Here is a 110,997-nt window from a genome sequence, read left to right as displayed (position 1 = left end):
AATATATTTGAAATATTATTACAATAAAATAATTTGAAGAAAAGATAGCTAGTACATTTTCTTTTAAATCTAAACGTTATAATTGAGGATTTGAAAAAAAAATTGCATACATAAATAATAAATATGCAATGCGTAAAAAGACAAATCATAAAATCTACGATTATTACTATCATAATAACAAACAGTATGCATTAATGTGTACTATAAGTGTATTGGCTGTATTTAATTTATTGATTATATCAATATTAAGACACAATTATAAATATCAAGAAGAGTTCATAAATTAAAAATTAAAATCAAATAAAAATACTACTTACAGTTAATCTTAATACAAATTTAACTAATATTTTTTTTAGTCGAAGTATCATCGATTCATACTTTAGAACCAATAAGTAACATTTTAATCAATACATTTTTAACCCATTAATAGCTAGCAATTATTTGATCAATAATATTTAATTTTCAACAACAGTATGTTGTTGTGTCAACGGTGCACAAACTTAAAAAGTGTAAATGAATCGCAATAAAAATCTGTAACATAAAAATAATGTTTTATAAACGAATTCATATTTTTATTTTAAGTTATAACTAAATAAATTAAAATGTGTTAGAAAATAACAATGTGTTACCTAATCAAATGACCACATTTTTTTTATAATTTTCAACCGGCTTATGATTTTTAGGCAAATATAGTTTGCTTTTTATACGAATAATATTCATGTTCAGGATTTAATTTTAAATAATATATACGGGCTATCAGCCAACAAATAGAATATAAAATCATCACATTATGAACATAATTTATGAATGGCCCATTATTTATCAATATTATTTATCATTCAACAATTTATACGGTTAGCGAAAATATATAGTGGAAAATGTTAGCCTAGTATCGTCTGAGAAACAACATATAGACGTTAGCTACCGTTCAAAAGTATACAAAAATTACATACTCTCACACTCGTTGTTAAAAAAATACGAATTCGAAATTTCGTATGCTCAAAAGTCAACTTGTAAAAAACATCTCAACGTTTCTACTATTAAGTATAAATATAACTGAAGATGGCATTTAAATCAAATAAACAAAATAATTCAGATTTAAATGTTAATAATTATCACCTTCAGTCACCACCTGACATGGTAAGAAGTTGTGTGTAATCAGATCAAATGAGCATGTTTACTTCCTGTGACGTAAATAAAATAATTGATGTATTAGATCAATAACAAAAAAAAAATAATAGTTTGAGAAACACCAACAATAATATCAAATATTTTAAGACTTAATATTTTTGATAATATGTAACTATGTGAGGGTGATTAATGACCATGAGTACCTTATACATTTTCATACTATGTTTAAATACAAAAAATAATTTTTTTTTAGCAAATCAGATAATTCAAACTTGTCTTGTAAAAGTTCAATTCAAACTTTATTTGAAGGGTTTTACTATTGTCATCTACTTACTTGAAATGACCGTATGTCCGTTATTTTTTTTTAACAAACATCACTACGATGATATGTATTATGCTTTTCTGAAAAAAAATACGATTTTATTTGTTAATAATGATTAATGAGTAAATAATATCAGTATATACATATAGGTAAATTTAATATTATAATTAAAAAAAAATTTTAAACATATTCCCAAAAGTTACGCTTTACCCTACACTCACATTAATGTTAATTAAATTTTAAAATTTATATCCATTTATAGTTATATTTCGATAGTTTATTTAAATTTACAACTATTTCAAGCCAAATTCCTATAAATAAATATTTTCGAAATTGTAATAGGTTGGTTTATTATTTTACACAAGAAAAGCACTTTGAAATCGTAACCTTATCGTCCACCCCGCGTGAATGGGGGGGGAGGTCATGATATGGGGATTTTAAAGCAAAAAGGGCATTAATTAGTTTAAGAATGTATTTAAAGCAACTATGACAATACAAAAACCTTACGAAAAATCGGTCAGAAACAATTCTTATCATGTATCTAGCTAAAAAACCTATTTATGTTAATAAAAATAAAAATAATCCAATACTATAAATTATAATAATACAAAAATTTCTGTTATTTTTCTTGGAAAAATAATCTTAAACACAAATATATTTTAGTAAATTAGATAGACTTAATATTATATGGCCTAAAATTGGTATTTGATGTAAAGAATTAATATTTTGTTGAATTATTAATTGATATACATATATATATAGTTTACATATTTAGTAATCATGTAAAGTAAAATATGTATATTACAATACAGTGCATTGTGCATTATGATAAGAGTTCAATAAAAATGTTATTTATAATTTGGGAAATTAGAAAAAACGCAGTCACTTTTATAGTTATAAGTGATCCAAATACTAATTAAAAAAAGTATAATAACTGTTGTTTATTTAAACTGAGTGAAAAACTTGTTTTAGACGTTTCCATAATAACTTTAAGCTTATCGAGTTAAATTTATGATTTGTTAACTGTTAACTTCTAACTTATCGATTTTGTTTTCTCTTAACTTAAGTACTTAACTATACTTAACTTGAGTTAATTATTTTAATTAACTTTTTCACTTTTGGGTTTAGCCCCTCTGATTCAAAATTAGCACGGCCAAAACTCCAAGCCATGTTTCTTAATTTTAACATTCAATTATAATATTGTGTTTTCCAATTGTTTAAAGCATTTATACTTTGAAATATTTTATTTTAAATTTGTAAAATAGTTTTATAAAATAAAAATAATAATAATTATCATAGTTCAATGACATTATGCTTGAAGAATACCATACGAAAAGAGGATTTTTTTACCTCGTATAAATTACTTAGAGTACTAAAGTACCTATGTGGTGAAAAATATACCAAAAAAGTAAATATTTAAATAAAAATGTATTATAATTTATACTAGATACTTATAGACTAAACAAAATGTTTAATCTAATTTAAAGATTTTTTAAAAGATCTCAGAATGCGAATAAATTAATTAGTTGGGTACTTAATGCTTATAAGTCGGAACAATTGTAGCACCCCCTGAAATTTAGATCTAGTTGCACTTATCACAGCTTTATATCAATACCGGATGATATTGCTGTCACTGTAGTATAATGTACTCAAATATAGTACACTTAACTATTATACAAGTATAATATAATTATTAAATTATTTTACTTCTGGTACCAAATTTGATGCAAAGTTCATTAAAATACTCATTTTTGTAATCGAATCTGTTTTACGTAAAAAGTGAAATTTGAACAAATAATTCTTCAAAATCCTTATAATTTATGGTAAAATACTGAAACGAAAAATGGTGGTGTACGTGACTATGTTAATTCATCTCCTGCACACGAAGATAAGTACATTGGATATTTGGACCAGTTAGACAACTAAATAGTTCTGGTTTAAGATTGGAAAACTCGTCTTCATATTGTGTATAGGTGTAGGTACCTTATAACTGCATTACTGCACCACGTCACCTCTGCAGCTGATGCCTAGTATTAACATGCATGTTGTGTATGACAAGTTAAAATCCTTTCTTCTGAGAGTGTAATAATACATTGAACCCATCGGTGGTCTTCAGACTCGTATTATCTGAAATAAAACAAAAATACACATTCTGACCCAATTTCTAATAATAATATAGGTAGGTAGGTAAAAAAACCACTTTGTTTATAGGTAGTACTATACTAGTATAATAGTACCTACGTAACAATTAATATACCTAGTATTATAATTAACAAACACAGGTTAAATTATTAATAAAGTCAAACGAATAACGTCTTAACCGTTTTTGAACAGTTAATCCTATACTTATTTTATTGTTGCAATAATAAAATATAGTTTATTAGATAATAATCTGTTTTTCTTATTATAATATTATTGTATATAAATGATTTTGGCAGGTACTTAAGACTAATCTTTTTGCACTTAAAAATCTTTTATTTAATACGAAAGTCACTCATACCAATTTGATAATGTACCTAAGTTATATTACCATCTAAGTTGTGATGTAGGCCACCATTTATGTATTAAATATTTTTCATATATATTCGACATAATATATTAGAATAAAAAACTTATTTTATAAGTACTACCTAACTACTTAAGTAGGTTAGATTAACGAAAAGTTTCTCATAATAAGTTTTTCTTCACCTTCTTCAAAATAATGTGGGTCCCTAATTTCCAATGACCTAAAGTAGATACCTAATCGCACATTTGTACCTGTATGTTTATAACAATAAAAATAAAATTAATGAAAAACTTTTTCATGACTATATGATTAATTGCCGTACCATAATAATTATTTTTTAGTTAACATACTTTCCTTAATAAATAAAGATATTATAATTTCCGGAAAATAAATTATTTAGAAATTTTTTTAAGTGAACAAAATTAATATGATATCAAACTAATACTTACAGGAGTGAAATAAATGAATCATTGCAATCTATTAAGATATTAAGTTCAGAATTTACTTATTGAGTACCAATAAACAAACAACCAAATTTTAATAGATAATAATTCATGGTGTGAATATTATAATAATGTATTGAGTATTCAAGCTATTAAAAACAAAGATAGATAAATTAAATTTTAAAAACTACATAAGAACACATTACAGTAAAGTTAAATTACAATTTGTTACACAGTTCTGTAAAACGTAGATGTTTGTTTTGATCTTGTAAATTAACTTTCTTACTTACTACCAATTAATTTAATCTTAACTGGTTCAACTGTTTACAGTTTGCTAAGGCAATTTAGAGCGACTTACTTAAATTTAGAAATGGCATAATGTGGCACCCGTATGCCATTTCATCTTATGCTGCGGCTTTAATGTCTAATGATTTAAATGACATTCATATTATTCAGCAAATATATACTTGTAGAAAGCACAGTAGGTAGAGAAAAATGAAAAAAAAATTAACAATAATAATAATATATCATACGACATGTTTGTGCGCAAGGTACCTACTTTTGAAATATTATTATTAAGCCGACAAATAAACAAATTATTACTTTTAAACAATACTAATTTTGGCCTAATGATAATATTGTTTCAAAACATTTTCCATCATAACGTCCTTGTAAGCCGTTAGGTGATAACGGTTAAAAATAAAAATGAACTACGTTTTATAATATTCTTAATCAAACTAAAATTCCTTATCATTGATATTTTATAATGTTGAGAGCCTACCTATAACATAATATATTATATAAAATGGTAATGCGGTACGAGTCAATTTTATTGGTAGAAAAATTAAGGATTAAAATGTAGGTACTCGCTGCACGTAATATTTTTTTTATAGATATAAATTTGGATGGACGTAATAACATTTAATAAGCTAATCAAACAATCATCTATACGCATTAAGCATTATATGTGACATTAAGGCTGTGTATATATCAACTAGAATAAATTGTGAATGCATAATGGTTTTACCGCAATAAATCGAAATAATAAATAAAATTCTTTGAAGTTTAAACAACGCACACCTTCATAAAAATAAATAATTTCAAAAATACATTATAATAAACTTAATCATCAAATAACATAATTCTATCACTGACCGATATTTAATTTAGTATACCAATGTACAATACACGTACGTATTACATCGATAGTTTTTACTACCTACTTTTTACAATAGGTTTTTGTCTACGCCCGGTTTTCAATTAACCATTACGATGAGTGCGGAGTGACGACCGATGTGCTCTGCAGCAGGAAGAAGAAATTAAAATCTCTCGTAGGTACCTGTGTAATACAATGTAAATACGATATGGTCATTACTCATTATAATCGATTTGCTTTCGTGAACTCTAGATTTATTATCGGGTCGATGCTAATAATAAGGACACCATAAACATTAAGCGCTGTTTATAATATATTGAAGAAACGTTGATTAACGAATTAATAAATATACGCACACATTGTGTTTATGTATACAACAAATTATTAGACAATCATTGACTTTCCAGTACCTACCTATTTAATATAATTGTCTTGTGAATTTTATGTATGAGTTATGATGTAATTATATTATAATATAATAATACCTATACAATAAGTCATTTGTATCAAACGAATTGAGGTTACAGTTTGTTGGTATAATACAAGACGCAGAGGTCTATTAAAAATTAAACAACGTTTATATTCATTTTAAAATATAATTAATATGTATATAAAACGTATACGAAGTTTAATGAATACCTAATAAATAGTATGATTAAAAACTAAATGACAATAACTAATTTTAACTGGGTCAAGTTGTTATAGGTATTAAATTAAAAATTATAGGTATAGTTGACATTCGAATACCTAAATTATAAGAATTTTTTTCTAAATCGGGAAACTCACTTCTCAGCTGTATAGAAGGCTTTAAGTGTAGACACTTCGCTATTTGGTAGGTAGGTCATTGTAATAGATGTGTTAAATTCGAATTCAATAATAAACCATTGTACGTATACGAAAAACGATTCCAAGCGGAGACAGAACATCAGTCTATATATTGCTATAAGAATATTTTATTATATTATTATTTGATAATTTATTTCACTATTAGTAAAACGGTCAGTTAAATTATTAATTTTTTGTGAGAACATAACATTTATTTCATATATTATAAATATGTATAATATATTTATATCATACATTTATGTAATATATTTGTACTATTATTATTGTTTTTGAGTCAATACCGTTCACCAACCTAACAGTGCGAACAGGTTCGTGGTATTAATAGGAAATAGCTTAAAACTAATCTAAATACTTTGGAAATGTCATTGAGTGTTTAAAAAAAATTGTGACCATGTATTTTTTGACATATTTTAATTAGAATATTAACAGCCTTATGATAAACCTTGTGTAATAATTTGATTTACTTTCTTTAAGTAAGTATCTATTAGGTTAGGTTAGGTTCTAAGTAGGTACTGGAAATTTAAACTTCCTGTCCCTCGCCCCCCACCCCTAAAAAAAAAAACAATCTACCAGAACTAAAACTAACATGAGGTTTGAATAAATCAATAATATTGTAATTATGATAAGGTAATATGTCAATTTATAGTTATTAATTGTTATTATATAGTTAGTAGTTAGGTACTATAGGTTCTTACTATTATATAGCCATTCCGGTATAGTTCAATAAAAGTAACAATTATTTTTGTCGGTAACTAATTTTAAAAAGGACAGTTAGTTTTTACTATCAAAATAGAAATAATTTAAACAAAAAATGATTTGAATTTGAATATTACTATGTAATATGTATTACTAATATTACTTTATTAAAGTGAAGCAAGTACCAATATACTTTAGTAATATAACCTAACCTAACAATATAATAATTATTAAATCATATACATAAGAAAAAATTTAAGTTCAATAAAAACATTGCAACAGTGATCTAGTACAGTAGCTTTAAATACTCCATAAAACGATAAATATTATAAGTTATAACTATATAAAACATGCAGAAATAGTAAAAAATAATGATAACATTTTTTTCACTTACTTCAGGTATGTCGTTATTTTATTCAAATAGGAAAGGACAAAATATATACATATAGACCATAATAAAATTGAATACGTAAATAAATACCTACCTGTAACGAAAAAAAATTTGTCCGTTATTATATTATAATATAGGTAATACACGTATTAATTATAGTATACGGAGTGTATTCCTAATTTGTATAAAAATATATAATATATTATATGTATATCTATTGCATATAATATATATATATATATATACATAATTGCTTCTGTTTATATATTTATTTAGTTACATCAATTAGACAAATAACTAATAAGTGGTAAATTATAGATAGAAATACAATTTCCATATGACTCAAATATGAAATATTAGTACTTAATTATATGAGTACGTGTATGATGTACCACATGAAGATCGCAATAAGAAAAAAAATAACTATTAATTGACAACACTCAACAACAGACTTATTCCTAATATCGATGTCGTTAAATATTTTACTAGCATCATTTTTTCTTAGAACAATATCAATATTCTAACTATATATATTTTCTAATAAAATTAAACAAACATTAAATTATGTCAAACATAAGACATCCACTAGACAGTATTCAATATTTAAACAATGATGCACCTCTATTACCTACATAATAAATAGACATAGAAATTCGTTTGCACACATTGGAATTAACAATATAAGTATTATAGACCAATATTAGGTGTATACGTTTACACTGTTTACAGATTATATTATAATGACGATTGACAATTCGCATGTGCACGCAATTAATTAAAACCCATTTTCTGGTAGAATATTTTTTCTTATTTCAAATGTTAATAATCTTCACACAAAACAATGCATTGAAAATGTTGTCTCTGTTATCCACTTCAAGAGAATTTTCATAGAAAATTGGGAAGTACTTTAAATTACAAATAAACAACATTTATTTAATAGTCTTAGAAATTATATTTTTTGGAGGAGTAGGACTTGTAGGAGTGTGTCCTAAACCAGTGTAAACTATAGATGTATAATGTATATACGAATATACGAGTAGGTAATAAAGGGAATCGTATGAGTAGTACACAAAAAAAACTTAGTGCTATACAGTCATTAAATACTCTCGATATTTTAAAACCAAAATATGACCTTAAGTCAGATACCCAAATATTGGTTTTAATTTTTAAAAATGTAAAATATGACTTGGGTAAAGTTTCAGATTCATTCCCCCGTAAAAAAAAAACGATTCTAGACCAAATTTTCCTCCACTGTCAATTTACCTCTATTATCGAAATAAGAAATTATCACCCAACTATTAATTTTTTGGTCAAGAATGTAAATAGTTTTATATATTTTTAAGTATAGGTAAATGTGAAATATGAAATAAATTTAAATTATTGTGATAAAAATATAAAATATGATAACAATAGATAAATGTTTATAATAATAATTCAAAATTTAAATATAATATACATATTTTCATATTATTGATATTAAAATTGTTGCTTTAGAAATATGAGAATACTACAAATCAAGCGATATGTGTCACAACTTCATACTTAATATATAGATAATACAAAAAAGTTATAACGTAAACATTAAAAGATTTAAAAAACGAATTATATCATTTTAATATTAGGAGGATTATTGATATGTTTGTAATCCGAAAAAATGTGGAAAGGAAAATGAATAGTGACTACCATTAGTTTCTTTGGGGGGGGGGGGGGGGGATTAACGGCAGAGAAATATGGAATTTCATTTTTGGACGAAAGTCATGGTCGCTTCCGGTTCCATTATATTGTCGGCAAGATACTAGTTCCTTCGGAGATCATCATCGCGGTATAGTATACGTATACATATAAATATATTATAATCGTTTTTATCGTACCACGGTGCAGTAGTATAGTACTTAGGATATAAATTACCAGCCCATATGGGGAGGATGTGCATTACACACGAATAATCGAATAAATCACGGCCCGGGACGTCGCGTCTTCGTCGTCGTCGTCCAGAAAGAAAGTAAGACACGACTCTATACCTACCTACCTACTAATATTGATAATATTTAAACGGCATAATATATACGCGTGGTGAATCGCCCGTGACGACTGTATACCTGCGACTACCATCTCGCGGCCGAAGCCACCGGTGCCGGCCGGTGGTGCTGTCAGTTCACATCGACGCTCAGCGCGAGACGCACCACACGAGCGTCCCAGACAGGCGCCACGATTATAACCACAGTATCGTTGCCTACCTGAAATACGATAAAATAATAATAGGAAGCCGAGGAACCATATCATATTAGTGATATATTGATAAATGCTATGAAGACGTCGAACGTCGGCGCAGCGGATTTGGACGGCGGCGGCAGCTAGAGAGACACCGTCTCGTCATTTTATTATATAGGCCTCAGTCGCGATCGACTTGTTTTTGTGACATGCAGACCGGAAAAAAATCCTGACCGTCCGGTATATTATTATAATTATCATCATAATAATATATTTTTATAATAACCGTTTTGTGCGATTTAAAGTAATTGTCCAAGACAATAACGTTTTTGATAGTGAACGATTCGATCGCGTGTTCGATATTATAATAATATTATTAAGTGTGACGAAATGAAGTTGACGCCGCTGCAGTGGCTCGCGGTAGCGGCCGTCATCGTCGTCGTTGCGGTGGCCGCCTCGCCGACTGCAGACACTCCGCCTGCCACGGCCGAAGCCGCCGCCGATAAGGCCGAAGATGACGACGACGACGACGACGGTGGCGGAGGCGTATTCCCGTTCAAAGCTCTCCAACTGTACAACACCGTGGCCGGTTACCTGGAATACATCTTTGACATCGTCATAGCACCGATCACGGGTAAGTAATGGCTGCAGGTTACCGGGGGTGAGCTACCGTGGTTCTAGTTAAGGCTATAACTGTGCGTTCATAATATGCACTTCGAAATAACTATAATGTAGGTAAACACTAAATGCCTACACGGCATTTTCGTCCCATTTTAAAATATCATTAGAAATTGCTTAATTTATAAAAATTAATTATATACTATTATGATTTAATTGTATTTAAATCGTAATACAACATTGGTATATAATGTGGAAGGTATATATTCTATAACTTTCGTGTTTTACTCAGAAAATTTATTATTGATACAAAATGTATGTTATAGATTAAAAAAAAATGTATTGAATTTTAATATTTGTAAAAAAAATCAAGTATTAACCTATATTATTTCAAAAGTATTTCTCTCGATTATTAGTGTTATTATTTTGATTTATTTATTATAATTGCAAGTTTATTTGCTTATAATTGTGAAACATAGTTAGTGAGAAAATAATGGTAAAAAATTAACGCAATGGTAATATTATATTAGATTGAAAACGAATGTTACTTTAAAAACAAAAAAAAAATGTTGTGCCTATAAATAATAAATACCATATTGCCTACATTTAAATCAGCCCTGTTAAGAGTGGCAGCGACTAGAAGTTGCTCAAAGAACGGTTTCCAAATTTTAAAGTAAATAAATATACTGGTCAACTGCGATCGACGATCGTGATGTTCAGTCATGTTTTTAGTACTTCATGAAATTGTTTGTAGCATTGGATAGCAGATGAGCAATAAAATATCCAAATTGAATATAACTGATTTCGAAAACAATGAAAAACAAACCCAAGGAAATTAAGTGATGAAAAGAATTTGTTATAGGCACTAATAGTGAACATAAGATGCTTAATAACGATTAACGGTTTATCATTGGTAATCGGTTACAAATTTAACATCACGGCACACCATTATTTTGAGTCGAGCAAAAGACGAGCGTTCAACACCTGATCTCTTTATCGTGTCCAGCTATTATTTTTTTATTTTTCAATCTCCTTCTTTTTCACTACCCCGCTCCTTCCCACACACATGTACACACGCACAAGTCCTCATGTTCATTATTCCTACTGTAACAGAATATATTTTTTTTTTTATTCAATATTTTACAAGCATCATTTGTTTTTACTTTTTATTGTCTTTTGATGAGTAAAACCATACTGAACGTTCGATTAATTCAAACGTTGTTGTTAAACTACTAAGGACAACAATATATTATTAGGATCCTACTTTTTAAAATTATATTATAAATTTAGTAATGAAACTTACAAATCAAACCAAACACGGAATAATATTTGTGTGTGACCGATGATCATTGACAAAAACTCTATGCATTTGCCTTTTTCTTAAAACCAACACAATCACTAATTAGGTATATTATATACCAATTTATTTTCAGTTTGTTAAATTTTGAAAACACACTCATCAATCATTAGTAGGTACCTATATAATATCAGAAAATACGTCGATTTGTTCAATCATTAGTTAGAAGTTGTAACCTGAATGTTCTACACTTTAACAAAGTGTAATTAAAATAGAGTTAACGATTTACATATTGCCATTACCACTCTTATAATGTATTATTATTAATTGGTATTTTGTATTTCTTATTTCTTTATAATAATTATGAAGATTTTAATTTTAATAATTATGATATACATTCGAGTCATTATAAAAAAATATTCACAGAAGATTATTCTATTACGATCATTTAACATAGGTAGTAACCCTTCACAGTTATATTGTTTAAATTAATTTGTATAAAATTGTAATATAAACGTATCTACTATCTTTAATATATTAGAAACGCCAATTACCCGTTGCAGTTGAGGCATAAAAAAAAAAATTTTTAAGTAATACCTTTTAAAATTTATAAAGTATGAAAGTATCATAAGTAAAAACCATGTACCTCCCTTAAAAAATAATTGCAAGCATAATAACAGCATAACACGTATTATTGTCAACTTTTAAACGCTACCATTTCAATACTTTGTAATACAAAAATAACACATTATATATATTATATTATTATTAAATTACAACTGATGATAGTTATTGCCTTATTGACATTAAATATTTTAGATATTTATTTAATCTATGAAAAGATAAATAAATTGGCTATAATATATATATAATTATGCATTAGTTAAAATATTTTTATCAATTTATAAAGTATAAAAATTGTTTTGATGAGGTTGAATTCACATTTTTTTGTGTCAACCACTGCCAACATCTTCTGCGGATGCTAAAATAAAAAATAATCATTTTAATATTCAAAAATATGAGCAAAATCTATCAAGAGTTTCTATTAAAATCAGTTGTCACACAAAAAATGTATAAAACAAGCCAAATAAAAAATATTTAAACACGCTATATTAATTTTTATTTTATTTTATTTATAATAAACCGTGACTGTCGTAGGATCCATATTGTTTGCCATAAAATACATACTAAATATTGTAATAACTTATACTTTATAGATAACAAAAATATTATAAAAGGTATTTAATAATACATTATCAATTGATGGTCTTCATTCTTGTCTCATGGTGCTATAGTTTACACTTTACAGAAAATATTATTATTGAAATAAATAAAAGTAGAATATAAATATAGTGCGTTCTATTATGATGTAATTATATGTATATGAGTTGTATACTTGTTTAATTTTATGAAATTAGCACTTCGAATTCGTTTCGAAGTTTTAGCGATAGATTGTTATTTTTTATGAATAACAATTGAACTCAATACTAAATTATTTTTATTGACCCATTAATTCGATATGCACATTGTTGATGGTCTTCAATAGCTTAATGGTGAATTAAGAATTTAGATATCTACCAAATAGATTTAAATTCTTGATAGTAAAAATAGTGCCATGTTTTTATGGACACAAAAGTTATCATTTATATGATTCAAAAAAGGTTGTTCAAAGCGAAAATTAAGTCAATTTTTTTAATACGTAAAAATAGACAATGTTACCTATGTTTATGTAACACAATTCACGCTTATAAACATAATACGTATAAGTACCTAACAATTTAAATTTAAAATAATATTAGTGTTAGTCTTCTTAATACCAAGGTAGTAGGTACTATAATAGTGATATTGGAGCTTAAACTTTATACCTTTTAAATTAGGTGGCATTTTTGAGAAAATATAAGGATCTCGGAATAAAATTGGCTTGCAGATGATATTTAATAATAGTAGGTACTAGGTTCGTTTAGTCAATAAACATGAACTTTAATGATTGATAAATGAAATTCCATATGCGTCAAAAAGTATGCCCATCTTAAAATTATTTATATAATATCAATACATTGGTTCAGAAGTTTACTTTTTAGAGTTGTCTACTGTATCTACATCGGTAAAATGTATGCACTAAAATTGTATTATTTCATGCAGTTTATTTGCATGTGCATTTTTATTACTTCTACAATTATATTTGATTATCTCTTCGAATATTTACATGTTATAAGAGTATAATATGAAACAGAGTGTATGTTTAAACAATATATTAATACCTATGATGATTTATTATTACGTGCATATTACACTTTATACTAGAATATTATTAACTGTCACAATTAATAGTAACAATTGAATACGAATGGTTGAATTATATTTTTTTGAATTATTAATAAGTAAAGGGTGTATTACCTATACACCACTACACTATACAAATATTATTCTTCAAATATTTGCAATTATGCATAAATAAAAATTTACGTATCCAGCCAATACCCACGTTTTAAGTTTCTAAACATATGTTATATACAACATTTGTGTCCGTCTTTCCGTCAGTTAGGGACCATACATAGTTACGATTGTTAATATTAAGTTATTTATTTATGGTCAATACTATACATAATTAGGTACTATACCTATTTAAGACTATTTTTGTTAAGATTTTGCAACTGTTCTTTTCAAAGTAAATTTGTACTGGCCAAGACCTATTAAAAAATATCAACATTTGAGCATTCAATATAGATTTATACAACTTTATAGCTATAACTATGTTAAAAAAAACTGACACCAAAATATAAGGGCTACCAAATTCTTCTTAATTTTTGCATGGAATTATAGTTTATTATAAAAGTATTATAAAATAGGTTAATAAATTAGAAATTTAGCACTACGTACTAACTACCGATGTTATCTTCAGTGTTATTTCTTTGTTATTTCATAGGCGGTGTATCAAACAAGAAACAATCACCCAGTCGAGTCTCGTACAAGAAATTTCAAATTATCAGAGTGTTGCCGTCTGATGAGGATGAAGTACTTGATATAGAAGCAATGTCCGAAGAACCAGGAGTGCAAGTTTGGATGCCTATACGATTGAATAAAACAGCAGATCTCGTATTACCACCTAGTGTAGCCAGAGACGTCAAACGATTTCTAACACAAAGAGAAATCAACTTCATTGTACTCAGTTCCGATCTAGAAGTATGTGTACAACTTAATTATAAATGTAAAATGTAAAAAGACAATTGACATGGTTTGATAAATTGTTTAATAATTATTAGAGAAGCATTAGTAAACAAAATCCTAAATCGCCGTCTATTACTCAAAAATCAGAGTTAAAAGCAACAAAAGGTCATGTAATGACTTGGAACAGATATCATCGTTATCAAGGTAAAATGGACATCAAACAATTAATAACTGGATAGAAATATAAAGAGAATGGCTAAGAATATCAATCTACATATAGAAAAAATGTTATTATTCTGTATTTATTGGTAATATAATTATACCTACAGCATTTTTAAATTTTTTTTCTATATGTAGTAACGTGACTAAGCTAACAAATTTTATTTATTTTTACGTTGATGATATATTTATACTATACAAACAAAAATAATTTTTTTAAGTATTTATTCTTAATAATTGGTACCTATAAATAATAAATAAAGCTGATTGTAAATTCAACATATTTTACATCAAAGAGCTACTGAATGATAATATATAAATATATTAATATTAATGATGATACTGATGAATATTTGAATATTTCTGAACATTTTCAGATATTCTTGACTACTTAATGTATTTATCAGAAAACTATCCTCATTTGGTGGAATTGCTGCCTATAGGAAAAACTGTGGAAGGCCGACCACTAAAAGTAGTAAAAATATCAAGTGGACAAACTAGAGAAAACGTTGTCAAGCCAGCAATCTGGATTGATGCAGGTAAAATGCATTAAATAAGAAGTACATTATATTTTTATTTTTAAGTTTTAAGCCATTTATGGTGGCATCTCTAAGAGATTCCACCCTTCTGCCATTCATAAAGTAAAATTTTTCACTTCACACCCATGGTTTTGAATTGTTTTCGAATTTCATAAGTTATATTGCTGAATCATTTTTTTAAAAAAACCTGATTTTTTCAGATAGCTACGGTTTTAGATATTGGATTTAGTAATACGTTGTCCGTATACAATATAATACATCGATTAAAATCAACATTTTTATAATTCCCACTCATCAGCTTAAAATAAAATAAAAGCCAAAAAGACTTAAGCAAATTTGCAACAATTAAAATCTATTTAAATAGTAGGAATTAAATAACAACGTACCTAAACAAGTACTTAATTATAAATCATTTAAACCAAATTTGTTAGTTTAATTAAAGAAAATATAATGAGACTAATTATTAAAATTAAATATTTTGAATCAAAATTTAAACGTAAATGGTTTTTCATTAAACAAACATTTAGTGTATCGTGTAGGTATCTACTAGTTGCATATTTTTTCATGTTAAGTGAAAATCCAAAACTTTAGCTATTACTTATTAGTTTCGTTTTTGATAATTTATATTTGGATTATACAACGTCAATTGATATTTTCGGTGATAGGAATTCATGCCAGGGAATGGATATCACCAGCTGTAGCATTATTCATTTTAAGGCAATTAGTAGAAAATAAATCTTACAGAACATTGATTTCGGAGCTCGATTGGTATATTCTACCAATGATAAACGCAGATGGTTACGAGTATAGCCATACTGTCGATCGTCTATGGAGAAAATCTAGGACTGCAGCCATAAAATCAGGAAGGTAAAAATAATAATAAGTTGACATTTTTTAAATATTAAATTAAAATACATTTTTTTTAGAACTCTGTGGGATATGTCATATGGTTGTGAAGGTGTTGATTTAAATAGAAACTGGGATTGGCACTGGGCTGGAGTTGGCGCTAGTCAAGACCCATGTTCTGACACTTTTGCTGGATCACACGCTTTTTCGGAACCAGAAACTAGAGCAGTATCTGATTTTATATTAGACCACAGGGATAGAATACAAGTAATTATTGAAAAAATGTATTGTGTTTCACAAGTTTAATTTTTAAATTTAAAGCTATAAAAATATAAAATAAGCATTTTTTAATCGAATCATTGCTGATAAGTGACTGCTTGATAATCAATTTCATTATTGTCTTATAAAAAATGGTTTAAAATTTTTACGTTGCAATAATTTCATTGATTTATGAATTGCCGTGTTGTACACTTATAGAATAGTTTTGTAATGATAGTGCATCACACAACTTTAAACAAATACTTATACTTTATACTTTTATAGATATAATAATAATATGAAGTAATAACATGTTAGTTTATTTTTGTAAGATACTGTAACAGTGCCTAATAGATGTTTACAATATATTATTATGCATTTAAAAACAAAAATAAACGATTAGATATCTTTATACGATGTCTAAGGAGTTGGAATAATATTTTATATACTTGATTTTCAAAATAATAAAATAGCGATAAATCATAACAATATTGATACTTACGTAATTTATTTCGAGACAAAATTATAAACATATGTGAAATCGCAGCACTCTTCTAGTTACTTGTTCCTTAATAATAAATGATTTCAGGTATACTTAACTCTACATTCTTACTCACAAATGTGGCTAGTACCTTGGAGTCACACAAAAAAGCTTGCAGATGATTATGATGACATGATGTACTTGGCGAGACAAGCAACTGAAGCAATTCAAAAAGTACACGGTTCAATTTATCAACTCGGCACTACTCCATCACTGCTTTACACTACATCAGGTACATAATATATATAATCGAATGTGTAGTCTTCACTGGCTGACTAAGCCTAAACTATGATAGCTAGAGACTTGACATTTTCATGGTACTTCCGTATCATCGTGGTAGGCCGTAGGGGTATATTTTGTATTTGTTAATTATGCTATGGGCGAAGTTGGGTTATTCAGCTGGATGTTTGTCTGTCTGTAATTAATAGACTCAAAAACTGCTGGACCGTTTTCAATAATAGTTATACCAATATATTTGTTAATTTTTTCAACCCTTATAGATACTCTTTTGGATTTTTAAATGTTGAATAAGGTTAAATAACATAAATATTATCAAACCAATTTCAAACTAAATAGTTAACTGTAAAAAAAGAGGAGATTCCATACGCAAAATTTAAAAACAGGAGCTTGTATTGCACTTTTGCCACATGACAAAAAAGAGAATAACAATTTTCAAGAATTTGAATAAATATACGTTATTTAAGGAAAAATTGGGGTGAGCATGCTTGGTGGATCACTTTGAATAATTTATACAGGATTATCTAATACTATCTTGTTATTTTGTAATCCCGTCTATTCGTAAAAAAAAGGAAAAATATATATTTCCTAGTAAAAGAAAAAAATTAACTAATAAAAAAATATGATATTAATAAAGAAATTTTAAATTTCTAAATAGCAATATAATATTACATGCAGCTATAATGTTTAATCACATAAATTGTATAACGGGTAAATAATAAATGGATTTAACAACCAATATATATAGGTGCATTATTTGTTTTAGGATCTTCGGACGACTGGGCCAAAGGGAAAGCCGGCATAAAATACAGCTACACGATAGAACTTCCAGACAAAGGAATGTACGGGTTTCTGTTGCCAGCTGAGAAGATTGTTACAACAGGAAAAGAAATATTTACAGGCATTAAATCTATAGCAAAATCAATATTGAAAATTAACAGCATGAAAGAGAAGACTAAATTAAAAGGATGACATATTAAACCTTTTGTCTTGACATGAAATTTAACGAGAAAACGACTTTCGATTGAATTCAAATACAGTTAAGAACAATTGAAATAAACTGGCCAGATGAATATGTTCAAAACTACTTTACTTTATCTTAACTGTGAAGGTAGCTTTGTTCTTGTATAAAATACATTAATTAACAAAATCCTAACCATTATTCATATTTTGTATTATAATTTACAAGCAAATAGTCCAGGTTAGGTTAGATAATTAAATAATTAATTATATTTTATACTTACCTAAGACTTAGCAATAATCGATTCCAATGTGAAAACAGATTAAAGATGTGAAGTCATGCATAATATTTAATTAAGAAGTATAGAACCCACAAATTACAGCTATTCTTTACATTTTTGCTAAACAATCTCAAAACTTGAATCTACAAGTACCTAGCTGGGACTGATCATATTACACAATGTGCGAAAAAAGTTATATTAGGTATGCATTATATATTTAATACATAAATACATAATATATATAAATATACACCCATACCTAATATAATGGTTGTATTTTTAAAAGAATATATTATAATATAATGTATTCAAACTTGAATTAAGGCACCTAATAAATTATTCTATTACATATGTATATAAAAGTGTATAACGAGCTAAAGTACTCCACTTTGAATAATTGTTGTTTACAGTTATTTTCGGGAAATCACACTGATAAATTCAATATTGTTTATAGTTTAACATATGTGAGTAAGCTTATTGTATACTTAAAATAATTACCTTTTCGCATCCAAATTGCTGCACTTGGTCATTTCCAGCGTTGATAGTCCAATTTCTGCACTCGGTCATTTTCAATTGCTCTGAATAACAGTGTTGGTCTTTTATTTTAAGATATTGAACATTTATATTTATTATATTTAGTACAACTTTAGTTACCTACTTTATTAAAATAATATACAAATATACAATACCTATTGAATATTTATAACAAAAATAAATGACAATTGTACATATAAGACACAAAAGTACATATCTATTAATTATTATTATCGTTCTATCATTATCTCATATACAGTATTATGTGCAACGAACCAATTATTTGGGCCAATAATTAGCAAATAATAATTAAACTTGTTTTCGTCTATCGCTCAAATTTACAGGTAGGTATTTGTGTACACAGAACGTTAATAACTGTAGGTAAAGTTTCATTAAAGTCACGATATGGTTAGGTATAGGATATTGGTTGTCAATTGGAACATTTTTAATACAAAAATATTAATATTCTAAGATGAAAAACAATGTAATCGAAAATGCTAAATGTCGGTAACAACTGACTTAAAAGCATGCAACCGAAAATGGCCAAAACCGAACACCTTAAACCCATCGAACACAACGAAATATTCAAAACTAGGCAGAGAACTGCTGATTTAAAACATAAAGATTAAAAATATTTTCAAAATTATCTTAGGATTCACAGGTGTACAAATTGAACTTTCAGAATAATAATGTTTAATTCCTAATTTCTGATATTGTTAGCAGTGTATCTGGGAGACAATGTATCGATACAATCATATTGATGTATCGAATAATCAACATTTACTATAATAAGTCAATGTGATACGACTATATTATTATATAAGAAGTATATAATTTAGGTTAGGTTAGTAATATTTATTTTAACCTATGTATACAAATATACAATAACGAAAATTTGGATGAAATTATTTTTAGGTAATTTTTGCCGTACTACAAAATATTGGATGATTAATATTTAATTGTTAACGTCCGTTATCTAGGAAAAGTGTAGACTGACATAGTAGTCACGAGGATTAAGTATATAAGCTCAACTCTAAACTCTAGTGATTCTTATAAAAATTTTATAAAGAACTAAATTTTTTCGCAATTCAATCACAAACTAAAGTCATTAATTTTTTTAAATCTAAAAGTACCTACGTTCCTATTTCGTGAGTGATTCTCTGATAATAATTATGATTGACTCTTACTAAATGTATGTTGCACTGAACTCAAAATTCTGAAATTATGCACCTGGTAGGTACTATGAATTAACCTAGGTATAGGAATACATATTTTAAGATTTTTAATTGGTAGGTACATTATGTGATATGTAATGTGGAAGAAAAGGATAAAAGATATCGTTTTATTATAGTGTACATTTATAGGTTTTGGAACAAATATATTGCATGATATATTGATATGGTACATAAAATATTATGAATTCTGATTGACGTAAAGATATACTCTAGTCATCTGACAAAGATTTCTTGAATACTTGAAGGGTTCTAAAAAAATATGTACATGTTAAATATTTTTTCATTAAGATTTATTATAAAGTACAAACACCATATTGTTTATACTAATGTGCACTGTACGTAATGGTGTTATAAATAATAACTACCTAATTGATATTAATTATTTAGTAATTACCATATGAACAATGGACATCATATTGAGATAAAATACAATTTATTGTGGTATTGCCCTCCTTCTAAATCAATGACTATATTTTATCACATTATTATAATCATTATATGTAACAGCGTAACATTAGATACATCATAAAATATTGATTCAATCAATCATATCATTCGTTGCAGACCTCTGGATAAAATCAAAACTAATTTCATCAAGTATAAGTAAGTAATAAAATGTATTTCCTTAAAAAAAAATATTATTGCCTACTTCATTCGTATTTCTCGGTCTATTTGAGACATATACCTACTTAATAAACAAATGTTTAGTTTTAAATTTAAATTTTATAACTTGCTGATAGTGCCCGGTCTTACCAGTGCAAATTAAATGTCCGTGGATTTATTTTATCTTAGACTCCATTAAATTTGAACTGCACAGATTTTTAACTCAGTTATTAGGATTGTTTTGATCAATGGCAACAATATATAAATAAAACAATGATAGTATTTCGTGAGCAAACTTTATTCAACATTTAAATGTTGAATAGTTAAAAATAAGTAGGTAATAAAAAATAGCCTATGGCCTATGGCACTATGGATCTCGCTGAATCTATTGACGAAAATGTTCTGAAACTCTGTCAAAAATTGTGGATTTGCATAAGGTTCATCATTCTTAGATCTTTGAAAACCTTTTAATAACTATTAACCTGAATGTACGTTTTGTATTCTTTTTTTAAATTTGTTGGTTAACTGTTAAAATATTTAAGCTACTAATCTTTTTTTATATTAATACTTTTGAAAAACAATTATAGGGAGATTATTACATGATGGTTCAAGTGTATTTTGATTAAGGTGTCTGATTTCAAAATAAAAAATTTAAATTGTTTTTTTTTTATGTTTCTGAAGAACTGATAGTCCATTTATAGAACTAATTTATGTACCTAATTATACTAGTTAGTAGGTTTGTGTTATGAATTTCCGTTGACTATAAATTGAGCAGCTAAGTATTCAAACAGTAATGCTATAATTTTTAAAGTTTGTTCAGGAACAGATATAAGGTTATAGATTATTAGGGTCATAGAGGAGTCATGAGTGACCGAGTAGCCATACCTAACCTAACCTATGTAATATAAATAGGCACTATAAGTGAACCGGAATATCGTATGCGACATACGCTCATCTTAGATAAATTATCAATATAAATAAAATATGACGATAAACATTTAAAACACTCTGTAAATTATATGGGAAGATAATAGGTACTATGTTATAAGTTTGTGTTTAACTTACAAAACTATTAAAATGATGGATTGCTATACAATTATTTTATTTCATTATACCTATATGTACTAGGTACATACCTACATGTATGTATAAATAACAAGTTATAACTAGTGTTTCAAATATGTATGCTTCTGTTGAGTACCTATTATGTTAAATAGTTGACAATGTTGGATCATATCTTTTTCTGTGGTAATGAGGTGGTTGTTTGTCATAGGGAGAAATTTAATTTGATAGTAATTTTATTAATTAAATTAACATTTCAATGGTTTTGCACTATTTATAGTTTTCATAATCTCATATCATTATTATTTGTGAGTGAAGCGAACTTTCATAGAGGGGATTTACGTAGGTATGACATGTCAGCCCCTAGATATTCTATCTGAATTTCACTTATTGAGTTATTCATCTAAAGTTTTCATAAAATATGTACCAAACAAATTATTACAATATTATTCGTAGATTACATATTATTACTATTAGCACTTGCATAGTTGCATGAATAATAAATAATGTGCCATAGCTCAATATCTGTGATAATAATAATATGTTATTATGTCGTTAAAAAAAAGTCATAATATAATTACTAATAAGTAACAAGTGATATCATATAATATTATAATACTATATACAGTCAATAGTTTACGAACACACATTTTATTTTATGAAGCCATACAAATATAAAACCTACACAACTTGATATAGTTATAAACTATAATAGAGGTATAAAGCAACAACTAATTTTATAATAATCAATAATTAATATTGCATTTTATTGAATAAATATAGCTAACTAACCTTCGCGTGATCATCCACATTATATTCATTAAAATATAACTACCTAGTTATTAATCTCAACAATGCAGTCATGCCAGCAAATCACAATAACAATGATCGTAGGTGTAGTTAAAACCATTCTATAACATTTTCAGAGCAGCCAGAAAATAATATTGATGGTTGTAGTATTTTCTTATTATATTATATTATACAAAGAAATATATATATTTTTATTTGTCATCTATAAATTCAAAAACAACTAGACTAGACCGCTTTCAATAAAAGTTTTAACTTCAACTTTGCTAGCTTAAAACAATCTCATCCTAATCCAACAATCCCTAATTAAATGACCCATTATCACAATATGTTGTATTGTATACATAGCCATCTAGATAAAGTAACGGATAAGAAGTATTTAAAATATTAGTATACATTTTTCAAATCAAATAGGTATACCCATTGGTACATATTTTATAGTACCCACCTATATCGTAAGACACCTAGGGAGAAATAGCCAAGACAATACAATATAATATAGATAATATACACATTTCATAATATTGCCGTTTTGTTGTGTGATTTTCAGCTCATATACAATAGGCGCACTGCAGTATCGTGCATAAACGTTGATCGCTCATAATAATACTATAATATTGAAATAGGTATTATATCCGTATATAATAATATCTACCGATATTTATCGCCTATTTTAATATCGAATCGTATCAAAATGTCAGCGAGGAACAACATGTTGCCGTCCCTGTTCATCGTGCTGCTGATCATGTCTCCCGTCACCCCCGCCCATTTCTTCATTGCCTACGTATGTTACGCCGGTTGCGGATCTTTGGCTATCGTTTGCTACGTGTCCAACGGCATTGCTAACGGCATACAGTTCGCCAAGACCGCTTCCGCTCTGCCGCCGACTAAAATATCATGCGGACAGGCGTTCAACGCGTGCAAGGACGACTGCCTAGTGAACTTTACGCTGACGCCCTGAACTATTTACACCGCTGCCAGGAAACGATGTTATATATACCTGTTGCTGCTGCTGCTGCTGCTGCTATACTTTATGTATAAGAGATTAAATTATTATACACGAACACAATGAATATTAAATATACGTCGTTGTGAATATTATTATTATTTATGCGCTGGCTATAAGAATTTATATTTTCATGGTCATACTACATACCTACTCCAAGTCGCGCGAAAAAACCATGCAAGTTTTAAGATATTATTTATCACATTATTTTATTTATTAGTTTTGACAGTTTCTTTGTTACTGTCAAAACTAATAAATAAAATAATGTGATAAATAATATCTTAAAACTTGCATGGTTTTTTCGCGCGACTTGGAGTAGGTATGTAGTATGACCATGAAAATATATATATATTTGTATTAATTTATACGAATAAAAAAAGGGAAAACCTATTCACCGTATTGCAGTATAATTGACTACACAAGTGTATTATATGTAATAAAAGCTGCAGCTAGTGCGCTTATGTAAACCATTGAGTGTAAGTCATCGCATTGTTCAATCAGATGTGTCTAAGTTGAACTCAATGACAAACCGCTACACGCTAAAAACGATTCTAAGCTCTCCGGATTGGTGTGCCGTTGGTTTCAAAATATTATATTTTTTAGGGTTTAAATACAATATAATGAACTTTATTTTATGCATTTATATTGCCTATACAACGCGCCGCACTACATGTCTACATAGCACATGTCGGATATTAATAGAATGATACTACAGAGACCAAAAAGCAGAAGATTACAACCAAATCCCAGTTTGAAATTTGTGAATGACAACTTGGAAAGATCATCATAACGCACAAAGTGTATATAAAATATAATCATAATATACTTTAAAAGTTTCAAGTATATACCACGAATAATATTTTTAAATTAAAAAAAAAATAAACAAAATCGTTATCCTCCGTTTAAATATTTAATTTCATCCACATTTGAACTTAAAATATTTACCTTAAAACCCGCGTTTATATAATTTTAGATTTTTAGATTATAATATATATATGAGAAACCTTGTTTTAAATGTTCAATCTCTAACTATACAAATTGAACATTTTATAAATGTTTAAATACCGTATCCAAAAATACCTATGAGGCTAATCAATAAGCGCGTAAAATCATTATCATGATATTTGATATAAAATCAGATGACCGTGACACATCAATACACACAATTACATTTAATGATGATTATGACTTATAAGAAGAGATAAAATTGTATACCTGAAGTATCGCATTTTCCTTACATTTTATAAGGTTATCGGTAGTTTTTTCTTACACTAAATGAAACTACAACGGAAATTAATTCACAAAAATATAAGCAAGACTAGATTTTACGGAAGGGATAGTGGCTTAAAGTGGCTACTGGTTAGTCACTAACCAAGTACAACCCACGGGCCAGATCCGGCCAGCGATAATTTATTAACAGGCCCGCCAAAATATTAAAATTAAATCAAAATTGAAAAAAAAATTACTAAAAATGTAACGTTTATAAAATTTAATATAAATTAATATTTCCTATTTCATATTTCCTAAATAATAGTCTTTTTTTATGGCCATCGGTAAAAAAATATTGGTCACCGTTGGATAAGTGGATTATAAATATTAAATATTTTAATTTTTAAACCATGTTTGTTTGTGTTTACAAATAATAGCTCTGCCATCATTAACTCAGTATATTTTTTAATATTCCAAATATTATATGTGGAATAGCCAATAGGTAGTTCAAACAAACGTATTTTTTTTGTCAGAACTATTAATACCCCCCTATAATTATATACCGGTGGTATGAAAAACCTAGGAATTTTACACCCCCTGTTTAATTTTCCTAGGATATTTATACCCCCCAATATTTCATACCGGAGGGTACGAATATCCTAGTCATTTTATACCTCCGATATAATTTTCTTATCATACTTATTCCTCCCAAAATTTCTTACCGGGGGGGGGTACAAATATACTAGGAATTTTATACCCCCGGTATAGTTTTATTAAATTATATATTTAGTGACGATTTCAAATATCATCTACAGTTATTCAATTTTAAATTACAACAAATAAAGAAAATTGTTCAATTAGTAATCATAGAACTTACTGGACTTCAAAAGGTCATAAAAAATGTATTTATTACATTTATTTATATTTAGGTATGTTTTTTTTTTTATAAAAGTAGAAAAGCGTAAGAGGAATCTTGTATTCAATTTTGAAATATTAGGTATAAAAAGACAAGTTCTTATGCATTTTTAACTACAAATCAATCCACTAGGTTTTTAATACCCCCATGGAGCAATCGTACCAAATGTATACAATTTTTGGGTGAAATTTATAAGATTTCTAGGTTATAAGTACCCCAGGTATGCAACTTAAAGAGGTATAATTATTCTACGGATATTACCGTCCGGGGTATGGAATTCCTAGGATACTCGTACCCCGCAGTGTGAGATTTTAAGAGGTATGTTTCCTATAGGATTATCATACCGGGGTATAAAATGACTAGGATGATATTCGTACCCCCCGGTAAGAAATTTTGGGAGGTATAAATATTTTAGGAAAATTATACCGAGGATATAAATTTCCTAGGATATTCGTACCCCTGGTATGACATTTTGGGAGGTATAGGTATCCTAGAATTATCACACGGGCGAGGGGATATAAAATTCCTAGGATATTCGTACCCCACGGTAAGAAATTTTGAGAGGTATAAATATCCTAGGAATATTATATCGGGGGTATAAATTTCCTAGGATATTTGTACTGGGGATACGACTAACCTAGGAAAATTATACCTCCGGGGGTATGAATATCTGGGGGTACTGTTTTCCTGTCACATTGGAACTAGTGGCACCGAGTGACACGTTAATGACAGAGTCCAAACACCACGCTACACCAGGCCACTTTTATCTAATCTAATAAAGTATTAATGTTTAGTTTTCAATTATGGATATTGGATTCTACGTATTGGTATTATTCATATATTTTATTTAAACATGAAAAATAAACTCAACTGTCATATTTAACTCAAGTTGTGACTCGCTCCAATTGTTACCTTAATGGTACAAAAAGCAGAACTTTTCTGTCAAATCGATATTTCGAATAACCAAAAATGTTAACAAAAGTAGAATGATTGAGCATTTGTTTTTAATAAAACATCTTGCAGGTGCTTATTTGTATGTACAATTCAGAAAATGACGAGTGTTTTTAATGAAACGCTAAATATTTTCATAACTGTTTCTAAAATAGTTGGATTAATGAATTTTTGTTGTACCATGGAATCTGGATTATTGTACCGGAACACGAGATCGGCGTATCATTTTTTTCTAGAATGTACACGAATGTTTGTATTCGTAATTTGTTCTTATCATATAATTTTCAATATGGAACATTACACTCTTATTCATTTCAATATTATTAAATATTGGTCCATCATCGCAACAGCAAGAATATCGGAGAAATGGACAATAAAGTATGAATAATTAAAATATATATTTAATATGTATAGCAAATTCAAAATATGATAAATAATAATAGGTACTTATAGGAAGGTACGTAATATATTTTACATGCATATATTGTAATATGATATATTTCCACAGTATAAGTACTTGATAAAATTAGAAAAAGCAGGATAATTAATTACGACAGCCCATACAGAATGTGAGATGACACAATATACATTATGCATATTATTACATATACGATATAAATAAGCATAAACCTACAATTTACACACACAAACAACACATGCAGCACATAAAATATTATTCCTCTTATCCACGTACCTATATCCACATGCTTTGGATGTCCGATCAGACGCTCTGCTAAACGACACTCACGTTGCACGGTACAATATAAAACCATCAGTGTTCGGAACGTTCACTAAAAAAATGAACTAGCTTATTCATTTAATTTTTTTTTAGGGGAATTATAATAAGAAAATATTATTTTATAACACAATCAATACATTTTAAACAAATATTTATTAAATGGCAAATAAATTGAGCGTCTTAAAAACCGTTCAATTTCATTAAAATTTAAACGTCGTTCACGTTCAAGTTCAAATTTATGAAAACGAGTGACGTTTGCGTGTCGTTCAATAAATATGGACGGGAACGACGTTCTTTCCAAACACTGAAAATCATAAATGCATCGTGAACCCTAACGTTCCGTTTAACAGATGCACAACGGAAAGGATAACACAAAAATCGTCCTACATAAGAATCAGACAAAATTGACACAGCAGCCAGTCTCTATGGAAAAACCTCAACCTCAAGACACATAATATTGTCCACGCCAGTTTGCACTTGGACTTGGACAATATTTTTACCATTCAAACGAATGCGTTGAAGCTTGTATGACGTACACCCATTGAGCCATTCAAGCATCCTGTACGATCGTACAACTGATTATCTTGCATTATTGACCAAATTACCCATGGTCAACTGAATAATATTACTAAAGACTTAGAGTTAAATCCAAATGTTTCATATTTATAATATTAGAATGGTATATTATTTACCCAAGTACGTGGGTACCAAAAAATATAGATAAATAAAGATGAATACTATTATCACTTTTCAGCCGTAAACATCCAAATGTATTGTACTTATATGTATTAAATATAATCGATTAAACGTGTTATATTTAATTTCAGGTTTATTAATGGAATCATCGAATTCGACAAAAAGCTGTTATTATTTAATTCATCGTTCCCTGTTCAATTATATTCAATAAGTAAAATATTTTGGAATATTATTTTTATTATTTTTGTTTTATTATTTGTTTCATGTCAATTGTTTGCTTTACCCAATAGATCTATTCAAGACTTATCTCATTATGTAACGGTCCTGTTCCATCCACCAGATATTATTATCTTTGTAGTATTGATTACATCGCTTCATCATCTCAGTAACTTGGGGTATCGATATTGTGAATTGAATAGGTTATGGAAATGTTTACCTTTTGGATTGTTCGCTTTACTGGGTGGATGGACACATTCAGAGATAACAATGTTAGTAGAACGTATACGATTGTTACATGCTGAACTTTCTGAGTTGCTTAGATTGTTTAGTTTGGGTTACGGGCCGATCTTATTGGTATATTTCACTTTTACATTCGCCAATGCTTTGATAGAAACTTTTTTATTTATAATTATGATTGATTCACTGGATTTGGTTTTTTCGTCTTTATTCTACCTGCAACACATTTTTAACATGATTTCAATCATCTATGCCACCTCGTGGGTCATTGAAAAGGTTTGTTATATTTTTTAAGCAACTAAATGATTAGGTCATAATATATACTGTTTTATAATGCGCTACGTTAATTTAAATGTTTAATATACGAAATAGAATCAGTAGGTGCTAGACTTATATTTTTGCACTATTTTATAAAGTGTAGGTATTAATATCTGTTAAAAATCAATGTTAGTTAGACTTGGCTTATAATTTATATATTCATTTTTATGACTATAATTAATATGTGGATGTGTACTAGTGTCTAGTTATTAGTATACCCAAATGACTAAATGCCTAAGTAATACAAAAAATAATAAATAGTATATTATAAAAATGTTTAAATATTATTTCAATATTATATGTAATTTCAATTCAAATTAAATTTAAAAAATATTATTCTTTACATATGTTTATTCGACGTTAACAATGTATGTGTTTTCAGAAAAAAAAAATAATTTCATATTTGCGGTTGATCCGAATATCTGAAATGACTGTCCATACCAAGTTACAAGTGAATAATTTTAAATACTTCTACATTATAATTATTTATGATATGTATTTCAATTTTGTGCTTAATCGATTATCTAACTTTTGTGATTATTTGTTTTATGATTACCTACCTGCGTTAAACATTTTTGGATCAATCATCATTCATCGTTCATAATAACAGATTAAAATATTCATGCATCAGATATCAATAATCAATGTATGAACCAAACGAAATAACAGCTTTTGGATTCTTCAATTTCGATTTAAAACTAACGATGTCAGTAAGTATCTTCGTATATATATATATATTTTAAAAAACAGTTACCGGAATAATAATTTTAAACTAGAATACCTTTACTAGATAGATGGTTGCACGTAAAATCCTGGTAAATCGAAATTTTAAATAAAAAAAAATTTTCTTAGATGCACTGTGCCGCTGTGCATTTTGAAGTCATAATGGCTAGTATATACCATAATATTTCTCGGTATTTTCGTAAGATAATATCACATTATTATACCATAATATAGATACCTATGGATAATACACAAAAACATTAACTCGTAAGTCGTAACCATTATATCAAAATTAATTAAAAACAGCTTTTCGTTTCTCCTGTAAAATTTGGTAAAATCAATCCCCCCCTCAAAATATCAAACTGACTATACCCGGTAGTGCTCTAGCCCTAGCAATAAAATATTTTAGCCCCCCCCCCCTAAAAAATTCCTAGCTACGGCACTGAAACCGCCAACCGGTACCTATATTTTTATACCTCCCTATATGTAACGAATAAGTACTGGAACTGGAAGATGTAGGTAATCGATAAATTCTAGATTTTACCATACCATTACTAGACTAAGATACGAGTCACCAAAAGCGGCTCGGGGAACTAATTTTATCCGACCTTCAGACAAGAAAAAAAAATAAAAGTAAAAACCGTTAATATTATGCGTTCTCACTAGTGATGTAATTTTTCATTTTTGTTAATTAGTTTTTTACGTCTGAATTTTGATGGCCCGCTAACAATTTCTAGATTCATAATACCTATGGCCCTCTAAAAATATTAATTTCTAACACACATTCTATGACTGTAGTCTGTAAATTGTATAACGACAAATCAAACAGGACTTTTTTTCCGTATAATAATTTCCTGGTGGTACTTTTTTCTGTGTACTTATTTTCCTCGGACTTTTTTTTCGGGACTCTTATGGAAAAATGTAAATATAATATAATAGGTACTGTAGTCTGCAGAATGTAGAATATATACAAATTAGTTTACATTATTAACAATGAATATGTGGGTACTGTTTAATATTATTATTTATTATTGTTAATACATAAAAATATGTAAACAATTCAGCGAGGTTAGGTGTTACAGATAATATGCTACATGCAGGATGCAAATATATAATAGGCAAAATTTATTGTTAAATCTTAAATAAAAAAGACAGAAGAAGTCAGAGCTGCTGATTGGCTCTGAAGCTCTGTAAATCCTACATGTATAGGTAGAGGTTATTATTAATAATTGTATAAGCCTGTTACTTGTTAGACCAACTTAATATTATATTTCTTGAACTAAATGTTCAAGCATTAGGTAATAAAAATAAAAATTAGATACATTTCTAATTACAGTGTATACTGCTAGTTTTCGTGATTTTGACAATTTTGTTTATATTTTAACATCAAACGCTTATTATACAAATAAGTTGTGGTTTGTGCGTTGTGCCTATGTATTTTTGATATAAAAGATTTAAATTTATTTTCAAAAATGAAAAAAGTAATGTATTTTCAAAAATTTGCGAAATTTCAAACTTAAATATTTAATTAACTAAATAAAATCATTCAAATGTACTTTGATCGATCCTCGTATTTGTTGCGGAAAATTAATAATGTTTTGTCAAAATGCAAGTCGAATGTAGACGTAATTTTTACGACGTATTGTTGGAATTAGAGTTGTCTTTTTATTTTTTAAGTAGGTACTAAAATATAATTTAGTTAATTTAGTCATGGCTCCGCCTACGAAGGTAAGGTTTGAGTGAAAACTAAACTTTTTTTCGTAATCACAAAATTATTATTGGTATCTGACATGTGAGGGTGAGTGCGTGCAAGATGACGAAATCCCTCCGTGCTGGTGCTACTACAATGCGAGTTACTACTAATAAAGATAATTTATGACTAATACGAGAAGGTTAATTACTGAATGCATAAGAAATTGCCCATAAATGTTCCTTAGAATTCAGTTGTAGTAAGTAGGGGTTTTGAAAATGTATAAGTTCATATTATTATAAAAATTAAATTTAACTATGTAGGTAATAATTAGGGCTAGGAAGTTGGAGCTAAAAAAGGCGAAATAAGCATTAAAATTGTTAAATATGCAAAAAAATTATTCTACATTCCAAAAATAAAATACATCAGATGTTGCTAATAAATTAATAACATGCATAAAAACTATTTATAACAAGAAAACAATTATATCTATATAAAACTGTCAAACTTCAATCATGTACTACAATCATCGACAGTAACGATAACCGAAGAAACAATAAATATATATTTACGATAACTTATCGACGATAAGATAGTATTACAAATAAGAATTGCGGCATGCTAGCGTGATTGACTAAATGCGTTTCATATCGCTGTTATTAACTTTGTAATTGACTATGCGGGTGACAATAAAAACCTCTATTGATAATTTTGAGTTTTATATGAAATATAAATTTAAATATACAGTTTAAGAAAGAAAAAAATCAATTTTTAATATGAGTATTATATCAATGAAAAAAGCACTTTTTTAGTAAAAATTGGCAAAATATGCAATTTTCAATTTCAATTTTTTAACTCGCCATAGTTCAGATTTTTTGCTAGATATGCCATAAATTAAAAGCATACAGACTACAGAGCAATATGCAATTCCTACAACTTCCGAGCTATAGTAATAATTGTTTGTATCAGTAGCTCAACTACCTAAAGAAATTATTTTCTATAAATTATATACTGGACTCTTTTAAAATTTGTATGATATTATATACTACGTATAATACTGACACAATTATAATTTATAATATCCAAAGTCGGGAAAGTTGGGAGAGTTTAGGTACATATACCTGCCCTTCAGCCTTCAAGCTGTACGTAAGCCGAGAATGTTTACTTATTAACTATTAAGTAGGTACCTATTATTAATAAAATTATCCTTATTTGTACTTAATAAGATTCAAACAATTTTTTTCCTTTGTTCCGTGTTGAAAAAAAATCGATTTTATCTTTAATTGTACTAGCACTAAGTTTAGGCGATAAGTCAGGAAAACTTTATAAGTAATAACAACAAAATTATAAAAAAAATAGTTGTATCTTACTTGATTAAATTATATCAATATACTATTACAGGTTTTAGTATTATTGATGACTGGAATCTCTACTATGATGCAGATGAAAGACCACCCATGGATGTTGTACTTGAAGAACACATTGATAGAAAAATTAGATAATATCAAAGCTGATAAGTGATAATTAATAGATACATTAGGGATTCCAAATAGCAGTATCTTAAATACCTATGTATCTTGTATCACGATAATTTTCTGAAAAGTATCGAATATCTACTGTTTATTACTATTGTGAAATTGTTTTAATCTGTTTACCATGTAGGTACCTTTAAAAAAAATAACAACTTTAACAACTAAACAACAAACAGGCGGGTACTTGAAAGTCGATACAATAAAAAGCTTAACAATGCAATGGATTAGACTCGTTTTTATTTATTTATTTACATTTTCACTAAATGTATTACTTAGGAACGGTTTATTAGTTTATTCCTAATTGTACTTAACTAATAACTAATAATTATTATAGAATGCTTAAATTCAGATAATGAACTGATTTACATTTTAAAATTATTTTGGGCACGGTTTTTACCTAAAATGTATATGCAATATTGCTTATTATTAAACAATACATAACAAGGAAATTCTTATATTTTTACAGCTACGGTTCAAAGAACATTTAAATACTTTACTTATAGTGTAATTGTATAATGTGATAGTGGTATAAGATCATGTACTACTAAGGATAAGAACAAAAAATATTGAATTAACTTGAAGTTATTAAAAATATAGTTACAAACACGTCAGAATAATAATAATTATTCTATATGACTCAACTGGCAATCACACATTTGACTACAAATTACTAATTAGCTACAATATGTTTAATTGAATTTTTTTTAACTGTCATAAAATAATATTCTTTTATTGGGCAAGTTAAAGAATGCATCTAAGATAGTGAGCATAGAAAAGTTAAAAAAATAAATGCAAATAACAACTTATTATTATAAAAAGTGATATTCAATATAATATAATAATATACATAATCATGATTATATTTTGTCCATTACATAATAGTAAGTTTTCTTTATAAATATAATATTGAAATATTTAAAGCCTTAACAATTTTAAATCAACTTTTTGAACAACAAAAATAATATACTAATCATAAGATACTAAGTGAGCATATTATTGTCAATTGAGCTAAATAAAACAATAATTTATAACATAAGACAAATGTGTGTGGCGTAGTTAACAATAATATCTACTTATATATCAGCTAGATAATAAAATAAGTTTTTATAGTTTGCTATTTAAAACATGCCAATAATAATCATTTCACATTTCCATTCAAACATATTAAATATATATAAAAGTTACTTTATTCTCTATGTTTATACACAAATTGAATGCATTTTTTACACAAAATTATAGCTATCTATATATAAACTTTAACACTAAATTTATAAAAAACAGCTTTAAAATTTTATAACACAACTAAATATCTTACATTCTAAATAGTGGTAGTTAAAAATTAGTCATCAAATTGTTTTTTCTATTCAATATTGAGAGAATGTTTTCAAAGAATCAATATTAAGACTTTTCTATTTAAAAGATTTATGTGGTAACTATTTGTAAAAGAAATTTTATCTGAGCAGTTTTGTTGTGTCAAGTTTTCCAACTTAAAATATAAATCACAATCATTTTGGAAAAATGTCCGCAAAAAAAAAATAAACGAACAAATACATAATAAATAATAATAATTAAAATTGCATCTAAACTATATGATTAGCTAGCTTTAGCTATTACAATTTGATCGATTATAATACAAACATAAATTAAACATGAAAAAAGTATTTTATATTTCATATAACCCTGTTAAAACCAATCAGCTGTATATGTAAAATCTTTAAATAACTGTTGTTCATCATCATTTAACAGTCTTGGATCTTTGGGTGGAGTTAGTTGTGGTTTTTCAGAAGTAAATTCTTCATCAAAGTTACTTACATCTTCAACGGAATTCTAGAAAAATAAATTTAGTTAGTCACGCAAATAAATATGAGTTAAACAGTAAAATATACTTACAACTGTAGGTACAAATGGTGGCTTAACTTTTCTTTGTAACAGATCATCCCAGACAACTTGTCTGAAAAAGGCCTGTTTTTTCACATCTTCTGCATCTCTTTCACTTGATCCTAATCTTCGTTCCGGATTTTTGCGTAAAAGCTAGATCAAAAAATAAATTAATATGATAATTGTATTAATACTCATGAGCCGTATGCAAGTAAAATAACATACTCTTCGCATTATTGCAATTGCTTCCAATGACAAGAACCTGGGATACCTAACTTCATCATTCACAATAGAATCAAATACTTCTTCTTCATCATCACCTGGGAATGGTGACTATGCGCAATAGAAATAAGTAATTATTTGTAAGGATAATAATATTGATATTTAACTAAAATATTTACCTCTCCAACAAGCATTTCAAATATAAGAACTCCAAGACCCCACCAGTCAACACTACGTGTATATGATGTTTCAGTGAGAACTTCTGGAGCTAAGAACTCAGGTGTTCCGCAAAACGTCCCAGTCCGATCCCCATATCCCATACCTTCTTTGCACAATCCAAAATCGGCTATTTTCACATACCCATCAGTATCCAATAATAAATTATCTAACTTCAAGTCGCTAAAATATGAAAGTAGACCACATTATTATAAAAAAATAATGAATATTTTATCACACTAACCGATAAATGATACTGTTTTCATGTAAATACTGTAATCCTAAAACAACACAAGCAGCATAAAACACTGCCCTTGGTTCCGTAAATACATCAGCGTGTATATGCATCATTAAATCACCACCAGCAGCATACTCCATTACAAAGCAAACATGAGCCTGTGAAAAATATATTGGAAATATAATTGAAACAAGTTTTTAGAAATAAACACTACATAAAATAAAATCATTTTTGGCAGCCTTACATCAGTTTGGAAGCAAGCAAATAAATTTACAAGGAATGGGTGTCGAATATCATTTGCAACTTCAAATATTCTTTTTTCGGACAAAAGTGACTCAACTTCATCACGGGCAATTATATCACCTTTTTTCAGTGCTTTTATGGCAAAATATTCACTAGACTTTTTATGTTGACACAAAATAACCTGTAGATTAGGAAATAGGATTAATAATTAAATATGAATAGTAATATCAAGTGTTATGACTTATATTTGCAGAAGCAAAATTTACCTTTCCAAAGTGGCCTCTGCCCAATACACTAAGCAGTCTAAAGTCATCCATTGACATTTGAGAAAATTTGAAAGCACTAGATAGTGTGATTTTATTAGATTCTGCTGGTTGAACATTATTAGATGTTGTAAGATGATATGCTTTTGGTTCATTTTCTCGGTAATCAAGTACGCGAGAAACAGGATGACTAAATAGTGGAGACTACAATCAAAAAATATATATTTTAATTAGTAAATTGATCAATACATCTAATCGAAAAATATATGTTAATAATGGTGAAAAAGTGTTAAGGTATACTCTACCAGTGGTCTCAAATATTTGGCCTACAAACCCTATCAGTCTGGCCCACAATAAACATTTATTTCTTAAAAAAAAATTGTAAGTTTTTTAAATAAAATAAATAGTTCTTAAACAAAATAACAATTTACAAATCTTTGTAAAGGGGAGTACAGTGGAACCTCAGTATCTCGAAGTATCAAGAACCAAAAAACATTCAATTACCAGGCTAATTCAAAATATGTGAATGAATGATCAGGACTGAAAAAAAAACGATATCAGAAACTTGGAGATACCGTGGTTTCACTGTATTAAATACAGTTATATTAAAATTTAGAATCAATTTAGTATCAAGATGAGTAAAAAAATAAATGTTAAAAAAGGTGTTTTGCATCTGAACCCTTTGATCTATAAGGTATATGGCCTGTTGATAATTTAAGTTTAAGACCACTGCTTTATACTAACATCTAACATTAAATAAATACATTACATTACTCAAATTAATTGTTCAGCATAATCAAAATTTAAAGCATCTTTAATTTTGTATTAAAATAGCTAATACATAGGCGCAACTAGAGCTCTAAAACATGCTATAATTGTAAATGCATCATAGAGCTTACGAGTTACAAGCCTATAAACAAAACTTGGAAAAACTTTTTAAAATTTATTCAAATTTTTACCCATTTTGTAATTTCACATTAATGGTAAAAACAATGCATACCTATATAATACTCTATTTTTATAATATTAAAATGTTAATGTACAACTCACTGGATCTACCAGTAATATTGCAGTCCCCCCCAGCACACACCTATAAGACTGTACACTACTACCTACAGAGCTTTTAGATGAGAACCATAAGCAAAAAATAACTTGTGAGCAATCCGTAATGTATAATATCTTAAGGCTAGTCGTCTATTAACTATAGAAATATGGTGTAATTTATAACAAATTAGTTTTATGATCAAAATAGTATAATTTTTTTTTTCAATAAATATTTCAAAAATTAAAAAAATAAAATTGATGGTATTTCACTAAAATATTAATAGTTAGACCTAAAAAAACATAGAGTTCTAAAGATAATTTTCCCTAGTTGCGCCAATGTGCTAATATGAATGTTAATATTTTATTTAGCATTTCAGAACTCAAGCTACATGTTAGTTATGACAGTGTAACAAATATTTATTACTTTTGTTTCATTATTTAAAAACAACAGCATATAGGTAGGTATAATAATAATATTAAATCTAAATTAAAATAAAACCTAGACAATTAATATTTGGGACTTAGAATTTACACAAAGGTGAAATGATTGATAGTAAATATAATGAACTAAAAATAACTAGACTATTTTTACATGTTCAAAAACTTAGAATGCATATGTAACATTCACTTAATGAAAAGCATCAATATTGTGAATAGTATACTTTTTACACAATATAGATGATAAATTATTGTTCACATCACAAAATCAGCTAAGATACGACATTATACAATATGGAAAATCATATTGTTAAACCAGGTTAGGACAAAAATATCTGTCTATTTTGTGTATGTTTTTTTTCTGTAATGTGTTCAAAAGACTATTAGTTTCTTGAAATGGATAAATGATTATCATACTATCAATATTGTGTAAAAAGTTTATTGTTAACTATATACATGCTTTTCATGAAGTACTTATACATCCACTCAAGGGAAAAAGAAGAGAGAAGAACAAATTCATTAAGTACAAATTATGTATTACTGTAACAATACTAAAATATTTATGATAGCTAAAATAATATACATTTTAAGTAAGATACTACAGTGTTCATGGTTTAAAAAAGATAATATCAATAGTTTAAATATTAATAATACCCACTATATGTCCACAAAAATATAAAACATTGTAAAAATCAGAAAAAAATCCAAAAACCTTGTATTTAAATAAAAAAATAAAGATTATGATGTATACTAACATATTTGGTTCATGTTTTATGAAAGAGTTAATAGAGTAAAATATTCTACCATAAAAGAGAAAAGAGCAAGCTTAGTAAACCATTCAATCCTTCCCTAACCTATAGTAATATCCTTAAATATTTTATACTGCTAAATATTAAAATGTTATCTAAAATAGGTTATCTATCTTTAAAAATATATATATATATATCTAATATTGAGTAATTAATTAACTGCCTAAATAAGTTTTACAAAAAAAAAAAAAAAAAACATTTTAATAGCTCTTTTATTAACTACATTAAATCTTTAAAGCAGAGTAACTAAAAAAAAATATAAAAAAACGTAAACTCTCAACAAGGAACTTTAGACATTTAAATAATAAAATAAATAATTCATGAATTACTAAGTATTTAAGTTTACTGTGAACAAAATTATACTTAAATGTCAATGTTAATTTTCCAAACAATAGTTTAAAGTATTTTTGGAAAAATAATAATTGCTTGTTATTTAACTAATATTTTTATTTTTGTTTTTTTATTTAAATGTATTAATTTGTATCTCCAACTGATAAAACATATTATACAGTTTATTTAATCATAAATATTAATCTAAAAATCAAACTTCTTATACTAAATTTAAATTAAAGCAATTAATAAGCTATAATTTAAAAGATTATTCATCTTTAAAAATTACATGTTTATACTTTTAACAGTCAAGTTATCTCTAAACTGATATTTAGCTGATGAAAGCAAATTTTTAAAATACATGTTATAATTAAATTAGAAATATTAGTAATTTTATTGATTTGATATATTATTATCTAATTCTAATGAAAAGAGTCTACTCCAAATCATTCATGCACAAGATCAGTTAGAAATGGATGATATACCTGTTAGGCGCACGCGTGTTAGATAAGCCTAGCACAGTGGTGTAGGAAGAGTATGTACCTCGTCCTGGGGAAACTCTACAAGAGGAGACGGCTGCGGTGTTCCCAAAGTTGAACTTCCAACACTTTCTATGCTCACAGACATTGTCATTACATGCCTCCTATGAACTGGTGGTAATGTCTGTTGCTCGTCGTCATGTAAAAAGTCAAATTCCTTCAACGCATTCTGCAGCTATACATATCATACAAGTTACCCCCCTGGTGCATTGATGTTCAAAAAGCTTCATAGCTAACATTTTTAAAATTGCATTTTAAGCAATAGTGTAATACTCACCTCTTGATCTAATTGTCGTGGTGGCCTTGGAGGTGGCACAGTTGGTACAGCTGGTGTTCTCTTATTTGCAGCTAGAACTGTTGAAGGTAGGAATGTGGGAGATCCTGTAGATATATTTCGCTGTTCAGTAATAGTGGGCGGCAGTGGTGGTAAAACTGCAACCCCTAAACCTAATGGCCGTGCACCAGCCAATCCACAAGTGTTAATTGGTTCAGGTGTTTCACCAGGTGTACATTTTTCTTCGAGTCTTGTATCACCTCCATCTAAAGGTTATATAAGGTTAAGTAATCACATTCAAATTAGTAACATATAGACTACAAATTATCAATTAATTATAAACCTGTGGAGCTGTCAGAGTGTGAATGTGATCTTGAGTGTTGCTGTACAGGAACTAATGGTGAATTTTGAATTGAAGGTGATGATCTTTTAAGAAGTCGACTCCAAGCAGCTATATTGATGTTCATTTGATTGGCTCTAGGGAAGTTTTTGGCTTGCTGCTTAAATATTTTACGCTGTCTTCGTAAACGAGGTTGACGTGATATCATAGGATTTAAAAATTTAATCTAAAAATATGAATAAATCATTGAATACAATTCTAGAAATAAGAATATCAATTAATATAACTTAAAACTACATTAATAAGATGCTGAAATATTAGAGCTAATTAACTTATTATTAAACTTAAATGTAAGAATATCATCTGTGTTCTCTTGTTGGATTTTTATGATTTTTCAATTTTTTAATTTTTTAAAAGCCAAAGCACAGATTTATTAGTTAGATTAACATTATAATTTATAATGATAGCCGATATACATCATAATGAATCCAATAAATAAAAATGATTTGTCCATCGGGCTTTACAAGCAAAGGTTATTGTTATATTTTGAATAAGAAGGTAAGATAAAATATACAGAACTTCAGTTGCATACAAAATAGATAAGAATTGTGTATTGTATTGTCATAACTTATAAGTTTCAGGTTCCATAAATTAGTCATAACTTACTAGTAATCAAATACGATTTAATCAGTTTTGACTTTGGATAAGGCTTTTAGATGTATGATAAGTCATATAAATAAATATGTAATAAACTTAAGTCTAAAAGTATAGTTGTTGTCAGAAAATTTGGCAGGCCACTAGGCCAGCGGTTTATTAGTAATAATTGTTTCCAAAATAATAAATCCACATAGCAATCATTTCAATAAGGCATTGATATTATAGAAGTGAACTCAGGCTCATGTGGTTCTGATATTACTTTTACTCAGCCTGAGTAAAAACTAACCCAAATGTATAATAAACTTGCCTGTAAAAAATATTATAAATATAATTTTAAAATTGTATAGAATAACGGAAAATTTGAAAGACCGGAACCAGGCCTCTTAAAAATATAATATTAGTACATGATTAGGATAATTAATTAAACTACAAAATGGAGCTAGTTGATGGAGTAGGTAGTAGGTACCTACTTTTTTTACGCTCAAAAAGATGAGAGACAACCATGTTAAATGCAAATAGTTTTTTAATAAGGTATAGTATGTAGGACAAACAACTAAGGTTATAATTAATTGAATAGTATTTGACTACAATAAGGTATTTTAACTACTGACAACTATATTATTTATTTTTCATTTGGTATTTTTTTTTAAATTACTCACTCCCAAAAATCATTTGTGTTAAAAATATGAAGGTAAACATTCATAACAAGTATTTTTCCATTATGTTATCTTAAATATAAAATAACATTTAAACTGTACTTTTACCTTTACACTGTTCAATATTTTAGAAGTTAATATTTACAAAAAAAAAAAAAAATGAATAGGTAACAAATTGTTTTTCTATAGATCATTGCAAATTATTTTAAAAAATATTAACTGACATAAATGTTCTATTATTAAAACTTTAGTTTTGATTGAAGAAATTATTAATAATAAACTTGTCTGGCATTTATCTTTTAATCCATTTTTTAGTAATAAATTCAGGGAATAGTTTGGAAAATGTATAACTTTTTTTCATTCATATTTATTATAAAACCTTCCTAGAATAATAACGTTAAAGTAAAAGTATAAGGGTACACAGTAAAATAATTTTGAATTGAAATTGTTAACTCAAAATATTGCATTTAATTAAAATCATTAGATTACTAACATCCTTGCTGTTAAATTTATTATTTATAAGATAATATTAAATGTTATCATAACTAATCATATGCAAATTACCTCTGCAAAAAGAAGTCCTTGTGGTTCCAATTGTAAAGCCATACCATGTCGAATATCATCAATAAATTCTTCCAATCGAAGAAATTTAATGGCACACAATGATCGCCAATCTCTCCAATATATTCCAATCTCAAGCTCTCGAGATTTATCCAAGTCAATAGAAAATCTATTGCCAATTTAAATCCATATTATTAAATCTAAGAAATTATAGCTTAGATCCATAAGATAAAAGTCTGTCTAGTCTTTGGATAGTTTTTTTTATTCAATAAATAATAACTATTAGTAAAAAAGACTTTTAATACAACTTTTTCAATGTTTTAAAATTTAGACTATCTAATTTTAATCAATATTATATTATTATATTAAATATGTAATTGAACTACCAATTTAATAAATATTTTAAAGCAGAGGTTCCCAAACTTCTTATTGTGCGACCCATTTTGAATTTTTTTTAAAATATAGCGACCCACAATATCAATGAATGACCTTTTTTTTTTTTTACCATACAACAGAAAATTAAAACTATTTTATTACATTTTATGTAATTACGAAAAAAATGTATAATAAGTATAATATATAGTATTTGACACGGCCGCTGGTAAACTCGTAATTGTCATACTCACAGATAAGGATTGACGATAAAACTGAATTTGAACTTTGAACATCAACGAAAAGTAATATATGATTATATTTTTGTATTATTTAAAAAAATAGTGCGACCCACCAAAAGTATAATCGCGACCCACAGTTTGGGAACCTCTGTTTTAAAGTATATATTTTAAAACATTTTTTTTTTTTAATCTTGAGGTATTTATTAATTTAGGAAAAAATATACTCCATATATAATTATTAAAGATCACCTTTGATCCCATGCTTGTTGAGAACATGGTCGCCAGCTAGTTTGCCCAACTGTTTGATTATCTAATTTAATAACAGCCATGATTTCATCTGCAAATAAAAAAATTAATAAATTGCTTAATTTAATATATATCTTTATTTTATAACTTACTACTAATTTCGTCTTTAATATTGTATGATTTACTAGAACTACGGCCAGTCACCCCTTTTACAAAAGACCTCAAATCTCCAGGATTATCTTTTTCTCGTCTTGATCTACCTGGAACTTCTTCAAGCAAATCCTGACACCCCATTAACCTATGAGCATTTTAAATAAGTAATATGTTACTATTTAAAAACTAAATTAAGATACCAACCTAACTTCAAGTTTACCAGTAACCGCAGCACATCTAGATACAGAAGCCTTTTCCGGTATCACATTTCTTTCTGCTTTTAGGAATGGCTGTAAACTAACATACGCATGATTTGGAGTTGGACTAGCAGCTTGAGCGTTTTGTAATTCTCGTACTAATTGGATAGCTGTTGATGAATTAGCTGGAAGCTCTTGACGGCGGTGTTCAAGTGATTGTCGTAAAAGATCCAATTTACAACTAGATTCTGAAAGATTGGCTTGTGCCTATTGAAAAATGAAAATAAAACTTTTTATAAAATAAATCATTAAAATAATAATTTAACTATGATTCATTAATTCTTTAAAAGGTGGCTTTTACAAATAAATTATACTTATTAATAAAAAAGTATTAATATCGATATTTTGAATGTTATATTGAGTTGAAATGATATTTTATCATTACATTTTAAACAACAATTCTAAGTGAAGCAGGATTTAAGTTGCTTTATTTTCTCCATACTACTTCTCAATTATTTATTTTATGAATATGGAGAATGACTGAATAGTAGAACACGAACATTTTTTATTTTGAACTATTTATTTTCTCTCTTAATTAAATTTAGTAACTATAAGCCAAACACATACAATTTAATCATAATATAAACCAAGTATTTTATGAATCAACACTACCTATTCATTATAAAATAGAACAAACTTTTTATCTCAGATGTTAATATGATATAAAAGGTTTATAGTTTTTATGCAGTACATTTTTTCTATTTTTGTGTATAAATGATATTTAATATTAGATAAGTAGTTAAAAAACTTCAAATGTTTGTAAATAATAAACAACTTATCTAGAATAAATCTTTAATAAATAAAAAAGTTGGAAAAAAATCAATACTTTACTAAATTACACAGTTAATAGGTATAAGTAAATACAACATTTTGGGTGTATAAAAATAAATATAGATTACGGAATATTTCAATACTAAAAAAATAGTATTTACTTAGTTAAATTAACCTAACATTGATTGTAAACCTTGATGTCAATAGTTGCCACTTGTCAATAGTATATTACAATTAGGCCATACACACCACACCTCCTGTCATACATTTTTAATAAGGAACTGCAATTCAATATTTATTTTTTACTGTGCTTAGAGCCCAATAGAACAAAACAATTTTTAATAATAACATCACAAGCACAATGTTTAACAACAAAACACAATACTGTGAATCTGTGTGCTCTGCAGATCTGTCCTATTGAATCTCATAAAAATACCACCAACAATCATAAAGACAGTAGAAGTTAAATCACATATTTCACACAAATTAATGTTTTTAAATAACACGACCATGAGCAACCAAATATAATGTAAGATATTAAATACAAATACATAAAATTGTAAAGTGGAGAATATGCTAATTATATTTACAATGGAAGCTATACATAAATAATTTAAAAAAACCTATATGTATTATACTAATAGTCAGTCATTTTACACTTATATTATACCTAGTATACTTGTAGAACATGGCATATAACATATAATAAAATACTTGGAATAAATATTTTTTTTTTTATAACTCATTTTGTGGTTATTTATTTTTTTACATACTTTATCATAAAAATATTACAGAAAATAATAAATAATAACTATACATAACCTATAAACAGTAGTTTAATGTTTTATTAAAATAATTTACAAAAACCATTAACATATTAATCCATAGGTACAAATAAATAAATTTTTTTCAATCCAAAATAAACTGGGAATAACCTATAAGCTATTTATGTATTGTTGAATGTAATTTAATATTATATACAAAGTAACATCAAATTATTGTGCAATAATAATAACATTGTTGTTTTACCAAAATTTGTAAGATCAAACGATGTGTTACAATAATGGGGGTCAATAGGTCACTTATATTTAAGTCTGACTTTTAGCGTACTATAGGCACTACATTATAATACTTAAGTGTATGTCATATGTTAGTAAAATATTACTTATTGTTAAAAGCAGTGTAGTAATTTTTGTCTAGATTGATCTACTAATATAACCCTAAACTCAACATTTATGTATAATATAATGCAAAATGATATTAAACCTTGATACTGAACTAATTAATTAAATCATAATATTTATGTAGTAAAAAAAATAGTATGTTTAGTCAAGTTGTTACATTATACTATCTGGAAATAGAAACTGCATCTTTTTAGCACACTTCAGTTGGCTTAAAGCCATTACTTTTCTGGATATACTACTAAGACCATTTATTTAATTTTGATTACGCGTATGTCATATGATATATTTAATTTTAATAATTTTAATACATAAAAGGGACATAAATATAGATTTTAGTTAATTTTTACCAAGGTGCACAACAAACTGAAACATTCTTAGAAATATTTTATATTAATTTAGATTTTTAGAAGAACTTACTCGTGTTATTATTTTTTGACTGTTATTATTTTATTAACAACATACATTTCACATCAATACATGGAAAAATTACTATCAGGTATACAATTATTAAGGCTGTTAAATTATTTAAAATTATGTTTTGGCTTTGGAATGCAGTATGTGGGTGAATTTGTCATATTTATGACCTTTGGGAAGCAATACTAGTTCCCTCTCTTCAACAACAGTAGCATGCTTTGAACAGTATTTTTGATGCTATGCCAAAACTACACTACAGCTCTCAGCTGAGAATTAGGATACTTTTGACTCATCGAAGTGGCCAGTATTTTCTACAACATAGCTTTTGAATGTACACTTTTATTCTTGTGTAACAAATTTAATAGTGACTTATGAAATGGAGAAAAAAATCAATGATAATAATTCTAATTTAATGCATGATTGGTCTATTCACGCGCATTTAAAAATAATACAACAACCCAATAACAATTTGCCAATGTCTCAGCAACCATGTTACGGATTTCAACGAGGAAATATTGTATTTACTGCCCAGCCACCTCAAAGGACAGATTCTGGTCTTGGCAGTTCATCCCGTGGATCTGCATGTGATTGTACTTTTAATATAGCACCTCAATGTGAAGTATGTTGTGGTATAAGAAGCCCCATGTCAGCTAGAAGAGCACAAAGTTTTACAGCACATTTTTGTACCAATGTTCCACCAAAAAAACATTTAGAAACTGTGGATGTGTCTAGTCAGACATCCCCTTCTACATCAACTATCTTAACAAAGGTATTTTAGTCGTTTACTAATAATAATGTGCATCACTGATCAACTTTTTTTTGTTATAGGAAAATACCAACATTTTTATGAAAAATCGTAAATTCGAATTAGACAAACATAAAAAGCGACATGCCAGGACTGTGCATATTGATGTTTATTGCACAGAATCTTCAGATTCAGATAATACTTTAACATCAAAAGGTACAGATACATTACTTAATTTATCAGATGTAAAAATTAAATGCAAAAAGATATCAAAAAAATCTCATAAGGCTCGAAGTCAATCAATAATGTCAAATAAAAGTATGTTACAAAGAAGTCCTTGTTTGTCAGCAATAAGTTCTACGAATACAATAAGTTCTACGAATACAATATCCGATTCTTCTTTTTACGAGTCATCTAGTTGTGGTTTATCTTCATTTATGGATTCAACTACATTAGAAAACAGCAGTTTAAATAGTTTTGAATCCGAAAATATACAACAAAAATACAAATCAAAAAACTATGATGACACAACAAGTAGTAGTTCAGATGACGAATGTTCCGAGACTGCTTGGAGTTTCAATAGCATCAGTTCTCAAAAAAATCAAATTCTAGCAAGACGCCCATGGTCTAAAGTAAAAAATACAAACGATGATATGGGCAGCTTTAGTGACTGTTCACAAACACCCATGTATAGACAGCCATCAAATTCTACATTTGTTATGACTCAAGTTGCTAAAATGGCATCAAAGTTTGGACCTATGAGATCACCTGTAAAACAAGATCATCATGTAGGACCTTCAAAGAATCCAGATTGTTCATGTTTTAACTGTCGCAGGTTTTATAATACCAGACATAGATCATATTCCATCGGTAGTGAAGCTAGTCAATCAGAGATATCGACATTGTTTAGAAAATGTCTCTAATTTATTATTTTAAAGGCATATTATGTAAAATTCAAACATAAATAAATTGTACTATTTTATAAAATCTTTTGCATTATGTCATTTATTTAAATTTAAGATTACAAAAAAAAATAATGTAAAAATGTTGGATTTAATCCAAATGAACGAATAAAAGTAATTACATATTTAACTGAAAAGTAACCAAGGTTGTAATTTAGATTCTTTTTTACAGCCAAAAATGTTAATCCCGGAAATATATTTAGATACATTTAAATTATTATAAAAAAATATTTATACTAAATCATTAAAGACATACTACATAACCATTGATATTAACGAAATAATTATATAAGTTATTATGTATTTAATATGGAGATTTATTTATTTACTTATTTATATAGATCTTTTGCATTTAGATATTATAAAGATATAAAACACTTTTAACAGTTTTTAATATTTTTAAAAATATTAATAAGTAACAACACACTATAAGATAAAATGTATCTTAAATGTATACAGTAAAATTATTTATAAATTGATCAAATTATGTTAAGTTGATGTATTAATAAAAAATATCACAAATATTTTGATTGACAATTTTACAAGTGGCCAAGTTTATAAAATAAATTGTTGTTCATTGACAATTCAAACAAAAATAAACCACTAACCTCATCTATTTATTTATTATACTAACACAAATATTTATCTTTTAAGTTATGTTATTACTTTCTATTAAATACTTAGATCAAATTCTATTTTTTAATACGAAATTGTGTTGCTAATTCGACAGTTAAAAATTAAACAGAAATAAATGTTTATCTGATTTTTATTTTTATATTTATTGGCATTTATTTGTTGTGCAAACTCCTTAATAACATAGAGAACAATATTATAAATTACCCCTATGCCCAACATGCAATACAAACTACTCTATCAAACATATCATCCACTGCCCAAACTTCAACGAAGCTAGAAAAGATTTCAACATCCCAGACAACCTGTACGAAGCAATTGTTCCATTTTCAAACTTTCATAGCGTAATTTTATACTTCAAAAAAATTGAATTGTGCAACAAAATATAATTATTTAATGTAGAAATGAACACCTGTAAGCTAATAACCTATGTAGTTGATGCTTAACCAATAATAATAAAAAAAAAATATTATAAATGCTATTAGATTGTAAAATTAAATACAATTCTTTAACTAACATAATTCGTCAGTCATGTTAAGACAATTCAATACTAGTATTTATTCTAAGATACATAATTTTTACCTACAATAATACTACTTATCTCAGTGATTCTAATATATTGTTAAATTATCAGGAAAAAATTTGTTCAAATCTCAGAAATCAGGCATAATTTTTTAAGGGTGACTGCAAGCTACTATACAAGTTAATATAGAATTATAATGGTATTTGTAAGTTATATATTATATTTAATTTAGAAATCTGATGCTAGAACAAAGTTAAGAGGACATATATACCACAATATAACCCATAGAATATATTATGTCTGTCTTATGAACATACGACACATCAAATTAATTTTCAGTAGTTCCTACTTAGTGTGGTTAGCTTTAATACTTTCATAAATTAACCTTTATTTTCAAACAGAAGGGTAAGAACATTATCTGTCTTTTTTTCATGGGTTTTTAAACATGTTATAATTTTTAAGCAAGTTATTGAGAATTTTTAAATTGTAATACTTGACATACACATAACATGCTCATGTAATAATAATTGAAAAATTTTAATAACCAAAAAAAAATACAGATAATGTTCTAACTTAACTTTGATAATAGGTCAATTCACTGTATTATTTAAAAAAACTACCCAAAATTGGAACTGTTTAACACAAAATAAGATATGTTGCATGTTTTTAATACATGCGGGTGTGGTATCCTCTTGTAAATTAATCTAGCTTTAATATTTAAATATTATAAAACACAAATTACATAATGTAGGTATATCAGTTGCAACAGTACAAACTCACTGTAAATTATTTTATTTATTTTATAACTCATTGAATGTATAATCGGTCTTACTGCATATGAAGATTCATACATAATTTTAAAAATGCTTACTTCTTGAAGAGCTTTTTTTTCTGCAATTTTGGAACTCTGTAATGTTCTAATAACATTTTTGGCTCCTTCTACAACCGCTGCTTCAATTCTTAATCTATGCCGTAGCTCTGCTACACGTTCTTCTAATGGGGTTTCTAAATGTGACTCAGACTTCTCTAAAATCAAAAAACCATAACAATTTTTTAATACAGTCATTAAGTTGGTGTACACACACTTTTTAAGTGATTTATAATGAAACAGTTTTAAAGGCATCAATATTTTTTTTCTAAATAAAGACAATCAATTATGAGTAACATTTTTAAACTGTTATATTATGTACATTTTTTGTAGCTTTAAATGTAACTTAAATTCTGAATTTTTTTAAATTATAAATTGTCAATGGAGAATTGGTTTGAGGATCATCTAAGTTTTTTTTTTTAGTTTACATGTAGTTTAATTTCTCTGATCTTCATTTTTGAGGATGTTCTCTGGTAGTAAATTTTTCTATACACAGTTAGAGAAAGAAAGTGGTTACTTCACATGTAGGACTGAGGAGCGGAGAATTTGGTGGTTGCAGCAGGGTATGTCCAATTTTGGTTTGTGCACAACTACATTCTCTTAGTAATCAGAATAAGGTTGGTACTCCAAGAGGTCAAAAGTAAAAATGTACAGTACTTTTCAAAATAATCAATGTATAATAAATAATTTATAAAAAATTAGTCAAGTTTTTTTAGTAATATTTAAAAAAAAAGTTTAGTGTAGTCAAATTGATCCTTATTAAGTATTTGAAGTTTACGAGTTAATAAAAATCATCAAAATCACTAAAAATTTCAAAATAAATTTGTAGTTAATTTAAATACTTTTCAACTATTATTCAAATTTTCAATTTGAATACCTAAGGTTTGAAAATTAAAAGAAAGTTTCATGTAATATATTTCATATTGTTCTTATACAATTCTCAAAACCTCAAAAATACGAATGCACTTTTCTTTTTAAAGCATTTCAGTTTATATTTCACAAAATTGGATATTTATTGAAAAATAATGATTTTAATAATATTTTGATGTAACTTCAATATTTATTATTTGTAGGGACATGAAACTTTTAGCGATGTGAATACTATTAATACGTTATACCAGTAGTTCCTAATTTTTTTTTTCCACACCCTTAAGCTAAATATTTTGCTAAATTTTAGTCATCATAACTTAAAAACTTTTCATAGAACTGTTCTTAAATAGTATAAATACAAATCACAATAATGTAATGTAAAGTAATAATGTATATATTTTTTTATATTGTATAAAAAAATAATTGTTTTACTTATTTAATGAACAAAAATTTACTGAGATCTTTGTCTTTGTTTTGAGCTACATACATCGTTTTTTTAAATCAGGCATGATACAATGTATAATTTTAAACATGGAGCTACTTGGAGATAGTCAAATTTAAAATTGTGTGGCAGACACTTTTCATTTTTAATAACTAATGCATATTTCCAAAAATGTTTTAAATAAACCAAACTCGACATTTTCATTCCATTAACCATTTTTTTTTTTGCACCACTAGAGATTCATCTTTGCAAGCTGCCTAATATACAGAATATTCCAAAATATTTAGACTAATATTAAAATTGTTTACACCACAAACCTATTTATATATACAAGTCTTTTAAGTCTTTTTAAATAACAATAGTTAATACAGCTGTATTATTATATGAAAATTAATATATTTGATTTGTTTTTGGTAAAAGTTAGTTTAATCTACTTTATTTTTAATGAAACACTTAAGTATAGCAATATAAATAATAAATATACAATGATTTATGAGTGAATTCAAATTTAATGCATTCATTACAAACCTACCAGATAATGAAGTACACAAGACACCTACTATACAGCAGAGCAAGTTACATGAATTTTTTAAAACGTCTCCTCTCAAACTTATCCGAGTCTATTTTTTTTAAAAAGTTCAATCTATTATTAAATAACTAAAAATTATTTTGTATTATCAAATATATTAATTTTTTTATAAATGTTTTTATGAATTCATTTGAAATTTTTATGGTTTTGAAAATTTAATTTATGTTGATACACAATCAGAAAAACACTCGTTAAATTACTAAAATACCTCATATAGTACACAATTTCCTTAAAAATATGTACCAGTTTTTAGATAATTATAATTTTTCTAACCATGTTTGTTTTCACTATTAGATTTCATTTCTTCTTTTTGCTGTTTAGTTTGCTTTCCTTTCAAAATAGCCATTCTTAGGTATTCAATTTTCAATTTAGAGTCAGATAACATTTGTTGGGCGTCAGCTAATAACTTTTTATCTCGTGAATGGCCATTACTTAAACTTTGAATCATATTTTCAGCTCCTTGCTTGACCTGAAGAAAATACAAAATACAGTGGTTAATTGCACAAATGATAGAATTAAATATTTGCCTTAAAAAATGTACCTTTAATTCTATATTAAGTTGTTTTTCTAGTTGCACTAGTCTGAGGTCACTCACAAAATTAGATTCTTGAACTTGGTTAGGCGATTGACCAACAAACTGCATAGGCAAAGAACCTAAAAATATAATTATTATTATAAATTCTAAAAACACAATTTCTATACATCTTTTATAGTTTTAATAATAACAAAAACAACAGTCAAGTGTCAACTCATAACTCATACACTCATTACACACGGTTTTAATGTATGTTTGTCATGTGTATAACATAACAAAATATGGTATACATGTAATAAACTAATAATGAGTATTTATGAAGGAATTTTTCAATGGAAATAATAACCTAAACGACATATTTTCCTTATATTTCGTATTACACACCTAAACATTTTGTTTTATTTTAACTAAAGCCAATTATTAACAATTTAGGTACCTAGGCATTTAAATAATGGAGAATATAATAGATACATTTATTTGAGTAACTAATCATTAATAAGTATCATAAATAACTGGAGAATTAAAAGTTTCTTTCAGAAGGATACATTGCATCTCTATTCTAATTACAGTAGAAATTTGATTGCCCGGTAAATGCATTAGTGTGGGTGACACATTAATTATTAATAGTAATTTGTCAAAGTTTCAGAACACAATAAACTTATGAAACAAATTTATCTCCAACAATTTTGTAATCAGTGATCCTCTCCACCCTTCCCACAAATGCAATATGCTTACACTGCATTATATGCCATGTATATTGTTTCAAATTTGAATAAAATTAATGTTTAGCAACTCTGAAAATAATTACTGTTTACTTTACTAACAACTAATTAAATATAATTAACTTGCGTATAAACTTAATACAATTTATTTAATGCCTCTAATTCTTTTGTTTTTAATTTTCTAATTTTGACGATAAATTAATTTCCAAAAAGTGCAAAAATAATATTTATGTACATTATAAAACATACAAATCATAAACATTAACGAAAATTGGTAAGAGAAATCTAAGACCTTTCAACAATGTAATATAATATTATTAACAATGAGCTAGATTTTATTTTCTCATGAACTACTTAAATAATTTTATTCTTAAAAGTTCAACAAAATAACAATAGGTAATTGGTTTCCAGCCAGTTTAAAAATATTAAATGAGAATAATATGTCATGATGGACATTAAAGAATATCTTATATATAACTTAACAATGAAAAAAACAGACAAATACTGGGTATATCTATTTAAAATTAAAAGCCATATTATAACGCACTAGAAAAACACCATGACATAATATCTAGTCCCAAAAGTATAGGCAGCTTTAATATAGATTTTTTATGATCGATAATAAAATATAATATAAAAATATTTTTCTCATAGTAAGACCTACTACTTACCAGCCATGATTACACAAAGCAATTGTTTACAATGATTTAAACTACTTCTGTCATTGAAAATTGTATGTATATAATTCTTAAAAGTACAAATTTGTAGATTCAAATACATTTAAGGACTTGCTAATCACAACACAACTATTTTTATAATTGATTAATTTTTTTTTTCAAGATATTATTTATGTTTCGTTACACTTTAGGCATACAGAAAGTTTGATAATAGGTAAATTACCGGTGATTCACTCTTTTTTTTTATAAGAAATATATAATCTGTACCCTGAGGTACAATAAGAATATGGGTTAATTTATACAGTGACATGAAATGAGTTGTTGAAAGAAGCCACCCAGTAGTGACACTTCTTATTGACTTTTTTTTTAACAACTTTTTAACCATTGGTTTTTTATTTTTAATTGTTCAAGAGATCTCTGCACTACTTTTTTTTTTAGTCGTCGGTGAGGATTACCAGGAAATTAATTTGGATTAATGGATTTGCGTGGGCTATGAGACAATCATGAAAACATTTAGAGAAGTATTTTACTTCTTCTTGGACGGTTTTTTGACGGAGATCTGTGCTAAGGGTGTGATTTGATATGTACGGGGGCGAGTTAAAAATATTTCTTAAAGTAATACTTTGAGTTTGGATATTTATAAGATTTGAGATTTTAGCATTTCCCCATAATTGTAGACCATAAGTCCACATAGGTTTGAGTAGGGATTTGTATATTAGTAGTTTGGTGTTTAAGTTTGTGTGTTTATTATTAACGAGGAGTGTTTTAAGCATGCATAGCCGGGAATTCAGCTGCAGCCGTTTGGTTTTAATATGATGTGCCCAAGTGAGACGGCGATCGAGTGTTAGTCCGAGATATTTAACTGTAGAAGTTGAGAGAATTTGGATATCATAGAGAGTTACAGCCGGACATTGAGGGTGAAAATTGTATGAATTCATTTGGTTTGGTTGACTTTAAACCGCCATTTCTTGTACCAATCTTTCATTTGAGAGAGATGATTTTGAAGATAAGTGGAAGCTAAAGCAGGGTCTGGCCTAATTGATATTATTGCTTTGTCATCTGCATAATCCGCCACTAAGGTTTAGGCATAGTAGGTTGGTCTGAAGTATAAATATTGAATATAACTGGGGAGAGAATTCTTCCTTGCGGAACGCCGGCTCTAATACCTGCTATAATAGAATATGCAGATCCATGACGAATTTGAAAGTGACCGTCTTCAAGATAAGATTTAATGAGAATGTAATAAGTTGAAAGTACACATTTCTTAAGTTTAAATAGCAGCCCTTCGTGCCATATTCTATCGAAAGCTTGCGAGATGTCAAAGAATGCACATATGCAAAATAACTTTTTTTCCAAAACAAAAAGTAATGCGCAATTCACTCTAATGTCAAAACTTACAGCATACTATTGAAACTAGTGAACAAAAATTTGAATGCCATACGGAGACAACACAAGCGGGTGTGACATCCTCTTGACAGCATATCTAAATGAATATGTTCTATCATACGTTGGTGAAGATTTACTATCACTACTTTTAGAGAAATCATTAAGATGATGATAGACGTATTTTGGAAAACTTGGGTAGGCACCTACCTGAGGGAGATGGTCAGGTTTGCTTAGCACCCCCATTACTAAATTAGCTATAATTAATGACATTTATGATTTATTATAATTCTTATTTTATCTCAATTAATATTTTATTGAATGAGTAATTTTACTCATAATGTAATTAATGAAAAGTCTCATTGAAAAAATAGGGGAGAAGGTTTAACATCCCCAGTTATTTCATTAAAATTATGGCCTTGTGTCTTATATAGTTTTGTTTTTAATATTATTTTAACAAAAAATGTCTATGTCATAAAAAAAATATGTTAAAATATAATGTTGCCTAAAATTTTTGTTGTATTTCATTCTTATACAATTACATAATTAGCTCAAAAATCACACTCAAAACAGTAATAACTACTGATAGGCGTCATCATGTTTGAAAGTGTTTTAATGAATTAAATAATAAATCTTAAAGAATAATTAGTTCCATAAGTTAGACTATAATTTTACAAGAAATATTGATGATTAGGTAATTGTAAATAATTAAAATTTTTAGTTACTTGAAATAGGTCGATCTGTTGATCCATTTATTCCAGATGCCTTATGAACTCCAGCAGAAAAGGAATTATTAGAAGCACCAGAACACGACTGTTGTCCTGTTGCTCCATGGCTGAGTATGATATGGGATTCAAGTTCTTGCAGTTCTGCCTGCAGTTCTGCAAGCTTAGTGTTAGATTTTTTCACGATATCAGTAACATCTGACAATGATTTTCGATCCGTGACAACTTCACGCAATTTTTCAGCCCCTTCTTTGATTTTAAGCTCTCGTCGAATCTCACGCCTAATGGTTTCCTTCAGCTCGTCTAATCTGGCAGGAGTTAATGCATCGATGACTGACGGCTCGTGTCCTGTACCATCAGTGTTTGTTGTTACCAAACCATACTTAAAACCCAATTCATATAAAACAGGATTGTATATATATTCACCCTAAAACAATAAAAATTATTTATTATAATTTCATATTTAAAAATATTTAATAATATTTCTCTAATAGTTACAATGGCTGATAAAGGGATAGACAAATCACTTTTTATAAAAATACATGTGTTAGGAATCAATTACATATTTCAAAATAGTGTTATACACTTGGGTATAAAGTGAAATCTTTTTTAAATAAAGAAAGTATAGGTAGGTGCCTAACAGAAAACCAAACAACTAAAAATTTTTAATATTTTTAAATTAATAGATAATACATTTTTTTAATTATTGACCATATTTAACTTAATTATAATTTTCAATTTTGTGCAAAATAATCAAATTTTTAATTTTCAGAATATATAATAATAAATATATGATTTTAAATAAATATACCTACCTAATAAGTAATAGAATTCTTAAAGTGTAAAAACAAGGTAAGAAAATTTCAATAGATACTGTGATTTACAAAATGTCAAACTATCAAACTATATGTTTATGTAAGAGAAAATATACATTTCTATGCATACAAAATATACCTTATAGTTAAATTTTAAAATATTTATTGATCATATAGTTACATTATAACTCGGATTATAACAAGACAATTGTAGATAATCAACCTTCAAATCAAAAGGTAGGTACTAGTTGTTTACAAGACACCAAATTAAGTTTTTGTTATTAAAACTCACAGGAACTTGTAGTAAAAATTATTATACCAGAACATTTTTCTTAGTTGTTAAACAAAAAAAAACATTCTTGAATCATATTTATTTAACATTAGTTTTAATTTAATTTCAAACAAATATCAAAAAACTCAGGGAAAAACTCTATGTAAGTTATATATAAACCATATAAATTAATAATTTGAAAGTGGGTATAGTAAAATAGTTTGATGTGAATTTTTAACTATTTGCTTCAATTAATTTAAAGTGATTTTACAAGAGTGCATTACTATTTCTGTAGGATATTTTTAGGAAAAAAAAAACATTAGTAGGTGGTGATATATGGCTGATAAATGATATTAAGTAAATGTTTACTTAATCAGAAATATCATCTACACAATTTAGGTATCAAATTTGTAGGTAGCCTAATTGATTAAAGCAAAACATTTTAAAAAAAAAGATACCATATTATTTCAAAAATAATTAGTTACACTATTTTAATTATGTAAAATTAGTCTAAATGAAGGTCGTTTTTATTTTCTTTAACATTCGAGAAATGGATGAAAATTTTTTTTTTTTATGTGATGATTTATCATATTGAAAATAAAAATATATGTTATAGATTATTAAGGTCATGTAGGTACCTACATATGTTTCCAATGACATTGAACATTTTATTTTTAGATAACAATTTAAAATATTTAACTATCAACTCTCTGAAGATCGTTTTTGTTTTTCATATTAAATTAGTATTCTTGATCAAAAACTATCTAATTTATCAATGTTACATCAATTAACATTAAAAATCAAAACATGTCATAACCTATAATAATGACTACAAATTACAAAAAAAATGTAATAAGGTAATTTAAGAAAAAAAACAATTAATATTTAGTATTCACCTTTAACTCTATATCTGTATTTATTTTTTATAAGTAGACAAATAATAGGCAAATAATACAAAATAATTGGTTTTGTTTATTTGTACATATATTTTTTGATGTGAAGAAGTTAACTCTAGTTTCTATTCCTTTCAACTAACAAAATCAATAAAAAATCAATTGACATTAAAAACACACAATTTATTTGAAGTTTTCTATTTTAATTTTATTATTTATTAAGTGATTATCTTAAGCTAAACTCTCTGTAATAAGATATCATTAAGAAAATAATAAGGTAGAGTAGAAACTGAATACTCAATTAGTACCCGCTGACAACTTATGTAGGGCCAAGCTAGGTAGGTAAGTTAACACATTAAGTTTTGTTTATATATTATAACAAACTATAATAAACCATTAAACAAGCTTTTGACATATTATTTTTGTTTACTAAATTATCAGTTTATAAAAACTTATTTATACTATTTACCTACCCTCTACTAAACTACTTTTTATGATAGGAAAGCCACAGTACTCGGAACAAAAATCCCCAAAGCAACTGTTTAGTTTTTAAATTATAAAATACTGAAGTTACCTAGGTACATATCTTAGGTATAGTATGTAAATAAAAAAAAATTGTAAAAATAATAATAAATAATAATTAGGGTCTGGATCTAAAAACTATGAAAATATGCTCTAAAAAACACATTTTAACCGTAATGTTCTTCAAAAATTGTTTTAACCACTCTTGAGCAAATAAGTATACAAACTTAATAAACGCAATTACGGTGTAATACTGACTGACCAATAAATTGTTACTGCAATACACGATTTAAGATAGTGTACTATATCTATATACTATCTTAAATCGTGCTGCAATACAAACCCTCCAGCTGTTAATCACACTGTAGGTACGTAGATAAAAACATTATCAAGGCATTAAAATCATAATAATAGAACAAATAATAAAAGAATAAACCGTCAGAACAAATTTTTTTGAGCTAATATTTTGAATTACCAATCAAGTTTAAACTGAGGTATAAACAGTATAAACTAAACATTTATATAATTTATAAACGTTTATAAATATGCTCAATTTACGCCAAAATTGCTAAAAATGCAAAACTAAGGTTAATTTTACCATCATTTGATTTAGAAAACACATTTTGAACTTGAAAATCATTGCTTGGGACTTCCAAAAAATTAAGCATTTTACATTTGAATTGAAACCCTATACCTATAATAATAATATTGTCAGTCAGTACCTAATAGACAAAGTTAGCACTCGCTTACAGAAATTGTAGGAAAAATAATTAGTAATTTTAATAAATGAAAATTAACTACTACACCAATATTGATCATTATAATATATCTTATAGTCAAATCAGTCAGTTATAAAAAAAATATGTTTTATATTTATGTGCATGTAATACAAACAACGTAATCTATAAAGGTACATATACCTATACATGTATACTAAAAAAATAATTAATTTGTATACTGGTATTTGTTTTTCAAATAATATACATGTATTAACTTACATGCTAAATGTCATGTCATACAGTTAAGTAATTGGAAATTACAATTAGCAATTATAGTCATTATGTTGGTCAACTTTGGAAACACATTTCTATAATTAATATTGTGTAATTGTTAGGTACTTTACATATTATCTTCTGATAAATATCTTTTCTTATTTAGTCATTTTTAGTTAATATGGCAAGTACCTAATAGCTGATAAATCCATCATTTCAGAAATACTAAGACCATTTTTTTTTTATATTTATACCTAGTAGGAAAGTACCTAGTACCTACTTCAAAATGGTATTAAATTTTAGAAAATAAATAATTACAGTTAAGAAAACATAAAAAGTAGTCACCTAGTTATTTTTAACCAAAATTTAATGATAAATAAAATAATAGTACATATTTTAACTATTTTAAATATAAATATATGCAAATTACCTTATTATCACAAAATACTTCTTAAAAAACTTTACATAAATAACTACATAATCATTGAGCTAGTCGTTGAGGTTAGAGTAAGTTATAGAAATCTATTTTACAAGTCTAAAATCAGTAACATCAAATTCTAATTTTAACTGTTGAATTACCTAACTAATACTTTTTGTTAATATTTTTTTATGTATTGATAATATGTATATTAAAGTTTTAGACTTCAGTTATTATTGCACAACATATGTTGATATTAACTACCTACTCAGCTACTCACTACTAATGAATGAAAAAATATTGGATACTTATTATTTCGTTATATTTTTTACTAACTTATAATACCTAGGAGTGCCTACCTACAAACTTTATTATTATGCCAGTTTAACAAACATCAGAACACTTCTAATTAGAATAGTAATTTGGGAAATGTATCAATATAAAAATAATTTTTATATTGTCATACATAGTTTGAACAAGTAGATAGAATATATATTTATTATTTAGGCAGATATCTACTTAGGTACCTACCTAACTACTATGGTTTTATTTAAAAACCTATTTAAAAATAGATAACTTGAGCTTATGCCTAGCTATTATGTGAATTCAAATTGAATTCTGCTAACATGCAATTTATCAATTAACTTATTTCAAGTTATTTTTACAGCAGTAATTTGAACAGATTGGATAATGTAAATTTAACAGGTAAAGTAATTACTGGTTTTTTTACCAGTAAATTATTTTTACCCAAAAAGTATTAAATAGGTATCTATTGTCTCATTTATCACAAACAACACTATTTTTCATCAGCTTCCTCTATCTTTTGAAATTGTGGAGAAAACCAAACTTTTCTCATTTATTACAAGTATAGGTAAGTAATCATTGTGTTCAAGAGTTGTAAATATGCAATATAGGTACCCTACAATATACAATAAACTACCTTCTCAAGTGTCAGTATCAATTATTTAGTTTATTGGTTTGCGAGTAAACCACCAAACCCAAGTACATGTCCACACCCACTGAGCTTGCAAGTTACCAAGTCAAGGGTGCCTTAACTGCCCTTATCATTATACCAACTCGACATCTTTTGTACACTTAGATCATATACACTGGATAGAGCTATAGTTTAAAATCTTGAAGCATAGCTGTTCGTGCCCGAAGTCATCACTGAGCATGAGCATAGTATATGATCTAAGCATTCAGTACCTAATCGTCCTAATCACTATAACACATTGTTGTTCCTTCCCCGTCCCGCGCGATCTATTTAATTTCTCACGCATGCGCAATAAGTACTTCGGGCATGAACAGGTCTGCTTCAAACACAGACTACGCGTGATATACGCTATAGCTCTATCCAGTGTATATGATCTAAGTTTGTACACTTGATTTGACATAAGCCTCAGCTTACCTATCCTCAGATTACAAACAAACGACTTTAGTTCTTAATTAATACATTATAACCAGTCACCTATTACAGTTGGCAATACCTCAACTGTTGAGCAATTCAACAAATTTATTAACAGAACTTTTAAATTAAACAAATTAGTTTTTGACAGACATAAAGTAAATAAATCATGTAGGTACTGAATGATAATTTTGATAAGAATAAAATAGGTATTAATTATTAAAAACTTACACATTTAAATGTTTAGACACTTCAAACAAGAGGCCATGTGGAGGACAAGTGGATGTTCATTAAACCTATGTGGGCTCAACTGACTTATTCACAAGTACTTAGGTATGTAATATATAATATGCTCTTAAAAATACATGTAGTACCTACCTATACAAGAATTATATAATTTTCAAAGAAAAAAGATTTACAAGCATATATAAGTATCTATTGTTAATTTTATAATATAGCTACCTATATAAAAATATCATTAAAAAGTAAAACAAACATGAAACATGTTTAGACTAATGACCAACTTAAATTAACTTTAAGTTCTTAAAAAAATTGTAATGATCAGTTTATTGTTCTACCATGTTACCAGGTATTGGTATATAATTTAGAACAAGGTATAGTACTCAGTATGCTACAGATTAACTAGGTACCCCCCTAGGTACCTATAGGCAAATCCGGTAAAATTATTCACAAATACCTCGACGAATACTCAGGTACCCAACTAACTCTTGGGTACTAAACTACTAACCCATAAGTACCTACGTTTAAATTTGTTTAAATTTACATATTATGAGCAACTAGATGAACTACATAGGTACCTAAAGATACCTACTATTATAGTAAATTTGTTTTAAAAATATAAATAGGTACGTAGGTAACTAATGTTTAATTTCAAACATTGAAACCCATTAGGTACCTATATTAAGTACCTATAAATTTAAACATAATACAATCCTAACAGCAATTTTATCTAAATTGACTACCAAGTATCTAATACTGAACAAAGTATACCGGTACCTATAACTACTACTATTATAGTGCAACAAAAAACATATTGAAACTAACCGATTCAAAGGCAATCATAAAAAGAATATAATTGAAATAACGACACAATATTTTCAGTTTCAACAGTCTTAAGCTAAACCGATACACTACGGGCATGGAAGCAGGAGCAATTTAATGTAAAGACTAAACATAGGACTATACCTACACAGGGTGAGCCTAGACATAGACGACATCATCAACAACAACAACAACAACAACAACAGTAAACATGAATAGACAATAAACAATAATAATAGGTTATTATAATGTTATTATTATGTATTTAAAAACTAGGCGAGTGATCGGAGTGCGCGGCAAACGTTCGAGCGCTAGTGCATCGTCGTGTCGCCACCAACAGGTGCGGGCGGAAAACGCGAACCCAAAAATACCCACTTCTCGCCGCCCAACCTTGGAACGAAACGTAGCGTGTTGCGTGCCTACTGCCTAACTGCCCAAATAAACGTTTGTTAAGTGTATGCCACACGGAACAACACCACTTAAGAGGTATCGATCGATAAGCCCGTGTAGGTGCCCACCAGGCAACGGCATACCCATACACACATATTATGTTTCAATTACATTCGGTAGGACAGACAGGACGACAAATCCTAAACCGACGTCGACATTCGTCCGCGTTTGGGGAGCAGAATTCACGATTTGAATGCGCATCGTCGGGGAAGTGCGGGGTGTTGGACCACAGGTTAATGAACTTACCTGATAGTACTCGGCCATTTCAACCGCCGACCTGACGAACGCCGGCAACACGGACAGCTGCTGCTCCTACGACGACGCGTTCGGGCGACAACGGGCGACCATCACACCAGCCACCAACCAGTTGGGGGCGAACGTAAAAGCTCGACGCGCACGCACAATCACACAGACGGCAACACGGGACCGCGCGACGGCGACGGATCTACGCGGACGAGCAAACAAAAACGACTACCGGCGGTGGAGGAACGCGGAAAATCATTTCGTTTTGCGGACACGGCTCCTCTAGTTGCGCGCAATCCGACGACACACGAACACCATTTTTTTTCCTTCCCGTGGCACCGGTGGAGGGGAAAACAATAATAACATACACACGCACGCACGCACGCACGCACGCACGTACACACGAAACTAGAGGACCGTTGGAATTTGATTAATGACTCGACTGCCGCCGCCGTAATACTCAGCAATCACTAGTCGGCACTCGAGGAGGCTCGACTCGACTAGTCGTCAGCGTCAGCCGTGGTCCGCACTCGCTCGCTACGCTGTCGGAGCGAGAACAGAGCTGATGCGCAATCGCGGTGGGTCCAGTGTCGCCACATCGCTCGAGCACAATAATCCTCGGCACGGCCAGAAAGAACACGAATAGTAAAAATTACTAGTAATATTATCCTTACGAGTTACGCTTACGACCGCGAACTGGCGCTGAGGCAATCATACTTGATACTTATAAACTACTATACACCATACACTATACAGTATACATCCTTATTCCATATTTGATATTAAATATATTATATTAAGTATATAATCCATATTACATGATAGTATAGTAGTGTAGTCACAGAGACAGAATACCTAGATAAAAGGTAGTATATTTTGTATTTCTGTGGCAGTATAAAACTTACTCTGGAACGCTTGCATAGGTAATGATTTAGACAATTTAATCACCATAAAGTATAACTGTATAAGTACCTACTCCCTACCCAGTGACTAGTGACTATATTATATTAAATAGGTAACTAATCTTACTAATCAGTAATTACGTCAGATTTTTCGTTCTATGATCAAATTTTTGTATTTCACATAAAATTAAATAAATAAAACAATTTATGTCTATATTACATTATGACTATATCCATATAATACCCATAAAAATTCTTAAGCTTTCACTTATATTTTAAGAAAATTGAATTCAAAACTATTTTTACTAAAATAATATATTTATATAATTTAATGTTTATCTCATCTTTCCATTTTTTCAATAATTATAAATAATAGTTTTTCATATTATACACGCACACTATAGTAAATAAAATATTAGTAACACATTTATTGTTAATTAATGTTAAGTGTTTTGGGGAGAGGGGGTGTGGAGCATAGCCTTTCTTAATTTACCTATTATAAAAATTCTAAGCCCACTAACTTTAAGGTCTATATGGTTACGTCTATGATTCTCTAACGTTTATTTTAAATAATAACATTGTATAATGTGAATACACGAAACAGTCAATAAAATCGTCGTCGGAGAGTTATAAATTCATTATCTACTCTACCATAGTACCGTGGTAGTGCCGTATTGACCATGACTAACTAAATTTGATGATGTTATAAACAACATGTTTATGCCATGGTAAATTTATTTACTTTGTCGTAGCAATGGTAGTGTATTACCGTTTTTGTTGTTACTTGTTGCTCTTTAATTATTTAATCGTAATTCGTAATTAATTAATTATTATTGATCGTCTGCACTCTACTTATTATCTATAAATACATTACTATTTATTATTTTAACACCATTGTGGCATAAATACTGATTATTTAAAAAAAAAATAGTATTGTAGTTCAATAAAATATTATATTATATAATAACAGTTTTATTATGAATAATTAAGAGGACGTCGCACTCGCATGTGTTGTCTCTGTCTTACACACTTAAAGTCGGTAAGAAATAGCAAATTTTTGTTAGTTTGAATAGTGTGCTGCTAGTTTTGATATTAGAGTAAATTTATATTATTTCTATTAATAAATCTATGCATATTTTATTAGACCAAGCTTTTAGGTAGGAAGATTCAAGATTATCTGTGTTCTCTCGTTGGTTTTTTATGATATTTTAATGTACATAATGGTAATTAAAATATTTTATGAGTATGTAAAGGATAACAAGTAATATTTAATATTAACTAATATCTATATCAATTCTATATCTTTTTTAATATTAACTTTTTTTTATTTTCATAATTCACTTAAAAATTAAAATATTGTAAAAATCAACGAGAGAACACAGATAGAGTTCTTGCCTGAAATTTTGATAATAGGTCAAATTACTCTAAAATCAAAACTAACAGCACTAACACTATTGAAATTTGAAACTAGAGAACGAAAATTTGATATTTTGTTGTACGTCTATAAGATGGAGTGAACACATGTGGATGCGACGTCCTCTTAATCCGATTGATGCATAACTTGGGGAGCAAGACGTGTTTAAATGTTTCAGTGACAAGTGACAACTTGCAATGGTGACGGCCCTTGAAATCATTTGAATTTAGGACATTTTTGTCTCCGATCTACTGGATTTCCCCCCCCCCCCCCCAGAACAGGACTCCCCCGGACAAAAACTTGGAATAAAAATGTTGAGTAATAATATAAGATGCAATTCAATAAATATACATTTGAATAAATTAAAATATAAATATAATTCAATAATACGTCATACTAACACTATTGCCCATACAAAATGAAACAAATAAATGTATTGCTTACAAGATTTTTTTATTAAATAACTGTCGAACTAATATATAAACATAATTCAATAATAACTTTTACATAACTTTAATGGTTTATCAACCATTATAGTCATTACCCATTATTACCCATGTTGGCCACATTTGGTAATAAATCCATAACTCGAATGATGATAGTTGATAGATTCCGATATGATGTTCATTTATTGTATAGTTCAGTCAAAACAAAAGAACCTATTTCCCAACCTATTATTATGTGTAAAAAATTATACATTAATTCAGGGGGGAAATGTCTCAGTCCAGCCAACCAAGGGTGAAACATCCAGTACCTCTAAAATCTACATACCGAATCATTTAGAATTTAGATCAACGTATCTATGTACAATTACCTATGTACATTATACATAATATTAGTTTTTACTTTGTTGGCATTATGCAGGAGCTCGGCAAGACCGTCCTTAGGTTTTGCGGACCCTGTGACTAAAAATTAAAATAATTTCTATTTTAATTTACATGACCATTGTGTTAATTCCCATTTTTTACGGCTCATATTAATTGATTCGAAATTCACGAACTTAAGAAAAATTTTCCGTCTTCGAATTTTTCAGGAATAAGATGGAAAAAAATATGTAATCGTTGAATTACATCAAGCAAGTCATAGAAGCTTGTATGGACGATAGATATTTATATTTACTTATTATGGATATACCATATACCTATTTCTATAATTGCATAGATACTTCATTTCAGACATTCCTAGGAAATTCCTTAGGTATTTCATTATGAAACATACAATTTTAAATTCTATGAAATAATATAATTTTTTAAGCCACTTAACCTATTATTTTTTTTTTTAACATGAAGCGCTCTTTAAGATCGCCCTGGTATTTAGCTTGTCTATAAAGTCTTACCGACCCCCTTAAAAATAGTTATCACATCGTTTTACATTTTTATAAGAAATCAATGTGAGTAATGACACGGTTTCATGTCGGTACCAAAATAATAACGTACAATAATTAAATAAAATTAATAAATTATCATTCCCTTGTAGTCGTGTGTGACTATAAATAAAAGTGATTCCAATGTTACTCCTGAGATTTGAGGGTATAATATTATGTTCTTACAGTATACGTAATAAACTAATAACTAATAAGTCTAGAGTGATATAAGTTAAAACTTATAAATTAATTATTCCTTTATAGTTTCTCCTAATTGATTTCTGCGAAAATAAAGATTACACAATTATTGAGAAAATATAATAAATAAACCAATGATAATATGTGATATGGTGGACACATTATTTTAATTGAGCATTTGAACAATACAACTGATACCTACTTATGATGGCTAATCATCTATAATAGCGAGTGGCGACATAAAATATGTCATAAGTCATCACTACGTATAATATACTAGCTGTATCTGAGTCTGTGACATCACAGATTAAATTAATAATTATTAGCCTTCTGCTTTCATGGTCACGAGTTCTGGTTAGTGATACAACTACAACTAAGGTATAAGTATAACTGAAAAATGTATATCCCGGCTCGAGCTTATATACCGTGTAATTCTATAGTTTTAATTAATATTTTGTGTATAAAGGGTATATTTGCTTACGTTTCGCCTTAGAAAGCATAGTTTTCATAATAAAAACTAAATTAGTTTTTAATTAGGGATGTTGTTTTCCATCACAAAAATCACATATAATAATATTGAGTATAGACAGTTTGAACTATATGTCTATATTATTAATATTATGTACTTAAGTATTTATATGCTATATGTGTATTATTGTATATAAATATGTATAGACGACAATAGACGCATCCTTGCCAATAGACTTGTGATTTTATTTGTTCTATAAATAAACCTATATGTTATTTACTTATTATAGTTCAATTAGAGACAATAGTAGGTATCTACCAATGTACCAACTATCAAAAATTATAGCATTACATTATTACATATTAGGTAGGTACCTAATATTGATTATAATTGATAAATACTAACACAAATTACATAATAGTAGATACCTAGATAGTAGATACCTACTAATTTTTAAATACTTTTTTTTTCTTACTTTATACATAAAATATTTTTAATTCAACCATTTCATCTAAATTAAAAATAATCGTGTAGACTTTTCGCTGTGTATAATATAGATGTCGAGCGTGTAGTTTGTATATAAGTGTACACTGTACATGGATCTGAATTCTGAACTAGGTTAATTTTTTTTTAGTTATTTTAGAAGTGAATATTTGTTACAATAAGAGCGAGCGAAGGTAGACTGCTATAGCCTAAAAGTACCTACCTACTGTAGAGTATAGACCAGCGTGCAGCACTGCAGCGGTTCCCAAACTGTGAGGCTCGAGCTTTTGGCAGGGGAGGCACGAGCCTCGTGGTAAACATTGACACTTTTTGATCAACGATAATTCTGTTGAAGTCTATTAAGTTGTGCCAATTGGGCACTATTCATCTGGACGTTATTGGAATGCCGTACGGCCCGTACCTATTTCACTACATTTAGTGTATATTATAGCAGTGCAATAGTGCGATTGTGGAGGAATCAGCGCCCTGCAAATCTGAACCTACTATCTAATTCTGGATTGTGTGTTTCCGGTTTTTCGGTTTTGTAATGATTTACATTACCTCTAATAACTAACAGATTTACTGTAATTAGCCAGTTTATTAATGAATTATTAAGTCTAAATGTAAATATCCTTAAAATTTGGACTATCTGATTAGCAAGGTTAGGATTCATGGCTGAGGATTTATTTAGGGTTGTTAGTATTTTATTATCAAATTTCCTCGGTAATGACTAGCTTTCCTAATTTTCTACTACAAAATATGAATTCTAGCTGTTGTCTACTGTGAGTACCCACAAATCCCTGCCCCCTGCACAATATATGAGCTAATAGTAAAAAGGTTGAATGTTTTAGCGTATTTATAAAAGTATAAGTTACTTAACATTTAACAAGTATATTATTATGTTCTATTGATGTATAGAATGTATTTATAACTTGTAAGAATCCGTATTATAAATTATTGTAGTTATTTCTGATTTGTATACTGCCGTTTACTACTACCAATTTATTGTCATTGCCACTATACCTATTACGTTATATAATAATGCAGGATACCAAGGATATAGGTAGAGGTACCTATAACAATGGGTTAAGTGACAAGTTGTAGTGTTCTATTATAGCTTTGTCAGTAATGAATTTATGTGAGGTTTAAGGTTATGTACTTCTAAGCATCTTTTAATCTTCTATATGTATAGTTTGTATGGTAGGTTGCCTGGTTGCATTATATATTTCATCAATATATAGCTGTCGACTATGGTATATTACAGAGCTCGTAACACCTATATAAAGCACAAACAAATGTTATTATTAAATATATATCAATAAACATTTCAGATCTTAAATCTCGATCTCTTCAGAATTTATAAACAGTTTAATGTTTAAGAATGATTTATGATGGCTTTATTATTATTTATTAATAGTTAATACCTATATTACCAATAAGCAATAGCCATATAGCGACATATAGGTAGTACGCTTACCTACCACGCGTGTTAGTAAGTATACCTACTACCTAGCTATATTGTTTTATTATACTTATTAGCTATTGTAATTGGTAAATACATTATATACATATTAACACACTTATAAGCATTCGGTGCAAACTGTGCATTTATAGCCTTCGTGTGTTTTTATCTTAATTTAGTAAAAATATATAGTAATTAGTCCTATTAGGCGTAACTGAAGAGGGCTTCACCCCATCAGATTTTTTTGAAGCCATGTACTGTCCCCATACCTTATTTAGCTATTAAAAAATGTCAATTCCATAGGCGGAAATATATAAAAAAAGTTTTTTTTTTTTTGGAGGGGGGTACTATCTTTCAAATGAACTTAAATCATGGGGGGGGGCTTTGTCCCTTCACAATAACTGTTGGACTTCTCGAGAGATTTTGATGGCCTTTCGGGGGGACTTAGCCCCCCAGCCACCCTCGATTTCCGTCGGCCAAGTCTCTACTCGAAACTACAAACTACAAACTACCCGGAAACTATTTTCATTATTATGTAAATAATACGAACATATATTATGAAAAAGTATGGTAAAACATTTAAAAAAATTTACTTTTATAGTTTTATACATCAAATACGTATTTATTTTAATCGTACGAAGTAAATACCATGCATGTATTTTAGATATGGCCCGTCGGACGGTGTGCAGCAGATCTTATGACGTCACTTAAAACGCGACTTATATTTAAACACGGAAGAAATTGTCCGACAACAATTTTTAAATTACTAAAACTATACAATTTCAATCGAGATTTCGATGCTCTATATTTCACACAATAGAAAAATTAGTTTTTGTTTTATGAAAAAAGATAAATAACGTAGTTTCGTAGGTACCCACTTTTATATACCAAATAGTTAATAGTAAATATTTTATAATCGTACTTGCCTACTACAAAATATGTAGTTCATATTTTCATAGCATTTTTCATTTTACTTAGTTAAGTATTTATCTTACCTAAGTTCAGTATCTCAGTCCTGCGGGTTGCACGATGTTAGCATGGTGCGTAATAATAATAAATTATAGTTATATCTTATATCTTATAATATAGCTCTATACAGTCTACTTCAGTATCTATAAATTATAATAATAATGAAGTTTAAAACAGTAAATAGGGGTAGAGACGTAGAGTAGGCGATTGCACAAATATCTTTAGTATAGGTATTAGATATCGATATCTGTTGGTATGTGCAAAGAAATGTACAATTATGTAGGCAACAGGCGTTCAACTATACAAAAATAAACATAGACTGCAAAAAATTAAACAAAATAAAAATTTAAAAAAAAAACTTTTTCTTTAAAAATATTAATACAAGTGTACAAAGCAGCGCTATCTATGAGAAAAATTCCTATGCGTCCAGCCGGTTATAATATTTGTTATTTTTCTTACGTCCTCTCATCATAGATAATAAGATTATTTATTATCTATATGCCTTTTGGTCAAAAAACAATTCAAACATAGATTGATGTCGAAAAAGTGGCTACCAAGTTTTTAATGATGGAAACATTGGAAACACTTATCACTTATCAGCAGAATGATAAATAGACTATAGAGAACAGACAAGAGGCAGAAAATAGAAATAAGTAAATAAATAACCGATGAAATCACGGAAGTTTCATAATTTTATATTATAAATATTACATATTAAATTAAAAATTATTACCGATAGGCAACGATTTATGATAATCTCCTTTAGAATACCAATGTATTGAACTATGAAAGTATAAAATTGAATTGTTTAATTTTGTAGCTGATTGGTTTTATTCATTAAGCTAATGTAATTCCAATAAACAAAAAAATTGTTTTTTCAGGAACATTAATTTTAGTTCATGCTCATTGAGTGTGTCATATACTCATATATAAGGATAAGACAATGAACTTTCCACATATTTTGTTATTTTTAACTGTTTGCGGACTGGCATTGGGTAAGACATCATAATTTGATGTTATCATTATAATAGTTCAAAAATGTTAAAAATATATTACAGCTGAATTTGAGGAAAATGTACATATTGACGACAGTAAATTTGGACCATTGGAACAACCAGATTCTCCAAAAAATTTTACAGTTGCACCGCAAGTAACGGACTTTACAGATATACTAGCAATAAGTAATGCCATTAAAAGCTTTCAGGTATGATTTTTACTTTCAAAATTTAGAATACAAACAATTATTTGATTATACAAATAAATTATTTAGAAAAAAATGGAAGAAGAACATAATTACTTGCCAACTATGCAAGCATATTTAACTACAAGCACTGCTAGTAATAGTGGGAAAGAATTTAAATTAAGTACATTTTTATCGTCAGTTTTGTACGCTGAAATCGTCACCGACAATACAAATACCAGTCAACCATCAATTAATGAACCATTAGCTAATGTTACAGCTGCTAACAGTTCAAGAATTGTTAATTGTACCACCCTTGTACATTTAAATCAAACAGAAATTTCAGTTGAGGTAATATTTTATAATTTTAATACTAATAAAATATGCTCAAATATCATAAAATATTGTCACCAGTACAGCTATAAGTACTTATGTCTTTTTATAAGGCATGTAGCCAAAACAAATTTTCTGTTTTNCAAATAAATTATTATTTACCACTTTAAATTTTTTCTTTGAAGAAAATAATATTTAAACATAAATACTTATATAAATTCAATTTTTTAGTTAAATCCAGGATATTCAAAATGAGAATACAAATATTCAATTGAAATCCGAGTTTGTTGAAAAAATTATTAAATTTTTTTTGAAAAGAAAAGAAAACCTGCATGCCTTCATTCTTTTATAATTTGAGTTTTTTTGTTTTGTGCAAATTGTATTTTTTCAAGGAGCATATTGTGTTCATGTCTATTATTGTAATTTTTCATACTTAGTCTAGTTTCCCCTATCTTTAATTATTAAAATTGCAACTGAAAGAGTATTATTAATTTAATGTTATAAATGCAATTGCCCTAATGGTTACAAATTAATTACTTAGTCAACACCAATAGTTTAAATGTAAGAAATTTGTGAAAATATTTTTTTGCATATTCATTAACATATTTATATATGACAGAATTAATTATTTAGTTTTTCTTTAGGTTGTTAATTCATCACGACTAGGATATGTCTTAAAATATGATCCTGAAGTAACTAATCGCCGTGAATCTGGTGTTTGTTCATTAGTGTTATTTTATGCTAGATCATGTCAATTCAGCACTTTAGCTGCACCTCACTTCAATGTACTTCCAAGAATATTTCCTCAAATTAAAATGGTAGCTTTTAATGCTATATCTGAACAAAGGTATGTGGTAAAAATATATGTATTTTTATATAAAATCTATAATAGCTATTTAAATTTAAATTTAAAACTTCAATTTTTTACTTTTATTTTAGATTTAATACAATGTATGGTATAACTGGAGTCCCATCATTAGTTCTGTTTCATAATGGAAAACCTATTGCCAAATATAATGGTTCTGATTATTCACTTTATGAATTTACTAAGTTTGTTATTAGACATACGGGTAAGCATTCATATTTTTGTTTATAATTATTAATAATTTGGTTTTTATTATTATAATAATTAGTATAATATTTTACAAAAATATATTTTTATAATATATGCCTAATATTCAAAAATTAGGGAAGAGGGTCTAATAAATAGAGTCAATTGTTTTCAAAGATATGGGAATATAATATATAAAGTTTCCAGTATCCTTAAGAAAACTTGATTCGATAATTTAAATTTATTTAAATCCTCTATTATTCAATTTAATAGTCTTTGACCTTTGTAAGGGTCATACATTATTACCGTATCACATTTACAAAATTCCTCACTCTGTACACTACATTTATATGAAAAAATGTGTGATCTCCTTCACATCTTATATCTTGTTTATCCTGCTTCGTTGGCTAAACACCTTATCTTGATAAATTTCCTAAAAACCCTTTATATTCCTTTCAACTTCCTTTCTATTCTGAATATGAATTCTAAATCAGCTATATAATTGTAATCTCAACTCTTTTATTTTGGAAGTTGGCTTTATTATATAATATATTTGTTGTATTCTATATTATACATTATAATCGCTTAAGTATCTTAGTTATAGTTATAGTTAGTTAACACTAACTAATGTTTATCTTAGTTGCATTTAGTACTTAAACATAAATGTTGAAGCATAACTAGGCTATTTATTTTTGTATTCTATGACTTATTGGGCTAAAACAGTGGCTATTAACCTTTTTTGGTGCACGGCACACTATTATATATCACAAGTTTTCACCGCACGCTCACGTACTCGACAACCACAACAACTTCGGCAATGTTGCCGAACGCAATAGTTATTGCCACACACCTATATATGTATGATATTTCTTGCAGCACACCTAGTCGATTTCGCTTCACAGTATTGTGCCGTGGCACACCGGTGGAGAACCACTGGTCTAAAATCATAAAAAATATAGAGCGCTTCAACAGTTTCAATATACAGTGAATGAAACCTGAGTTAACTGAATTGTTAACCTGTCTTTACTATGTTTCCCGCCCTGGCACTTTTCCTCTCTAAAGGTGAAAGTTTTATCTGGTAAACATTTCAAAAATAGAGCAGTTTTGTCTGTGCTGAACACGTTTTGTGGCTCTTAATTTTACAACAAAGTTTGAGGTTTATGATGCCCCTCTGAACACAGGTTATAGTCAACACTACAACTTTCACCACAAATTGTTTTGAAAACAGTACCTTTTCTTTTCTTGTAATTCGTTAACCATCTATCTCTAGCTGAGAAAAACAGGATGCCCTACTCTTTGGCAAACAATTTTACTTTTGCTTTTAGTAAGAGGCCACTCAAGGCACATTTTTCCCTCTGCATACCCCAAACCCATTGTACCAGAAGCACTTATCACAAGATCTCAACTTAAAAACTAACCAAACAAAACTAAAATAAAATTATACTCGGCTATCTAGTTAAAATACGATAAGAGACAATTAAGAAATAACATAAATAAATTTCTACATGATTGTAGTAAATTATTAATTGTTAATTTGACACTATTGTCACTTGTTAATGGCCAGTTTTCCCAAAATTTTGTTTCAAACTACCCAGTATACTTAAATGAATGATTTTTATTAGAATTACCTGGAGATTTTCAAGAGAACAAGCATTAACTTCAAAATACCAAATGTTTTTAATTATCCAGAGTCGACTGTACTATTTTTAAAATGATTATCAATTATTATTATTATTATTATTATTATTATTATTCAAACCAAAAATATTTTATCTACAATTTGGTTCAAATTGGTTTCTGGAATGTCAAGTGTTAGCCTTATTGCTGTTGCAAGTTATAGAGCACTAATTTTTATAATCTGAAAACTTAATAAAAACATTTTTACTATATTCCTTAAGTAAGAAAAAATCTATGTTTAATTCAGATCAGCAAACTATTAATTATGACAAGATTTTTTGATTGGAAAATAAATATTCAAACTTGGAATGCAACATTTCCTTGATTGATAGACATTATGGAGTATGGCTTATAATTTTATTTTATTTATTTAACAATAATGTTATAGTCAACTATAAAACAGTTTTTCTTAAATTAAATGTATCTTACATACAGAGTGTCCCGTGAGGATTTACTCATTGTGATATCTCCTGAAATAATGTAGATATCATAATTCTAGTTTTTTATTAAGACTCACAGAGATAAGCACTACAAATAATTCATGTTTTAATTTTTGTTTGTTTTAGTAAAAAAGTTAAAAAATATATTTTTTTTATTAATTATTTAAAAAAAAAATTGAAGATAGCCATTTTGTAGAGTTCATTTTTCTGAAAATATTGGCGTTTCAACATTTTAATTTTATTAATCTCCTGATTTTTAATCAATTTTTTAGCTAATAGGTAAAACAGCAAAAACCGGTTTTTGTACAGATGGCGAGTCCCCCTCTACTGATGGATATATTCTCACGGGACACCCTGTATAGTGATCGAATAGTGCTGGTAGTCACTGCTATGTGAGAGTAGACAAATTTAATAAATGGTTCTTGTAGTTTATTAATTGTGTATATTTTTTAAGTTTCTCTAATATACTTTATTTTAAAAAAGCTAGTACAGTAGAACTCCGATTATCCGGACTAATTAATGTCAAAGATGGTCCGGATAAGCAAATATCTGGATGATTGACATATAATATATCAAAAGTTATATAATTGTACGAATATATTGTACGCATGTATTTATCATTAATATATAATATGTAATATAATTTAAAATTCGTAACCATAAACAAATGATTTTATTATATATTTAACTGAAAAAAATAATCCTTAATTATTGGAGTTCGATTTTTCTTGCGTCTTAGACCATTTAAATTCCAAATTCAATGCACCAAAAGCTTCAGAATTTGTAATGTACCTACGTCGGAATGACGGATGTTATTAAGAATAATATATAATGTATATTCTTTATCTAATCTAAAATCGACTACGAGACAGGTGTAAGAAGAACGGCACTCGCCGTTTTTTTTTCTCATCCGGTTAATTGGACGTCCGGATGGTTGACGTTCGGATAATCGGAGTTTTACTGTAGTTCATGTGCACTATGCAGTGACCTCATTGTTAAACTATACCACAATTCAACTGTTTTTTAATTAGTACAAAATAAAAATATGAGTAATTTATCGAAAGTATATAATATAATATGTTATTATTATAACTTTTATAACTTTCAACTTTTAAGTCAACTTAGTTATTATTTTCACAAAAATGTGGAGCTTAACTTAGTTAGGTACTCAAGTCAATTTATATTTTTAAATAATTTTTACATTATTTATTTAACTTTTGTTAGGGTAACTTAACTTAAGCTTTTAAAAAAAATAAAGATGGAAGTCCCATGACTACATGTATGAGTCGAGTATTGTTTTATTGTTGCAAAATATATTATATGTTTATATTATACAATAATATTAATATTTACGCCAACCATATTTAAACAATCAAATTTATAATTTTTATGAAATTATCAAGTTATTATTTTAATTAAAATTTGTATTATGATGTATATATTATTTACATATTATTGTTTGTATGATTGATAGTTTTATTTTGCTATATTTTAAATATTTTTCTATCGTTAAATTATTAAAAACTATGTTTTACTGTTTTTATATAGATCTCACTCCAAATGAAAAGGTGGAAATTTCTGTGACAGATTTTGTAAAGCCTGTCCCTGGATTTGGGAATCGTGATTATGATTACTCACTATGGTTAGCATGGTTTGTAATTATATTCTGGACACTAGTTTATGTTAGGACTATGCATTTCTGGAGAAAATTTGTTGAAGACATAAAGAATATATGGCGTGAAGCTGAAGCACAGCATGAACATGCAGATTAAATTAATGTAAATATTTTCTATAAAATGTTATTGTTTTATTATTTTTAAATTTCTCTTTCTGTATTTATGTTTTATAGCAATAATAATATTTATGTAAATAATTTTAAGTTATTTGAAATTAAATGATACTTTTCTTCATATCAGTTCTCAAGTATTATTCATCTAGTTTGGGAACCATTTGTTCAGGGTATTTATAGTATCTTCAAAAATAGATAATAGTTATATAATGCCGTGCAGGGGATATATTTGTAACACATTTCTTATGTAACACTAAATCAGTATTAAGTATTAACATCAAACATGGCGAAGTGTAATGAAATAATTTCTAAACATTTAGAAACTAATAGTCACTGTGCATTTTGTGGCATTAGTGCAAGTAGTAAATGTGCAGCATGCACATTGGTTGTGTATTGTTCAAAGGAACATCAAAAAGCTCATTGGAAACAACATAAAAATGAATGTGTATCTTATGAGGTAATTTAAAACTATTAGTATTTAGACCCAAAGTATATTTGTTATTTATTTTTTTAGTTACAAATAGATTCAATTGTAGGTAGACATCTGATAGCTAAACGTACTATTAATCCATCCGACATTATAATTCAAGAAGAACCATTAGTTATAGGTCCTAAGTTTCCAACATCAGAACCAATATGCATTAAATGTTTACAACGTTTGAAAAGATCAGAGTCTATAGTGGAATCTTTGTGTGAAAAGTGTTTATGGCCTATTTGTGGTGCAGGATGTGTAGTAACATCAATCAATCAAAATACCCATGAAGGTGAATGTAAAGTATTAATGAAAGGATCTGAAAAAATTGCCCAAAATAATGATTATATGTATGATGCTTTAACTCCTTTAAAATGTCTACTATTGCAATTCACGGATAAAAACAAATGGAATCGCCTAATGGAATTAAAGAGTCACATAGAATACAGAGGCCCAGGATCAGAAGTATACGAGTAAGTAATGTACAAAATACCAGGTATTAAAAATTTTAATTTTCATAACATAATAGTACAGCAATTAATATTATTTTAGGGAGATTAATTCAGTGTATAATTATTTAAGAAATAATTATTTGAGTGGAGAATTTGAAACTCCATCAGACCTTATACACAAAATATGTGGTATTTTAGATGTAAATGCTTTAGACGTTCAAGTAGCCGGATTAGAGTTAACTGCTATATATCCCACAGTAAGCAAGCTAGAGCACAACTGTTTACCAAATACTGGCATATCATTTGATGCATGTGGACGTATTTATGTTTATGCGTTTCGTAAAATTGTTAAGTAAGAACATTTAAATTTAAATTATAACAACTAAAATAGTGAAATATTTATAAATATGAATTAACGATAGGGGTGAACATATAACTTCCATGTACACTAATGCATTATGGGGAACCCGAGAAAGGAGAGCTCATCTTTTTTCTACAAAATATTTTAAATGCAAATGTAAAAGATGTTCCGATGCTACAGAACTGGGCACTCATTTTAGTACTATTGTGTGTAATGTAAGTTCTATATCTTAACTCTACTTACTTATCATTATACTTTATAAATATATATGATCTATACATATTATATTACTAAGAGTTAATGCAATGTTTAAAAAATTTGGATATTTTATAGGTAAAAGATTTTTGTAAAGGAAATTTAACTCCTATACATCCTTTAGATGATTCCAGTGAATGGGAATGTGACAGGTGTCCGACAACTGTTTCATCAGATAAAATTGATACAATTTTAACAGAGTTAAATTACATTGTTGATAAAGCTCTCCGAGTATATAATATTGAGTTAATTGTTACCTAGTGAGAACAACAATTATATTCTTATTTATTTTAGAATCCAAGTATAAATTCACTAGAAGATGCTATTTCAAAGCTGAAAACCCGTGTTCATTCAAATCATTATTTATGTTTTAATTTAAAACATACATTAATACAGCTGTATGGCCATTCAATGGGTTACAAACATTCAATGTTAACTGACGATTTATTGAAAAGAAAATCTGGTATGAACACTAGAAAAAATATAATTAAATAATATTTTAAAAGGTAAAAATTGTATTAATATTATTTTGTAGAACTATGCAGAGAAATGTTTTTCGTACTAAACATCATTGATCCATTATATACACGGTTGAACATTTATACTTCAGTGATATTATTTGAACTTCATTTGGCCTTGTTGGAATCAGCTACAAGAATATCAGAAAATAAAGCTGAAAGTAAAGGAATGTATGACGAAGCTAAAGTATTATTATCTAAAGCATTAGATATACTTAAAAATGAACCAGAAGGATCTCCAGGTTTTAAGTTACTACAAGCTTACAAGCCTAGTATCATTACTCTTAAGTAGTATACAGTTCAAAATAAATTATACTAATCATCTTTCATATATAGAGAACTATACAAAAATTGTATCAACAGGAGCCTGTCATAAGCGATCAACAGTAATTTTATTTTTATGTGATAATGAGGAATTAGTACTAATATTAGTGAATCAAATTATTAAACTGCAAAGTAACTATAACTGTAGTCGAAGTTAGAAATCCTATAACTTACCTAACCACTGCTGGTTATAATTGTAGTTGAGACTTGAATATTATTAGTTTTTAATTATTATATACTTGATATTATTACCCACATGTGGTATACATATCATATGATAATTTTTTGCTAGATACGGAATTGATTTTTAACCAATTGTGGCGTTAATAAAAATATTTTAACAGTAGTAATTGTATGTTTTCAATTTTGTTTAATATTATTCCCCCAATTATGTACCTAAACTACGTACCAATATATACAATAAGTATAGCCATATGCTCGTATAGGTAATATAATATATACCTGCTAAACTTCTAACCTAAACTACAAACCAAAAGTTATAAGAATTTTAAATAAGTGAAGTATACCATCACTTACTAGGTATATGCATTATGCAGTATGGTTATTATTTTTAGGTTATGCATACCTGATAAGGGCTGTGCTAAGGAATTTTCAATGAGGGCTCCCTGGTTGTTGAATAATTTTTTATAGACAATTTTCTACTAATGAGGTTTCAGAATTAATATAAGTAGGTACTATGAATACACAATAAATGCCATACCCCGTGAACACCCATGTACCTAAACCTAATATTTACTTCTCTAGATTATAAAAAAAGAAGCCGAGCTTAAAATATATTGTTGTGAATCTTTTTATAACATTAAACCATCAATGCATCTAAGACTTTTCTGTGTCTGCAGGCAAGTCTGTAGTTAAGTTTTGCAACTAGTCAACTAGTTGATACCTATAGCTTCTCAAAAATATATAATTGTATACCTTTAAAAACCACGAATCAAATAACTACAACCCAAGGTACAATTGCTAATAAATGTACCTAATATATGTACTATAAATTGTAAAAGTTAACATTTCAACAGTATTGTTTTTACCTTTATTTGAAGCTAGTGTTAAGTATAAACTTATACATTTTAATAAAACTAAGCATATTGTGGTGTATGATTTCACTGTTGTGACTTGTAAGTTTATGTTAGTATATATAATATGTTAGTAAAAGTTCAATATATCTAACTGTGCCTCAGCTGATTTTAACAGCCACTCGTTTCAAGTATTGAATGCAGTATCCACAGATTAAAGCATTTCTGGTACCTACTTATTAAAATTTGTAAAATTTGTTTGTAATCTGTTTCATTTTGGAAATCTATAATATTAATGGATATAAAACAACTGGAATAGTATTGGATTAAATTTTCCACTTAAATACATGCTTTGAATCCCCGCTAAATCTATAACAATTTATCCCCATCTTAAATTCCCAACACCTCTCTAGTGACTAGCCCCGAAAAATATATGCATCACTCCACCTTTCCAAACCACTTGAATGTTCCTGACCAATAAGATTCCTCTGTTCCAAATGGAAAATTCTTAAAATTTGTAGCAAATAATCTGATATATCAATACTGAATACACTATACACGACTAATGTAGTCGTGAAGTCATTAATAAATTCCTCCGATATAACCACCCAGTCTACTACTTCACTCCAAAACTTATTTGGATCCTCTTTACTTTCTCATCTAGTCATTCTCAAGATTTGTATGACCTCTCATCATTAATACATTTAATATTCATTCGAAACATTGGTACTCTAGGTACTATTTACTACTCTCATTTTTACCTATATTTTATAGTTTTTTCGCTTTGATAAGGTCTTTAAATCTACGATTCAATTCTCAGCCGATCCTTTCCTCTAATTATTATTTTGTTATTTTGTCCCCTCTCAATTTATTTCATCAAGCTGGATTCAAAATTTAAAATTGTACAGTTTCTACTCCCTAATTTAATATTTATATTAATTTGTAGTTGGCCCAAACAATAGTAACATGACATATTATTTTGACGTTTTGTTAGTGGGGGACTGGGGGAGTCCAGTGGACAAACCATTTCCCATCTGCTTAAATTTGTTAGATACTGTAGGAACCTATGTATAACTACTTTAGTCTTTAGTTATTGTGCCGTGTTATTATATGTAATGTCAATCAATAACATTTACCTAACTATTTAATGGTCCGGTCTTTTAGACATGATTTAGTGACCTATAATTAAATCACTCAATTTTAGTGAATCATTAAATTAATCAATTTTTTATGCAACCCGGCATAGATCTATCTTATATTTATTTGAAATTGGATATTTGAATCTTAAAACAAATTACCAACCAGTAGTGTAGGTAGTTAGACTTATAGTTGTAGAGGTATATATCTACTCGAGTAGGTAGGTACCTATTAACTACTGCCAACTGTCTGTGTCTATACCTACCTATTTATTAGACAAAAATAAAGTTGAGAATTATACTACAGCGAAACCTCCAAATACCAGACACTGTCTATGAAATTTTTACCGTTATTCAGGTGTTTCAGTTTGTGGTTGGCTCCTAACTCCTAAGAAAACGTCATCTATTTGGAGGTATCTGCCATTTATAGGTGTTCGCTAGAGGAGGTTTCACAGGTGCGGCTCCAGCCTCCAGCGACATGGTTGTGAGGGGATGAGCTAGTAATAATATTGCCAAACTATATACTATAATATGTTATTTTTGGAATTTCGTTTTATCAATACACAATTTTTAGAAATACGGGCCCTTGACGAGGAGGGGGGCTAACCCTGACTCCTAAGGTTATGCTGTATTATATACTTATACAAATAATTTGGTAAGTAGGTACCATATGGGTAATCAGGCAGTGTACAAGTAAAATGTTGCGTTGCTACACGATTTTATTTTTTTATATTAATGTTATAAGAAGCTTATGAGTTATAACTTTATAAGCATCGGAAACTATGGCCATTAACATTTTATAGGGGGGGGGGGGTTACTGTTGATTGAGGAACACGTGTATGAGGTGCGAGTTTTTGTCACTACAAACCCGGGTGGTCCCCCATCCGGAAATTAGCAACGCCGGCTGATGCTTGACCTCAGAACATGTTAGTGACTGAGGCCAACTGCCGAGCCACACCAGGCCCTTGTTATACCATTACACTATTACAGTAATACTATATAACATCTTTATCTAACAATTAACAATATTACATTTATAAGTTATTATACACCATGAGTCATAAATATAGGAATATATATTTTGTAGGAAGGTAACATAAATTAATATGTAGTTACCTACCTAAATTATAAACCAATATTATTAAGTAGGTATTATTTAATCTTATATTACATAATACTTATAAATAATATATGACATATTTACATATTTACATTAAAATATTATTTTATACGAATTCATGGTTTTTAGTTTTTTACCACCGTAGTACTCTCCACGATTGGCACTAATCGCGATTAAGCTATCTTTATCCGTGCTATTGTCATTAGATTTTGTAGAATAGTACTATAGTATAATTAAGAATTTAGAATATCTATTAGGCATTAGCACAGAACAATACTATTACCTATATACTATTGCTGGTAAAATTTTTTTTTGTTAAAAGTAGTTTTTTTATCATGGAAAGATCGCATAAGTCCATGGAACATGAAACTAATCGATACTACTATCGACTCTTAGCCATAGCGCTTGCGCCTTGTTGCATTGGTAATTTTTTTTTATTTTCATACCGTCCATCGTCTGTGTCCTGTGTGCCGTTTGTGTGTATATGTGTACGTGCGTAAGAGTGTGTTTTGTTTACAATATACATTTTTTTTTATTATTATTAAATGCATACAAGATCAGTGATCACCCACTCAGTCGAGTTCATAGTGTTCATATCTACCTTGTATTTTTGAAGTTTCGAAATTAATTTCTCGTTTCGCAGTTTGCAGTACGTTTGAAATCCCCCGAGCCCTGTAAAATGCGGCTGATGCCCATTTCATACATGACGTCGTTGTTCCCCGTGCGTTGAAATAAAAAACGGTTGGAATTGATCAGATGTATCCAGTAGTTGATTACGCCTACGACGCTTAACATGCAGGTATATCGATAATTATTGCGAAACAAAATACTGTAATGGAAACTATTTTCTCAAATATCTATAAATTGCCATGAAATATATCAATACTATTGAAGGATGTCCCTTAAACATTGACTATCAGGCGGTCAAGTGCCTGGTTTTGTACTGTTCCAGAACATTTTCATTACCAAACAAATTAATTGTAATCGGTCATCTATAGTGATGGGTGCTATTGGGTTTTTACAAAAATTTTCATAACAATTTTACATCTCGATGGGACCGATAGAAACGGTATTTTTCAATATTTTTTTTATAATGCTTGAATTTTTTATTACCTATACTAGATTGCATTTATGTATTAAGTATATCTAGTTTAAAAATTTCAATAATGTAATATATTTGTATATTATTCATTTATATTATGTATTTGTATTTAGATATTAATTATTAATTTTACCTATTATACTGTTTTTAATGTAGGTGTCTTAATGTTTTATTTATTTATTGGAAATATAATTGATTAGTAGGATGATATATAGGTACTGAGGCAACACCTAAACATAATTTTTATCAGAATAATCTATTACAATAATGTAAGGATAACTTATATTATTTACACTTAAATAAAATTAAAGATTTATTTAAAGTACATTATACATTTATGCTTATAATGTGACTATACTCAGTTCAGCTAGAGAATATGCAGTGCATCGACCGTACTTGGTTCCCCGTGCAATACCCTGCCATAAGGGAACCATTTTTGAATTGGCATGTTCTCTCGCTGAACAGAGTATACTTAGTGTCTTAGCACTCTAGTCTCCAATTAAATTCAATAAATACAAATATTTTAAAGCATAATAAATTTCCTGTGTTTAATAGTATACACTTATTAATACAAAATATTGTGCAAGTTTTCAGTAAAGTCTAGTCTTAAACTATTATCATCAATATAAGACATTTACAATGTCAGATCAGGTTCGACATTTATATGTTCCTATTATTTTATATTAGGTACCTTTATCATACATACCTAAATATGTATATTTTTAATTTTAATATACTTTTGTTTTAGAGCACTGCGAAAGGTCCTAGATCTTACATGAAGTCATATGGCCGTGCGAAGTACTCTAATAATCCGAATAGTGTTGTACAAACAGCCATAAATTTTGATAAGCTACTGTGTGAAAACACTAATAGGCCTACGGCGGCCAAATCTTCAGGTACTGTTGGCAAATGGGGTGTAACTTCATTTACTTCAATTAGAAGTACTAATTTTGTCACAGGTAATACAAATACAGGTAATACTATAAATTTACTTTGGTTTTAAATAATAATAATAAACATTTTTAATTTAATAATTCATATTTTTTAAGGAAAACCTGAAGAAACGTCAGGATCTCGATTTAGTGTAGGAAAAAAAAGGCAACACCAAGAAGCTAGTCCTGCTCCTAAAATTGCTATACCAGAACCTACTGTAAATGTAGTAAGACCTAAGAAATTTTTTAAAAGTCGCAATGCTGATTCTAGTAGATCTGACAGAAAATATGGTGGATCAGAAGTGACCAAGAAAACTAAAACAGTTATTCAGAAAACCCCAGAATCTTCTCCTGAAAAAGAAGACCGAATTCCAGAATCAAAAGAATTGTCTTTTACATCATTAACACCGACTAAAGACCCGAGTAAACCACCTATTGTTCTTCGAATATTTAAAGGTAAATCGCAATTAGTGAATGAGCCTAATTCTATTCAAAAACCTCTTCAAGCAATTGAAGTACCAGAAAGTAATGACCAAATTACTCCTACCATAACAACAAGAAGTCTTCGGAGACGAAACCCACAAACTACATATACTGAGCCAGAAACTGAAGAATCTCCTCCAATTATTGATATTCCTAAGAAGAGACGTCAAGATAGAGCTAAATTCACAGTTCCCGCTTTAAAAATAAATATATCTAAACATACTGTTATTAATCAGGATGATGATGAATTGAAATATGAAATAAATGAGAAAGAAACAACCATCATGAATATTGATAAAACTAAAATAGAGCAATTGGAGAATGACCGCAATAAGTTGTTAGCTGTATTAGAGGGTAGTGATGATTCTTTATCTAGCCCTAAAATGGATATTCCTGTAGAAAACGAAGAAGAAAAACCAGATGCAACTGATGCTTTACTAAAACAACTTGAAGTACACTTCAAGCCTGATCAAGAACCTCCTAACAAGACAATTGAGAAAAAGAAAGAAGACGTTAAGGTTCAGTCAGAAATTCCTTCTTCGAAACATCGAGGAGTTTTTGTAGAGACTGAACCAATTAAGATTGATGATGAAGACGTAACTGAAAAAATGGTCGTAGACCCACCAGAAACAATAATACCAGCAAAGAAAAGTATTTTTAAATCTAGGAATGAGAGAAATAAGAAAGGTATGTTTCTTTATAAACATTCATGGGTTGATAAAGAGAAAAAAATTGATGAAGAAAAGAAAGAAGAATCTATTCCAAATACAAGCCCTGGTAGTTTTGAACAAAAACCTTTACTGAGAGTTACAAAATCAACTGATGTATTTGATGATGATTTTGATTCAGTAACAAGTCTTAAATGTGACAAGAAAGAAAAAGGAGTAAGTTTTATTATTTTACATCATGATGTTTTTGATGTAAGACGTTCATTATTTAATATTTATCATTTCAATAACCTAAGAAAACGTTGTACTTGTATGTGTAACTTAGCCACGTACGACATAACAAATTTTTGTTCTCCAGTTTCAATAGTTTGTTGTTAATATTGATATTAGAGTGAATTGACCTATTATTAAACTTTTAGGTTACAATTTTATCTGTATTCTATCATTGGTTTTGTATGATATTTTAATTTTTTAAAGAATTATAGAGCATTTTTAGATATTTACACTTGACATACTCATAACTTTCTTAAAAATTAAAATATTGTAAAAAACCAACTAGAGAACACGTATTATGTTCTTACCTTTTTTTTTTTGTTAAATCGCAGCGCTACAGGGGGGCACTTCATCCTAGGATAGTCCTTCCCCCTGCATCCGCATCTTTTATTTATATAAACCATTTACAAACATACCATTTACAAACATACTGAAACTTAAAACTAAGGTGTTGCCTTTACAATGATAGAGGGCTCTACCCCTCTTACTTCCACCTTCGGTGCACATATTATACGACTTAACTACCTTACTCCTGCAGCTCTCGCTATTTTTTGAACCTGCCTCTCCTCTTCCTCCTTCGTCGAGAGCACCATTCCCGCGTACGCCTTAACCGCATTCCAGTGGTCCGTCTTCTCTAGCATTTTCGACACCACCGTATCTGGTTCCAGCGCTGCACCAATTCTCACCTCCAACTCTCTTCTGTGTCTCCACCATCTGTCTCACCTAAACAGCGTGTGTTCAGCGTTATCCACCGGTGATCCGCAGTCTACGCACGCTGGGTCTTCCCGTTTTTTGTATTTGTGGAGATAATATCCAAAGCATCCATGACCCGTCAGCATTTGGGTCAGATGAAAATCAGTCTCGCCAAAGTTCCTCTCGGTCCACTGTCTAACATCGCCAATGAGTCGCTTCGTCCACAGGCCCGTCTTGGTTGCTTCCCACTGCGACTGCCATTTCCTATATGTTAGGTCTGTCAACGCCCGTTTCTCTAACATAGCCCCTTCCTTCAATGTTTTGGCTTTCAATTGCTGCTCTAGCTCTTTGAGGTGTACTGGTATCATGCCAGCAACAACTAAGATGGCATTCGCTGATACCGTACGGTATGCCATGGCTACTCTTAATGCGATTCTCCTTTGAGGTCTCACTAACGTTTGGACGTTTGTTTCGAAGACGAGTGCATCTGCCCAGACCGGGGCTGCGTAGAGCAGTTGATTTTGCACTGCCAGCGCGACGACTTTCCTCCTCCGTTGTCTGGCTCCTCCCATGTTGGGAAGAATTTTCATCAGGGACTCGGCTGTGGCTCCTGCTCTAATTGCCGCCGTCTCTATATGGTGTTTGAAGCCCAACTTCCTGGATAGTTGCACACCGAGGTATTTGAGGTTTCCACTCGGTTCCACGGGTACCCCGTTCACCGAAAAGACTGGCACATTATGTTCTTACCTAAAATTTGATAGTAGGTTATTAGAGATATCAAAACTAATAGCACACTTTTGAAAATGGTGAACAGAAATTTGTTATGTCATGTGTGTGTAAGCAGATATGTGGGTATGACGTATGTTCCTAATATTTTTGAAAATATTTTTTACAATTATATTTTTGTTATAAGTTTTTACATTTTTGAATGAAAATTTAATTTAAATTTAAATGAATATTTTTAATTTTGTTTACTAAAGCATAATATTTTTCACGGTACCTTCCTATTTTGGTTTATAAAAATCAAATTTTAACGAGTAGTTTATTAGCTTTAACTTAGTAGTTACACTCCGATCATTAGAAGTTAATTAACTTATGAATATAATCCAGAACTATCCGAATGAAATAAAAAATGTATGTCATCATTTAAAAAAGTAACATTTATTTTGAAAATGTTATTTTAATGACTTAAATTTATGAAAAAAAAAATATTTAAAAATGTTAATAGCTTATTAAAGAATGCGTATCTTACTTTAAAAAATCATCCTGCATATGTAATAGTTTTAATCAGTATATTCTGCAACAAACTGAATGGTCAACTATAATTATAGTCCTGAAATTATTCAAAAAAAGCGTTACTAAAAGTTTATAAAATGAGAGTTGTTTAAATTATCTACAAGCTATTTATTGTGTTATTTGTTTTAAAGTGCACAAAAAAGCATAATTTAGATATTGACTGAACTTCAACTATATTATAAAGTCATTGATTGTATCATACAATCTTAATTATTAAATTGAAATATTTTTATTTTAAAATCTTAAATTATATTTTTAACTTTTTTTTAGTACTATACTGTGGTCCGAAATGTTAAAAAAGCTCACCAAATTCAAGAGTCTGGAGAATTTCAAGAGTTTAATGATGATGTTGAGTATATTTTAGATGCTTTACAACCAAACAACCCAATTGGAACTAGGTACACTAATATTTGTTATTAGCATTTATTTTATATACTAGTATTAACTAAGTGTTTTATTATTCTAGATGTCTGTCTGCAATAACATTGGCTACTAAATGTATGACTCCAGCTTTTAGGATGCATGTTAAAGCACATGGGACAGTTGCTAAAATATTTCGTGCATTACAAGATGCTACTAAAGATCAAGTATTTATACTTAATATTATTTTTATTAAGTTACATATTTTTAAATAATGATGTCCTATTATTTTATAGAGCTTAGGAATGTGTACAGCTACCGTTATGTTTGTTCTAAGTCAAGATCGTTTGAATATGGATTTAGATCGTGATTGTCTTGAACTCATGTTAAATTTATTGGAAAACGATACGAGTCATGATCAAGCCCTTGATGATTGTGGTCTTACTGATCATCAATTACAAAAGACACGTGAACGAGTTATACAGTTATGTTCGGAGATTAAATCTCAAGGAGCCGCTAAATACTTAAACACAGATAACATCACTGTCGGACAATTGGCTATGGAGACTCTGTTAAGTCTTACTAGTGTTCGAGCTGGTGAGTGGTTTAAAGAAGAAATGAGACAGCTTGGAGGTCTTGATCACATCGTACGTACAGTTGTACAATGTTGCAATCATGTTGACTCAATGACAAATGTGTGGTCCCCAACATTACTCGATCGTATTAAAAAAGTAGATCGTTGTTTGAGGATTCTTGAAAATGTAAGACATGGGTTTGTTATTTTATAAGTGAGTTTTATTCCATAAACTAGTTATTACCTATTGTATTTCATTTTTTAGGTAACAATGCAAAATGAAGAAAATAATGTCTATTTATTAGATTTTGAAAATGGAATTTTGATTGATACATTAGTTAGATTGTTTAAAGTATGTGATTATGAGATACCGTTATATCCAAGTTATAATGGAAACGACAAAGACTCAATAAGTGCAGTATTACGAGAGTGCCTAACAGCCAATTTAAAAGTGCTTATAAATTTGTCACATGACTCCAATCAAATAAGTAAGTTTTCATATAAGTAATATAATTTATATGTTTGTGAGTAAAATATATTTTTGTATATTAATGTCTTGTTTATTACTAACTAGCTCATGGCTCAAAAATTGGACAAAAAGATGGAGTTATTGATACAGCTTTGCATATTTTCCTTAAAGTTCCAGAATATGTTCCTCATGATGAAAAGTTTGATATAATGTTTTCGGTAATAATTAAACTTAATAAATATTAAATTATAATTGTATTTCTCTATATAATTCTTATGAATAATTTTTTTCTGTAGACCTTAACATTGCTGATTAATCTAGTTGAAATCAATGTGGAAAATAGGAAACTTATAGCAGAAGCTAAAGCTCCTGATTCTAGTAATATTCTTCATGACTGTATGTTAAATTTTTGAACAAATAATTTTAAAACATCTTAACATGTTAAAATTGTGTTTGTAGCAAACAAATCATTTGCAATTGAAGCACTAGTGAAAATGTTCTTCCAACAAGAAGAATTGGCAAAGACTGAGGAAAAAAAGACTGATGAAATATTGGATGGTGAGAACAAACAGACGGAAAAACCAGCTAAAGACGCTCCATTAAAAGCACATACACAATATATTGAGGAGACTATTGCGTTACGTAAGTATAATATAAATTATAGAGCTTGGGACATACAGCTCCAGCGAGAGGTTTAAGCGAGGCTTTTCATGAGGCCTTAGACATTTTTTTTTTCTTTTGACTCCCTAAAGTACTGCTTTGACATTTTTTTCTATTTTACACAATTTATGTAAAAACGTTTGTTTTTTATATTTCCAATTAAACTAAGTATTAAACGTAAACTCAAAATTTGGCTTTTGGAAATTTATCAAAATATCGAAAATTTGCAAATTATTTTTAAGTAAAAAAATTTTCTTTTGATAAAATATAGGTACATTAAATGATTTAATAGATGATTCACCACAGGTTTTTTTTGACAAAAAGAAAAATTTACCGGAATGTAATATTAAATTTTTCTTGAATTTAAAATACTTACGATATTGAATGCTCAACAGTAAATTGACAAACTCCCATTAATCGATTTTTGATATTTTGCTGTAATTCAAAATTGAAGAAGTTCTTCATCATCATTAAATAACATTTTTGGCATTGGGCCCCTAGAATTGTGGTCCCTGGGCAGCTGTTCCTTCTACCTTGCCATTCCTCCGACGCTGGTAATATATATCTTATAACTATTGAACTATTTGGTAGAAATTTGTATCTTATTATAATATGTACATTATTATATACATATCATTATGAATTGAAATACAAACTCTGAAAAATATTGAAGTTAAGAAAATGTCTTTTGTCAGTCAAATAAGAAAAAACATAAATAATGAAAATTATAAAAAATGTTAAAAAATATAATTATTTTTTCAAAAATGTATTCAGTTAATTTTACTAACTCGTGCACAATAAACAAATTATTACAAGAATTGTAAGTTCAAGCATCTACTCCTACCAAAACTCCTTGAGACCGAGTAATGAAATTGACTTGTACTAGTGATACCAATAATTTATATTACGCTCATTGACAGTATAAGGGAGTATGTTAAGATACATATTTAATATACTTAACATACATTTTACTGTAACAAAATTATTTTTTAAATCATTTGATAATTCAATTACATTTGATTGCAAGTAATTTGTATGTAATTTAAGTTACTTTTTTGTGGTAAAATTACTAGATTACTAACTAGATACTTTATTTTTCTTAAATAAATTTTATGAACACATTCATAATATTTGTATATTTATATTCAACTATATGATTTTCCAATAGTATCTTGCATTTTTATAATAGCTTTTTGGCAAAAAAGTGTTATTTTCAATAAGTTTCAACTTTGAAAATGTATTACATACAAATAAATTTTAAAAATAGAGAATATTGTGTTACACAATTATTGTTTTATTTGGTTCTTAAATAAACATTTTGTCTTATTTCATATTATTAATGTATTGACAAAATAATTATTAAACTCCAATTGTAAATATTGAAAATAAAAACTAACTTTAATTGTAATGAAGTAACTTTTAAATGTAAAATAACCTTGACTATGAAATGAGTAACTTAAGAACTATTTAATCATAATTTTAAAATATAATATAATAACAAAAAAAAATTAACTTCTCCAACATTAGTCATTGATACTTGTATATTTATAGATTATTAATTAACAACTATAAGTAATCAATTAACAGAGTATACAAAATTATAATATTTGTTACTTTTTATAATTTATAGTCGTTGAAAAGGCAGGTCAAAATATGCAACACACAATGGTTGCATCATTTATTGCAATTTTACTTGGTTATATTACGATGGATAACAAGGTAATTCATTAAATTTTTAACAATTTCAGTAAAATAACTGTGAAAATGTATTTACAGGAATACCTAGACTTTGTTGGTAAGCATTTACCAGATGGTCGTTTTACAGCAATGTTGGCAGTTTTGGATAAATATTTAAATTTTATGAAGCTTACTGCTGCTGTAAGTTTAATTGCACAATTTCATACCTAATTCATGTTTATATTATGTACACAAAATTAAATACAGCTTATTGATTCATTATATTATTATAATTTAGCCTGGCACCAGAGGAATTAAATCTGTTGAAATGATTATAAAACATTTGACAAAATGTGAAAAACTACAAGCCGATGCTTCTGGTCTACCTGGCACTTCAGCATAACCAAGTAGATTGGCTATGCTTTATAGGACCAAGAATAGCATAATGTAATGTTTTAATAATTTAAATTATGAATTATCCTTTTATTTGCATATAAATGTATTGATTTTGTAATTTATTTGACTGTAAAGTATTATATCTTTGTTGTAACAATAACGGAGTAATACAATCTTTTCCTATTCTTTACGACTTCTTTTTTGTCGTGACATTTTTATGTTTTTAATTTTTAATTGTCTCAATGAAATCAAATTTAATCCGTCTGTTATACCTAAGTAAATTTTGTAAGTTGTGTTCTTAATTAATTTGTATGTTTGGTTCTTGAGTTTAGTGTTATAATACCATAGGAAGTAATAAAACCTTTTTAAATTTACTATTAAAAATTTAAAAGAATACATGTTGTATTTTCATAATCCTATTGTTTATATTATTGTAATTATTATTTAATAATTTTATGTTTAATATTATTATAATTGGTATTTACTAAATAAATAGCCTTTTCTAATTTGTCATAAATTAATATAATTAAACACATTTATAGCTTAAAACAGTGATTCTTAACATCTAGTGTTTAGACACTAGTTAAATACTCCAAGTTTATTCATTTTGAACAATCAAAATATAATTGTAATAGATTCATTAGAAAAATGTATGAAGTACATTAATTGTCTGAGCTCCACTATCCAGTTTTAGTTCTGTTTCCTGTTCTACTGAAAATAAATTTTTAAAATCTATATTTTAAAATATTATACAAACCTTAAAACAGAGAAATGTTAAGAATCATTGCTTCAATATTTAACTTTTAACAATTAATTTTACTAACATAATTAATTGGTTATGTTAGGAAGAAAAACATGCCCAAATTTAGGTTGAAATTTGTCTGTAAAATAACTCCCATCATCTCATACCTTTATATACTTATGAAAGTTAAGAAAAAAAATGTAACCATAGGTTGGTCATATGATTGTTGTTACTTAACTACTCAAGTCATCAAAGTTTATTATTTAGTCTTCTAACGATGGAGAAAAGAACACGACATATATATTGTTATAAATATGAAATAATTTACTCAAACTATTTGTGGGAATGCAAAAAGAAATTTTATTTTTTTTAACAATTCTATTTTATTTTATAGTATCTGAATGTTAATCTTATTTAAATATGTTATATCTGAATATTCTAGTATTGTCTTAGGGCTTTCTGTTATAATATATCAAAACTTTACCACAATAACTAAGTTACCTAAATTATGACTTGTCCTATCATACATTTTAATCTTTCATATTTAACAATAATAATTTTTATGAAATAAGTTGATAACAATAATTTCTTTTTCATTTTGATAGTAAAGTAAGAGAAAGTACAAGATTTTTAGTGATTTTTTTTAAAAAATTTGATGAGAAAACATTCAATCTGCACATATTATTAGGTTGTGCGGTATTATATATAAAAGCCCACTACAGCATCTTAGTGATAATTATTTAGGAGGTACATTTATGAAAGTTGGAATAACATGTTCATACAATTCTATCAACAAATCTGCATAGAACTATCGATAGGCATTAATTGGGTGGGGGTGACCTTCTAAAAATGTAAGGTTAAATTATTGTTAATGTTATATTGGTGTTATGTAAATTAATTAGAAAAATGTTTCTGAAAAAGCATTTTTATGGGAAAAATAAGGACGATAAAATGACTATAGTGCATAGAGCACTAAAGTTAAATATGCCCAAAAAAAAAAAAATTACACTTTATATTTTCTTTATTTTAATTAATTTTAATATTTTAGCTACTAAATCATATTTTCTCTGCACCTATATGTGTAAAATACAGTCAATACTGATCTCATTCTTCATTCAAATTTAATATGATTGTTGACCTTGATTCATTAAAAATATTTACTGAGGTGCTTGATTTTTGATTAACTATTAAATATTCACTAAAAACTGAGTAGGTATTTGATCATATTAATATGTCATCATTTCGTCAAGCTTTTTCCATCATGTCATTTAATTTTACATGCTACAATAAAGATTTAGCTTAGATAATATTGTTAACTTTGCTATACTTTCTACAGATTAAGTATAATAAGATATATCAACATGAAATAAAGCTCCCCCTCCCCACCCCACAAAAATTCCCCTTAGAACTAACAATGCTTGTGAAGGTTGGATCGATGGGTTTTCTCATCTCATCGGCAATTACTAACAAAAATATATCAAGAAAGTTGTAACTGATAGAATAACAATGTTCGCTGGAGTTGGAGAAAAAACAAAATCTGGTTAAAAAATGAAAGAATTCTTTATGGGTAGTTGGGTGAATAATATTTTTCTATTTTTTAATTTAATTTATTCAAATATGAAACCTTAAAAATTATTATATAATATAGACAATAATATTATAGAGATTTGACCTTTTTTTTTTTTATTGATCTTATATAAAATCTGTGGCCATTAGTTTACAAATTTACAGTAATTTAAAATTAGTTACAATTACAATATTATATCTACATTGTGGAATTAAGGGCTTACATAAGGTTGTATAGCTGAATTTCTTTTATAAACATTAGGATGTTGGAGATTGATTGGGTGTCAGGTCTTAGCGCTTCTCCGATTTGTTGAGATATGTCGTGATTTGACCTTTATTATCAAACTTAAAGGTAAAACAATTCTCTATTTATTTCTCATCAATTTTAAGCAGGTATTTAAGAGTACATAAAAATTGAAATATTGTAAGAAAGCTTACCTAGGTTCCAGCCCCTATTTTTTAGTGAGTTCCGATATAAAGTGTGTAGTCCGAAGCTGGAAATGTGCACTATGGATTTAAGATTGTGTACTAATACATTTTAGACTACTGTTTACTAACTAGGTACTTAATACCTATACTTTACCAAGTACCTACTTACACTTCATATATAACAATGGAACATTTTTATAGTAATATCGATACTTACTATAATTGGTATTGACCATAAGATACATGTACACCTGTAAACCTATACAATAATAATATAAACCATAATACTTCAACGCCTAATATATTATTATGCATGTGGCTTGGCGTGGCGTGTTGGCTGCTACCAGTCGCGGAATGCGACTGGGAGTAAGTAACGGCCACAACTACTAGCTCCCGGATGGATGACCATCCGGGTTCGTAGTAGTTAAAAACCTTGCCACACATACACGTGTTTGCTACCTACCGTGACAACCCTAACGGCTAACAATCATAAAAACAACCTACCATAACCTATTACAGTTAATAACCCCTATAACAGTTTATGGCCTTAGTCGCCGGGCTTAAGTTCAATGAAAAAAAAAAATTATTATGCATATCGACATTGAAGTCAATAGAATACCATACACGCCTGCAGGCAGCATTGAATTTAGAATACTTATTGGTCTTGTTGTAAAAATAATTGATCCATGTTTATGTAAAACACATTTTAATTTTTTTTCGTCAGAGAACACAATGTCTATATTATATAATTAAATATGTTTGCTTTGCACTCTTCGTGCAACGTTCAATTCTGAGGTTCAAACATTGATACATTCATGATTATCTTATATTATAATCTATACAACTAGAATTCCTGTTACTTAATACCTATATTATAATGTATTAAGTAGGTATATATATAGGTAATATAATATAATATGCAATATATATGTGCGTGTATACAACAGTAAGTAAATAATATACATTTAATATAATAAAATATTAGATAATATCATAGTTAATTATATCTTGTCGTAATGTCGTCGTAGCCGAGCTACGTACTCGAACACATCACGTACGTGGCGGTGCACGCGTGGTTGGTCCGCCGCTGTAAGATGTCTTTGGTTGCCGACCGGATGGTGACGTCCGTGCCGGCGTTCAGTTGGACGACCATGAAGTTCTCGAAGTCCACACCGGTGCCGGCCGCCTTTTTTATGCCCACCGCATGCCTGAATCCCAGTGCTCTGCACAGCGAATGGTAATCGATGTCTGTGTAGTCCTCGGTTATGCACTGCTCGTGCCAGTGCCCGTACGACCTTACCGCCAATATTCCTTCGTTTCTACAGCACAAACGTGAAACACGGTAAGAAACATACTAATATAGCCATTAATCATATTTACTATAGGTATCACTGTTGTAGTGCTGTACCTAGGTAGAGGTACACGATAACAACATAATATTATGATACACCTCCCCCCACCCATAGAGTATATACATAGACGTATAGCATTAGCCCCAACTGCAAGTGCAGGGTCCGTGATGCAATATTATTACAGCGGGCTGACATTTTCGGAACGTGTTTCTAAACGGCTTTGTGCAGGTGAAGATTTTCAACCTACAGACGCTTGCCACCGTTTTTTTCATTTATATTTAAAGAATTTCTCTAAAATACGATTTGTTTTTCAAGTGGACCATGAGATATCCTATTATGGAAGTTTCAACTAACGGAAACGACAGTGAATGCAAGTAGGTATTACATAAAGTCTCATAATCATGTAAAAAATAATATTATGTTTGAATTAAAATTAAGTACTGTGTGCACAAGCAACTAGGTATTGATGATTAATGATGATTGATGGACCTACTATTATAGTACATTAACACCAATGTACCTATTACTTAAGATTTGTTAATTTTTAATATAGTTTATAAAGTCACAACTACACTAGCACACTACAGTCATACTATATCTACCACACACTACACAGAGTTAAATAAAATGATAAATTCAATATTTTGATCAATACATTATACAAATAAATACTGTAGAGTATTTTAACAGTTGTTAAAGGTAGAATTTAATATAACTAGGTATCCGGAAAACAGCAAGATCCTAACTTTTTCGTTAGGTAGGTCTGCGAGACGTAGTGTAACGTAGGTATATATAATGATTTAATGACAATATAATAAATCATAATATATTGATACTGTGTGTGTATGTGTATTGTGTAAGCAAGTGATGTATCTCGCTGAATTAAATCAAATCCCGACCTTTGCGAATTACGCAATAGTATTATCTATGCCTCATGTCTAATTATTTGTAAGAATAGTGTATAGAAGAAATCTATCCAGCTCATAGGCGCAACTAGACCAAAATATTTGGGGGCACACAAGTTTTAAAGAATTCTAGACCCTTCACATATGTGGTTTTTCTTTTATGTAGACCTGCTAGATCGTCTGGACACTGGACTCAGCTTTCTATTCCGTAAATTGTTGTTAAATATTTTATATTCATATTATTTATCATTCATAATTTAACTTGTCAAATTGTAATTTTTCATCCAAGATTTCTCACATAAATGAATCATTAATTTTTAATAAAAGTGAGTGGAAAATGTATTATAATTGTACAATAATTTGCGAGTACATGTTTTTGTATCATGTACCTACATAATTATTATGTTACGTGAAAACACCTGTATTAAATAGGACGATATAATAACAGTAAATAATTATAGTATATAGTATGTAGCAACTAGTGCTCAGTCATACTTTTTTCCAGCTGGAGTGATTAAGCCAATGCATTCGGCTTCGTCGTCGGATTCGGGACAATCTTCTTCGCCGTCGCACACGAATTCCGATGATATACATTTGTTCGATCTACGGACAGACGAGAGACGCGTATATAAAACCTTTTTCTAGTTAAATTATTCATGTATGCAATATCCATATTAGTGTGTTACATTCATTGCAGTTACACTTATTTTATGTTTGTATGTTTTATGTTACTCACGATTGACAGTGATAAACGTTCGTTCTGTTGCAGTAACCGGGACAGTTCGCGAACTCTTCGTCCGTCTTGTCCAAACAATCCCAACGTCCGTCACATAATCTTTCCGGGGCCGTGAGCTTTAGATAGTCCACGCACGTGTTTTTCTCACACGTCTTTGGTTCATCGGTTCCGTCTCCGCAGTTGTTGAGTCCATCGCAAAATGCAGTTTTCTCCACACATTTGCCGTTGGTGCAACGAAAACTGCCCACGTCGCATACTATATAGAATGGTTGTATATTTAAATTTTTGTAAATTATATATTGGCATATTGCATTCATTGTTGCAACTTGCAGACACTTGCAGTACAGTACCTCTGCCTATCGGTATATTTAGTATTTAAGTGCCATAATAGTATACTTACATTTATTATTATCACTTATATCAGTATGTATCGAAAGCGAATAACATATTTTTGACTTAACTAATTCTTAAAAAATTTAATGAATAGTTCAATACCTGATGAATCCAAAAACAGCACACATTTTTGTGTTTTTGTACTTTAGAATTAAAATCAAAATTGTGTGAATTAACGTTATCGACGCATTCCGATCGTTATTCATATAATATTTTTTTATAATTTGGCATTTTATACGAGTACACTCGTGTACCTAATATTTCTCATTGTTTTTCAACAAGTCTAGTTTTTTTTAATTATACAGACATACTGCTGTAATCGTCTAACCCTAAAATAAATTCTTATTATTTTGTCACAATTATATTTAAAGGAAAAAGTTTATATGCTGCCTCTTCCAAAGTATTTGCTATTTTGCATTTTAATAATAAATGCCTTATTTTCACAACACTTTTCTAATAGAAGGATCTGCGTTAAAGTGCTTTTTTACAAAAAATCATTGGCTGGTCATTCTCTTAAATGTTGTCAGTACTGTTATAAAATTAACAATGTAAATACTTCTTTGTAGGATTATTAAGCGATAAGTTACATTACCAACTAATTAGTAATTACCAAATTAATACCTAAATTAAGAAATACTCGAGTAATAGTTAAGATAATTGTTGTTATAGTGCATTTGCCCATCATCCCCTCGCCCCCACACTGGATCCTTCATACTGAATTATATAATTTATGTAAGTATAATTTATTACTGCACAAAGTGTCGTTGGTTTTGCATTTCTCGGTTCGCTGTTGGCACATTTTAATCGTTTCGTCTTGTTCGTCACGACAATCCGGTATTCCGTCACAAACTCTTTCCCACGGGACGCACTCGCCGAGCTCACAGCGTTTTCCACCACAAAAAGGGACGGGTGTCGTTTTCATGCTTTCATCTAAAAAACATAAAAATGTACACACGAAACATTAACGAACATATCATAATATACAGGATCTTTCAAATGTCGCGTGTGATAAAAATGGCAGGGATCACGTTAAGTTCGGTTTGTGACAACCAAGTTGCATTGATGTACCTATCTATAAATGATGTACAGGGTCAGTCAGGGTGTATCTGGAAGATATGACATATTGTTTAAATATAATTTCAAAGACAAATTTTTTAATTATTTAGATATACACCTTATAATATAAGTAATTAGTAATTACCTATAATATGATGCATAATATTGCACCTACTTAAACTGTTTCAGTGTTTCAATTATTAGTGCAAAAAAAATCCTGCGATCTCATATTTTATTATATTATTACAATATTACGAGTGGCATTGGAGGCAGCTGTTTATATTAGATACATATGTGTATTATTTACCAGTGATTTCTTCGATTTTGTTCATCAGACATTCAGCCATGGGCAGCCGGATTCGCACGTTACGATCGCATAGGTTCATGTCGGGCTGAATCGATGGTGCGGCCAAAAACAAACCGTAATTTGATTCACAGATAACCGCAGTCACGTGAGACATATTTTTTCCGTTCTGAAATCAAGTAGATCACTTATAGCCTAGTTTATATTCTGTAATAAGTCTTTGAAAGACCCAAATAGTATTGTATCAAATAAATACCTACACTCACATAATACATCTTGCTGCAGTGCATAGACGTAATTAAGGGGGTTTAGATCCCCGATCCTTTACCATATTTAAGTCTTTACTGTAGTTGTTATTGTGTACATTTATGTAATAAATATACTAATATGCATCATTTGCTTAACAAATTAATTTCCCACTTTTTTATACACACAAATAAGGTAATAATTTCAATTCATATTCGAAAACTCAACTTAAAATATTTTTTGCTTTTTCAGTAATTTTTTCTCTTATTTAATTTGTTAATTGATTATCATATTTAACATTTTTGTGGTCCAACAGTAAAATAGAAAAATTAATTAGGTATAAACGTTACCTACGTACTTTGAAAATCTTGTGCGAGTTAAGTATATACGAAACTTGGAAATTAGTTATTACTTATTAGTTACCTATTATCTACTAATTATTACAGTGTAATATGGATTCACCTAGTATATAATCACAACCTCAAGGGCCAATTATGGTTAATAGCTGTATGCACTTACTGAACACGATCGGGGAGTTTGTGACACTGTAAAGCACAACTCGTTAGGGTCGTCGCACTGTCCGGTATCTGGCCGAAGGAAAGCTACTTCGGTCTTATTGCCGTGCTGGTTGTTCGTGTAGCCGATCGCGTAGCAAGTACCGTTCGGCCAGGGCGACGGCTGGAACGGCAAAACTTTCAACGGGGCCACTCCTCTGCTCACGGTTGCTGGACGAGCCAAATGAAGCAAATCGAAATCTGTATCGGGAACTTCTCTGATCCCGTCGACCCGGACGATCTGTTCGTACGGCGACTTGATCCAGATGACCGAGTACGCGCTGCCGCCCAACACTGCCGTGACGTACGACTTGTTTAAACTTTAAAAATAAAAAAAAAACAATCAACACCGAGAGACATTATTTGTGATTCGGAACTGATTTCCGTCGTCCGTTTGTCGTGCGTGCAGCTCACTTTAAACCTGTCCTCTTGACAAGCACCCAAGAGTCCTTCAGTAGTACTCCGGACTGAACGAGTGTACCGTCCACTACGACGTCGGCGTGCCAATAGTACCGTTTCTCGTCCACCGTCTTCCTGCCGCTGCATTCCACGAAGAGCCCTTCGCACGCGTCAGTGATCTTCAACCGGTTCGTTTTCAAAGGCAGAGCACTGTTCCACGACATTCTCTTGGCGTGGCGTTCCGAGTGACTGAGAATAACGACAATAACGTGGGCTTTTAGAACGAAATCGAGTCCGATGAAATTATACAACCCAAATCAAATAAGTAAACCGCCGAATTTATTGATTGGGCCCTTAATACGTGAGTCAAGATTATTTTATTATTGCACTTATTCGGATCGAAACATATAGGGAGTATAGGGACTAACGATTTCAGTGATTTTATAGGTTTGACTTATAACGGGATATTCGATTTCAGTTACGGTTTCGTAAATTAATTCATATAGGTAAGTTCAATTAATTTTAAATTGGAGTACTATACCATATACCTATTCACCATTTTCTAAAATTAAAATATTGATAATTTATAATTAAAAATAAAATATTAATATTAATAATTTATTTTTATTATTTATATTTATATTTATTTATAAGTACTTTACAATATACATTTATACATACACCTACTAGGGTTATAAAATGTATTTATTTTTATTAAATTTCAGTATTTTATGTCACTGGGTGATTTGGATTGAAATCTTGTACATATTTATGTAGGTACATATTATTTATAGCTTATAGATATATAAATATTATGTACCTACATGCGTACGATGTACCTACAATATTTTAACGAGAAATTACTGAATTTGTTTTATTTTTTAAATATACAAATGCTGCAGGAATGAGGTTTCTGGGATTTATAAAACTTAAGTAAACATGTAACAGCCAAAAATATATCTCGGAATATACCTAGGGTTTAGTCCACAAATAATTAAATAACGGCTTTAATGAGATTCCGGTTCTAACACAATAACTTGGTATCGTTTTATTTTTCGGTTTGGTTTCAATGCTCAAGCCTCGCCGTTTTATTATAATATTAAATCATCTATATTTATTGTACATAATAATATTTAGTGAGTACGTACGAGTAACCTAGGTCGGAACAAGTGTCGTGTGCGATCTTAACAACCGCATCGTCTTTGATGCACATCACCCTCCAGACGCCGTTGCGGTTCACGGCGACCATGCCAGATTGTCGTAACGTCGGCCGACCGGTCGCATCCGACGTTACAGCTGTTGTGCCGTTCGTGATCGCCACTGAAAAATCGAAACGGACAGACAATAATAATAATAATGTGATAAATTTTCCAACTTTCGACTATTATCATTTATAGATATAGTTGTTATAATTACCGCAGTATTTCTCGTCAACGCCGTCAATGCAGTTCACGTGCCCGTCGCACCACTCGCTTTTTTTTACGCATTTTATCGGCCAGCCGCAAGCGGTCTCGTCAGTCTTGCACTTGGGCGTAACGCAATCGGCCTCGTCCAAGCCGTTGTGACAATCTACGAGACCGTCGCAAATGGCCGACGAATTGAACATGTTCGTCAGTCTCGTCTTGCAGTCGCAGGCTTCTTCGTCCGTCCCGTCCTCGCAGTCCACTGTGCCGTCGCAACGGTGGTTAGACAACACCACTTGAGTAATTCTGGAAAAATTATCGGATGAGTTTTAAGATTATACTAATAATTTAAGTATTATTTTTAAGTCCATTTTTGTCGAACTTTTTAAAAAAAATAATCAGCTCTGGGTTTCGATTTTAATGGTTAACATTGGTCTCTGTAGATAGTGGAGATTCTGGTTACGGTTTATTGTTTTTTTAGATTCCTTTATTACTAGGCATAATACTGCTTAATTGATCAATTAAAGCAAAAAAAAATTATATAGTGAAAATATTCATAAAAATTGTTATAAGTACCTAGGTATCAAGAGTATGTTGATAACATATTATTTTGTTTTAAATATATTTTTAGATGAAAGAACTACTGATATTTTTTTACTCAGGACTTTCGGTTTCTGTAGGAATATAATATAATATCGTGTGGTGATATAGTTTTTGGTTCCAGAACCGATTATTTTTGGCCCCGTTTCCATGTTTTACCTTTTACAGCTGAACGTTTTTTCGGAAAACTGGTTGTCGAAAAGTTGACTCAAGGCATTGAGAACCGTATCGTTTAGTCTAGTGATATTATTACTATTGATTTTTTCATTGACAACCGCTACGGTCATTCTAGTTTCGTTTTTAACAACGTCTCTGTCCCGGAGATTACCGCTGATATTATCATATTTTGGTAATGGTGTTATGTCTGTTCTTACAGACGCTACCGTTGTTGTTGTCTTTTTTGGAGTACTCATGGTGAAATTGACATTAAAATCTCGCAGTGGCTGTCCAGCACTTTTTAATTTACTGTACTTTAAATTGCTGTGGTCAGTGTTTCTCGACCGATATAAGTTCACTTGATACTGAGAACCAGTGTAATCACAATTTTGTTCGTCTTCCGCGTTCATACAGTCCACATATTTGTCACATTGACGTTTGGTGGGAATACATTGTTTTCCGGTTTTGCATCGGATTCCTGGACAATATTGTAGTGGACTGTCTTGTGGCAAATTGTTCTCTTCTGAAACGAAACGTTTAATTGAATTGGAAAAAGTGAATATTGCATATTGACAAAAATATAGAAATTGTTCAAAACATATAACACGATTTAATCTATTTTTAACTTACCAGTAGCTTTAAAAATCCAATCCATGTACAACGCGACTCTAGTGTATACTCCGGGTTCCATAGGTCTCGCACATCCTTCGCCGTGGCTAACTATGCCGGCCACATACCATTTATTTAGATTGTTGGGCTCTCTGCAAAGCAGTGGACCTCCACTATCTCCCTGGCAAGTATCGTGGCCACCATTCAAATATCCGGCACAAATTTCTTTACCCTCTATATCAGATTTATGTGTGCACTCGGCAAGAATCGGTACTTCTACTTCTCGCATGTTGTCGGCTAAATAATAAAAATATAAATAAAAAACACAGTCGATTGCCTCACGGCTCACGCCACTTTGTTCGACTTACGGTCTGGTCCGTGTTCAACCGTAGCTCCCCAACCAACAGCTGTACACATTGTTCCCGGGAATGGAATCCAGCTCAATTTATTATCGGGCAAACACACTGGTCGAATCCAACGGTTAAATTCCAAACTGCGGTCTAATCTTAGCACGGCCAAATCGTTTTCCATCGTCGATCTACTATATTGAGTGTGGATTATTGCGTGAGTTACAATTCTCGATTGTTCCATGGGCGAAAACGAAAATCTTCGTAAAATTCCGGCTTGCACTTCATAAAAATGCTTCTTATACCTAAGTATCACAAACAATTGGAAAAAATTAATTCGCTAATTAAACTAAATATATAACAATAATGTAATGATGATAATCTTGTATAGGTATGAAGTTCGGTCCTTACTGATTAACGCAGTGAGCTGCTGTCAACACCCATTGATCACTTAATATAACACCACCACAATGGAATATGCCATCCTGGTAAAGTGCAATGAGCCACGGCCACGCGCCAGGGTTACTGGCGATGCCTCCAACTACCCTAGCGTCCTTCGATCTCGTAAAGCGTGAGGTGATGTTATTCGATGATTCCAAAGGTGAACTTCTTCTCAGTCTATCGGGATCAATGTTTTTGTTAAATTTCAGATCAGAACGTATGCCACACATTTCTGGTTCACATTCGACAAAGATTCCTTGGTGATTGCATTCGTTTGATAATATAATTTGATTATTTCCGTCGATATTGATATACGGCCCGTTATAAGTAGTCAACTCATTCATATACTGTACTTTATTTGGCCTAATAATTAAACCAAATATTTTTATTTAAAACATAAATTTTAACTACAATGGAAGAGTTTATTGTCATATAGGTAGCTAAACAATTTACTTGGATATTTCTCCAGATTCAACCGTACACGCTTTTTCCGCCCACGTGTTGATTTGATCGTTATCACACATTGGGTACCAATTTCCTTTCCAATTATGGTGCAGATAACCGGACGAATATGAAATGAAAAATATCTAATATGTATAAAGCACAAAGGGTATAAGTTATAACATCGCATGTGTATAAATGTAATACTATTATAAATATTTAATAAGAGATTTAATTTTACAGAGTTATTTTTTAAGTGGGTATATTATATAAGGTATTCTACAAATTTTTTTATAAGCATAGTATTTAAAATATTTATTTATACCTTCTTCTTTTTATAAATCAAGCTTATAATAATTATTTTCGTTTTTAAATATTAAAATGTAATTATACCAATATTCAACATTGTATTCTAAATTCTAATATAATTATAACTAACTACAATTGCTTGTAATTATTTAATTCTTAGAATGTAGAAGTGAAGATTTCAAATTCGAAAACATTTTGGGCTTACTATTTAAAATTCAAATTATCTGTTTTGTTTTTGTTGTGTAATTCAAAAACGAATAATCGTGAGTACATCTTTTTGATCTATTTATCATACGAATGTGTAATAAAAAATATTTTGAGTTTTTTTTCCATAATTGTCAATACAATATTTATTTATTTTATTTGTTTATTTATTAAGTTGTTCTTCTAGTACTTAAAAAATAATAAAATACATAGGCACGGTTGATATTGGTATAAACATTAGAATTTCTAATTTGACAAAAGCACGGAAATTTAGAAATTATTTTGGAAAAAATATTAAATTTTTCGAGCCAATGCTTGAAAATCGAATACAAAGTTTCTTATAAGTTGCAATCTTGAAACCAAAAATTTAACAAATATATTCACTCATTATTTGTATAGTCATTTTATGTAAAAATCAGGGCGCTATTATATATCCAAACAAAGAATAACAATTTTAGTTATTTTATAGTTATTAAAAAATATTTTTTGTGGAGATTTAAAATGTTAAGGTAGGTATATTATAAATTATTAGGTATTACAGTACAGCGGCTACCTACTTTTCTTCTTTTTATTTACCTATTTAATTTATAAATTATTAGTTCGATGTAAGGTAATACTATAATAGATACCTAATAATAATAATAATAATAATAATAATAAAAATATTAAAATCATAATACTGATAGTAGATAATACATAAACAATTGCTTAACAATTTTGTTAAATAAATATGTTTTAAAATTAAGAGTCAGATAAAAAGGAAAGTTCAAGAGCCTGATCCCTGATCATCTTATCACTCCAACAATAAATGATAAGAGGATCAGGGATCAGGCTCTTGAACTCTCTTTTTTATCCTACTATAAAGTCTCTTCAATAGTTGAAATCAAAATGATTGTTTTCTAGTTTAGAAGTTATAGTCGATACTGCAAAGTACGGACGATAAAAATAATATTGAAAAATTGAATATTTTTTCCAAAATAATTTCCAAATTTCCGTGCTTTTGTCAAATTAGAAATTCTAATGTTTATAGCAATATCAACCGTGCCTATGTATTTTATTATTTTTTAAGTGCTAGAAGAACAACTTAATAAATAAACAAATAAAATAAATAAATTATATGCGATGCGAATAAATTAGTAGCTTATATAACATTAATGTTAAAAATTAAATTAAATTATAATCACTTTTTTAAATAATGTATGTTTTGTTTAAAAAAAAAATTTCATTGAAACATACTTGATTCGGATTTTCTAGGTGTCTAGATAACAAAGTGCATTCGTCTTCGTCTCGGCCGTTAGGGCAGTTTTTTACGTAATCACAGCGATTTTTTCTTTCGAAACAGCTGGAACGCTGTGAAACAATATCCCAATCGCCACAACTAAACGTTTCGTTGTTACAACCTATAGGCATATAAAATTACATACATATTATGTATCGTGTACATATTTGAATTTGAATTTATTAAATAAATAATTCAAACAAAATTCAAATTTAAAATAACAGTTATTATGTTAATATATTATGTGCAATATTTATTTTACTGGACACATAATATGGACACGATAAGGTTTGTAATATTAATTGTTAGGAATTATAGTGCTGTATACATGTGCATTACCGAAACAACCCAATTCGTCTTCTCCACTCGGACAGTCGTAATATCCGTCACACAATTTGTCTTTGTCTATTCGTTGTTTACAGTTACATTGGCTTTCATCACTCGCGTCATTGCAATGGATTCGGCCGTCGCACCAGTTTTCGTTGTCCACACACCCGGAATTGTCCACACACGGAAACGTATTCGACGGACAATCGAGATTACCTGCGGACCAAACAAGCCGTCGATTAGTTCGACAATCGTTTTATAAAGTTATTATGTTACATTATTATTGGGTAATAGCCAAGTATACGATATTAGGTGGAATTATTTGTTTATATATATGTTATTACCCGTTAAAATGTCGTCGTTGTTTCTTGCAGCGGTCTTGACGCTCGTCACCGCGGCTGCGTTTTTCGTGCTGTTATAGTGTTTTTTTATCGCTTGGTTCGAAGTATTTTCACTGTTTTTGTTTACGTTCACGGAATACATGCAGTGCAACCTGTTCGATTGTCCCGCGAAATCGGCGACCGAGCAAATCACGTCCGTTCGACAAATCAACAACACCGGGTAATCGTTTTGAATTACAGTGGCGACGGGTGGTTTTCTTTTATACGTAGCCAGCGACTGTGCCGTATACTGTATTGCACTTTTACTCGAGTCTTGCAGCTCACTAATTTGTTGATAATTCACTATGTTTGGTGAACACGGTGCTGGGTAAAAGCATATTGGATACGGTTTCAGTTGTACTTGTTGTATCACTTCAGGCTGTTGCAGGGTACTTTTGTCGTCCAAGTCGTCGTTCCTGCTGTTATTCGGCATCAAACGGTTTACGTTTTCTGTGCTAGTGTTGCCTATTACAGTTGTCGATTGATCAGTGTCTTGTCCGTTTTTCGGTTTATCGTAATGTTTTTCACCGCGGTCTTCCGACGAAGTTCTTTCACTTACAATTGCTTTAGTCGTATTTTTATTAGGAACAGGCGTTTCTGTTTTGTTTTCAAATATCGAATCGACCGTTCCATCAGTAACTCTGGTATTACTAAAATTATTATTGTCATTGGAGCTTGATGATTTTGTAATCGATCCTGTAATATTTTCAATTTTGGATGTCGATTCTGAAGTTTTTTCTGTAACATACGTTTCCGAATAATTTTTGTCAAGTTCTGATATTTCTGTAGTCAATTCTGAAGTATTTTCATTTTCAGATGTCGATTGTATAGTTTTTTCTATAACATAATGTGTTCTGTTATGACTTATGTCAAATTCTGATATTTCTGTAGTCGATCCTGAAATATTTTCATTTTCCGATGACGATTCCCAAGTATTTTCTGTAATATAAGTTATATCATATGTGTTGTCAGATGTTGATGCATCTGTAGTTGATTTAAAAATATTATCATTTTCATACAGTGATTCTGAATTTTTTTTTATAATATATGTAATGCTATGATTGTTTTCAGATCCCAGTATTTCTGTAGTTGACTCGGAAATATTTTCATTTTCAGCTGTAGAGTTTAAAATAATGTCTTTATTCGAATAGTTCTTTGCTTGTGTAGTGGTTGTTCTATCGTTATTTAATTCTGTCGTTCCAATAGTTTCGTTTGGATCCATAATATCTGTTGAACTTGTTGACATATCGTAAGTAATATGTGTTTGTGTGTTTTCATCATCATTGGTTATAATATCTGTAAGATATATTATTTGTGGTCCGACAGTTGTTTTAGTACCATCTTCGCGATTAACTATATTAGTTACCGCATTAGACATTTCCGGCGACAGGTCACCTTTTGTGTCGACAGTTCTATCGGTGCCTTCCTGGGTAGTGATACCTCCAAGTGTTGATGATAACATAGTAGTGAAGGCAGTTTCTTCGTTCGATGTTGTAGTAATGATTTCGTAATCGGAAACACTATTTAATTGATTGGTTACACTTTGAGGCGTGTACTTAGAAAAAATAATTTTTTTTGATTGTTTCGTTTTTTCACCCGTACCAGGTGCATGTTCATTTACATTTATCGGTGTGAATGTTGTTTGATCAAATGGTATTTTGGTTAAATATGAGACTTTTGTTGTTGTGCCGGTAGTCGTGTTAGTGTCTAATGGACATTTACAACGACATATGCCATTATCATCAACTGTTGATAATGATTCAGATATCCGATGTATGTCCTCGTAGATTTCATTGAATTTCCCCTTCATTTGCACACAGTCAACAATCGTTGTTTCTTCACGCAAACCCCGTTTATCTCTATTAAACTGAACATCTAATCGATTTAAACTGTTGTTAAGTCTTTTAATTTCATACATAAGATTTGTTAATCTGTTATTTATTTCACACTTGACGGATATATTTTGTACATGAACGTTATCTGAATCTGTCTGAAAATGACTATTATTATATGGTTGCGTTGCATAAGGTATTGTGCTAGAACTCTCTGATTTAACTAGATTCTCGATCTTGAGCGGTGATCGTAATGGTCTGTTTAAATTATTACCAGTATTTAGATGCCTACCTGAAACATTGAAATCCTCATTTATAATAAAATGTCAGTTAATATTAATATTTAATACTATATATATATAGTATTTTAAAGTGTTATAGGACGTACCTTGATTGAAAATATCGTTTACAGCGTAAAATGTTAATAAACCGAGGAAAGTTGTTGAAATTAATATTAATAAAATAAAGCATTTTCTTTTCCAAAACGGCATATTGTTTTCATACAGCAATTTTAATGTGGAAGAATTGGTATTGGACATTCCCATACCTATGTGGACGAACGAACTATATTAAATTACACCTACAATATTTGCATTTAGAATATTTCTAACCTGTAATATTGATGAATTAATTTGGCGTTGGTGTGGATTTATTTCAAATACAACTCATAATAATTAACACTTCAATACTCCATAGACTATCAGATGTATTTAATAAAAATAATTTAACACATATATTTTTAAAAATTAAAAAAATTATTTCATAAATTAAAATATATTAGTTGTTGTAGAACCCGCACATTTCACGATGATAGTTGTTTGGCGAATACGTATAAAAGACTGAGGGCAGTTTTGTGCTGAGGTGACAGTAGTTAGTAGTATATAATATAAAAAAAAAAATGACAATACATATATCATGTTAATAGAAATATTGCTTCATTCATTGACGCCTGAATTTGTATTAAAATGCTGTGCGTTGCATTAATTTTATGTAATTACTGTAGTCGGGTGTTTTAAAAATGGGTAATAACAATATGCATACCTATACCATAGAACATTGCTAAGGAATTTAAAAAAACAAAAACAAAAAAACAGTTTTGTTTGATTCATGTATAAGTTTATTTCAATAATATTCCTCACCAATAATATTAAATTATTATATTATTTATTGAATGAATGAAAATTTAAAAATATTCTAAATTTCTAAATCTATAAACTAACATCATCATATATTCATATGACATAATATTATTTTGTATCGTTTTATTTAAACTATATAACGTGCGAGAAACGTTCAACGCGCTTTTGAACTCTGAGTAGTGGCTATTGGTAAACCAATATAGTTCCTTAGTACCATAAATATTATGACAATATGTTTAAATATTTTAAATTAACCATTTTTTTTCAGTTTATAATAATAATATATTTGAATGTACCAACGAAAAATGTATAATGCTTATTTGCATTTATAAAACAACAAATTAGATGTCTGTACATATGGACAATAATTGGGTTGAATGTATATATTGGATTTAATTGTAACCTGCTAGTATTGTATACTAACTATGGTACTGGTTTAGTGGTTCTACCTACTACCTATACCTACCAAATTAAGTAAATATAAATAATAATATAAATATAATTGGTAGGTAAAATAAACTATTCTTAGACATATTATGACATAGTTTTATTTATTGACATAAAAAGTACTGCTCGAGTGTGATACAAAAATAACATTAGATAAATTGTTATTATCAGCATTTAGGCTTATTTAGGGAGCATGTAAGTTTCCATAAGAGGTATAACAAGTAAAAATTATCTCTGGGTATGTTAAGTTCCCACACGAAAAACAATTGTACCAAATACAAACTTCCTTCCCTCTTTATTCAGACTTATAACTGACAACTCAAACATAGTTGATGTGGTTAAAATTAGTTTGTTTTTATATTGCATAAAAAACCAATCCATTTTTTAATTGTACCTAGTCCATATAATATGTAATAAAAATTTGACGATTTCAAGTAGTTTCTTCCTGGTGGGCATGTACAAAACACGTATTTTTATTTTCAACTAATTTTTCATTATCTGTGTAACATTTAGCACGGCACTTATTGCAGGGAGAATTTTCCCTTTTCACTTAACATGTAATGAACTACGTATATTTTTATAAATTGTAACCATAGAGTTTTGCTTCACATGATTCATAATACTAATTTATGATAGGGCGTCTCTATATATTCAATGATTGTAACATAAAATATTTAAATGTTAACTCTGCTAATAATGAACGAGTACTGAATTCAATAAAATGTCCATACTAACTCAAATTATTATGGCCTATAGATAATAAAGATAAGTCTGGATAAAAAGTAATGCATTTAATTTTATCGCCGCTTGGGAAAATACATATTGGTATATTTTAGCTTCAATTAAATTCTTGATTGACGGATAATTACCTTTGATTTTTTTGTTGTTGATGGAACTTACTTACAAATGTAAGTTTTTCGTGAGGGAACTTACATGTGTACCCGCCCATGATTCTGTCTATACATTATTATATACTATATGAAAAATGAATGTACTACTGTTATATACAAACGGTGTATTAATTAATATTTAATTGTGTATACTCAATACATAAATGCATTTATAATGCAATTGATTAAAATCATTTTGTTATATTATCTACAGTTGAAAGTTTAATAAAAAAAATATATTTTTGAATTCTGCATTGGGAAAAATCGATTTACTATGTACTAGCTAATTTA

The 110,997-nt window shown here is 28.8% G+C and overlaps 7 protein-coding genes and 1 pseudogene across 14 annotated transcripts; 6 read left to right on the top strand and 2 right to left on the bottom strand.

Moving 5' to 3' along the window:
• Positions 1–9,593: 9,593 nt before the first annotated feature.
• Positions 9,594–19,064, top strand: LOC111036559 (carboxypeptidase B-like). Its single transcript, XM_022318622.1, has 8 exons — positions 9,594–10,336; positions 14,544–14,800; positions 14,881–14,989; positions 15,382–15,543; positions 16,209–16,410; positions 16,470–16,656; positions 17,237–17,420; positions 18,192–19,064. Exons 1-8 carry the CDS (start codon positions 10,093–10,095, stop codon positions 18,395–18,397), a joined length of 1,551 nt encoding a protein of 516 aa, XP_022174314.1. The 5' UTR covers positions 9,594–10,092; the 3' UTR covers positions 18,398–19,064.
• Positions 19,065–29,114: 10,050 nt separating this feature from the next.
• LOC111036587 lies at positions 29,115–34,009 on the top strand (annotated as a pseudogene).
• Positions 34,010–34,096: 87 nt separating this feature from the next.
• Positions 34,097–62,732, bottom strand: LOC111036585 (serine/threonine-protein kinase N). Of its 3 annotated transcripts, none has more exons than XM_022318664.1 (19): positions 62,239–62,732; positions 55,165–55,513; positions 51,664–51,776; positions 51,396–51,591; positions 49,225–49,379; positions 43,069–43,328; positions 42,864–43,009; positions 42,715–42,802; positions 41,855–42,020; positions 39,981–40,203; positions 39,641–39,903; positions 39,368–39,538; positions 36,207–36,407; positions 35,942–36,121; positions 35,704–35,855; positions 35,423–35,642; positions 35,247–35,354; positions 35,034–35,174; positions 34,097–34,970 (listed from the first exon to the last, which is right to left on the bottom strand). In XM_022318664.1, exons 1-19 carry the CDS (start codon positions 62,254–62,256, stop codon positions 34,827–34,829), a joined length of 3,294 nt encoding a protein of 1,097 aa, XP_022174356.1. In that variant the 5' UTR covers positions 62,257–62,732; the 3' UTR covers positions 34,097–34,826. The 3 variants fall into 3 exon arrangements, with proteins under 3 accessions (XP_022174356.1, XP_022174355.1, XP_022174357.1); XM_022318663.1 differs by having other exon boundaries at positions 55,165–55,591; positions 62,239–62,256; XM_022318665.1 differs by lacking the exon at positions 39,368–39,538 and having other exon boundaries at positions 55,165–55,591.
• On the top strand, positions 44,793–47,222 carry LOC111036586. The gene is made up of 2 exons (XM_022318666.1): positions 44,793–46,259; positions 46,319–47,222. Exons 1-2 carry the CDS (start codon positions 45,867–45,869, stop codon positions 47,156–47,158), a joined length of 1,233 nt encoding a protein of 410 aa, XP_022174358.1. The 5' UTR covers positions 44,793–45,866; the 3' UTR covers positions 47,159–47,222.
• Positions 62,733–69,987: 7,255 nt separating the features above from the next.
• LOC111036582 (thioredoxin domain-containing protein 15) lies at positions 69,988–76,033 on the top strand. Of its 3 annotated transcripts, none has more exons than XM_022318658.1 (7): positions 69,988–70,148; positions 70,377–70,490; positions 70,554–70,699; positions 70,766–71,026; positions 71,653–71,855; positions 71,948–72,078; positions 75,725–76,033. In XM_022318658.1, exons 2-7 carry the CDS (start codon positions 70,439–70,441, stop codon positions 75,946–75,948), a joined length of 1,017 nt encoding a protein of 338 aa, XP_022174350.1. In that variant the 5' UTR covers positions 69,988–70,148; positions 70,377–70,438; the 3' UTR covers positions 75,949–76,033. The 3 variants fall into 3 exon arrangements, with proteins under 3 accessions (XP_022174350.1, XP_022174351.1, XP_022174349.1); XM_022318659.1 differs by lacking the exon at positions 69,988–70,148 and adding an exon at positions 70,155–70,270; XM_022318657.1 differs by lacking the exon at positions 69,988–70,148 and adding an exon at positions 70,155–70,286.
• Positions 76,034–76,134: 101 nt separating this feature from the next.
• On the top strand, positions 76,135–78,697 carry LOC111036581 (protein msta-like). Its single transcript, XM_022318656.1, has 7 exons — positions 76,135–76,422; positions 76,480–76,910; positions 76,990–77,241; positions 77,312–77,465; positions 77,584–77,736; positions 77,800–77,968; positions 78,041–78,697. The coding sequence occupies exons 1-7, from the start codon at positions 76,249–76,251 to the stop codon at positions 78,313–78,315; spliced, it is 1,608 nt and encodes a 535-aa protein (XP_022174348.1). The 5' UTR covers positions 76,135–76,248; the 3' UTR covers positions 78,316–78,697.
• A 3,387-nt stretch (positions 78,698–82,084) lies between these two features.
• On the top strand, positions 82,085–91,464 carry LOC111036580 (protein wings apart-like). 3 transcript variants are annotated; one of them, XM_022318655.1, is made up of 14 exons: positions 82,085–82,436; positions 82,558–82,706; positions 83,488–83,698; positions 83,789–85,038; positions 87,355–87,482; positions 87,551–87,671; positions 87,741–88,205; positions 88,284–88,506; positions 88,593–88,705; positions 88,784–88,883; positions 88,947–89,129; positions 90,778–90,866; positions 90,924–91,025; positions 91,123–91,464. In XM_022318655.1, exons 2-14 carry the CDS (start codon positions 82,689–82,691, stop codon positions 91,225–91,227), a joined length of 3,108 nt encoding a protein of 1,035 aa, XP_022174347.1. In that variant the 5' UTR covers positions 82,085–82,436; positions 82,558–82,688; the 3' UTR covers positions 91,228–91,464. The 3 variants fall into 3 exon arrangements, with proteins under 3 accessions (XP_022174347.1, XP_022174345.1, XP_022174346.1); XM_022318653.1 differs by having other exon boundaries at positions 83,488–83,713; XM_022318654.1 differs by lacking the exon at positions 82,558–82,706 and having other exon boundaries at positions 83,488–83,713.
• A 3,401-nt stretch (positions 91,465–94,865) lies between these two features.
• Positions 94,866–109,070, bottom strand: LOC111036547 (serine protease nudel). Of its 2 annotated transcripts, none has more exons than XM_022318601.1 (19): positions 108,842–109,070; positions 108,619–108,777; positions 106,363–108,522; positions 106,031–106,234; positions 105,649–105,812; positions 103,912–104,045; positions 103,429–103,821; positions 103,039–103,322; positions 102,692–102,967; positions 102,065–102,584; positions 101,319–101,611; positions 101,051–101,222; positions 99,918–100,151; positions 99,469–99,823; positions 98,707–98,872; positions 98,094–98,273; positions 96,951–97,206; positions 96,710–96,817; positions 94,866–95,276 (listed from the first exon to the last, which is right to left on the bottom strand). In XM_022318601.1, exons 2-19 carry the CDS (start codon positions 108,773–108,775, stop codon positions 94,991–94,993), a joined length of 6,342 nt encoding a protein of 2,113 aa, XP_022174293.1. In that variant the 5' UTR covers positions 108,776–108,777; positions 108,842–109,070; the 3' UTR covers positions 94,866–94,990. The 2 variants fall into 2 exon arrangements, with proteins under 2 accessions (XP_022174293.1, XP_022174294.1); XM_022318602.1 differs by having other exon boundaries at positions 102,065–102,581.
• Between the last annotated feature and the right edge of the window lie 1,927 nt (positions 109,071–110,997).

Source organism: Myzus persicae, unplaced genomic scaffold (genome assembly GCF_001856785.1).
Source record: "Myzus persicae strain clone G006 unplaced genomic scaffold, MPER_G0061.0, whole genome shotgun sequence".
Lineage (NCBI taxonomy): Eukaryota > Metazoa > Arthropoda > Insecta > Hemiptera > Aphididae > Myzus > Myzus persicae.
This window is presented reverse-complemented; position numbering and strand designations above follow the sequence as displayed.

Bases quoted from the DNA above. Each gene is read 5' to 3' on its own strand.
- LOC111036559 (XM_022318622.1), top strand. From the start codon at position 10,093: ATGAAGTTGACGCCGCTGCAGTGGCTCGCGGTAGCGGCCGTCATCGTC. The intron at 14,990-15,381 runs GTAAAATGGACA...GAACATTTTCAG, and splicing joins CAGATATCATCGTTATCAAG to ATATTCTTGACTACTTAATG. The intron at 17,421-18,191 runs GTACATAATATA...TATTTGTTTTAG, and splicing joins ACTGCTTTACACTACATCAG to GATCTTCGGACGACTGGGCC.
- LOC111036586 (XM_022318666.1), top strand. From the start codon at position 45,867: ATGGAGAAAAAAATCAATGATAATAATTCTAATTTAATGCATGATTGG. The intron at 46,260-46,318 runs GTATTTTAGTCG...TTTTTGTTATAG, and splicing joins CATCAACTATCTTAACAAAG to GAAAATACCAACATTTTTAT.
- LOC111036585 (XM_022318663.1), bottom strand. The intron at 43,010-43,068 runs GTTGGTATCTTA...AAATGCTCATAG, and splicing joins ACTGGTAAACTTGAAGTTAG to GTTAATGGGGTGTCAGGATT. The intron at 42,803-42,863 runs GTAAGTTATAAA...TTTTATTTGCAG, and splicing joins TATTAAAGACGAAATTAGTA to ATGAAATCATGGCTGTTATT.
- LOC111036582 (XM_022318658.1), top strand. From the start codon at position 70,439: ATGAACTTTCCACATATTTTGTTATTTTTAACTGTTTGCGGACTGGCA. The intron at 70,491-70,553 runs GTAAGACATCAT...AATATATTACAG, and splicing joins TGTTTGCGGACTGGCATTGG to CTGAATTTGAGGAAAATGTA. The intron at 70,700-70,765 runs GTATGATTTTTA...TAAATTATTTAG, and splicing joins ATGCCATTAAAAGCTTTCAG to AAAAAAATGGAAGAAGAACA.
- LOC111036581 (XM_022318656.1), top strand. From the start codon at position 76,249: ATGGCGAAGTGTAATGAAATAATTTCTAAACATTTAGAAACTAATAGT. The intron at 76,423-76,479 runs GTAATTTAAAAC...TTATTTTTTTAG, and splicing joins ATGAATGTGTATCTTATGAG to TTACAAATAGATTCAATTGT. The intron at 77,242-77,311 runs GTAAGAACATTT...AATTAACGATAG, and splicing joins GCGTTTCGTAAAATTGTTAA to GGGTGAACATATAACTTCCA.
- LOC111036580 (XM_022318653.1), top strand. The intron at 83,714-83,788 runs GTAATACTATAA...ATATTTTTTAAG, and splicing joins CACAGGTAATACAAATACAG to GAAAACCTGAAGAAACGTCA. The intron at 88,507-88,592 runs GTAAGTTTTCAT...ATTACTAACTAG, and splicing joins ACATGACTCCAATCAAATAA to CTCATGGCTCAAAAATTGGA.
- LOC111036547 (XM_022318601.1), bottom strand. From the start codon at position 108,775: ATGGGAATGTCCAATACCAATTCTTCCACATTAAAATTGCTGTATGAA. The intron at 102,968-103,038 runs GTAAGTCGAACA...TTTATTATTTAG, and splicing joins GGTTGAACACGGACCAGACC to CCGACAACATGCGAGAAGTA. The intron at 95,277-96,709 runs GTATGACTGAGC...TTTGTGCTGTAG, and splicing joins ATCACTCCAGCTGGAAAAAA to AAACGAAGGAATATTGGCGG.